The sequence below is a fragment of the Paroedura picta genome, chromosome 3 (assembly GCF_049243985.1).
Source record: "Paroedura picta isolate Pp20150507F chromosome 3, Ppicta_v3.0, whole genome shotgun sequence".
Classification (NCBI taxonomy): domain Eukaryota; kingdom Metazoa; phylum Chordata; class Lepidosauria; order Squamata; family Gekkonidae; genus Paroedura; species Paroedura picta.
This window is the reverse complement of record NC_135371.1, coordinates 5,745,570-5,865,848: the sequence shown is the minus strand read 5'-3', so window position 1 is coordinate 5,865,848 and position 120,279 is coordinate 5,745,570. Positions and strand designations below refer to the sequence as shown.

At 50.5% G+C, this 120,279-nt stretch overlaps 8 protein-coding genes across 27 annotated transcripts; all 8 read left to right on the top strand.

Moving 5' to 3' along the window:
• The first annotated feature begins 1,320 nt into the window (after nucleotides 1-1,320).
• On the top strand, nucleotides 1,321-18,394 carry LOC143833909 (uncharacterized). Its single transcript, XM_077330209.1, has 10 exons — nucleotides 1,321-1,369; nucleotides 3,530-4,300; nucleotides 5,912-6,038; nucleotides 7,692-7,767; nucleotides 8,175-8,892; nucleotides 10,273-10,390; nucleotides 11,967-12,049; nucleotides 13,474-13,585; nucleotides 16,231-16,338; nucleotides 16,487-18,394. Exons 2-10 carry the CDS (start codon nucleotides 3,608-3,610, stop codon nucleotides 17,392-17,394), a joined length of 2,943 nt encoding a protein of 980 aa, XP_077186324.1. The 5' UTR covers nucleotides 1,321-1,369; nucleotides 3,530-3,607; the 3' UTR covers nucleotides 17,395-18,394.
• Nucleotides 18,395-20,791: 2,397 nt separating this feature from the next.
• LOC143834035 (uncharacterized) lies at nucleotides 20,792-27,655 on the top strand. Its single transcript, XM_077330561.1, has 4 exons — nucleotides 20,792-21,679; nucleotides 23,684-23,819; nucleotides 24,589-24,696; nucleotides 26,218-27,655. Exons 1-4 carry the CDS (start codon nucleotides 21,014-21,016, stop codon nucleotides 27,000-27,002), a joined length of 1,695 nt encoding a protein of 564 aa, XP_077186676.1. The 5' UTR covers nucleotides 20,792-21,013; the 3' UTR covers nucleotides 27,003-27,655.
• A 3,562-nt stretch (nucleotides 27,656-31,217) lies between these two features.
• On the top strand, nucleotides 31,218-41,374 carry LOC143833967 (uncharacterized). Of its 4 annotated transcripts, none has more exons than XM_077330368.1 (6): nucleotides 31,218-31,468; nucleotides 32,396-33,537; nucleotides 35,184-35,286; nucleotides 37,628-37,710; nucleotides 39,084-39,234; nucleotides 39,951-41,374. In XM_077330368.1, the coding sequence occupies exons 2-6, from the start codon at nucleotides 32,848-32,850 to the stop codon at nucleotides 41,183-41,185; spliced, it is 2,262 nt and encodes a 753-aa protein (XP_077186483.1). In that variant the 5' UTR covers nucleotides 31,218-31,468; nucleotides 32,396-32,847; the 3' UTR covers nucleotides 41,186-41,374. The 4 variants fall into 4 exon arrangements, with proteins under 4 accessions (XP_077186483.1, XP_077186481.1, XP_077186485.1 ...); XM_077330366.1 differs by having other exon boundaries at nucleotides 31,218-31,528; XM_077330370.1 differs by having other exon boundaries at nucleotides 31,220-31,528; nucleotides 39,111-39,234.
• Nucleotides 41,375-45,837: 4,463 nt separating this feature from the next.
• On the top strand, nucleotides 45,838-62,274 carry LOC143833988 (uncharacterized). Of its 5 annotated transcripts, XR_013229717.1 has the most exons (10): nucleotides 45,838-45,975; nucleotides 48,186-49,158; nucleotides 51,368-51,482; nucleotides 54,074-54,156; nucleotides 54,840-54,948; nucleotides 56,010-56,072; nucleotides 56,516-56,623; nucleotides 58,733-58,861; nucleotides 60,127-61,466; nucleotides 61,621-62,274. XR_013229717.1 is itself a non-coding variant. In XM_077330429.1 (9 exons), exons 2-9 carry the CDS (start codon nucleotides 48,460-48,462, stop codon nucleotides 60,822-60,824), a joined length of 2,004 nt encoding a protein of 667 aa, XP_077186544.1. In that variant the 5' UTR covers nucleotides 45,838-45,975; nucleotides 48,186-48,459; the 3' UTR covers nucleotides 60,825-61,549. The 5 variants fall into 5 exon arrangements, 4 of the variants coding, with proteins under 4 accessions (XP_077186544.1, XP_077186546.1, XP_077186547.1 ...); XM_077330429.1 differs by lacking the exon at nucleotides 61,621-62,274 and having other exon boundaries at nucleotides 60,127-61,549; XM_077330430.1 differs by lacking the exons at nucleotides 45,838-45,975; nucleotides 61,621-62,274 and adding an exon at nucleotides 46,550-46,656 and having other exon boundaries at nucleotides 60,127-61,549.
• Nucleotides 62,275-63,860: 1,586 nt separating this feature from the next.
• On the top strand, nucleotides 63,861-89,748 carry LOC143833965 (uncharacterized). 12 transcript variants are annotated; one of them, XR_013229712.1, is made up of 9 exons: nucleotides 63,861-64,080; nucleotides 69,764-70,732; nucleotides 72,404-72,524; nucleotides 73,123-73,205; nucleotides 73,813-73,939; nucleotides 74,966-75,073; nucleotides 76,716-76,850; nucleotides 80,592-82,578; nucleotides 82,673-82,828. XR_013229712.1 is itself a non-coding variant. In XM_077330357.1 (9 exons), the coding sequence occupies exons 3-9, from the start codon at nucleotides 70,007-70,009 to the stop codon at nucleotides 85,548-85,550; spliced, it is 2,262 nt and encodes a 753-aa protein (XP_077186472.1). In that variant the 5' UTR covers nucleotides 63,864-64,080; nucleotides 64,808-64,900; nucleotides 69,764-70,006; the 3' UTR covers nucleotides 85,551-87,486. The 12 variants fall into 12 exon arrangements, 10 of the variants coding, with proteins under 10 accessions (XP_077186472.1, XP_077186473.1, XP_077186471.1 ...); XR_013229711.1 differs by lacking the exons at nucleotides 80,592-82,578; nucleotides 82,673-82,828 and adding exons at nucleotides 84,589-85,938; nucleotides 87,267-87,411 and having other exon boundaries at nucleotides 63,864-64,080; XM_077330357.1 differs by lacking the exons at nucleotides 80,592-82,578; nucleotides 82,673-82,828 and adding exons at nucleotides 64,808-64,900; nucleotides 84,589-87,486 and having other exon boundaries at nucleotides 63,864-64,080.
• Nucleotides 76,857-80,585, top strand: LOC143834113 (uncharacterized). Its single transcript, XM_077330715.1, has one exon. It carries the CDS (start codon nucleotides 76,874-76,876, stop codon nucleotides 77,594-77,596), a length of 723 nt encoding a protein of 240 aa, XP_077186830.1. The 5' UTR covers nucleotides 76,857-76,873; the 3' UTR covers nucleotides 77,597-80,585.
• An 8,001-nt stretch (nucleotides 89,749-97,749) lies between the features above and the next one.
• LOC143834030 (uncharacterized) lies at nucleotides 97,750-104,031 on the top strand. Of its 2 annotated transcripts, none has more exons than XM_077330543.1 (5): nucleotides 97,750-99,147; nucleotides 99,803-99,929; nucleotides 100,897-100,980; nucleotides 101,716-102,141; nucleotides 103,087-104,031. In XM_077330543.1, the coding sequence occupies exons 1-5, from the start codon at nucleotides 98,512-98,514 to the stop codon at nucleotides 103,566-103,568; spliced, it is 1,755 nt and encodes a 584-aa protein (XP_077186658.1). In that variant the 5' UTR covers nucleotides 97,750-98,511; the 3' UTR covers nucleotides 103,569-104,031. The 2 variants fall into 2 exon arrangements, with proteins under 2 accessions (XP_077186658.1, XP_077186657.1); XM_077330542.1 differs by having other exon boundaries at nucleotides 97,751-99,147; nucleotides 101,713-102,141.
• A 1,624-nt stretch (nucleotides 104,032-105,655) lies between these two features.
• LOC143833999 (zinc finger protein 202-like) lies at nucleotides 105,656-116,836 on the top strand. The gene is made up of 7 exons (XM_077330464.1): nucleotides 105,656-105,891; nucleotides 108,782-109,692; nucleotides 111,101-111,206; nucleotides 112,017-112,099; nucleotides 113,706-113,832; nucleotides 114,265-114,372; nucleotides 115,159-116,836. Exons 2-7 carry the CDS (start codon nucleotides 108,991-108,993, stop codon nucleotides 115,971-115,973), a joined length of 1,941 nt encoding a protein of 646 aa, XP_077186579.1. The 5' UTR covers nucleotides 105,656-105,891; nucleotides 108,782-108,990; the 3' UTR covers nucleotides 115,974-116,836.
• Nucleotides 116,837-120,279: the final 3,443 nt, after the last annotated feature.

The window sequence follows — 120,279 nt, the reverse complement described above, 5'->3', positions numbered from 1 at the left end:
TGCTAATTATATTCCAGCCAGTTGCCTCAAGAAGTCAAATTTGGGAGGTTTATGACAGGATTTTTTTTTTTTTACCTCAACGCCTTCCCTTTTTCACAGAGATTTTACACTTGAAGGACTTGTTGTGACAGTTTTCCCAGAACTCTGAGGGGCCGGACAAATGATTTTTCTCCCATAACATCAAAATCACAAGATGTCATAGTCCCATTGTATATGGCACTGGTCAGACCACACCTGGAGTACCGTGTGCAGTTCTGGAGGCCTCACTTCAAGAAGGACGTCGATAAAATTAAAAGGGTACAGAGGAGGGCGACGAGGATGATCTGGGGCCAAGGGACCAAGCCCTATGAAGATAGGCTGAGGGACTTGGAAATGTTCAGCCTGGAGGAAAGGAGGCTGAGAGGGGACATGATAGCCCTCTAAGTATTTGAAAGGGTGTCACTTGGAGGAGGGCAGGATGCTGTTTCCATTGGCTGCAGAGGAGAGGACACGCAGTAATGGGTTTAAACTTCAAGTACAACGATATAGGCTAGATATCAGGAAAGAAATTGTTCACAGTCAGAGTAGTTCAGCAGTGGAATAGGCTGCCTAAGGAGGTGGTGAGCTCCCCCTCACTGGCAGTCTTCAACCAAAGGTTGGATACACACTTTTCTTGGATGCTTTAGGATGCTTAGGGGCTGATCCTGCGTTGAACAGGGGGTTGGACTAGATAGCCTGTATGGCCCCTTCCGACTCTATGATTCTACGATTCTATGATGTCTCCAGTCACCACCTGAAGGTTGGCAAGCCAAGCTGCTGCACAGATGAGCTCAGCTCCAGAGTTATTCTAAGCATGCCAACCTCCAGGTGGGAACTGGGGATCCCCTGGACTTATAGCTCATCACCAGCCAAAAGAGACCAGTTCCCCTGGAGAACAGGGATGCTTTGGAGAGGGGGGGGCATTACAGAGCATGACACCCCACCGAGATCTCCCTCTGCTCCAAATCCTGCCCCCTCCCGGCTCCACCCCCAAACTCTCCCGGTATTTCCCCACCCAGAGACGGCAACCCTAAACTGTTCTCCCCGGGCTTGGATCTTTGCAGAGCAGCCAGCGCATAAAAGCTTCCCAATGTCAGCACCTTCTGGATCTTGTAAGCCAGATTTTTGCAGGGGGGATCTAAAAATCGTCCTGGAGAAGTCAGGCTCGCCCCTTGCGGGGTGGTCTCCTCGTCTTCCTCCTCCTCCTCCTCCTCCTCCTCCTCCCAGGCGCTTGAGAGGTTAAAACTGGGCTCCCTTTTCGGAAACCGGAGAAGGGGGCGGGGATCTAGCCAAGGGGCAGCCCTCCGCTCTTCCTTGGGGGGACTTTTGTTGGGGGACGGACGCAGGAGAGGTGAGTTAGAGGCCGATCTTGGAGGGAGGGGGGGAGGAGAGGAAGCGCCCCTCCGAGGAAGGGGGAGGGGGGAGCCGAGCCCCTCCCCCCTCGCCCTGCAAAGCAGACGGCAAGAAGATGCGTCCCTCTCCGGCTGGGTTAGATCCTGGCCGCCCCCTCCCTCTCCCCCCTCCCAGGTCGGCTCCCCCCCAGCCAGCCTTGGCCTGCATTAACCCCTTCGTCCTCGCACCCCCCCCCGGGGGAAGGGAACCCCCCTCCCCCAAAATGCACCCCCCTCCCCGCTGCCATCGCCCCGTCTGCGGTCTTTTTTGCAAAGGGCGATCGGCGCACGCCTGCAATGCCTTTCCCCCTCCCGCGACGGCTGCCTTCGCCCTGCGCCCCCCCCCAGCTCTCCCCCCCCCCCGGAGAGGGTCTCCCGGCCGCAGGGGAGGGTCGTCCGCGTGCGTTGCAACGGATCTGCCTGCGTTGCAGCGGAGGAGGGAGCCGCGCCCCTGGCGAGTGGATTGGCGCGGATCCGGTTCCCACGACCCGTGCAAAGCGGGGCGCGTTTTTTTTTTTTTTTTTTTTTGCGGGGGGGGGGCGGCGGCGAGGAAAGGCCTCGTCTAGACCAGGGCTAGTCAACCTGTGGCCCTCCAGATGTCAATGGACTACAATTCCCATGAGCCCCTGCCAGGGGCTCATGGGAATTGTAGTCCATTGACATCTGGAGGACCACAGGTTGACTAGCCCTGGTCTAGACTGAGACGGAGCTGGGGGGGGCTGTACCACTTCGGACTGCGGAGGGGGGGGGCCAAGGGGCATCCTATCGGCCACGATCCCCACGGAGAAAACGAAATAGCCCCGAAGGCAACTTTAAAGTAGCCTTGCGAGCAGGAAGACGGCGGCGCAGCGCTTCGCCAGCTGGTTTTTTTTTTGAGCTTGCGTGGCCTCATTGTGTCGCTTGGAGCGGCCTCGGCCTCCCCCCCGCAGTGTGAAGTGGTCCGGCCCGTCGGGCTATCCTGCGAAATCCCTCTGTGCAAGCATCCACATCTGTGGAACTCCTTGCCGCATGGCAGAGTGTTAGTCCAATACAGGACAGGCTAATTCAACATAGCTATGTCCTTTCCAAGAGCCTCTTGTGGCGCAGAGTGGTACGGCAGCAGACATGCAGTCTGAAAGCTCTGCTCATGAGGCTGGGAGTTCAAAGGGATTGCATTCAAAGGGATTGCAGTCTTTTAAAATATCTTCCAGTTGAACTCGCTGCTTGCAGAAGGCAGCTTACAAAAAGTATTTAAAGGGACGGTGGTCCCTTAAATTGCTTTTCCCCACCTTCTATTGAAAGCAATGGTGAATTGGGGGCACCTTCGTTCGGGGCCTGTAGAGTTGGACTCCCTGGTCCAATGGTTTTGAAACTTGGGGGTGGTTGTGATGAGAGGTACCAGCCGCTATGCTGCAAATTTGGTGCCTCTACCTCAAAAGATAGAGTCTCTTGTGGCGCAGAGTGGTAAGGCAGCAGACATGCAGTCTGAAAGCTCTGCCCATGAGGCTGGGAGTTCGATCCCAGCAACCGGCTCAAGGTTGACTCAGCCTTCCATCCTTCCGAGGTCGGTAAAATGAGGACCCAACTTGCTGGGGGGTAAACGGTAATGACTGGGGAAGGCACTGGCAAACCACCCCGTATTGAGTCTGCCAGGAAAACGCTAAAGGGCGTCTCCCCACGGGTCAGACATGACCCGGTGCTTGCACAGGGGATACCTTTACCTTTATACCCTTCCAGCCCTCCTACTTAAAAAAAATATAACAATGCATTCTCTCTCTCTCTCTCTCTCTCCATGTATATATATATAATAAGCATAAAATGATATACCTACCTATGGAATATGCTGTCATCAGAGGGTTCCTCATAAGAGTTTAGGAGGAGACTGGATGAACACCTGTCAGGAGTGTGTGGGGTTTTTTTGGAGGTGTTTTAGCCAAACTGCCTCTCTGTTTCTCCCCCTCTCCATGTCTCATCAGTCGAGGGAGAAATTCTCCACCCCAGTCGAAATGGTCTCCAGAGGATGTCCTTGGACTGCTGGTGGCTTCTCACAGCAACTTGGACCAAAAGTCTTTCTCGTCAGCCCTGGGGGGGGGGGTCTAAGAGGCAGAAATTGAGCCTTTTCTTCCATTTTTCTATTTAAGGACTTGGAGAACGAAGAGTTTCTTCTTCAAACTGGTATGCCAGCGGGATCTTCATTTGTTCTTCGAGGGAAAATATAAATGGAGCAAAATTTTGCAGGCCCAGAACTAGGAAAAGGAACCAGGAAGACAACCAGTGGGGTTCAGCTCGATATGGTGGAACGGCCTGGATGGCTAAAGCTACAACGGTGTGAGGATGAACCGTGTAAGGGGCTGTGCCAGCACTGGGAGACCCAGTGGCAGGAGTTCCTGCGGGGACTGGATTCCGCTTACAAGCCCAGGCCATGGGAGGACGCCAAGGCCTTCCTGGCCTCCTTCGAGCAAGTGGCCGAGGCCTGCCAGTGGCCCAGGGACGAGTGGGTGGCCCAGCTCCTGCCAGCACTGAGCGGAGAAGCCCAGGAGGCCTTCGAAAGCCTGGAGACCAAAGACAGAGAGGATTATGGGAAAGTGAAGGCGGCCATCTTGCGCCGGGAAGCCAACCACACGGAAGCCCTGCGCCAGCACTTCCGGCAGTTCCGCTCCCGGGAGGTGGAAGACCCGCGGCGGATTTACGGCCAGCTGCAGGAGCTCTGCCGTCGGTGGCTGAGGCCGGAGAGACACTCGAAGGAGCAGATCCTGGAGCTGCTGATCCTGGAGCAGTTCCTGGCCATCCTGCCGCCGGAGCTGCAGAGCTGGATCAGGGCCAGCAGCCCTGAAAACTGCACCCAAGCCGCGGCCCTGGCGGAGGATTTCCTGCTGAGCCGCCAAACAGAGGCCAAAACCAAGAAATGGCAGGTGAGGAATCAACATTCAATGTCCTTTTAATTTATTGTTGGTTATAGGCCATCATGTGTCCAACAATGCAGTAGGCCCATATTTTTCTGCACTCCTCTATTCCATTAGCCCATTCACACACAGACCCCAGTCTCAGGGGTTGCAGGGCCCATGAACGTACATGAAGCTGCCTTATACCCCATCAGACCATCGAAATTGGGATTATCTACGCCGGAGATTTCCAACCAGGGGTCCGTGGAGTTCTGAGGGGGGTCCACAGGAGCTCTGGTATGGTGGTGTGGTATGGGGAGGGGGGGTGTCCAGCTGTCTTCTCAGCTCCTACTCTGTTTCCAGGCCTATATGAGGCAGAGCTGCCATAGTAGTGGGTGGAGCAAAAAGAGGTATAAGGGTGCGGGCAGTGATGTCACTTCCGGGGGTGTGACAGGGGTGGGGGAGTTTGTGGCCAGCTGACATCACTTCCTGGGGCCCTCCAAAGGGTCTCCAGTGGGAGGGGGTAATTGAGAAAGCTCCACATGGCTGGCGGAAATCCTTTCTGTCACTGGAAACGGCCACCGAAATCCCTGCCAGCTTCTTCTGCGGTTCTGAGTGGAATCTTCCGCTGTCTTTCAGAGGTCCTTCAGTGGCTCTTAGCCCCAAGGTATAGACGGGATTCTCTGTCTGGGGCACTGATGCTCTGTATCCTTGGTGCTTGGAGGACAACATGGGAAGGCTTCTGATGTTCTGGCCCTTCTGGTGGTTCTTCTGATGGCTTTGGTCTTCTGATGGTTTTGGTCACTGTGTGGAGAGCTGGACTGGTTGGGCCACTGGCCTGATCCAACATGGCTTTATATTCTCCTCCTTTTCTTTTGGCTCTGGTGTCAAGCCAGCCTAAGGAGCCTTCTTCCAAATTCAGTGGCTCTTCCATTAGAGGAGGACTCCTTGGTGGATAGTAGGGTCACCTCGCTTTATCATCATCAATTATAACATTGGGCTGGATTCACTCTAAATTGCCCATTCCCACCAATTTCCCTTCCTACAGCAACCCCCCCCCCTCGGGTTATTCTTCGGGGTCTTCTACCCCCCCCCCCAACAGCAGCATTTTGTGGTATTGAATCTCAGTGGGAGGGCCATGGCAGGAAAGTCCCTTTCCATCCACGGGAAATGGAGTTTAGATCCAACCTAGGGACCGGAGTCCTTAATAACTGGCCAGCTTACCAGCCATGAGTAAAATCTAGGTTGGAACAGCTCCAGAATCTAATATCCCAGCACAAATATGATATATGAAATGGACAGCTGAACACACACACATACACACACACCTACTCTATGGCAGGTTTCCGTCTGGACATTTTGAGAGGACTAAATCGGTTTAAGGGACAGCTTGAGGTGTTACAACATATTGTACTACAAATTTAAAAAACTGGTTTCGGATCATAGATAGAATCTAAACTACGCTGATAAAGATTGTGGTTGAAAACTAATTTGTTCCCCCAGGTTTCATTTTGGCTGCACACTAATAAATTGCCATTCAGTTCAGCCATTGTCAGATTGATTTTCTTCCTGGCTGACCGGTCCCTCGCTCGTATGACACAATCTGACAGGAGGCTGGGGGGGCATTTTCCTCTGTCACAGGCACCCGTGACCCTCAAGGAAACAGGCGTGTCTCTGGATGCGGCAGAGGAGATTCTGACACAGCCGAAGCAAAGGACCATCTTCTGGCGTGTCCTGCAGGAGGACAGCAAGGATACGGACGGTTTGGGTAAGGGGCTCTCCATCCGACTGCCATTTTTAGACTCTTGAGAGAAGAGATTGCAAGCACGCACATGGGGTAGCCTCTTCTTTCTGACGTTAAATATGTGGAGTGTGAAACCATCTTAGAATCGAATGCACAAAGTGTTCTAAATTTCAAGTGAACGAAGATGTGTGAGAGATATTGAGTTAACTGGTTCATTGGCCGCTTAACAACAAAATAGGCCCCGTAGCAGCACAATTAAGAGAGTTTCCCCCTCTCTCCTGGTTGCTTCCCTTAGCCCTATCTGAGAGGATGGCAGTCTTTCCCTCCCTTTAATTCTCCTCTTCCCCCTGCCAGAAGTTTCACAGCTTATCATTGGTTGCTGCCTACTCCTCCTGTGGGCAGTGATTTGCTGGGATGCATGGAGGGTGGGAAAAAAGGCTTTCCGTTATCGCCTCTTTCTTTTTCTGCCTGTGCTTTGGGGCAGGAATAGGGTTGTGGGGGGTAGGCTTTCATAACCCCTCACTCCATCCAGCTCTGTTGCCCAGTGAGAAGTTTCTTGCCTATATGTGGAAGGAACAGTCAGGGGCTCCAGGTGAGAATCTTTGACCACAATCTGATATGTTTAAAAGGACGCCATCTTTATTTACTAAAATACAGTTTCTAGTCTAGCCTTTCTCAACTTTTTTTCCCCATTGAGAACCCCCTGGAACCACCTTCAGGCTTCAAGAAACCCCAGATAGGCAGGGCCCAAGCTGTGAATGGCCTTAAGGTTTAGCACCAAGACCTTGAACCTGATCTGGGCCAGCACAGGGAACTGATGCAGCTGCCCTCCAAGGTGTACCGATGAGGACCTTAGTAGCTGCATTCTGCACCAGCTGCAGTTTCAGGTTGAGGACAAGGGTTTTGAGCCATTTGCTTGCTATGCAGACTCCCATGACCCTTTAGGATTATGTCTTTGATCCCGTAGCTCAGGAGTAGTCAACCTGTGGTCCTCCAGATGTTTGTGGACTACAATTCCCATGAGCCCCTGTCAGCGTTTGCCAACGGAACAAGAGAATTAATATGGCTGGCAGGCAGATGGGACTAGCAAAACAAGCTCAGTCCTTGCAGAGGGGGAAAAAAACCTCCTTCTCCAAATACGGGAGGAAATACCACTACAAATTGGGACGCATTATGGCCCATACCGGCGAGAACCCGTCCGAATGTCCCACACTGGGGGAGAAAGAAGAAGAAAAAAATCACAAGGCAATGTTGTGTAGTAGTCCTCTCTGTATTATTAATGAAAATCAAAATAAAGACTCAACCAGAACAGGATCTCCTGTTTTCTTCTGAGTTTATATTGAGGAATCCACGGTTCTGCACTTGAACAATGTTGAGGCCAGTTTCACCTATAAAAACCAACAAAAGTTTTCTAAGAAGAGTTTCTTCCATATTCTGGGCATTGGTATGGTTTTTCAGGTGTCTCATTCATAGATTTGAACCTCGGACACCTTCCTTAGAGGAAGGACAGGGTAAAAATGTCGTAAATAACCCTCAGAACTGTCTGGCTGGAGCAGAACAGTCAACTCAACCTTTGGGTTCCTAATTTTTCTGGTTCAGCTGGGTTTTGGTTTCCCTTTTTGGTTTTGTGTGGAGCAGAAGAGTCCCCCATGTAATCCACCCTTGTGTTTTTCACAGCTGTTAAGCAGAGGCATCCAAACAAGGGCAGGACGGTGATGTCTGTCGGTCCTCACTCGGCATCTGGTATTTGGAGGTAGGCTGCCTCTAGAGCTGGAGTTTCTATTTATCCGCAACAGTGGGGGATGCTAAAAATCAGAAGCATGACCAATTACCAATTAGTAACCTTGTAACCCTGTTTTAAAAAGCACATCCCAGCAGGTGAACTCAGCTGTACATAAACTAGCAACATAGCTCTGTGAAGGCATGTGTTTCATTCCCACTTTCTTGTTTTGCTTCTCTAGAATCCTAGAGTTGGAAGGGACCTCCTGGGTCATCTAGTCCAACCCCCTGCACTATGCAGGACACTCACATCCCGATTGCTTATCCACCGTAACCTGACCCTGGGGTTACTAGTAACCCTGGTTGAAAAACACTGGGGTAAGCTGAGACTGTTCAGATTTTCTGCCTAGAATCTCTTTGTCACTCAGGATTCTGTTTTAGATTTGCAGGTGTGGAGCCAGTGGCAAAAATGAGGATGGAACAAAACTCTGCAGGCCCAGAATTGGAGCCAAGAGATGCAGTCGATATAGTTCAGCCTGAAGATATGGCGGAACAGCCTGAGTGGAGAATATGTCAAGAGCGAAGAGCGGCACCGTGCTGGGAAGACCACTGGCAGGACTTCCTAGGGGGCACGTATTCCCCTAACGTGGGGTTGGAGAAGGAACCCAGCCCCTGGGGGGACGCCAAGGCCTTCCTGGCCTCCTTCGAGCAAGTGGCCGAGGCCTGCCAGTGGCCCAGGGACGAGTGGGTGGCCCGGCTCCTGCCGGCACTGAGCGGAGAAGCACAGCAGGCCTTCGAAAGCATGGAGGCCAGAGACAGAGAGGATTATGGGAAAGTCAAGGGAGCCATCTTGCGCCAGGAAGCCAACCGCATGGAAGCCCTGCGCCAGCAATTCCGGCAGTTCCGCTCCCGGGAGGTGGAAGACCCGCGGCGGATTTTCGGCCAGCTGCAGGAGCTCTGCCGTCGGTGGCTGAGGCCGGAGAGGCACTCGAAGGAGCAGATCCTGGAGCTGCTGATCCTGGAGCAGTTTCTGACCATCCTGCCGCCGGAGCTGCAGAGCTGGATCAGGGCCGGCGGTGCTGAGAACTGCACCCAAGCCGCGGCCCTGGCGGACATTTTCCTGCTGACCCAGCAGGCAGCCAAGGTGGAGAAACGACAGGTGAGGGGTTAACCCCTGGGTCTTTCCAGCAGGTGAGGCTGTGGGCACCACCTGTGGTTTTTCAATTGAAATGCGGTTGAGGTAACAACACTACAGAATGGGTGAGTCCAGCCGAACCATATCCCTGGACCTCATTCCAAATAACAGCACCTTCCAGAACAGGGGTAGTCAAACTGCGGCCCTCCAGAAGTCCATGAACTACAATTCCCAGAAGCCCCTGCCAGCATTCGCTGGCAGGGGCTTCTGGGAATTGTAGTCCATGGACATCTGGAGGGCCGCAGTGACTATCCCTGTTCCAGAAGATGCTGAGGCCTGCTGATTGGTGATGCCCCCCCCCCAAATTTGGAGAAAGTTCCGCCTTTCCATGAGAGCCCTACCGAATTTCCACCTCTGCCCCCCTTATTAGTAGTATTAAATATTTTGCTCAACGCTGCGGTTTAGAATCACGGCTAATATTTCCTTTCTAAGGTTGATCATGATTGGTTAGTTGGTCTGTAGCAGTAGAAAACAGCAAGAAGAAACTAGCAGAGACTCCCAAATGCGCCTGCCCTGCCACAAATTTTATTAGTCATTAAGGGCCTCCTGGATTAATGTTCTACGTGGGAATTCTTCGTGGCCTCTCCAGAACATTTCCAGAAGCTGGGCTGGAATTCACGGGACATGGCATTTGTAATCCCGTGACGGAAATTTTGACCGGCCACCAATGGAGCAGTTTCTAGAGGGGGGCGATACGCTGAAGTTTGCTTGGCGTTAGAAAGGCCGCCCGAGGGCTCGTGAGTTTTGTCCCTCGCAAAAAGAAACGTTCTTGAACTTGAAATCGAAACGTCTCTCATGGCCGGTTCTGACCGTTCTTATTTATTTATTTATTGGATTTATATACCGCTGCTCCCAGCAAGCTGGCTCACGTCGGTTCACAGTCATGTAGTGCAGGGGTAGTCAACCTGTGGTCCTCCAGATGTTCATGGACTACAATTCCCATGAGCCCCTGCCAGCAAACGCTGGCAGGGGCTCATGGGGATTGTAGTCCATGAACATCTGGAGGACCACAGGTTGACTACCCCTGATGTCGTGTACAAGTTCCAATTCCATATCGACAAGCCTGAAAACAGTCCACACAATTAAAATTAGAACTCTAACACTCTACAGACAGTGGTGAAAATCAAATTAATTAAAAGCTCTTCGCCACACAGTGAACTACTGGAGTCGGTCTGAATATCGGGCTACTTGTCAGTGTTGGAGAAATGGTATTAACGGGGTAGATCACCCAGTGGATTAGGGAGCAGTCCAATACCGTGCCCAGAAACCTTGGGGGGGGGGAAACCAATCTGAAACCCCGGGACCACCACCGACCTCACCCCCTGATGGTTCTTCCTGTTTCAGGGGCTCTTCAAGGAGGGCTGGACACAATCCCGAAAAGTGGAAGAGGAGCCGTCCGGAGCTCAGAGAGAGATTCACAAGGAAGCCAGGCAGAGTGACCAGGGGGAGGTGACGTTGCCTGGTAAGGATTCATGGAGCTGTTTGGAATTCTGCATCTTGGCCTTCAGCTTGGCCTCCTTGGCCTCCAGCTGCCTAGAAGAAGAAGTTTGAACAGATGGAATTTGCCACGTAGGAGTCTGTCCTTTCCATCTGGGAAGTCCAGTGAAAAAGGGGAGCTAAAACAGAGAATTTTCCCACTAGTTGCTGAAATAAGCTTCCCTTTGATTTGCAAGGCTGTGGTCTTAAACTAGAACAGGCGTGTCCCCCCCCCCATGATAGATCGGTTTCTAATACGATGTATTTTCAAAAGCGGCACATTTGGAGATTATATATATATAAACCCACACACATATATACATATATATACACATACATACATACACACACACACTATATATATATATACACTATATATATATACTATATATATAGTATTTTTAACCAATATAACTTGTTGTGACGATTTTGTGACAATATTTTCCTGTATATTGCTTATAGCTGAGCAGCCCCTTTTCTTTCTTTGTTTTTTCTCTGGCTGTCCCATCCAGACATTTGAGTGTATAGTGATAAATGCTGACCAAACTGAGGGAACCAAAGGAAGAGATTATAATTATTATTTTGTTTTATAACGACACATGAATCAGAACCAATAATCTCTTGTTTCATTTTGAAGGGAAGGAGCCAGGTTTAGGATTTATGAGGTCAGGTAGGAGTTAGGTTTAACCAGCATGCTGTAGTGGTTAAGAGTAGCAGCTTCTAATCTGGAGAGCCGGGTTTGATTTCCTGGTCCTACGCATACAGCCAGCTGGGTGACCTTGGGCTCTTCACAGCCTTGATAGAGTTCTCTCAGAGCTCTCTCAGCCTCACCTCCCTCACAGGGTATCTTGGGGGGAGAGGAAGGGAAGGCAATTGTAAGCCGCTTTGAAATTCCTTCAGGCAGTGAAAAACGGGGTATAAAAGCCAACTCTTCTTCTTAGGACTTAAGAGGTAAACAGGTAACAAGTATGAGGTAACTTTGTTTAAATCCCAAACAAGTAACTGTTTCTGTTATTTAGACAGGTCTTTAAAACGTGAAGAGATTTCTAGGCATTTTTTTAAAATTACATAAACAAGCATAAACTTCTTGGTGTCACAGACACTCAAGTTGGTGAAGGCATGAATAAGCAGGAACATTTATAGAAGTTCCCGTTTCCTTCCTTATTCACTGGCTAGGGTTCTCCCCTGTCTTCTAAGAGCTTATTTACCTTAGACTTGTTAGAGATGAGCTACGCATTCCACTTCCCTAACTCAGGATCCTACTTGATCCTCTCACAATCTTCACTCTTTCAGTGTTAACTTTCAACTCTCAACTGACACTTGCCTGACACTCAAGGTTCTTAGACCTGGTTATTGCCTTAACCATTTACTGTCTGTCACACCTGGCTACATCCCAATTCCCTCTAGCTTTTTACGTAACTGTTAAAGGATGCTGGAAAGCTTCTTTTCCTTTGCAGCTGAGTATCCAGGGATGAAGTGGCCGGCTGCATTCTACCTTCTAATATGGGATGAAGTGGCCGGCTGCATTCTACCTTCTAATATCTCTCTGCCATTTCTCCCAGGCAGGGAAACCAAATGGCAAAGTGACTCCAGTTCACGGCTTCCTTCTGAAAATCAGGAAATAGGGAACGCTGGGCAGAGTGAGGTATGTAATTCTTGGGGTGGGGGAGTTTAAACCAAGCCAGTCCAATGGTCCAGTAGAGGTGGACAAACAGCCTCTGCTCTGATCATCCCTGGTTATCAAGGTAGCCCTGTTTTTTGGGTTTTTTTTTTAACTTGTCCCTACAAAGTCCTTAAACCCTACCCTAAGTATGAGCCATTAGGTATATGTGAGCTGAAAAAAATAGCTGGAAAATATCTTATTGGTACTGAGGCTGTATTTTGACCTGAAGATGATTGGATAGTCCAACTTAAAGGGCATTCAAAGATATTGCAGTCCTTTTAAATACCTTCCAAGTGAACTCACCACTTACAGAAGGCAGCTTGCAAAAAGTATTTAAAGGGACGGTGGTCCCTTAAATTGCCTTTGCCCACCTTCTATTGAAAGCAATGGTGAATGGGGGCACCTTCTTTCGGGGCCTGTAGAGTTGGACTCCCTGGTCCAATGGTTTTGAAACTTGGGGGTGGTTGTGATGAGAGGCACCAGCCGCTATGCTGCAAATTTGGTGCCTCTGCCTTAAAAGATAGAGCCTCTTGTGACACAGAGTGGTAAGGCAGCAGACATGCAGTCTGAAAGCTCTGCCCATGAGGCTGGGAGTTCAATCCCAGCAGCCAGCTCAAAGTTGACTCAGCCTTCCATCCTTCCGAGGTCGGTAAAATGAGTACCCAGCTTGCTTGCTGGGGGGTAAAGGGTAATGACTGGGGAAGGCACTGGCAAACCACCCCGTATTGAGTCTGCCATGAAAACGCTAGAGGGCGTCACCCCCAGGGTCAGACATGACCCGGTGCTTGCACAGGGGATACCTTTACCTTTACCTCAAAAGACAGCTCCCCCCGAGCTCCAGATACCCCTAGATTGATTCTCCATTATACTTATGGGGACCGTTGATTATAATGATCCCCATAGGGTATAATGGAACCGAAAAAATCTGAGATTCCTAAATATTTACCGAATTCCAATACCATACCGGTACTGGGATTCAGGAATATTGGAAACTCCCGATATTTTTCAGGTTCAAGACATTCAAATGCAAAAAATACTGTTGGCTTTGTGTGCGTGTGTTTTTGCACACTCCTAATGAGGGTTGGATTAACATATGGTGCTAAGTGGCTCTTAGCCTCAAGGTACAGAGGGAACACTCTGTCTGGGGGCCGTGATGCTCTGTCTTCTTGGTGCTTGTGGGGGGGGGGGCAACAGTGGGAGGGATTCTGCAGTTCTGGCCCCACTGGTGGACCTCCTGGTGGCCCCTGGATTTTGGCCACTGTGTTAGACTATGTTAGACAATAGATGGGCTATTGGCTTGACCCAATATGGCTTCTCTCTTGCTCTTATTACGAGCGGACTGGTAAAGATTCTGCAGTGCATTAATGCAGTCGGATTTGACGTGGGGATATTTTTGTCTTTCCTAGGGAATTATGGACCTCAAGAAGACAGATACCTCACTGACCATGGCTGGGAAGGCTCAGAAGACCATGTTCTGGCAAGTCCTGCTGGGAGATGGTGAAGATGTCGAGTCATCAGGTAAGAAACGCTTCCACTCGGGGCTAACACACAAAGACACAATTGCCTCTTAAAGTGTGTTTTACACACGTCTTATTCCGCATTTCTGACCTTGTGAGGGGGAGAACATTTTTAAAACCACAGAGGATATGCATTTTTCAAATTTGATTATTGGAAACACTTTTCTGCTACCTTTCCCACCCCTAGGCTACTAACAATATTTTCCAAATTTGCACGGAAGAAAGTCAAGTAAAAGTTCTCGTTGTTCTATGCCAGGGGTAGTCAAACTGCGGCCCTCCAGATGTCTGTGGACTACAATTCCCAGGAGCCCCTGCCAGCGAATGCTGGCAGGGGCTCCTGGGAATTGTAGTCCACGGACATCTGGAGGGCCGCAGTTTGATTACCCCTGTTCTGTGCTGCTTTATTGTAGCGTAGAATCCAACCAGAACGGTTTCTAGATATATCCCGTTTTCAAAGGGTAATTTTCCTCAGTGGTTGTCCTAAACATAAATACTCAAAATTAGTGCCTTTTAACATTGAAAGAGATTATACATATATAAATATAAATATATAAATCTTACTTGTAAGTATCATGGTAATCCAAATAGATAATTCAACATCTGAAAAGGATATGATCCTAAAATCTTTAAATGTCATAATGTAATAGAATGCTCCTTCATCTAATAGCTTAAGGATCGGTTTTCTCTCTCTTTGATTATAGACAGTACAAACCATCTCATTTGTCTGTATATGCTTGTACTTTTCCCACCGTATCAGGGTCCCCAAGGTGGCACACATTAAAAAAATATTAAAGCATTTGAACAATTCAAAGCATTTAACAGAATAAAATAACTCAAGAAAACCAGTTGATAAACAGTAACAAAACATACCCCGTTAGGGAGGGCATGCCCAATTAAAAAAAAACTTCATCTGCTGACACAAGAGACCAATAGAAGGAGACAAACGAATCTTCCTGATTGGTGCCATAAGAATCAAAACATGTGAAGCTCTCAGTAATATATAACAATGATTCCAAATGCAGAGCTCCCCATAAAGAATCTGGGGCCAATCTGGGGCCCTATGAAGATAGGTTGAGGGACTTGGGAATGTTCAGCCTGGAGAAAAGGAGGTTGAGAGGGGACATGATAGCCCTCTTTAAGTATTTGAAAGGTTGTCACTTGGAGGAGGGCAGGATGCTGCTTCTGTTGGCTGCAGAGGAGAGGACACGCAGTAATGGGTTTAAACTTCAACTACAACGATATAGGCTAGATATCAGGAAAAAGTTTTTCACAGTCAGAGTAGTTCAGCAGTGGAATAGGCTGCCTAAGGAGGTGGTGAGCTCCCCCTCACTGGCAGTCTTCAAGCCAAGGTTGGATACACACTTTTCTTGGATGCTTTAAGATGCTTAGGGCTGATCCTGCGTTGAGCAGGGGGTTGGACTAGATGGCCTGTATGGCCCCTTACAACTCTGTGATTCTGTGATTCTATGATTCTATGAATCAAAATTGTAAAAAAACACCACTCTGTCTCAGGTCCAGATTCAGTCCTGTGCGTGCACCCTCCTGTGTGAACTGAAATAAAGTATTATATTTGAATGCGGGTTTTAATCTTCTTCGTGCGCTGACCGAGCAGTAATCACGGCCTCACCTCACTGATAGGATGTCTGTTGTGGGGAGAGGAAAGGGAAGGGGATTGTAAGCCGCTTTGAGACTCCTTTGGGTAGAGAAAAGCGGCATATGAGAACCACCTCTTCTTCTTCTTCAGTAATCTCAGGGCTCTCTCAGCCTCACCTCCCTCACAGGGTGGCTGTTGTGGGGAGAGGAAAGGGAAGGCGACTGGAAGCCGCTTTGAGACTCCTTCGGGTAGAGAAAAGCGGCATATGAGAACCAACTTTTCTTCTTCTTCAGTAATCTCAGGGCTCTCTCAGCCTCACCTCCCTCACAGGGTGGCTGTTGTGGGGAGAGGAAAGGGAAGGCGACTGGAAGCCGCTTTGAGACTCCTTCGGGTAGAGAAAAGCGGCATATGAGAACCAACTCTTCTTCTTCTTCAGTAATCTCAGGACTCTCTAAGCCTCACCTCCCTCACAGGGTGGCTGTTGTGGGGAGAGGAAAGGGAAGGCGATTGTAAGCCACTTTGAGACTCCTTCGGGTAGAGAAAAGCAGCATATAAGAACCAACTCTTCTTCTTCAGTAATATCAGGACTCTCTCAGCCTCACCCACCTCACAGGGTTTCTGTTGTGGGGAGAGGAAAAGGAAGGCGACTGTAAGCTGCTTTGAGACTTCTTCGGGTAGAGAAAAGCGGCATATGAGAACCAACTCTTCTTCTTCACACAATTCATCTGCCTTTTTTGTTGAGCCTTAGCAATAATTTTAGCAACAAATCCCTTGTTCTGTTCTGGACTTGATATGTATTCAGTTGCATTTGATTTTTCCCCCCCCCCCCACCCTTTAATGTTCTTGTTAGAAATCATTCACCAAACTTTGTAACCCACCACAAGCCAGCATCGGATGTGACGGGAAATAAATCGATAATAGTAATAGTAATAGCAATAGCAATAGCAATAGCAATAGCAATAGTAATAGTAATAATATAATCTTTCTGTCCCAGAGCAGTGGAAATAATTATCTATGCACTCTCTCTCTCCCCCCCTCCCCTTCCCTTCCAGAGAGGCTTTTAGTTCCCAGACCTGACCTCTCCTCCATCCCGGGGAAAAAGGAAGCGATGTTCATCCAGATCCCGGAGGAGACAGAGGGACTCCCAGGCCGAAATTCAGGTAAGGGGCTGATTTGAAAAAAGGAGAAGAGCTGGCTTTTTATACCTCACAGGGTGACTGTTGTGGGGAGGGGGAAGGGAAGAAGATTTGAGACTCCTCCAGGTAGTGAAAAGAGTGATCGTAGAAACCAACTCTTCTTCTTCTGCAGGGGATAAAAAGAGAGGTCAGATTAAAAAGGAGGGCTTGCCAGCGGAAGAAGCAGGCCCAGAGGAAACGCAAGAGACCACACTGGAAGCAACTCACTGGAACATCCTGGCAAGGTATGGATTCCATAAGCCGATATGGGAGTCCAGTTGGCCAGAGGAGAAGAAACCAGCAGGGCGGGAGAATGAATGCAGCCAGCACTCGGAAAGCCTCAGCAAAATCAGCCCCATCCACAGAGGGAGAAAGAAGCCTTATTTCTCCAAGTATGGGAGAAAGTATCGCTACAAACCGGGAATTGTTCTGCTCCGCCCCGGCGAGAAGCCCTTCGAATGCCCCACGTTTGGAGAAAGCCTCCAGCAGACGACACGGCTTGATGCACACCAGAGAATCCAGAGGAGCGAGAAGAGATACGAAATCTCCGAGTACAGGAAGATAGAGGGCTTGATCAGACTTCCGGGGAATCGCGTGGGGGAGAGACCTTATCAGTGCCCTGATTGCGGGAGACGCTTCGGTTGTCGAATATCCCTAGAGAATCACCGGGGCCTCCACACGGAGGGCAGGCCGTACGAGTGCTCTTATTGTGGCAAATGGTTCAGGCACCGGACGACCTTGGGGAAACACCAGAAGCTCCACACTGGAGAGACGGCGCACGAGTGCCTCGTGTGCGGAAAGCTTTTCATTTCCAACGCGGCACTCACGACGCATCAGAGAATCCACACGGGCGAGAAGCCGTTCCATTGCCCTTCGTGCGAGAGATCCTTCACGACCAAAGGGGAGCTAACGAGGCACGAGAGGATCCATACCGGGGAGAGACCGTTTCGGTGTCTGGAGTGCGGGAAAGGGTTCATGCGCAGAGAACATTTGGTGACTCACCAGAGAACCCACGCGCGAAAAACTCTTTCAATGAGCTGAGTACGTAAATGACGCTGACCCGGGCAGATGCTCCGGGAGAGACTTTGATAAATAATTCAGGTGTGCCCAAAATGTGAGAGAAACTTCCCTGGGTGAGATGCATTGCTGTGTCATGAAAGAATTCACAGAGAAAGAGAGATTGGCCATTCTTTTGACAGTGGGAGCAATATCTGAATGGTTGGTGGTTTTGTACACAACAGGAAACTCAAGGGTGTGCTGAGTAAGGGGAAAAAGTCACAGGGGTCCACGGGTTAATCATCAGAGAATCTATGTAGGACGTTAACGAAGTGTAGACCGTCCAAGTTCTGTTTTCTAAGGAAAATCATAGAATCATAGAGTTGGAAGGGGCCATACAGGCCATCTAGTCCAACCCCCTGCTCCCCAGTAGCCAGTTCATATACCACTTGAGTAGCCAAAAAGCAGAGAAACATTACTCGTTATATATGTTGGCCGACCCAATCAAAGTTCAGAGAATCTCAAAGGTGCTGTTCCCCCCCCCTTCTGACATTATCCTGCTGCATATGTCACTAGTTGTCTCGTATATTTTGTCTGTTTTCTCTTTTTTGTTTTTCTGTTACTTGAATCATAGAATTATAGAGTTGGAAGGGATCTCATGGGTCATCTAGTCCAACCCCCTGCACTATGCAGGACACTCACAACCTATCACTGTAACCTGCCACCCCCTTGAGCCTTCACAGAATCAGCCTCTCTGTCAGATGGCTATCCAGCCGCTCTTAAAAAATTTCCAAAGATGGAGAACCCACCACCTCCCAAGGAAGCCTGTTCCACTGAGAAACCGCTCTAACTGTCAGGAAATGTGACTTATTTTAATGTTTTCCCCTTTGTGCATGTTTATGGTTTGAGATCTGTGGGGGACACTCACTATGGATTATTTTGTGTGTGTGGCAGGAAGAAATAAAGGAGCTGGGCCTGTGGCCAAGCTGTGCAAAACTATGAATAATAACAATAATAAAAAAATCCAAAATGCTTTCCTGGATTACTTCAGTGTGTCTTGTGTTGTCTTCTCACAATAGGGCTTTCCCTGGAGTCTCAAAAGCAGAAGATCTATAGGCATAGGGAACAAAGTCCAAATCTAGGTGCACCTAGAAGACCAGCAAAGTTCTATTCAAGGGGGTAAAGAGCCAGCGGTGTCGTTGTTAGGAGTGCGGACTTCTAATCTGGCAAGCCAGGTTTGGTTCCCCGCTCCCCCACATGCAACCAGCTGGGTGACCTTGGGCTCCTCACAGCACTGAGAAAGCTGTTCCATCTGAGCAGTGATATCAGGGCTCTCTCAGCCTCACCCACCTCACAGGGTGTCTGTTGTGGGGAGAGGAAAGGGAAGGCGACTGTAAGCCACTTTGAGACTCCTTCGGGTAGAGAAAACCAGCATATAAGAACCAACTCTTCTTCTTCAGTAATCTCAGGGCTCTCTCAGCCTCACCTCCCTCACAGGGGGTCTGTTGTGGGGAGAGGAAAGGGAAGGTGACTGTAAGCCACTTTGAGACTCCTTCTGGTAGAGCAAAGCGGCATCTAAAAACCAACTCTTCTTCTAAAGCTTATACCCAGAATTAAACCTTTCTGATGGCTGCCACTGGTCCCAACTTTGGTTTTATCAAAGGAACAGTACACCCCCTCCCCTCCGATGGTTTGGGTCCCCATTTCAAAGCCGAAGGAATTGCTCCATTGTTCCAGCACAAGCTTTTGTGGATTGCAGGCTGCTGATTCTTCCACAAGTCTTTGCAATTGCCATCCACAAAGACCTGCAAGGGGTCACCATCCGCTGGGTTTGTGTGTATGTGAGTGAGTGAGTAAGAGAGAGCTGTGCCTTTAAGACCTGCAGCAATTAGAAATTCAGGCCTTTCCTGGTGGGGGAGTCAAAGATTACCAAGTCCCTGAAACAGATGTGGTTTCAAGCCCAGCTGCAGGGGCTGTTCCAGGAAGGATGCTCTCCCAGCTGGATGGGGACAAATGAACATATATTTTTTTAATGGGGCATATTCATAGAGCCTCAAAGGTAGGCTTTCCCAAACAGCAAATTCCCTTTCTGGCACAGCCCCTCTGCATGTGAAATTTTCCCAACATTGCGTAATAGATGACTGTGTTTTCTAGCAACTGCTGGCAGTTGCTCATGGGAATTGTAGTCCATGAACATCTGGAGGACCACAGGTTGACTACCCCAGCAGCCTTGCTCAACTTTTTTTACAATTGAGAAACCCAAAAGAGTCTATGAGAAACCCCAGAAGGGATGCCATCATGCACAATAGGATTGGGAAGCAGAGCTGTGGACACGCCTACCTGGGACCCCTCCCCATCCCACCCCCTCCAGGCCCACCAATGGGCTGTTTTGTTAGGGAGGGAGGATCAATATGACCAGATATATATCACCCAACAAATGTGGAACGAAGTTTAAAAATATATTTAAAAGATTAACTCCCACCCATTTGGGAAACCCTGGTTGAGAAGTCTGGGCCAGAGAGTTGGGAAAGGACCCCTTTGCATTCTCACTCTGTCAGGGAAACTTGCTGGTTGACAAGCTGAAGAAGAAGAGCTGACTTTTTAACACCCCATGTTTTGCTACCCAAAGCGGTTTACAATCGCCTTTCCTTCCTCTCCCCCACAGCAGACACCCCGAGAGAGCTCTGAGATAACTGCTCTGTGAGAACTGCTCCAACAGGGCTGTGACTAGCCCAGGGTCAACCAGCTGGCTTATTGCGGAGCAGGAGTGGGGGGGAGCAGCGTTTAAGAGCAGCAGCTTCGAACCTGGCGAGAGAGGTTCGTATCCCCACTCCTCCACACGCAGCCAGCCGGGTGACCTTGGGCTAGTCACAGTCCTGATGGAACTGTTCTCACAGAGAAGCCCTGTCAGGGCTCTCTGTGTGCCACCTACCTAACAGGGGAGAGGAGTAGAAAGAGATTGTAATCCGCCTTGAGACACCTTCAGGTAGTGGAAATCAGAGTATAAAAACCAGCTCTTCTTGAGTCGTGAGATGAGCTGTAATACCCCAGCTCCCTCCTGACTGGCATCCCTATCAGTTGAGCTGGACAAAAATGGCACCTCCAGACTCCAAGGCATCACCTCGTTTTTTGGGCTCCCAGCCCCTTTCAGGCTCCCCCCCACCTTCCCCCAACCCTCCACACCAGGGGTAGTCAAGCTGCGGCCCTCCAGATGTCCATGGACTGCAATTCCCATGAGCCCCTGCCAGCAAAAGCTGGCAGGGGCTCATGGGAATTGCAGTCCATGGACATCTGGAGGGCCGCAGCTTTGACTACCCCTGCTCCACACACTTTCCCCTACCAGGAGGTGTTTGTTAGGCAAAGAAATCCCAGCCAAAATCTACTTCCTGTTGACTTGAGATGTCCCGCCTCCCCATCCCCCCCCTTTCCCTTGCAAATCAGGATCATCCCTGGGGATGGCCTAGGCCCCATCGGTCCCTTGTGGCAATCCCAGCTCTTTTGTCTCCAGGTGAAACCCATCCAGCTTTTCCCCTTGGAGGGACAGAGGAGCATTCCCGGCGGCAGAATTCGGGCCTTCTCTTGCTTTCCTAGGGAGAGCAGAGCCTTCTCTGCCCAGAATCTCTGACCGCCAGCCGGATCTGAATTCCAGAGGCAAGCGAGAAAGATGATGGAGCAAAACTTTGCAGGAAGGGAAGAAGGAAAAGCAGGAGAGGTGGAACGGCCTGGATGGAGAGCATGGCAAGAAAGCAGAGAGGAACCGGGAGAGGGGCAGTTTGGGGAAGCCAAGTTCCTGAAGGGTCTGGATTCCCCTCAGGAGAGCTGGCAGAAGGAGCCTGGACCCTGGGAGGACGCCAAGGCCTTCCTGGCCTCCTTTGAGCACGTGGCCGAGGCCTGCCAGTGGCCCAGGGAAGAGTGGGCGGCCCGGCTCCTGCCGGCACTGAAAGGAGAAGCCCAGGAGGCCTTAAGAAGCCTGGAGGCCAGAGACAGAGAGGATTATGGGAAAGTGAAGGCGGCCATCTTGCGCCGGGAAGCCAACCGCATGGAAGCCCTGCGCCAGCACTTCCGGCAGTTCCGCTCCCGGGAGGTGGAAGACCCGCGGCGGATTTATGGCCAGCTGCAGGAGCTTTGCTGCCGGTGGCTGAGGCCGGAGAGGCACTCGAAGGAGCAGATCCTGGAGCTGCTGATCCTGGAGCAATTCCTGAGCATCCTGCCGCCGGAACTGCAGAGCTGGATCAGGGCCGGCAGCCCTGAAAACTGCACCCAAGCCGCGGCCCTGGTGGACGACTTCCTCATGAGCCAGCAAAAGGTGGCCGAAACCAGGACATGGCAGGTGAAGTGGCAGCTGTTCTAATGCCATGCAGAGTGTAGGAGGAGTTGTTGGCACCATGTGCTAGGGTTGCCAGCTCCAGAGCAGGAAAAACCTGGAGGTTTTGGGGGTGGAGCCTATGCAGGGCTGAGGGGAGGGACTTCAGTGGGCTTGGCCTACCTTCCCAATTGGCCATTTTCTCCAGGGGAATTGATCGCTCTCGCCTGGACATCAGTTGTTGTAATAGGGTCTCCAGCTACCACCTGGAGATTGGCAACCTTAACCATGTGCAGTGATCAGTTAAAAATCGATAACATTTTATTGCCTAAAAATGTCACTGCCCGCTTGTTCTGCTTCACTCCAACTACTGACACTCTTCCATGTAGGAGTGTCTCCGAATCTTTCCGAAAATGGCTCGGGCTCGTGTTTTGGCCAGTCTCCAGTTGGACAAAGCTCTGTCGGCAGCCATACAGGGCAAGCATCTGAGGCCCAGCATGGTTGACCCGTTTGACTAGCATTAAGAAGTCCCGAGTTCGAGTCCCCCCACTGCCCTGGGTAACTTTGCAGCCATTTTCTCCCAGGAGAACACTGTCATTCGGAGATCAGCTGAAACATTCTTCAGAGGGGAAGAAACACCAGAATTTGGCACAATCATGCAGAATATGGTTGGGAAGCAGAGCTGTGGACATGCCTCCACTTCCCATCCTCTCTAGGACCATCATTGGCCATTTTCTTTTTTGGGGTGGGGGCAGGTTGACCTGACCATATATCAGTGGTTCTCAACCTTCCTAATGCCGCGACCCTTTAATACAGTTCCTCATGTTGTGGTGACCCCCAACCATAGAATTATGCAAGTGTTCTTTCACAGAAATTAAACCAAAACTGACCAATGGCATGAAGATCCATTGTTCATGATGGTACATAAATTGGTTTTCCCCCAGGGTTTCTCAGTTCAGTTTTGACTCTTATCCCACCATGCCGATCTTGCTCTTTTCCGCTGTTCCAGATAGACAAACGCTCTATCTCGATCTACCCCACAAGGCTGTTGTGTGGATGGCGCCCCCCCTGCCAAGCTGCTTGCCCTGCTGCGACCCCTGTGAAAGGATCGTTTGACCCCCAAAGTGGTCCTGTCCCCCAGGTTGAGAACCGCTGCCATATATGGCCATATCACCCCCATGAATGTTTAACGCATTTTAGAAATGTATTTCATGTATTGTTAATTAGTTTAATGTAAACCGCCCTGAGCCTTCGGGGAGGGCGGTATATAAATCTAAATAAATAAATAAATAAATAATGTGTACAGTTCTGGTCACAGCACATAAAGGGCAGCTAAAATGACAGAGGGATGGAACACCAGAGTGTTGGTCTTTGGGAGGCCACTGGCCTGATGCAAGGTGGATTTTCTTTCTTTCTTTCTTTCTTTCTTTCTTTCTTTCTTTCTTTCTTTCTTTCTTTCTTTCTTTCTTTCTTTCTTTCTTTCTTCCTTCCTTCCTTCCTTCCTTCCTTCCTTCCTTCCTTCCTTCCTTCCTTCCTTCCTTCCTTTCTTCCTATCTATCTATCTATCTATCTATCTATCTATCTATCTATCTATCTATCTATCTATCTATCTATCTATCTATCTATCTATCTATCTATCTATCTATCTATCTATCTATCTGATTTCTATACCGCCCTTCCCTATGGCTCAGGGCAGTTTACATACAACATGGGGGGGACACATGGAACGAATTAATATATAACATAAACAAATACAACAACAACAGTAATCTAAAATAACACAATTTCGGTGATCTTAAACAACAATATAACAGGAGCGGAACTTAGCTAAGGCACTTAAAGAGGACAGACTGGTTCAGGCCGTGGAGAGTTTATTATTCTTATAATGATCAAAGCACGAGGTTTGCTCAAAACGGTGTAAGATTTTTGGGAGGATTGGAAGGCTTTTAAAGTTTTGAGTTAATAGAAGCGATCTTTCAATTGGCGTCTTGGCACATGCCCAATGTGATGGGGGCATTTTCCTCTTTCCAGGCCTCGGAGACGCTTGAGGCGACAGGCGGGACTCTGCAGAGGACGGAGCAGCATCTGAACCAGGACCGAGGCCAAAGGCCCATGATCTGGCAAGTCCTGCCAGACACTGGGGGAGAAAGAGACTCTTCAGGCAAAGGTATTTTCTGCCGATTCACATGCTGTGCAGTCAAAACAAGGGTCTATCGAGTCACCCTATGTAACAATCTGAAAGAGGAGCTAAAGACCAATGGGCTGTTTCAAAACACAGACACACACGAACGCATGAAGCCGCCTTGTACTGATGAATCAGACCTCTGGCCCATCAAGATCAGGTCTGAGTCTTCTCCGGATGAGGCGTGGCGTTTAAGACCAGAGGACTCTAAGTTGTGGGACCTGGTTTGATTCCCTCATCCCTCCTCCGCATGAAGCCATCTGGGTGACTTTGGGCCAGTCTCAGTTCTTTCAGAATTGCTCTCTGTCAGATGGGACAATAAGAACATAAGAGAGACAGCTGTGGAGTAGTGGTAAAGAGTAGTGGCTTCTCCTTTGGTGAGCTGGGTTTGATTCCCAAGTCTCCTGTGCCTGCAGCCAGCTGAGGGACCTTGGGTTAGTCACAGCCGTGATAGAGCTGTTCTCACAGAGCAGGTCTGCCGGAGGTCTCTCAGCCCCACCTGCCTCACAAGGTGCCTGTTGTGGGGAGAGGAAGGGAAGGTAAGCTGCTTTGAGACACATAAAGCCAGCTGGGTGACCTTGGGCCAGCCCCAGTTCTCTCAGTTCTCCCTCAGCCCCACCTGCTTCATAAGATGCCTGTTGTACGTTTAGGCATATTTATGTGGTCACCAAACCCCTGAAAGCTAATGATCAGTCTGAACTTCTTGTCTCATAGGCCCCAATATTAATTTTTTGTTTCTCTTTCTACACTCAAGGGGCACTTTTGGTTCCTGGAGATGACCTTCCTTTCCACCTAGGGAAAAAAGAAGACACATCACTCTGGTTTTCAGAAGAAAGAGAGCAACTCTCAGACCAAAGTTTGGGTAAGGGATCCTTCAGAAACCACCCCACCCTCCTCAAACATATCCCTCTGTTTCTTCTCACCCAGAAATCCTTTACAGAGATTCTTTTATTTCTCCACTGAAAAGGTGCTGATGGGGGTGGCGGGCGGCCCCCAGGAGAAGGCTCCGCTCTTCCAAGGCCAAGCTACCCACTATGACCGGCTCTGCTTCCACCTGGCCGGTTCTGAGGGCAGCAGGAAGTTGGGGGCGGAGAGCTGAACCTTATTGGCGCTTCTTGGCTGAGGGCTATCCAAGTGCTGGGTTGAGGCAACAGAAGCTGTGGAGAAGGGTAGGGGATCCTGGAGAGGATGGGTGTTTTATTTCCATCCTGGGCACCATAGTCCAGAGAACACAACATTGTGTGTGTGTGTGTGTTGGCCATTCAGTCGAATCCTATGACAGACCAAAGAGGAGCTTGGGAGCCAGGACAGGATATCAGCTATGATTATAACACACACAGGTTAGCAAGAAACAGTACCAGGCAGCCCACAGAGTGGTGGCGCACAAGGTTGTTTCCACAATGAGCCTGGACTCATGTCTTCCTTTTATCAGCCTAATTAGGTGTCTCACACCCAAAGCACAGGTAAGGTTTTTTCCGTGGCTTTTTCTTCTTGCTCCTGAAATGACTCTGCTTCAGTTACTAGCGCTGATCACCGTTGTGCCATTAAACGGGCACTTCTTCATCTTTCCTGAGCTGTCAAATGCTGGCAGCTGACACTCTGATCTCTGTTCCACCTCTTTCGTCTCCTGTCAGAATGAGCAGCCCTCGTTTCCTGACTCCTCTTTCACTGACTGTGCTTCTAACTCCAGCTGCTAACTCCAGCTTCTAACTTCCACTAGAGCAGGATCTAACTCTTCCATTTTCTCATCCCCGGAAGAGGAGATAGCTGTCCGGCTTGTGACACACCAAAGAGCCAGAAATTATTCCCAAGCCATCAAGCAGGCATCACTCATTCAGTTCAAACAGCTATGGCACTCCCTTTTTCTAATGCTTCCACCTGAGCTTCCACCTGTTCCGGGGCAAGCGGAAGTTTTGTACTGAATGCAACCCACAGGGTGAAAGGGAATGTCAAACTCTAAAACAGTGGTTCTCAGCCTTCCTAATGCCGCGGCCCTTTAATACAGTTCCTCCAGTTGTGGTGACCCCCAACCATAAAATTAGGCAAGTGTTCTTTCACAGAAATTAAACCGGAAATGACCAGTGGCGTAAAGATCCATTGTTCATGATTGTATATAAATTGGTGGTTTCCTGGGGTTTCTCAGTTAAGTTCTGCCTCTTGTCCCACCATGCCGATCTCGCTCTTTTCCGCTGCTCCAGACAGACAAACGCTCTATCTCGATCTACCCCGCAAGGCTGTTGTGCAGATGCCCCCCCACCTGCCCAAGCTCCTTGCCCTGCCGTAACCTCTGTGAAAGGGTCGTTCGACCCCCAAAGGAGCCCCGACCCCCAGGTTGAGAACCACTGCTCTAAAGCAATGCAAAATGTGTCTCTTATCCCTGCAGGTGATGCGCAAGGGAGCCAGTTCACAGTGGAGCATCCTTCCTATGGGAGAGACAAGCCTGAGAAGAACCAAGGGGACGTGCAGGGGACAGATGAGATTCAAGTGGAACTCTGCGAGTCCCCAAGAGAATGGAGGAAGGAACTCCGCTGGGGCCAAACTGAATCCCAGGGGCTTTCAGGCGGTCTCGGGGCTGTCTGTGGCCAAACCCACTCCAAGTGCCGAAGGAAGGGAAAGCATTTATTCTCCAGATACGGCCGAAGGTACCACCTGACGTCACGCCTCGTTACGGAACTGACCAGAGGGGACTGGAACGAACGGGCCACATCCGAAGAAGACTCGGACCTTGACGTACATCGGGGAAGCTCTGAGGGAGAGAAATTCTACCAAAGTCCAGTCGGGCAGATTTTCCCCGAGGGAGCGACTCTCCTGAGGAATCCGGGCGGTCACGTCGGGGAGGAAGAGCGCCGTCGCCCCGAGAGTGAGGAAAGCTTCACCCTGAAGACGCTGATGAGGCATCTGGAGATCCAGCGTGGGCAGCTGGGTTACGTGTGCCCCCTGTGTGGGAGGACCATCAAAACAAAGCGAGATACCCTCAGGCACATGAGAACCCACACGGGAGAGAAACCGTTCAAATGCCCCAAGTGCGCCAAAAGGTTTAGTCGGAAGGATAACTTGAGCAATCATCGGAGGAACCACGAGAACAAGAGGCCTTTCAAATGCCCCCAGTGTAAGAAAGGCTTCTTCCGAAGGTGTTCGATGTTGAAACACCAGAGGTCCCACAAATGACATCACAGTCCGAGAGGATGGTTTCCTTATCTTCCTTCTCAGGCACCAGGCGGTGGTCTTAAGCCCACGTAGACATTTTATTTCTCCCTTTGGACTCGCTTTGGATCTTTTGATCGAAAAAAACGGACGACTCCAAATTAGTGACAAGAGAGAGAAACAGAATCTATCCAGTGGCTTAATAAAACTTGAAACGATAAAGAGTCTCTTATGTTATTTATTCAGGCTTCGACTCTGCCAGAACGGTCTCTAGGTTTTGTTTTCCGTTTTCAGTCTTTTCCGTTTTCAGTGTTTTCCGTTTTCAGCTCTTGATCTCCAAGCTCACAGCCTTGACTCTCCATGATACAGGAGCGTTTGCCTAATTATACTCAAATGTTAACAGGGACGGACTCACTGCCACGGACGAAAGATTGAAAACGGGAAAACAAATCTAGAGACCGTTCTGGCAGAGTCGAAGCCTGAATAAATAACATAAGAGACGCTTTATCTTTTCAAGTTTGATTAAGCCACTGGATAGATTCTGTCTCTCTCTTGGATCTTTTGATCAGCAGGACAACAGAAGAAGGGCCTTGCTGGATCTTATATCGCACGGCAGCCAACCAGTTCTCCTGGAGGACCAATGACAGGGGCAGGGACACTGAGGCCTTCCCCTTAGAACAGAGGTAGTCAAACTGCGGCCCTCCAGATGTCCGTGGACTACAATTCCCATGCGCCCCTGCCAGCAAACGCTGGCAGGGGCTCATGGGAATTGTAGTCCACGGACATCTGGAGGGCCGCAGTTTGACTGCCTTGACTGCCTCTGAAACCCCTGCCTTAGAAGAACATAAGAAGAGCCCTGCTGAATTAGACCAGTGGCCTGTCTGGTCGAGCCTCCTGCCTCCAGTTTGTCTGGATGGCCGACAACAAGGCCCAGAGGCTGAGGCCTTTCCCTGAGGTTGCCTCCTGGCTCCGGGATTCAGGGCCTGAGTGCCTCTGAATGGGGAGGTTTTCCTCAGCCACCATGACAGGTAGCCCTTCGCAGACTTTACCCTTCATGAATCTAGCAAATCCTCTTTTAAAGATGTTTATTGCAGGGGCCGCCAGGTCATATCCTCTGGCAGTGAAGGCGACGTGTTAAATCATTCTCTGTGTAAAGTGTTATTTCCTTTGTGAGAGGCACAAAGCTACACAAATCCTGTGGTGACCCACTCCGTCCCTCCTGTCCTCATTCGGCAACATTAAACGGGAAATAATTCAGTTTTATCTTCCGTGCGTCCATATTTCTGAGCTTGGATGCTGGTCATTTCGTTCCCGATTGTGAGAATTCTTAAGGACAGTTCTAAGAGCCAGAACAGTAGCTTAGAAGAATATTGTTCGATTTAGCATGGCGCTGAGTGGTGACCTTGGGTCATGACACTCTCTTAGCGTGACCTACCTTGCAGGGTGCTGGTGAGCATCGACTGTGAGGAAGGGAGTACCACGTGTGCCACCCTGAGTTTTTTGGGGGGAAGGCAAGAGAAACACCGCTATTGAGCGTCCTAAATTGTGGGAAAGGACCTGTGTTTTGGCTTCACCAACAAAGGAAGACTTTAATTTCCAATCTTGGCGTGCTGTGCAAGAGAAAGAAGGCAATAAACCAAGTTTACGCCCATCACCAATTTGGTGGTAATTTGGGATGTCTAAATGGAGTGTCAAACTTTAAGCCTGAATTGGAAGCCTTTGGATTGTCTTTGAAGAGAATCTCGAGGAGCGGGGAGGAAAAATGCCTCTCTGTTTTGCAGTTTCTCCTTCCTGGGCAAGATTGCTTTAGCTGCATGACTTGATGGTTTATTTTGTACCGTTTAATATTGTTGAGGTTTTAGTTCTGTAGAAGCTGTTTCGTAGTTCCAGCAGGTGCTATCAACCGTGACAAAACGACTAACACAATACGTTTCCCTTGGAACTTTGCGAGGTTTGTTTCAGAGGAAGCCTGTTTACATTTATTTACTTAGTTATCACATATGGCAAAGTTACACACAGGAAGCCTATAAGAATATAAACTGTGTAGCCAAGTAGGTACAACGGTTATGTAGACAGATTGGGCAAACCTTTTAAATATGAATATCGCAGCCGGGGAACAAAGAGCTTTGTCACATCTCTCTGGAAAGCACAATGCTCACCTTTCCCGTGACAGATGGAAAACAGTCTAGTCGCATTCGGGACCTGGCATTTATCCCCATTTAAACAGCAGATCTGTGCAACTGTCAAATCCTGTTTGCCTTCCATTCATCTTCCATAGCTTACATGGCCAGTGATATCCTGTTAGCTTCTTGCTGGGATTTATCAGGATTTCTCGGGAGCATGCACATTGAGTAGGTTGGGGACATAATTTAGCAACACGTCAATCCCCCAGAAGACGTATGAGCCATTGTGCCCATTTATTTTCAGAGGTAATAATGTACATACGGTTTCTTTTTGAAAAGATGAATATGAGACAAAAAGCATGAGCTTTGCATATATTTGAACATTGACTATCAAAAGAAAAAAATTAGTTGATAAATGAGAGAGATGGGGCATATGCACTACATTTGATGTACGTAAATGTTATTAGTTACGTATTTTAATAATTAGATCATTAATTTTGTCTTGTATTGTGCATTGCAGGGAATAGCCATAGAGGAAAAAGGTCTTTTGCCTTGAAAACGGGTAATTTTAAACATTTTGGCTGCCTTCATACGTTATTTTGCAAATTCATTGTTCAGTAGACAAAAGAAGTTTGGAAAAAGACTTTTTGTTTTTTGCTAAAAATAAGTTTATCGCATTATACGTCATATTATATTGAAAATTACAAGAAAATAAATCTATTTTTCACCTACACACCACTTTCTCATTTTTTCTTGTTGGTCTCTGTGGAAAGTGGTTTGACTTTCTGACTGCCATGTTGGTCTGAAGCAGCAGAACAAAATTTGAGTCCAGCGGCACTTCCCTAGATGTAAATTTTGTGACTGCAGGATTTGTACAGATCTTATTGCTGGGTGTTGGGACTTCAATGTGGTAGGCCTGCTCCAGCCAGGTCTTTGTGGATGGGCAGCCCTGTTTTCAATTATCTTCCTATAAATCTTTGTTGGCCTTAAAGGTGCTACTGGACTCTGATTTTATTGTGCTGCTTCAGACCAACACGGCTACCCATCTGAATGTATACTTCCATAGTTTGCCAAGAGGTATGTGCATGCAATGAAGAAGAGTTGGAAAGGAAGAGGGAGGAAGAGGGAGGAAGTGATGGAGGGAGGAGAAAGGAAGAGGAAAGAAAGGAAAAGAAATGAGGAGATGGAGGAAAGAAAGGAAGGAGATAGGAAGGAAAGAAAGAATGAAAGAAGAGGGAGGAAAGAAGGAAGGAATTAAAGAAAGATAAAGGAAGGAAGAAAAGGGAGGGTGGAAAGAAAGGGGAAGGAAGGAAAGAGGGAGGTGAGAGGGAAGGAAGGAAAGAAGGAGGAAAGAGGAAGCAAAGAAAGGGAGGTGAGAGGGAAGGAAGGGAGGGAGGGAGGGGAAGTGAGGGGAGGAAAGAAGAGGAGGAAAGAGGAAGGAAGGAAGGAAAGGTGGGAGGGAAGGAAGGGGAAATGAGGGAAAGAAAGAAAAAGAAAGGGAGGTGAGAGGTTGAGAGGGAAGAGAAAAGAGAGGAAAGAGAAAGGAAGGAAGGAAAAAAAGAAAAGGGGTGAGGGAAGGAGAAAGGAGGAAAGAGGAAGGAAGGAAAGGGAGGTGAGAGGGAAGGAAGGGTGGGAGGGGAAGTGAGGGAAGGAAAGAAGAGGAGGAAAGAGGAAGGAAGGAAAGGTGGGAAGGAAGGAAAGGGAGGTGAGAGGAAAGGAGGAAAGAGAAAGGAAGGAAGGAAAGAAACGGGGTGAGGGAAGGAAAGGAGGAAAGAAGGAAAGAAAGGTGGGAGGGAGGGAAGGAAGGGGAAATGAGGGAAAGAAAGAAAAAAGAAAGGAGGAAAGAAGAAGGAAGGAAAGAAAGGGAGGTGAGAGAAAAAGAAAGAAAGAAGAAAGGAGGAAAGAGAAAGGAAGGAAGGAAAGGGGGGTGGCAAGATAGAGAGGGAGGGAGGAAGAAAGGCCCTTTCGAGCCCAAAGGCTTGCAGGACACTCAAGGCGGCGGAGGAGAGCCCGGGCGAGGCTTCCGAGCATGCGTGCTGGGGGGGGGGAGGCGCATGGCGGTCCCGCGTCGCGGTTGCAGGTTGCAGCGACGCCTCTGGCTCCCCCCCCCCCCGGTCTGCGGTGGGATTCGAACCCGGGGCAAGTCCGCTCAGAGAGGCTTTTCTCAGGGCAGCCTTGACTGCCGGAACCTTCCCCAGAAGCCTCGTTGGCCTGCAGGGCCGCCTTTCCCAGCCTGGCGCTCCCCCTCCCCTCGGGCCTGAATGGTTTAGTCCAGAGAGACCTTTCCTGGCTGGGAGGGAGGGGGCGGGGCCGCCGTGCGTGTGCCCGGCTTAAGCCCCTCCCCCTGCGCCCTCTTCCTGCCTGCTGGTTAGTTTTATGCTCCTTGGAGAATGTTCCTTTCCTGCAGCGCTTTCCCTGCCTAAAACTGTGAGCTTTGGGGAGGGATCCAGGGTTTGTGTGGGGAGGGGGACGCAGAGAGAGGAGGCCGGCTCTTTAGCCCCACCCCCCTTGCTTCCTCTCCTGCTGTATGCCCCATAGCAAGGAAGAAGGCAGAGAGAAGGGTTCTTTTTTTTTGGGGGGGGGGTACATTTTTCTGAATATATAGCTTTGTGAAGGCAAGAGGGGGGGCCAGGGCTTGTGGGGGGTGGGTGGCTGTGGGGGGGGGACAGAGACTGGAGGCTAGCTCTTTAGCCCCTCCCCTTGCTTCCTCTCCTGCTGTATGCCCCATAGCAAGGAAGAAGGCAGAGAGCAATTGTGGGAGGGGGACACACACGTTTTCCTGAATATTACAGGTGAGCTTTATGAAGGAAAGAGGGGCAAGGACTTATGTGGGGAGGGAGGGGACAGACCAGAGACAGGAGGCTGGCTCTTTAGCCCCTCCCCCTGCTTCCTCTACTGCTGTATGCCCCATAGCAAGGAAGAAGGCAGAGAGCGGGTGTGGGGGGAGGTGTTTTTCTGTATAAAACTGGTGAGCTTTGTGAAGGAAAGAGGGGCCAGGGCTTCTGTGGGGAGGGTCGCCGGGAGGGGAGGGGAGGAGAGAGAGGCAGACAGACAGACACGCCCATCGGCCACCCCCTGCTTCCTCTCCTGCTGTATGTCTCAGATGTACTGGGCTTCCATCTAGTTTTTTCCCCAAGAGGGTTCATTTTGCATCCCCCCTCTCCCGCCCCACTCTTGGAGAAGAGGGAAGAGAGCGTGGCTGATGCGGACTCGTCCAGCCTGCCTGCATTCCTTTCTTGTCCCCTCCCTGCCACTTTTAAATGATTTTTATTGTGACTCTCTCTTTGGCACCAGGGCTGTCTCTCAAGGGGCATCCTCTCAACGCAATCCTAAAACCGGTCCAGAGAGTAGAAACCAGGCCTTGTCCCCTCCTTTGCCTGGGTAGACAGAGCAAAAATTCCACCACCGCCGTCTTCTCTGCCCAGAATCAACCTGCCAGCTGGGTCCTCACCTGCTTTTTCATTGTGGATTTCATTGGCAAGGAGAAGAAGAGTTGGTTTTTATACCCTGTTTTTCACTACCCAGAGTGTCAAAGCAGCTGATGGTCACCTTCCCTTCCTGTGATACCCTGTGAGGTAGGTGGGGCTGAGAGAGCTCTGAGAGAACTGCTCTATGAGAACAGCTCTAATAGAACTGTGACTGGGCCAAGATCACCCACCTGGTGGCATTTGCAGGACGAGTGGGGAATCAAACCAAGCTTTACAGATTAAAGGCCACCACGCTATAATAACTATACCCAGCTGCCTATGGAGGAAAGCTCTGCTGATCCGGACGCAGCGGGAGAAATCGTCAGCGCAGTTCGGCCTGAAGAGATGGCAGGGCAGCTTGGATGGAGAGCATGGAGAAAAGAGCCCAGCAAGAGGCCACACCAGCGCTTGGAAACCCAATGGCAGGACTTCCTGAGGCAACTGAATTCCCCTCAAACGAGCAGGGGGAAAGAGCCGGGTCCCTGGGATGACACCAAGGCCTTCCTGGCCTCCTTCGAGCACGTGGCCGAGGCCTGCCAGTGGCCCAGGGACGAGTGGGTGGCCCGGCTCCTGCCAGCACTGAGTGGAGAAGCCCAGGAGGCCTTCGAAAGCCTGGAGACCAAAGACAGAGAGGATTATGGGAAAGTGAAGGCGGCCATCTTGCGCCGGGAAGCCAAAAACACGGAAGCCCTGCGCCAGCACTTCCGGCAGTTCCGCTCCCGGGAGGTGGAAGACCCACGGGGGATATACAGCCAGCTGCAGGAGCTTTGCTGCCGGTGGCTGAGGCCGGAGAAGAACTCGAAGGAGCAGATCCTGGAGCTGCTGATCCTGGAGCAATTCCTGAGCATCCTGCCGCCAGAGCTGCAGAGCTGGATCAGAGCCAGCAGTCCCGAGAATGGCACCGAAGCTGCAGCCCTGGCAGAGGATTTCTTGCGGAGCCAGAAAGGGGCTGAGGCAGAGAAATGGCAGGTGAGGAGCCAAAACTTAATCGTTGGTATAATCCCTGGTTAAAAGGGATAAACTGGCTTTCTTTTACCACCCCAACCAACCCAAATATCTTCTGCAAGGTGTTTAGGTTGAGACTTGCCTGCATTTGTATTAAGTTTCCTGTTTGTGGTTTCAGCATACAGAAATATTGAAGTATTTACAGTTAATTGCTCACAATTCCAGAAATCTCTTTAATACACATCCTTTTCTATGGTCTGTTCAGCCAGTTCTCTGTTTGAAACCGTTACACGTAGTCTCACAACACCCCTGCAAGGCTGTCAGTATGGGTTGCTTGCTGGACTTGTGCCTTCAACAATGGTTCATTTAGCAGAAAGCAGTTTGGAAATATTTTCGGTTGTTATTTTTTTGCCGTCCAATTGCAGCAGATTTATAGCGACCCAGGACAAGAGAGTCTCAGAGGGGGTGTGCCGTTGGTGGCCTCTGCCTAGCAACCGTGGACTTGCGTGGTCGCCCTTCTAAATATTAACCACGGCTGATCCCGCTTAGCTTCCAAAATCTGACGACACTGGACTAACTTGGTCAGGGCATTAAAAAACCACCCAGTGAAAACCCCAGAATATTAAAACAGCCTTAAAAACCCCAGAGTATGGAATGGGAGTGCTGAACCTGTTGGAATTTTGCCTGCCTCCTACAGATCCAGCAGTCAGTGGCCACAAATACATAGGGCCATTCCACACAGATTCTTTGTAGCAGGAGTGTGGCAAATTGTATTCGCCACTGAAATGCAGTTACGCACAACGTCGTAGACAATCTGCCACACTCCTGAAACCGATCCGCAAAAAGCGATTCGTTGTAGCGCTTTCGGGGAAATCCCAAAAAGTGGATTCACCCTCCGGAAAGCTCTACACTCTTGCAACCAATCTGCAACACTAGCGGGAAAGTTCTGTGCGTTCCCATTGTTGCGGTTTCAGCAAAGTCCCTCCCCCTGGCTCTCTCCTCTGATCTTCCGGCGAAGCCATCACCATTTTTTTTTCTCGGAGCGAGCGGAGAGCAACAAACCGGCGAGCCTTCATTCACCTAACGTGGCTTCCCCGGCTGCAGTCCCTCTGTTTTAAGTCACCAAGCACCACACAGCCCTGTTTGCTGGTTTATTTTACCTTTATTTTTCCCATTATTTTCGGCCACCTGCGAGCTAGATGGGTCTCTCCGTTACAACGAATCAACGCAGATTCGTTGCAACGTGTATGTGTGTTTTTTTAAACCTGCCTTAAAGGGAAAGGGTTTTTTCGGGAGCATGCTAACGGCCGCCCATTGGCTGCTCGTTTGATTGGCGGCCAGGGGCGGGACAAAGCTCGGCAATATCGCTTCCTGGCTAGTGATTTTTGCCGAGACTGGAAACCTGTGGGAAACGATAGAAACGCAACTGGATTCCACTACAAAGGCAGGTATGCATAACGACGAATTCCACTATTTAAAATGGCGTTTTTTCGTTCCGAAACCAATTTGCAACATTGATCCTGGTGCGGAATGGCCCATAGTTTACTTGGGCAATTCCACTCGCCCTCATAGTGAGCCACTGGAAGCTGGTTTGGCAAAATGCTGCTTGAATGGCAGAGGGGAGACTAGGAGCTGGCCAGTTTTGAGTGGGATTATCCTCTCTCTTTCAGGGGCCCTTGAAGGAGGAATGCGTGGATGTGGAGGCACATGCTCTGCAGCGACCGATTTGCAAAGAGACAGAGCCGGGCAATGAAGAGGCGATGGGATTGCTGGGTAAGGATTCGCTGACTTGTGGAGAGCTCTTCTTCTCATGAGTATTGGGATTTGAAGAAGAAGAGTTGGTTCTTATATGCTGCTTTTCCCTACCCGAAGGAGGCTCAAAGCGGCTTACAGTCGCCTTCCCTTTCCTCTCCCCACAACAGACACCCTGTGAGGTGGGTGAGGCTGAGAGAGCCCTGAGATTACTGAAGAAGAAGAAGAGTTGGTTCTTATATGCCGCTTTTCCCTACCTGAAGGAGGCTCAAAGCAGTTTACAGTCGCCTTCCCTTTCCTCTCCCCATAACAGACACCCTGTGGGGTGGGTGAGGCTGAGAGAGCCCTGAGATTACTGAAGAAGAAGAGTTCGTTCTTATATGCCGCTTTTCCCTACCCGAAGGAGGCTCAAAGCAGCTTACAGTCGCCTTCCCTTTCCTCTCCCCATAACAGACACCCTGTGGGGTGGGTGAGGCTGAGAGAGCCCTGAGATTACTGAAGAAGAAGAAGAGTTCGTTCTTATATGCCGCTTTTCCCTACCCGAAGGAGGCTCAAAGCAGCTTACAGTCGCCTTCCCTTTCCTCTCCCCATAACAGACACCCTGTGGGGTGGGTGAGGCTGAGAGAGCCCTGAGATTACTGAAGAAGAAGAAGAGTTCGTTCTTATATGCCGCTTTTCCCTACCCGAAGGAGGCTCAAAGCAGCTTACAGTCGCCTTCCCTTTCCTCTCCCCACAACAGTCACCCTGTGGGGTGGGTGAGGCTGAGAGAGCCCTGAGATTACTGAAGAAGAAGAAGAGTTCGTTCTTATATGCCGCTTTTCCCTACCCGAAGGAGGCTCAAAGCAGCTTACAGTCGCCTTCCCTTTCCTCTCCCCACAACAGTCACCCTGTGGGGTGGGTGAGGCTGAGAGAGCCCTGATATTCCTGCTCAGTCAGAACAGTTTTTGCAGTGCCGTGGTGAGCTCAAGGTCACCCAGCTGGCTGCATGTGGGGGACTGCAGAATCGAACCCGGCATGCCAGATTAGAAGTCCGCACTCCTAACCACTGCACCAGGCTGGCTCTCAAGAGATTTGCTCAAGCGATTAGCTGTCTGCAGGAGACCATCTGATAGGAGGCCTCCTCTTTGTTCTGTCAAGGTCAGGGTCCCTAATTTCTTTAACTTTTGGGAGCCATTAGAATAGTGATCCCCAACCTGTGGGCTGCGGACCACATGTGGTCCTTCGACTAATAGGAGGTGGGCCCCGAAGGACGCCTTCTCCCCCCCCCCCGGCCCTTTACTTCACCCCCCCCCCCAGCCCTTTACAACAGATGTCATTGTTGTGGCATGTCTGTATCTTATTTTGAAGGGATGTTTAAACATTACCATAGCGATCAGAGAGCGTTAGGGCAGTGGTTGAGAGTAGAGGAGTAAACTACCCCCCCCCACCGGGCCTCAGTAAAAGGCGTTGAGTGGTCCTCGGTGAGTGGTCCCCTGCGTTGAGTGGTCCCCGGTGATAAAAAGGTTGGGGACCACTGCATTAGAATACTGACGCAGGCTGGAGGACGCAGCCACAAAATGGCTCCTGCGGGAAGTGGCACCGACCGCAAAATGGCCGCCGTGGGAGGCGGAGCCACACCGACACCCACGGAGGAAGCCCAAGTGCAGCGATAGGGATGTTCAGAGGGTGATGGGCCCATGCCAGGGTTGTTGGGAGAGCTCCTGCTGGCTCCTAACCCCCCACCCCACCCCCCGTGGCTTGGTAGGCTGATGGGGATGGAGGAAATAATGTCCAAATAGCCACGGATTAATTTTATAGATTTATTTCAAAAACAGGAGAGGGGGGACGGGGGGAAAACTCAAAATTCAACAACTAATAAAGGAAAAAGAACATAGAGAGGAGAAACACAATGATAAGAACGGTGGCAGGTATATACACAAGTTTAAAATGTGGAATTCGTGGCCAGAGAATGTAGGGATTGCTATTGAAATAATGGAGGGTAAAGTCCATCAGTTATCAGTGACGGAGACTGAAGGGAACTTCCACATTCAGAGGCACCTGCTAAATCCCAGCGCCAGGAGGCTTTAGGATGCTTAGGGCTGAACCTGCGTTGAGCAGGGGGTTGGACTAGATGGCCTGTGTGGCCCCTTCCAACTCTGTGTTTCTATGATTCTATGATTTCTGTGATTCTGTGACATTGGGGGGAAGGCCTTGGCCTCTCTGCCCTGCTGATGGCCCTCCGGAGGAACTGGCTGTCCACTCTGCAAGGCAGGGTGCTGGACTAGATGGACCTTGGTCTGATCCAGCTGCCTCCTTGGCCCAGGAGCAGCCTACAAATAGACTAGATTCCCAGCCTGAAATTTATCTTTTCCTTTCTTCACAGGCAAAGAGTCTGAAGGCTCACACCTCTCCCATTCCTCATGTCCTCCAGAAGAACAGGAAACAGACAGGACTAGGCCCACTGAGGTACGTGACCTTCCAGAGGACCAGGGCAGGATCTTGCCCAGAGCTGGATATTAATCGTGATCTTTTGAGATTTGTCCCTGGTATAAGTCACTATCCCCAGTTTGCCTTTGAAGGAGAATTTATGGGAAGGAGCTTTAAAATGCACGCTGTTGTTTTCTACTGAACTTGCTGGGTGGGCCTGAACCCATCCTTGCCTCTAGGCCTAACCTGTTTTGCAGAGTTGTTGTGTGGATAAATTGGGGAAGGGAAAAGCACACTGCAATCCAGAACAGGAGGAGTGAGTAAAACTTTGATGGGGCAAAGTAAATATCAGCGTGTCCGCCACTTTTCAAATGAATACTCTTTTATTTATTGTTTACATCCCACCTTTCTTTTCTGTGGGGCTTAAAATGACTCACATTGCTCACCTGTCTTCCATTTTACCCTCGCAACGACAACCCTGTGAGGTGGGTTAGGCTGGGGCGGGCAGTGTCTGTCCAGTGATTTTCTGTAATAGGCCAGATTTGAACCTGAGTCCCCCAGATCTTAATTGGACTTTCTACACCATACTGGGGAAAAAATAGATGATTGCGAATTTGTGACACAAATTAATTATTAGAAGTTAAACCTCTGCAAAGGGAGGAACAGCATCTTTATTTAGCATTTTACCGTAGTATATCTGTCACGCCCTTAGGGGTGTTGCTTTCCGCCATCTTGGCTGCCACATCGGGATACTCCGCAGACCTCAGAATGGGAGGGGTAATAGGTTAGGCTTACCCTAATCCTCCTCCTTCAGTCTCCAGTTCAGCCCCCCGCCCCCACCTGTTTGTCTCCGGTCTGTTTGAGAGGCTTCCTTTTATACCTGCCAGATGCCCCTCCCCCTCCATCTGCCCATTGCCCTCGCCCTGACCATCACTGACTGACCCTGGGCTATTGGTTCCTTGGGCTACTGCCCTGCTCACAACATAGGCCGGGCCTGCCCCTCCTGGTCTCTGTACCATCTTGTTGGCCCTCCAGAGGAACTGGATGCTGGTCAGAATGCTGGACGATGGGCACCTCATCTGATTCAGCAGTCCTTATAAATGTACATCCCCAAAATCTTGTCGGTCGCTAAGGTGTGGCCTGATTTGAAGCTAGCTCTCGTACCATAGACCAGGGGTAGTCAATCTGTGGTCCTCCAGATGTCCATGGACTACAATTCCCATGAGCCCCTGCCAGCATTTGCTGGCAGGGGCTCATGGGAATTGTAGTCCATGAACATCTGGAGGACCACAGGTTGACTAAGACCCCTCCTGAAAGGAATCTAAGTGTTACTGTTCCGGTGTTAAAAGATGAGGCTCTCTGTCTTGATGGTTGTTTTTCTTCAACATCATCTGACGTGGGGGGGTGCGGAGGGGGGGCCTTCTTGTTTCCCGCCACAGACGGACTTCAAGATGGCGGACGTATCTTCTCTGCGCTTGGCTGAACAGACTCCGGTCCAGGCAGGACAAAGGAACACGTTCTGGCAAGTCTTACAGGAGGATGGCGGGAATATAAATTCTTTGGGTAAGAGTCTCTTTTCCACCCCCCTCTCAGATCCAGTGGAGATAAATGGGGTTGTGTGTGTGTAAAAGTTGTGTGTCAAGAGTAACACCTGGAGGAGACAGGTTCGAATCCCTGTCAAGATGTTGACTGAGGGAATCTGCCACTGATTACCTATCTTTCTTTATTTTTTAGAAATGTTGTTTCAGATAGGGATGGCCAACATGTGGTTCTTTCCAGATGCCCATGGACTACATTTCCCAGGAGCCCCTGCCAGCATGGTACTTGCAGGGGCTCATGGGAATTGGAGTCCATGGAAACCTGTCATTGGAAGTGACTTCACTACCTGTGTTAACAGGCAGGCTTGAGTCAGACTGAAGGGAGAAGAAACAGGAGGTGGCTTAAGCTGGCAGTAAGCTTGCAGATTCTGCCCCCTCTCAGGAGCAGAAACCAGAGAGGACTCATGCATGCTTGGGTGCTTCCATAGCTTGTGGCTGAGTCCATTAAGAGAGGAGGGGGATTGCTGTGAACCCCCTCTGGGGCTCCCACAGACCCCTGGGGGTCCACGTACCCCAGGTCAGGAATCCCTGCTCGAATAACTACCCCACACTGGCTTCCTGAGCCAGCTGAGGATGGAGTGGGTCAGCAGGAGAGGAGATCAGAAAGAAGGAGGAAGTGCAGGTCAACATACAGGAGATGTTGAAAAGATGGACCAGATTCCTCTGGTTTTGTCTCTTCAGGTGATGGGAGGCGACGTTGGATCAAGAAGGAGCACGACATCCCCGTCGAGACGGGGCCGGAGGAAACAGTCGGGACCCTGGGAGGAGACGCCCCGTGGAGAACGCCTGAAATCTACCCAGAGAGATGTGAGTCCAAAGGTCTGCGGCAGGAGGTGGAGCCAGTGACGGAAGAGAACGAAGGCAAGGAGCACTCTGGAGGTCTCACGCACGCCACTGGCGAGATTCCTGCAGAAGACGCGGTGGAGAAAAAGGCCCTGTTCTCGAAGTACAGGAGAAAATACCGCCACAAACCCGGAGCTCTTAGGGGACGTGCCAGAGAGGGCGTTGGCGGAGGTCCCACCATCGGCGTAGATACTCAGCGGAAAGACAGTCCCGAGCCCCATCTAAGAATCCAGGCCGATGAGAAGCGATACGAACCTTCCGAGGGGACGAAAGCCGATCACGTGACCGGTGGTCAGAGCAACCCCCAGGGGGAGAGAACCTGCGAATGCCCCGAGTGTAGGGAAAGCCCCGGTGGCCAAAAGTCGTCGAAGAGCCACCGAGCCGACCCCGTGGCGGAGAGGCCGTTCGAATGCTCCCAGTGCGGGAAAAGCTACCGTCAGCGAGTGACGCTGCTCAAGCACCGGAAGATCCACACGGGCGAGAAGCCGCACGAATGCCCCGTGTGCGGGAAGGTCTTCGCCGTGAAACTGGCCTTGACGAGGCACCAGAGGATCCACACCGACGAGAAGCCCTTCCAGTGTCCCCACTGCGAGAAGATATTCCGGCACCAGCAAACGCTGAAGAAGCACCTGGCCCTTCACGCCCGGGAGAGACGGCACGACTGCCCCCTGTGCGGGGAGGACTTCCCTTCGAGAGACACGCTCTGGAGGCACCAGAGCGTGCACGCCGGGGAGCGGCCGCACGCATGCCCTCAGTGCGCCAAGCGCTTCCAAAGCAAATTCCACCTGATGAGGCACCAGCGCATCCACACCGGGGAGAAACCCTTCCAGTGCACTCAGTGCTCGAAGGCGTTCCGGCAGCAGGACCACCTGAGGGTCCACCAGAGGATCCACACAGGGGAGAAGCTCTTTGAATGCCCGGATTGCGGGATGCACTTTTCCCACAGAAATAAGCTGATCGGTCACCAGGAAACCCACCGAGGGCAGCAGCTCTATCTGTGCCCCGAGTGCGGGAAGAGCTTTAGCCAGAAAGCCAGCCTGACTAAGCATCGCAGCAGCCATGTTGGATACTAGAAGGGTCTCCCTCCGTCCCCCTTGTGTGAGGACTGTTTTGGCCCTGTCAGAGGTAGCGGGGGAGGGGGCCAGTACTTCAGTGCTCCCCCCTGGGGACGTCCCATCTCCTCTCACCAGGCGAGATCCAGCTTGCTCTGTCTCCTCTGAGCATTGGAAGGATGGGATATAAATAAAAATGAATGATTATTACTGTTGTTATTATTATTACCACTACTATTGTCAGATGTGAGAAAAGCTTTAGTTATGAGGTTGTGTTGGTTAGTCACAGAAAATCTATGCAGATCCTTAGAATAGGATGTTGTTTTTTTTTAATATTCTGCTTTTCACTACACGAAGGAGTTGCAAAGCGGCTAACGAACAACTGTCCATTCCTCTCGGGACAACACACATCCTATGAGTCACTGGGGGAAGAGAAAGCTCTGAGAGAACTGCTCTGGAGGAAAAACACTGAGAGAACTGTGATTGGCCCGAGGTCGCCCAGCTGGCTGCATGTGGAGGAGAAGGGGGGAATCAAACCTGATTCTCCAGATTAGAATCATAGAATAATAAAGTTGGAAGTTGCAGGGGGTTGGGCTAGGTCATCTAGTCCAACCCCCTGCACTATGCAGGATGCTCACAACCCTATCGCTCATCCACTGTCACCTGCCACCCCCTTAAGCCTTCACAGAATCAGCCTCTCCATCAGATTAGAGGCTGTTCTAATCACTCCATCACACTGAAATCTCAAAAGTGCCTTGCAATCATCTTCCCTTCTCCCCACAATAGTCACCTTGTGAGAGAGACATGTGGCTGAGTGAGCCCTGAGAGAACTGCTCTGTGTAAACAGCTCTGAGAAAACTGTGACCAGCCCAAAGTCACCCAGCTTGTCTGCACATGGAGGAAGAGTAGAGAATCAAATCCAGTTCTCCAGATTAGGGGTAGCCACTGTTTGAACGCTACACCTCGCTAGCTACCAAGGATACTAACTGGGTGGGGGCAGAGTTCAAGAAAAAGTGGAAAGTTTCATTTTGTGAAGTGCCCAAAGAGCATCAGAAATATTATCTTCTCAACTTGTAGTTTGTGCATCACATCAGGCGATAGGATCAGGAAGCAGAGAATCCCAGCTGGAGAGAAGGACGCTGGAATTCTGTCTGTGTAGAATTGATGTATGTGCCTCTCTTGAATCAGGCCATGTGTGTGTTTATTTAATCTCAGGCTGAGAAGGGCCCACCAGGGTCATCTAGTCCAACCCCCTGCCAACTCAAGAACTGCAACTATGATATCTCTGACAAGTAGGTATCCAGTTGATACTTAAAAACTTCCAGTGATGGGGTATCCACTTTCTCATGAGGGACAGTTTATAATACATAATGGCATGTGTGTGTGTTCAGTAGAAATTAGCCAGGTTTCATAGAAGGGGTAGTCCGAGGCAACAATATTGACTTCATTCAACACTGTTTGTATCCCTACTTTCTGCCCTGATTGGGGTAATTAAGGAAGCTAGTACATTTGTGAAAGTTGGACCATAAGGAAGGCCGAGCGTCAAAGAATTGAGGCTTTTGAACTCTGGTGCTGGAGAAGACTCTTGCGAGTCCCTTGGACTGCAAGGCGAACAAACCGGTCAGTCCTAGAGGAGATCAGCCCTGACTGCTCCTTAGAAGGCTAAATCCTGAAGATGAAACTCAAATACTTTGGCCACCTCATGAGAAGGAAGGACTCTCGAGAAGAGCCAAATGCTGGGAGCGATTGAGGGCAAAAGAAGGGGACGACAGAGAATGAGGTGGATGGATGGAGTCTCTGAAGCAGTCGGTGCAAACTTAAATGGACTCAGGGGAATGGTAGAGGACAGGAAGGCCTGGAGGATCATTGTCCATGGGGTCGCAATGGGTCGGACACGACTTCGCACCTAACAGCAACAAGTACATTTTAAGATTCCATGATGAAACCACACCTTAAAAAGTGGTTAAAACCAACCACAGAGAGACAGGCTTTTAATCCCTAGCAACTCCAGCAGCAAGACTGAGGAGGAAAGCAAAGCCTGGGGTGGGAAAAGTCTGTGGAGGAGAATGAGCTGGCCTTGACATTCTCGTGATCGCCACACAATGGACGTATGTTCCCATGGAGAAAATGGCAGATTTGGGAGGGCTGACTCTGTGATATGCCATAGAGCAGGGGTATAGCATTTGCTGGCAGGGGCTCATGGGAATTGTAGTCCATGGACATCTGGAGGGCCGCAGTTTGACTACCCCTGCCATAGAGTTTGAGAGAAAGGAACCTCCAGAGCGACACCCAATCCCCACTGAGCATCACCCCCCAAAACACCGAGAAATTCTCAAGGCAAAGTCAGTCTTTAAAATGCCCATTTCAAGTATTTTCCTGGAGTGTTTACTATGGTGATTGACGATCAAACAAAGGGTTAAAATGAGAGAGCACTGACTGTGGATTCCTAGAGAGGTTTTTCCTGTCTCTGTCCCATTAAGGATGAGTGAATTCTCTCCAATCTTGTCGTTCTTTCCATTTAGTCTTTTTTATAGCCTTAGGGTGGGAATACAAATCTTGAAAATCAAGTTGATCAGGCAGCAGAAGGCATTCAATAAACAGTGCAAGGGTACTAAAGTTATTTAACTGAGAATCTATGGTATACCATAGAGCAGGGGTGGCCAAACGGTGACTCTCCAGATGTCCCTGGACTACAATTACTAAGAGCCCCTGCTAGCATGGTGCCAGCGTAGTGCTAGCATGGGCTTGCCCTCTGAAGCTGCCATTATTTTTCTAGGAGAACTAATCTGTGTAGTCTAAATATTATTTGTGGTTCCAGGAGAGCTCATGGAGGTTAGCAACACTCTTCATTTACTTAAGGAGCCCTCTCTATAAATTAGGAGTTGCAAAAAACGTCATCAACTCTGGGTAAGGAAGCCCCTGGAGATTTGGAGGATGAAGGGGTTTGAGGTCTTCTTCATCTTCACTGGGGTATGATGCCCTAGGATCCACATTTCAAAGAGACAAGAAGAGTAAGGGTCCAGGAGCACTTTAAAGGTAAAAGGTAAAGGTATCCCCTGTGCAAGCACTGGGTCATTTCTGACCCTTGGGGTGACGCCCTGTAGCATTTTCATGGCAGACTCAATACAGGGTGGTTTGCCAGTGCCTTCCCCAGTCATTACCATTTACCCCCCAGCAAGCTGGGTACTCATTTTACTGACCTCGGAAGGATGGAAGGCTGAGTCAACCTTGAGCCGGCTGCTGGGATCGAACTCCCAGCCTCATGGGCGAAGCTTTCAGACTGCATGTCTGCTGCCTTACCACTCTGTGCCACAAGAGGCTCTTCAGGAGCAAATAATGGGGGCCACTATTTTATATTATTTATATACTCTTTAGATCAGTGGTCCCCAACCTGCGGGCCGCGGCCCGGTGCCGGGCCGCGAAGGACATGGCGCCGGGCCGCGGCTCCCTCTCCCCGCCCCCCCCCCGCAGTAAAAAACTTCCCAGGTCGCAAGCTTGCAGCCCGGGAAGCTTCTTACTGCGGGAGGGCGGGGAGAGGCAATCAGGCCGATGAGCGGGCGCGGCCCGATGAGCGGGCGTGGTCCGCGCGGGCGCGGCCCGATGCCCTGCCGGTCCCCAGCCTCAGAAAGGTTGGGGACCACTGCTTTAGATGTTGCGTATTGTAACGTTGGGTGAAGAATAATGCGTGTGAATAATCGACCAGTGTTCACTTTACTATATAACCACAGAACTTCAGATTTAAACTGGAAAAAAATGGAAGTTGGATGTGTGTGGGTGTGCACTATTTTATAAAGGCTGAACAGCCCATAAGCCGTACATTTAAAAATTCAATTTAAAAATCACAGTAAAACATGCGTTCAGTACATCAACAATGCAATATTGACATAAACTGCTCAGAAACAAATAAAGAGGGCCATTATCTTAATGGATGTAACTGGATCTGATTGCATTTTATATTTAAACTTGAATAAATGAAAGTTGGATGTGTGTGGGTGTATACTTACTTATAAAGGTTTCACATCCCATAAGCCATACACTTCAAAATTCAATTAAAAAAAAAACCATAGTCAAACATGCATTCGCTACATCAACAATTCAATATTGATATAAACTTTTCAGAAGCAAATAAATAACCATGGCCGTTATTTAAATGGCTGTAACTGGATCTAATTGCATTTTATATCATTTATATTGCTTAGATGTTGTGTAATTTCGTGCGAATAACCACATACGTGACCAGTCTGCTGTACTGCAGAACCACAGTATTTCAGTTTTAAATTTAAGAAAATTTAAATTGGCGTGCGTGCATGTGTGTGCATGCTAATATATTTAGGCTTGTCCATAAGCCTGGCACCTAAATACTCAAACTTTAACCAAAAAAACACGGCTGTGTGGCATCCCAACAATACAATTTTGACATGAACTGCTGGAAAGCAACCCAAGGACCACGCACATCACTGGAAGGCATGCAGCTGGATTGGCTTGGGTTTTCTATTATTTATATATATTCTGTTTAGATCTCTTTCTTATTACTATTATTATAATTGCTGGATGCGGTGCGGAGGGCGGCGCCTCCGCCTGTCCGGGACTCCAAGGGACGCCGCCGCTCCCTGCAGCCCAGGAGGGTCTCGCCAAGGCGGCGTCCGGGAGCCACCCGAAGGGTTACCTTCTGATCTCGGAAGCAGTTGGGAAATTTGAGCAGGGGGTGGGGACGAGGCGAAGGAGCAGACACGCCAGCCAGCCAGCCAGCCAGCCAGCCTTCCTCCTCGCAGGGACTTTGGCGTTGGGCGGGCTGCGGGGCTGCAAGAGCGGTGAGTGGCGGGCGGGGAGGGGGTTGCAGAGTTTGCAACAAAGCCAGGGATCTGGGAGATCTACTCCCCTCCTCCCCCAGTGGATCCACAAACTCTTGGTCGGCCACGAGGCAAAGGGTACCTTGCATGCAAAGCCTCGCTTGCATGCAAAGCCTGACCCCCCCCAGCCCACCCGGAAGCGTCGCCCTTCACTCCCCCGTCCCCAAAGAGGGTGCAATCTAAACCCATGAAGGTGTTTGCTTCGCTCGGTCTCCCGAGCGCCGCTGTTTGAAACTTGGCCGGGCAGAGGCTCTTTCTTTGGAGACTGTCACCCGCGGAAGGGACTGGCTGCCCTCCTAGGATCATCCCTCGTTTCTCGTGATAAAGGGACGGCTTTTATGCACGCACACAAGGGGAGCTGCCCCGCTTGCTGGACAGTGCCCTTCCCGCGGTAAAGTCCAGTTGCAAAGAGTGGGTTGAAAGTGCATTGTTGGGTGCAGATAGGGCTCCTTCTTGCGCGGGTTGGGTAATGCGCTTTGGATGCGCTTTGGAAGGCGATTTTCCGGTTTGGCGCAGGAAAATCCTGCTGCACGTTCACATCGAAAGTGCATTCCACATCCGACGTGTGTGGAATGCGCTTGGAGTTTGCTGTGTGAAATGGCAGAATCCACTTACAGGCCTGGATTGCAATGGCATTTAAAGGTAAAGGTATCCCCTGTGCAAGCACCGGGTTGTGTCTGACCCTTGGGGTGACGCCCTCCAGCGTTTTCATGGCAGACTCAATACGGGGTGGTTTGCCAGTGCCTTCCCCAGTCATTACCGTCTACCCCCCAGCAAGCAAGCTGGGTACTCATTTTACCGACCTCGGAAGGATGGAAGGCTGAGTCAACCTTGAGCCAGCTGCTGGGATCGAACTCCCAGCCTCATGGGCAGACAGCTTCAGACAGCATGTCGCTGCCTTACCACTCTGCACCACAAGAGGCTCTTGCAATGGCATTTAGGTAGTGGTTAACCAGAGTGTCAGACCAAGGTCTCGGAGACCGGGCTCAAGTCTCTTGCAGGAAGGGGAGGGTCATCAGAATCAATGAAAAGCTATGGAAAGTCACATGGATGTTCCCCTCTGGTTTGGCTTTTGCAATCCTGAGATGTCCTCTATCTCCAAAGGAAAAAAAAGGGGTGTTTTGTGACATTTTTTTAGGGTTACCGTATTCTGAATGTAAAAAAGGGACCATATTTCCCGACCCACTACTTCAACCAAGTGATCACTGTGATAAATCTCATAGGAAATACCCTCTAAAACTGTGATAATCTCCACAAACTAATAATATTCCTTAATCTTCCTACCCCACAAGAGGGCATTTTCATCAGTTTAAAAAAAAAAAAAAGCCCAGAAGAGGATGGACACCAAAAGAAAGAGGACATCTGGTGACACACATTTATACATACTTGTGACCCTGAACGACTTAATTTCATTACTGCAGTGCAGTTCATGGAAAATTCCTGATTTGGGGGATGAATCCTGGGAGGGTGGAATGCAGCCGTTTTTTCCCTCTGGAACTGATCTCTATCGCAGTTGTAATTTCAGGAGATTTCAGGACCCACCTGGAGGGTAGCAACTGTGGCCCTCCAGATGTCCATGGACTACAATTCCCAGGAGCCCCTGCCAGCATTTGCTGGCAGGGGCTCCTGGGAATTGTAGTCCATGGACATCTGGAGGGCCGCAGTTTGACTACCCCTGCTCTAGAATGTCAGTTCATCTCCAGACTGCAGAGGTCAGCTCTCCTGGAGAAAATGGCTGCTTTGAAGGGTGGACCCTATGTCCCACTGAGTGCCCAGACTCGACCTCCCCCCCAAACCCAAGGAGTTTCCCAACCTAGAGCTGGCCACCCTATCTCCTCTGCCCCCACCGGTGGCCAGGAAGGACCTGTTGACCCTATCAGCAAACTTTGAGAGATACAATAATGTATCTTCTCAAAAGGATGGGATTTTCGTTCCCGGAAAGCAAAAGGATTTGGTCAAGGGTTTCTGCTACATTCGTGGTCTGAAGTTTATGGGTCAGCCTCTTCACCATTCTAGATCTCAGTGGCACCCACTCAGCTCTTTCTGTAAGTGTGTGTTTTCTCTCCTTCCTGCTCTTTGGTTAGGGAAAAGAATGCATTTCTGAGGTGATCCATGCAAATGGTTTGACGCTTGCTTGTAGTTTTTAACCATTCCATTGTGTTTCCCTCCAGGCCCAGGAGAAATTCCCTTTGCAAATCAGGAACCAGGGAACGGGCCTGTGGCCTCTGACAGTTGAAAATCGTTGGTCACCGAGGAAGTCCTCTTATTGCAGCAGCAAAATCCAGGAAATACGACAAAGATCATCAGTTTCCTGAATTGTGTCTCTACCAAGATCTTGTGTGTAAAGCACAACACCAACCAGGTGTTTTCTGCCTGCAATTAGCCCCATAGCAGGATTCTCAGTAACTTTCCGGATTTGCACTGGTAGAGTCACAAGGAAAAGCGATGAAGGAGCGGAAATCTACAGGCCTAGAACAAGAAGAGGGACCAGGAGGAGGAACAGAAGAACCGATCCGGATAATTCAGTCTGAAGATATGGTGGAGCGACCTGGATGGCGAGAGGAAGGAGAGGAGACACTCTGGAAAGCTAAGAGACAGGAGTTCTTGGAAGAAATTGCTTCCCCTTGTATGGGGTGGGAGGAGGAGCCGAGCCACTGGGAGGACGCCAAAACCTTCCTGGTCTCTTTCGAACAAGTTGCGAAGGCCTGCCAGTGGCCCAGGGATGAGTGGGTGGGCCGGCTCCTGCCAGCGCTGAGCGGAGAAGCCCAACAGGCCTTTGGAGCCCTGGAGGCCAGAGACAGGAAGGATTATGGGAAAGTGAAGGCGGCCATCTTGCGCTGGGAAGTCAAACGCACGGAAGCCCTGCGCCAGCATTTCCGGCAGTTCCGCTCCCGGGAGGTGGAAGACCCGCGGGGGATATACAGCCAGCTGCAGGAGCTCTGCCGTCGGTGGCTGAGGCCGGAGAGGCACTCGAAGGAGCAGATCTTGGAGCTGCTGACCCTGGAGCAATTCCTGGCCATCCTGCCACCAGAGCTGCAGAGCTGGATCAGGGCCGGCTGTCCTGAGAACGGCACCCAAGCCACGGCCCTGGTGGACGTTTTCCTCATGAACCACCAAGGTGGTGCAGAGACTTGGCAATGGCAGGTGAGGATTTAATAGTTACTCCCTAGATACTCCAACAGAATCTTAGATGTTGCGTAGGTTTTTTAGCAGAACTGATGCAGTTTTGGAAAGGTGAGCTTCCACTGACCAGCTTAATTCAACTGTGCTTAGTGCCCTTTCAAACTGAAGAAGAAGAAGAAGAAGAAGAGTTAGTTCTTATAGGCCACTTTTCTCTACTCGAAGGAGTCTCAAAGCAGCTTACAATCACCTTCCCTTTCCTCTCCCCACAACAGACACCCTGTGGGGTGGGTGAGGCTGAGAGAGCCCTGATATCACTGCCCAGTCAGAACAGTTTTATCAGGGTTGTGGCAAGCCCAAGGTCACCCAGCTGGCTGCATGTGGGGGAGCGGGGAATCATACCCGGCTCGCCAGACTAGAAGTCCGCACTCCTAACCACTACACCAAGCTGGCTAACAACAACAACAAGAATCTGTATTTTTATAACTTGCCCTTTCCATGAGGCTCAGAATGGGTAACATAAGTCAGGAAACAGTCAGAAATATCATTAAAAATGCTTTAGGGCTTCCTATACATCCAACAGTTCCCTTGATCACTGAGGAAGGTTTCCATTCCATTCTTTGGATGCTTTTAATTTTATTTATTTCTTATTTTATATTCATTTCATATATGCTTTTCTTTTGCCTGACCCTTCTTAGCTTCTGTGATCTGAAGGGATCAAGCTATTCTGGGCTATCCAGGTCGGCTTTTTTCAACCTTTTGACCATCGAGGAGCCTCTGAAATACTTTTCAGGCTTTGAGCAGCCCCGAAATCAGCCCCAAAGTGGTCAGTTGGCCACGCCTCCCTGCCCTCTAGGAGGTGGTTTGAGGCGGGAGTAGGCAACCAAAGTCTGCCGCCTTTCCCAGGCGTGGTAACCACATGAGAACACACCCCAAGGTCTGTGGAAGCAGCCAGTTCTCTACTTTCATGGCAATGCCAAAAATAGCTTGTGGTTGAATCCCATTGTATACGGCACTGGTCAGTCCACACTTGGAGTACTGTGTGCAGTTCTGGAGGCCTCACTTCAAGAAGGACGTGGATAAAATTGAAAGGGTACAGAAGAGAGCGACGAAGATAATCTGGGGCCAAGGGACCACGCCCTATGAAGATAGGTTGAGGGACTTGGAAATGTTCAGCCTGGAGAAAAGGAGGTTGAGAGGGGACATGATAGCCCTCTTTAAGTATTTGAAAGGTTGTCACTTGGAGGAGGGCAGGATGCTGTTTCTGTTGGCTGCAGAGGAGAGGACACGCAGTAATGGGTTTAAACTACAAGTACAACGATATAGGCTAGATATCAGGAAAAAAATGTTCATATTCAGAGTAGTTCAGCAGTGGAATAGGCTGCCTAAGGAGGTGGTGAGCTCCCCCTCACTGGCAGTCTTCAAGCAAAGGTTGGATACACACTTTTCTTGGATGCTTTAGGATGCTCTGGGCTAATCCTGCATTGAGCAGGGGGTTGGACTAGATGGCCTGTATGGCCCCTTCCAACTCTATGATTCCATGATTCCATGATTCTATGATTCTAAGGAAAGGTCAGGGAGCCCTGATGGAGCCCTGGTTATATTTGAGTCACACCCACCCACACAGAGCTGGAAGAGACCACAAAGGTCCAGTCCCCCCCCCCCCCATCTTCTCCGGGACTTAAATATCACACACTCCTGACGGTCTCATCTGGTCCCCTCCTAAAAACGACCAACGAAGGAGAATCCACCACCCTCTGAGGCAGTGTATTTCCTGGTTTAGGGACAGTACCTAGGTTGAAATGACAAAGCGAACGAGGAGGAGGGGGTTGAATCTGGCAAAGGAGTCTTTGCTTACCGGCAAAAGACAATAACGCAGGAAGACAGACAGATCTTCCTGGCCTTTTCGGTGCCACAACCAAGAAGACCCTTCGTTCTGCTGCCACCATCTGACAGGGGCACCCAAAGAGGATCATGCTGGCTGAACGAGCAGGCAGTCCTTAACGTATGCAGGTCCCGACACGCTTCCCCGAATGTCCAGGTGCCCACCCATTCCCTGCAGTCCTGCTAGGCGGGTGGACATCAGCGGTGGATTCGCTTCTAGTTCCTCAGGGATCTCCGAAGAGCTTTATTCATCCAGAAACGGCTTCCGTCAGTCATGCCCTGGAAGATCTGAGAGACCCCCTTTGCACACCCAGCCTGGTCCTGAGCGGGATCCTCTTTGCTGTTTCAGGGGCCGTTGCGGGAAGTCGGTTCCCTGAAGGCAGAGGATGGATCCCCGGACCCCGCAAAGAGGACGGTCTACAAAGAAGCCATGCAGAACAGTGAGGGAGAAAGTCAATTGCTGGGTAAGGATTCCACTGAATCTTTTCTCTTTCTTTCTTTCTTTCTTTCTTTCTTTCTTTCTTTCTTTCTTTCTTTCTTTCTTTCTTTCTTTCTTTCTTTCTTTCTTTCTTTCTTTCTTTCTTTCTTTCTTTCTTTCTTTCTTTCTTTCTTTCCTTCCTTCCTTCCTTCCTTCCTTCCTTCTTTCCTTCTTTCTTTCTTTCTTTCTTTCTCTCTCTCTCTCTCTCTCTCTCTCTCTCTCTCTCTCTCTCTCTCTCACACACACACACACACACACACACACAGAAGGCCAGAGCTGGCTGATGAGATGCAGCCTTGTGCTTTGATAGCTTCGTGGAAGAAGGGACCAAGCCCTATGAAGATAGGTGGAGGGACTTGGGAATGTTCAGCCTGGAGAAAAGGAGGTTGAGAGGGGACATGATAGCCCTCTTTAAGTATTTGAAAGGTTGTCACTTGGAGGAGGGCAGGATGCTGTTTCTGCTGGCTGCAGAGGAAAGGACACGCAGTAATGGGTTTAAACTTCAAGTACAACGATATAGGCTAGATATCAGGGGGGGGGGGGGAAATTCACAGTCAGAGTAGTTCAGCAGTGGAATAGGCTGCCTAAGGAGGTGGTGAGCTCCCCCTCACTGGCAGTCTTCAAGCAAAGGCTGGATACACACTTTTCTTGGATGCTTTAGGATGCTTTGGGCTGATCCAACACAGAGCAGGGGGTTGGACTAGATGGCCTTTATGGACCCTTCCAACTCTATGATTCTATGAATTTTGGTTGATGAGACCCGCGGAGCTGGCGGCTGACAGAAAGGCTTAGAATACAAATTGACAATTAAATTTAATTCAGGTTTTCAAATTCTAAACTGAGTGTTTAACATTAAATAATTAACCCCATTAATTGGGGCCGCCTCCTGTTATGAGGAACTTTAGATGGTTGCTGCATGGGGAGGGGGGGAGTTCTTAGAGCGTTTGTCGAAAAGGGGTGAGCACCCAAGCAGGGAAGCCGGCCTATTCGTGGTGTCATTTCTAGGCCTCAACCATAGCCCTGAAGAACTGGTTAAGATCCCTCAGGGCCCTGCTGAGGTTCTCAACCTTCCTAACGCCGCGACCCTTTAATACAGTTCCTCATGTCGTGGTGACCCCCAACCATTAAATTATGCAAGGGTTCTTTCACAGAAATTAAACACAAACTGACCAATGGCGTGAAGATCCATTGTTCATCATCATTGTATATAAATTGGCTTTTTTTTCTGGGGTTTCTCAGTTCAGTTCTGCCTCTTGTCCCACCATGCCGATCTCTCTCTTTTCAGCTGCTCCAGACAGATGAACGCTCTATCTCGATCTACCCCGCAAGGCTGTTGTGTGGATGGCGCCCCCCCCGCCAAGCCACTTGTCCTGCTGTGACCCCTGTGAAAGGGTCGTTCGACCCCCAAAGGGGTCCTGACCCCCAGGTTGAGAACCACTGAGGTAGAGCATTGCATCAGGAGGGGCCAGAGCTGAAAAGCCCCTTGCGGAGGCCAATTTCAACTTTTTAGGGCCAGGGACCCTTAGAAAATTCTGGTTGCTGGATTTTAGTGCTCTTGGGGGGGGGGGCAAGATTTCTGTCCTGCTTCATCTTCTCAGATTCAAGGTAGCATATAGACAGGGTTGCCTACAAGCTGGGAAAGGCCTTGCCCCTTTAATTGAGGATTCACGTGCGAACACGGGAAGCTGAAGCTTTTTATGGCATGGAAGTAAGAAACATCAGCTGGTCAGTGACAGCTGACAGCTTACAAGGGCTGGACATTTCTGGGTAATTACGATTGCCAGGCTTGGCCACCCGTAGAGGGCTTCGAGGTGGGACATGGTGTGGGGGGAAGTGACAGTGTGTGCACAGTTATGTCACTTCCAGTTCAAACCAGGGAGCGATGTTAGAAATGCTGGAAACTCTATGGTAAAATCATAGAGTTTTCAGCATTTCCTAGAGCTGTCCTAAATCCCTTTGTGGTTTACACTAGGATTGAAGTAGTGGCCTATGTAATATCACCCTTCCCCTCCCCTCCATCCTGCCACCAACAGGAGTTGGGAGTTGGGGGATCCACTGTTCCACACCAGGGAAATGGTAACCTTTTTATTAACATGACTTAGAGGTCTTCAAAGCTACCAACTTTGACCAGTTTCTCATGTTTTTTCTCCTGGGCAATTTCACCTTCAGTGGGACTGCCAGGAACAACGTTCATCTGTTTGAAAGACGGCTAGAAGAACTCCTGGCAAGACTTGAGTTGCTAAGCATGAGCAAAGCATGATGGGACACCTCCTCTGTTTTGCACGTATTCAAGTGTCAATAGTAGAACAACAGGTGGGAACTTCCCAGTGTGAAAAGGGATTGGAGGCAAGCAAGGCCCAAGTAAAACATTCCCAGAGAATCTCTTTGCTACTTTTTAGTTGGGGGAACAAAACATCCACAGGGGCTTCTTTTCACACCTCTGCCTCACCTAATCTGTCTGCCTCTTTCAAGATTCCCTTTTGCAAAGTGCTGTGAAACGTTTCTTCCTTCCCATCTGGCCACTTGAAGGAAGGCATGCTTATTCCCTGTCTAAAAACCTGCTTCTGTTCCTCTCAGGCAGGGGAAACAAACGCTCGGGATGCTTCTCTCCATCACTTCCTCCTGAAAGACAGGAAACAGCTGAAGCTGGGCAGGCAAAGGTAGGCTGATGCTCTGAGGGGAATATATATATATCAAAGTGTTCCAAAATAACTTTACATTATAAAATGTATATTTATTGGCTACACCAGAAAAAAAGCAAGATCCCCCTTATCATAACCATCACAATAATTCTCACTTCTAGCTTCTAAGCATTATGCATATTTTACGACGACATTATGAATCCAAAAGAAATTCCACCTAAACCTCCGGAAGGAGTTCCTGACAGGGCGGTTTCTCAGTGGAACAGGCTTCTTCGGGAGGTGGTGGGTTCTCCATCTGTGGAGATTTTTAAGCAGAGGCTGGAGAGCCATCTGACGGAGAGGCTGATTCTGGGAAGGCTCAAGGGGGTGGCAGGTGACAGTGGATGAGCAAGAGGGTTGTGAGTGTCCGGCATAGTGCAGGGGGTTGGACTAGATGACCCAGGAGGTAGCCAGCGCCCGTGCCTCCCCTCCCCCTCCCCCATGGCATGGTGCTGGCTGCGCCAGGAGAGACTGGCCGCTTAGGGTGCTGCAGTGCCGAACCCTAATCTAGTCCCGCCCCCTGAACAATGCGGGATCAGCCTCAAGCATCCAGGAAAAGTGTCTGTCCAGCCGCTGCTTGAAGGCTGCTTGCAACTTCCCACCACTAACTGTGCAACAAGTTGTGTGTGGTGTCGGTTGGGTTTTTTATTTCCTGTTTCAAGAGGAACTTCAAGGCGACAGATGCAGCCAAGCAGAGTCTGACGGAGCTGGGCCAAAGGACCATGTTTTGGCAAGTCCTGCAGGAGGACAGTGGAAACGTAGACACCTCGGGTAAGGCTCTCTTCTGGCAAGGGGCAGTCAACCCGGAAGACATTGCCCAAAATTTTAGAATTTGATCCTGTGTTGGGCATGTGTCTTTACGTGCGTCTTCACGTGTGTCGAGTTCACTCACCCGCACATGATCGAAGGGTGGAGCGATTCAGCTCGGTTAGGCCGCCTCGGAAATCACCAAAGCCCGAGGTGGCCAGAACCACGGCGCGGAGAGGAAGGGCACAGAGTGTGATGCCACTGCCCATCCTCACCGTGGCACTGGCCTCCTACGCGTCGCCTCAGGCTTCGGTGATCGCCAAGGTGGCCAGACTGAGCCGAACTGCTCAACCCTAGTTTGTACCTTCCTGGGGCAAATTATCACAGATGTGTCTGCCCAAAGGCAAGAAAGCGTATAAATGTGTATTTTTCAAGAACGGATACTTGAGTGTCTGCCATTCATCTTTCTTCCCCTTGGCCTCTGCTTTAGGTTTGCCCCCCCCTGGGTTGGGGAGGTCCTGGAGATCTGGGGGTGGGCCTTGGTTAATTTATTTACATTCCAAAATTATATCTATTTTCTGTGCAATTTATCTTGTGTCTCCAGAGAGAGGGCGGCAAATATAACAATAAAACAAAAAGGGAAATAAAGAACGTCTCAGCGTCCATCCTTCAAAGCCGCCGTTTTCGCTAGCAAATTTATTAATTATTATTTATTTATTACATTTGTATATCGGCCTCCCCTAAGGTTCAGGGCGGTTCACGTAGAACTAAACAGAATAATACATCGAACTCGGTTATTATTATTATAACAAATAAAAGGTTAAAATATTTTAACATAGCAAACAATCTAGCAGACCCATGCTTGGTCATTTCTGTTGCACGAATTGGATCAGTTGTAATTCTGGGAGATCTCCAGGCTCCTCCCGGAGGATAGCCGCCCAACCCAGCTTCCTCCCTCTGCTCTTGCTTCCTGGCCGAGATATGTTGGTTGCTAGAGATGCAAATAGGTGTGAGAGGAGGGTGTGAATTGGGGCAGCCACAAAGCCACAGTCAGTTCCCAAGACCAATTATATTCCCCTGTGCAGATCTCGGGTCGAAGGAGTCTGTCGCCCTCCCAGAGGAAGGGTTGCTGATCGCGACATCGAAAAGTAATAATTTTGTCTGGTATTTACTTATGAGTGAAGCACAGAATAATTGTGATGTTATTTGTTCTGCTTCTGATTTTCTCATTGAGATATTTTTTTAAAAAATGATTTGATTTGATTTATGTTGCGATTTATATCTCGACGCTCTCAGTAAACTGGCTCGCGGCTGGGTCAAATTAAAACCCCTAATAGAATGCAGTATGGACCTATTAAAACACCCATTAAAAACCTGATGGTGGTGATAAATCAGTCCTGTGGTGCTAACTAAAAGCTTAAAACCGGTCACAGGGGGAGCCCTGAGCACCGATCCCTTGCCCTCAGCGATGGCCGGCTAGTGGGGGCATTAGAAAGTCTTAACCTCCCAAAGTCTAATCGGAAAATAGTCTTTTAATCCCAATGCACCAGGAATAGTTCTCCATGTCTTCCCCTGTGTCTCTCTGCTGCAGAGGGATTTTTGGTTCCTAAATCAGGCCTTGCCTCTCACTTGGAAAAAAAGGAAGAAATGTTGGTTCAGTTCCTGGAGGAAGGAGAGATACTCCCGGGCCAAGATCCAGGTAAGGAGTCAGAGAAGGATATTTGAGAGATTCTTAAGGTTCAGGAAGAGCCCAGCTAGATCAGGCTGATGGTTTCCTGTCTCACACCAAGCAATTCCCCTGGAGAACCAACAACAGGGCAGAGAGGCCGAGGCCTTCCCCTGGTGTGGCCTCCTGGCTCTGGGATTCAGAGGCTTAGTGCCTCTGGATATGGAGGTTCTCCTCAGTTACCGTGGCTAGCAGCCATTGATGGGAGATCAACCCTGACTGCTTTTTAGAAGGCCAGATCCTGAAGATGAAACTCAAATACTTTGGCCACCTCATGAGAAGGAAGGACTCCCTGGAGAAGAGCCTAATGCTGGGAGCGATCGAGGGCAAAAGAAGAAGGGGACGACAGAGAATGAGGTGGCTGGATGGAGTCACTGAAGCAGTAGGGGCAAACTTAAATGGACTCCGGGGAATGGCAGAGGACAGGAAGGCCTGGAGGATCATTGTCCATGGGGTCGCGATGGGTCGGACACGACTTCGCACATAACAACAACAGCAGCCATTGATAGACATTCTCTGGCATTCTCTTGGAGGTCTACAGAACACGCTGGCCGTTGTTCTTTCTTTTACTATTATAAGAAAAAAAGCAGTAGCATCTTGCAGGGGTTTCTAAATTATTGCAGGGCCCAGGAGAAGGAATGATGTCAAAGAAGCCGAGCATTTGAATCTGCTTTTTACTAAGTTAGTAAGCTAGACATGGTCGACCTCATCCTTTCAGCTAGAAAGGCTGGAGATTGAATCTGGGACCTTCCGCATGTCAGGCAGATGTTCTGCCACTGAGCCCATTTCCTAAATGATCTCCTTAGGCCTGTGGTCTACCAACTCCTTTCTACTCCCGATGCTGAAGATGCCAAACCTGGGCTCTTTCACAGATGCCCTGCTGCTGAGCTGCAGCCCTGCCCATCCTTCCAAGGTCTTGAAAGAAAATATTATTATGAATTAATTAATTTGATTTATTTCCCGCCTCTTGTGGCGCAGAGTGGTAAGGCAGCAGACATGCAGTCTGAAAGCTCTGCCCATGAGGCTGGGAGTTCGATCCCAGCAGCCGGCTCAAGGTTGACTCAGCCTTCCATCCTTCCGAGGTCGGTAAAATGAGTACCCAGCTTGCTGGGGGGTAAACGGTAATGACTGGGGAAGGGAATGGCAAATCCACCCCGTATTGAGTCTGCCATGAAAACGCTAGAGGGCGTCACCCCAAGGGTCAGACATGACCTGGTGCTTGCACAGGGGATACCTTTACCTTTACCTTTATTTCCCGCCACTCCCAGATGGCTCGTGGTGGGTTACACCTGTCTGAATAAAACCCCCATAAAACCCCAGACGTAAAAATCACAATTGATTAGTCAAACCAAAAGGAAGAAGATACAGCAGAATCTTCTCACTGCTCTCAATAACCCCCCAGTAAACATCTCCGAGAGAGGTGGGAGGGAAGAGGGGGCAGATGTCACTTGCAACCACCACTCATACCACTCTCCGGAAAGGGGGGCCATGCAGATCTCCCTGACCGTACCGGCCTCAGCTACAGACCTGGTGGAAGAGCTCCGTTTTGCAGGCCCTGCAGAACGCTGAACCAGTCCCTCTCTCTGGGCTGATACTGCGTTGAGCAGGGGGTTGGACTAGATGGCCTGTATGGCCGCTTCCAACTCTATGGTTCTATGATTCTATGACTAGATGGCCGGTATGGCCCCTTCCAACTCTATGATTCTATGATTCTATGACTAGATGGCCTGTGTGGCACCTTCCAACTCTATGATTCTGTGATTCTATGACTAGATGGCCTGTATGGCCCCTTCCAACTCTATGATTCTATGATTCTATGACTAGATGGCCTGTATGGCCCCTTCCAACTCTATGATTCTATGATTCTATGACTAGATGGCCTGTATGGCCCCTTCCAACTCTATGATTCTATGATTCTATGACTAGATGGCCTGTATGGCCCCTTCCAACTCTATGATTCTATGATTCTATGACTAGATGGCCTGTATGGCCCCTTCCAACTCTATGATTCTATGATTCTATGACTAGATGGCCTGTGTGGCACCTTCCAACTCTATGATTCTGTGATTCTGTCTCTTTCAGGTGATGTGAAAAGGATCAAGCAAGAGGACTCCGAGGAGGACGACTCTGGCCCAGGTGAGACGTGGGAGTCATCGACAGAAGCCACCCAAGCGGACGTTCCCGGGACATCTGAAATCCACAAGCAGAGATGTGAGTTTCCAGGGTTGCAGGTCAAGGAGGAGCCCCCAGAGTGCTTAAAACATCTTTCTGCTGCCTGTGGCAACAGGTACACAGTGAACCTGTATAGGAGAAAATACACACCCAGGCTTCTGGCAACTCACACAGAGGGGTGCCCCTATGAATGCCCCGTATCAGAGGCCAGCCTCCAGCCAAAATGTTACCCTGAGCAACGCAGTGGAACCCGTCCAGAGGTCACAAAAAGAGAGGCTGATTGCCATGCCTGGCGTTGACGGGCTCCCTGGGAGCGTTTGGCTGGCTGCTGTGAAAGAGGGTGGTGAGTTTGACAGACCTTTGATGCCTCCAGCACAGGACTTCTGGCTCGAACTGTCACTTTTGCTCTTCCAGCAGGGAAAAGACAGAGTCAGGTTTAAGCTGGAAGGCCTTGAATCAGCCAGTGGTCATGATTACCAGCGGCGGTACTATTAAAGGGGAACCAGCACGAAATTTTCAGCCTTGTCTAATACGTGGTGAAAATGTAGCATTCCTCAACACAGGGTGGGAATATAATTGCAGGGCGTTTGTTGCAAAACAGACACCCTGTGAGGAAGTGAGGCTGAGAGAGCCCTGAGATTACTGAAGAAGAAGAAGAAGAAGAGTTGGTTCTTATAGGCTGCTTTTCTCTCCCCAAAGGAGTCTCAAAGCAGCTACCAATTGCCTTCCCATTCCACTCCCCACAACAGACACCCTGTGAGGGAGGTGAGGCTGAGAGAGCCCTGAGATTACGGAAGAAGAATTGATTCGTATAGGGCACTTTTCTCTACCCAAAGGAGTCTCAAAGTGGCTTACAGTCGCCTTCCCTTTCCCCTCCCCAGAACAGTGAGGGAGGGGAGGCTGAGAAAGCCCAGAGATTACTGAAGAAGAAGAGTTGGTTTTTACATGCTGCTTTTCTCTATCCAAAGGAGTCTCAAAGGGGCTTCCAGTCACCTTCCCTTTCCTCTCCCCACAACAGACACCCTGTGAGGTGGGTGAGGCTGAGAGAGCCCTGATATCACTGCTCAGTCAGAACAGCTCTGTCAGGGCTGTAACCAGCCCAAGGTCACCCAGCTGGCTGCATGCGGAGGAGTGGAGACTCAAACCCAGCTCCCCACATTAGGAGCCACCGCACTACACCAAGCTGGGTGTAGAAAGGGGTGTTGCGAACAGAGGCAGGAGCCAGCAAGAAGGACTTTACTGTGGTTGTGAGCAGGGGTGGCCAAAGTATTGACCTCTCTCTCTCTCACTCTCTCTCTCTGCAGTTGGAAGAAAGGGGATTAAGCTCCCAGTGGAGGAGGCACAATACAGAAGAAGGGAGTCTGAGGAGACACACGGGGCAGTGCCCCATTTAACCCAGCGGATCATGATGAAGACGGCGGAAGTTCAAGAGCAAGCGTGCAGGTCCCAAAGGCAGTTTACAGCTGCCAAGATAACGGGGTCGACGAGCCCCAGAGGATCTCCACGGGCGGGAGAAGACCCCGTCGCGGAACGTCACGATCCCCTGCCCGCTCGGGAGAACTTCCACAAGCGTCTCGTGCGAGCGGGAGACTTCCACCCGAGCCTCCATAAACATCAGAGAATCCCCGCCGGAGAGAAGCACTACGAACCCTCCCCCTACGGGAGGCGGAACTTCCTGCCGCGGGAACACTTGATCCGGCACCAGCGTCGGCACCAGCGGAAGAAGACTTACGAGTGTCCCGACTGCGGGAAAAGCCTGCGATCGAGCGGGTCGTTCAAGTCCCACCAGAGAATCCACACCGGAGAGAGGCCTTACGGGTGCTCGTACTGCGCAAAATCCTTCAACCAGAGCATCCATCTCGAGCGGCACCAGAAAGTCCACACGGGGGAGAAGCCGTTCGAGTGTCCGGAGTGTGGGAGGAGCTTCAGTCGCAAAGATACGCTGATAAAACATCAGAGGACCCACACGGGCCACCAGCAGATCTTTGACTGCGGGAGTTGAGGGTAGGGCATAGGGGGGTAGGGGATACGCTAGCCGTTTTCATCACCGATACACGTCGGAGAATCCGAGAAGTGGCGGAAACAGTGTAATTTTCACACTGGCAGAGAGATTGCTGATTTTTTTTCCCAGTCGAACAAAACTATTGGAAGTCCCTAGTGCCCTTGATTCGCTTAGGCGTGCTTTTCTAAGCCGGGGAGTTCCGTGATTTGACGCCCGTCGAGGTCGGTGGAGTTAGAAGGGGGTAGAGTCCTACGTAAAGATAGGTAGAGTCAAGCCCAGAAGAACCTTTTGAGAGTTCCCGTCATCTCATAAGCGCACTCTCTGGGAATGTTATTGGTCTCATAAAATGCTGCTGGTCTAAAGTCCGGCCGTTCGGTCGCAGACTGATGGCAAACTGCACCTCAGTTCGTCTTCTGCCTCAAAAACCCTGCAAGACAGCGGTCTCAGATTCATTCGTCACGAGGGCCGGATCTGACGCAAAGCTCACTTTGTCGGGCCGGGCCACACGTGCCATGAAATGTAACGCTCGGTATGAGAGATCGAAATGTCATAACGGACATGGGCAAGCTGAATTAATGATATTAATTTTTTAAACTCAAAATACAAATATGCTTAAACACACCTAGAGTATTTACTTTAAGTGTCCCCATGGTACCCACCGCCCCACGCCTACTGCCCATGGCTCTGGGACGGAAGGGTGGCCAGATTGTGGCTCTCCAGATGTCCATGGACTACAATTCCCATGAGCCCCTGCCAGCAGGGGCTCATGGGAATTGTAGTCCATGGACATCTGGAGAGCCACAATCTGGCCACCCCTGAGGGACATAGAATCATAGAACCATAGAGTTGGAAGGGGCCAGACAGGCCATCTAGTCCAAATTGCTTTCCCAATTTGAAGCGACCCCGGGGGACCGCTACTCACCCCACTAGGGGCCAAGTATGTTAAAATGCTTGCGTGTACGTTTCCTCAACAGGGCAAATCGTGTTCCTCCAAGGCTATTTCAGATCCGGGAAGTGGCTCATGCCTCATTCTCTACAGTCCCAGTCTGAATTGGGGTTTTGTACTCCTCGAGGTTCTACGGTCCAGCCCTGGGCCTCCCAGAACATACACCGTAGACGGGGCCCAAAGTGGATGCAAAGATGTAGCCGAGGACAGCAGATGACATTATTAGGCGCTCAGAGAAAGGAAGAAGAAGGGTTTCGGGTTTCTCGCCACCTGTTCTGAAGTGGAAGTGTGGGCCAGGTTGAAAGCTGTTGGGACGAGAGAGGCGGAGAAATCGTGTTTCTTTCTGGCAATGCCCGCAAGATGGATTGCGTCCACCGTGGTGCTTTTCAAACAACACCCGTCTGGCCATCGGGTTTGGCCGGCAGGGCCTCTCAAAATGAGCTGCTTTCCACACACTGGCTTAGTAAGTCGTGCTTTTGGCCAATAAACTGCTGGAACGCCAAACTGCTGCTGAGTGATCATTTTTTAAGCAAGTTGGAAAGGGGGGAAAAAAGAGCAACCCAATTTGGAAGCATTAAAAATGCTCTTTTTAACAGTAATCCCCATTCGGTTTTGGAAGCTTGCTGGGGGGATCGGGGGGCCCATTCTACCCCCGGCTACCGTTGGGGGGTGTAGTGGAGGGGTGGCTCTCCTGATGTCCATGGACTACAATTCCCATGATCCCCCACCAGCACTGAATTATATTTTTTTACTCAAAATACAAGTATGCTTTAGTCCAGGGGTAGTCAAACTGCGGCCCTCCAGATGTCCATGGACTACAATTCCTAGGAGCCCCTGCCAGCATTCGCTGGCAAGGGCTCGTGGGAATTGTAGTCCATGGACATCTGGAGGGCCGCAGTTTGACTACCCCTGCTTTAGTCTGTCCATAGCAGCAGAAAAGAGCAAGACTCCAGGACTAGCTAGGGATGCCAACCTCCAGGTGGAACTTGGGGATCCCCGGAATTAACAGCTCCTTTCCAGAGCAGAGAAATTAGTTTTCCTGGAGAAAAAGGGATCAATTGGAGGGTGGATGCTATGGCATGGGACCCCACCGAGGCACCAGTCCCCACCCCCAGCCTCACCCCCAAATCTCCAGGAGTTTCCCAACCTGGATCTGGCAACCCCAAAACTAAGCAAATTGGTGTCGGGGAGAATCTCTGGAGAGTCACTGGGGAAATTGTTTCCTTATTTTTGCGTTTTGCTGCCTCGAATTCTGTTTTTTTTTTTTGGGGGGGGGGGACATCATCCGGACATGGGGCCACTGTGGGTGGGCAAGTTGTAGCGAGTTTCCTGCTTCCTGCAGGGGGCTGGACTAGATGACCCAAGACATATGAGGATACCAAGACGTAAGAGGAAAGGTTGGGGGAGCTTGGTCTGTTTAGCCTGGAGAGGAGACGACTGAGAGGGGATCTGATCACCCTCTTCAAGTATTTAAAAGGCTGCCATATAGAGGATAGAGCAGAGTTGTTCTCTCTTGCCCCGGAGGGACAGACCAGAACCAATGGGATGAAACTAATTCAAAAGAAATTCCGTCTAAACATCCGGAAGAAGTTCCGGACAGAGCAGTTTCTCAATAGAACAGACTTCCTCGGGAGGTGGTGGGTTCTCCATCTTTGGACATTTTTAAGCAGAGGCTGGATCAGGGGTAGTCAAACTGCGCCCCTCCAGATGTCCATGGACTACAATTCCCATGAGCCCCTGCAATTCCCATCTGGCTGCCCCACAGCCATCTGACGGAGAGGCTGGTTCTGTGAAGGCTCAGGGGGGGGGTGGAAGGTGACAGTGGATGAGCGACAAGAGTTGTGAGCGTCCTGCATTGTGCAGGGGGTTGGACTAGATGACCCTGGGGGGACCCCTTCCAACTCCGATCCTTTGTGTCCAGTGGGCACCCTGAAGCGGTGATGCAAGCGGTGCGACTCCACTTGTCCAGCGCTGCTGCACACCAAACCCGGCGATTCCCCCTCTTGCAACTCCGCTTCTGTTTTTCTGGCCGGATTTCGCCTGCGGGCGCCGGGCGAGGCGCGAGGGCTCCGGCAGGGGGCGCGCGAGAGCGCTCGTCTCGGCCGCCGCGCCATTAAGGGCGCCGAGGAAGGGGAAGCGGGCGAGGGCCGGGGTCGCGGAGGCGGAGCTGGGCAGGGCCGGGCATCTCCGGGGCAGAGCGCCGTGGCCGGGATCCGCAGCCGCCTCCCGACGACTTTGCAAGCCAGGCGGAGCCCCCGTCCCGCCCCCAGCCGCCCAGGGGGGGTCCAGAGCGGAGCCCGGTCTGCAAAAGTGAGTGGGGATCGCTTGGGCGCTGGATCTGCCTCCCCTCCCTCCTTCTCTCCCTCCTTTTATTTGATCTCCTGCCCTGCTTTGCATAGAATTACAATCCCCCCTCCAAATATATATATACATATATAATATCTCCCTCTTTTGCTAAACTTGCCGTCTGCAGCATTGGGCCAGCAAGGGACTAGGCCGGGATGAGCCTGCTTCTTTGTTTTGAACCTCCTGCTTCCGCAGAGGGAGTGCTAAAAAAAAAAAACAACAACCGCGATCCGCCAACCTCTTGGGGCCGTGCTCAAGGCCTGGTGCGGAGGGAGAGCTCATGTGGATCTGCGGTCCAGCTTCCTAGGAGAGGGAGGCCTTAAGTCTGGCCCGGAAGGCGCGTGCTCTCCATTTGCACGGCAAGGCATTCTTTCCCCGCACCAGCGCCCGGGGATGCCAGCCTCCAGGTGGGGCCTGGGGATCCCCCGGGATGACAGCTCCTCTGCAGACCACAGGGATCAGTTCCCCTGGAGGGTGGGGGGGCTCTGGGGGAAATACCCTGCTGAGGTCCCTGTCTCCCCCCAGGGAAGTTCTCAGGCTTTGGGGGTGGAGGAAATCAATTTACTGCCACTTGAGCCTGTGTGAAAAGCAGGCATTCGGCTGGGGTTAGCGTGACGCTTAGTCGTGAGGCTTGGAGATGGAGAGCGGCAAGGCCAAACGGTAGGATTCTGCTTTGCCTCTTGATTTCTAGGAGCGGGGAGCCCGTGGACCACTGGCAGAGCATCTGCTTGGCATGCAGAAGGCCCAGGATCGATCCCTGGCATCTCTGGTGCAAAACGACCAGGTTGGAGTTGCTTGGAAAAAACCCCTGCCTGAGACCCTGGAAAAATAGGCCTGGAGAAACTAGGGCAGAGTCTGCACTTACTTTCTTTATTCCATTGTCAATCCTGTTGAATTCAGATCGCTTTGAAGGGTCTTCCTCTCCCCCCCCTCCCCATTGAAAAGTCTTCTGCACATGGTTAGGGAGGCTCTTTCTTTCTTTTCTTGAAGGGAGAGGGGAGAAGCCAAGCAGGGAGCCTCTTTCTTTTCTTGGAGGGGAGGGGGGGGGAGGATCGAAAAAGGCAGAGGAGGAAGGAAAAATCCAGGACCGACAGAAGTTGAGAGAAATTAGGGGCTTCTCCTTTAAGGCAAGCGTGTCACATGACCACGTGTAGCCTATCTTCTTTATTCAGGATTAACAGCAGTCTCAGATAAAGCACAATAAAGGTAGAGTCACTCTGGATCAATCCTTCTTGCTGCAGAAGGAAAATTTAAATCGCCCCAAATCCAAACGGAAATCGCATTCTGTGTAGAGGGCACGGACTGAATCGATCTGGGGTTGGAATAAAAGCTCCGTGCAGTTTACACCTAGGACAGCCTTTCTCCGTGTTTTGAGAAACCCCAGAAAAGTTCTGCAGGCTTAGAGAAAACCCAGAAGTGGCATGATTGGACAGAACAGGCTTGGGAAGCAGAGCTGTGTACAGGCCCACCTGAGGCCCTTCCCCTTCTCACCCCCTCCAGGCCCATCCGTGGCCTTTTTGGGATGGGGGAGCAGGTCAGCATGATCATATCTGGTCATATCACCCGATAAATGTTTAGCACATTTTAAAATATATTTTAAAAATTAATTAACTCTCACCCATTCGGGAAAGCCTACCAGGGCTGTCAGGAAGCTCCAGGATTTCATAAAACCCTGGTCAAAAAAGCTTGGACTAGGGTTTTCAGGTGCCCCCAAGCAATTGCAAGGGATGTGGGGTACTGATTGGCAGCAAAATGGGCCCTAGGACTCTTTTGCTGATGTGCCCCAGAAGTGATGTCATCCTGCCACCAGCAAGGTGGGGACACTCTGGCGTTTGGGAAGACTCTATGGTCAAAGTCGTTTTACCATTGAGCTTGTGCCGGAATGCCAGTGCTTCCGTGTGTCTTTCTGCAGCAAGATGATGTCACTTCCAGAGCTTGCCGGAAGTGATGTCACCAGATCACTGGCAACAGAGGCCTAGCCTCAGTTTGCTGCTAAGTCCCCCTGCCAGCCAGCTAATCAGCACTGGGGGAGAGGATGCCCCAGTGGGAGAATCCCACAACCCAGTGAAGGTTGGGTTGCTATTGGCCATTGGTGGGGGACGATGGGGTAGGCTTGCAAGATCCATACTGGGAAACTCCTGGAAATTTGAGGATGAAGTCTGGGGAAAACCTCTGTGGGGTGCACCCTCCAAAGCAGCCCTTTCTCCAGGGGAACTGATCTGTGTAGTCTGGAGATGGGCTGTCATTCCAGGGATCTGCAGATCTCAAACGAGGGATCTGATTTAATATAAGACAGTTTCATGAGTTCATATGTTCAAAATATAAAGAATTATATTCTAGGTGGAACAGATGGGTTAGTTAAGGCAGCCGTCTCCTTCAGTCCCTCTTGTTCCTTCAGATAAGTGGGAAATTGGCTGTAACCTAGCTGGATTATTAACTTGCATACACTTCTCCCTGTAAAGGGAGAAGAAGATAATATTTTACCTCAGCCGGCGCTGAAGCATTCCTTTGTTCGTGGCCTATTCATGGCTCAGTGGATGGCTTGAACACGTAAATTCTTCTGAGAAGAAGCGCAAAATTCTTCGGTTGTTCTTTTTGACCCTACTTCCAGAGTCTCAGGGCTCAAAAATAAAAACAGACTTTTTACCGCATTAGACAATCCATCATTCCAGGGTTGGCCAAACTGTGGCTCTCCAGATTCCATGGACTACAATTCCCAATGTGTTGGCAGGGGCTCATGGGAATTGTAGTCCATGGACATCTGGAGAGCCACAGTTTGCCCCCTCCTCCTTGCTAGCCTTCAATACTAAACCATAGAGCAGGGGTAGTCAAACTGCGGCCTACCAGATGTCCATGGACTACAATTCCCAGGAGCCCCCTGCCAGCGAATGCTGGCAGGGGGCTCCTGGGAATTGTAGTCCATGGACATCTGGAGGGCTGCAGTTTGACTACCCCTGCCATAGAGTATAAGGGAGAAGGAGAAATTCTTAACAGTACAAGCTAGGGTTACCAGCTATGGGGGGGGGAATATTGGAGATTTTGGGCGTGGAGCCTGTGCACGGCCTTTGGGGAGTGGAGAACCTCAGGAGGATGTAATGCTGTGCAATCTACCCCCCCAAAGCAGCCATTTTCTCTAGCGGAACTAACCTGGGTCACCTGGAGATCAACTTCAGGTGCCACCTGGAGATTGGCAACCCTAGGAAGCCTAGACGGCCCATGAGTTATGGCAGGGGGCTGCAGTCATTCGGAAACCTTCCACCGCAGCCAGGATTTGAACGCGGGTCTCCCAGATTTGATGCTCTGACCATGACACCACCCTGGCTCTCATAACTCAGGGAGGCTCTAATGATTTTTGCTTTGTAAGGGAGCCTATAAAGAGCTCAGTCGGCCTCTTTTGCCGAAGCCCTATTTATACTTGTTTCTATGGCATCACGCTGTGACTCATTTGCAGCGAATTATATTTAGACAGTTCTAGCACCTTTTCACTGAAGGCTCAAGTAAAGTGCTTAATAGCTATAAGGGTAATTTACAGGACTTGCATCTTAAAAATAGGCTTTGGGCCTGTCCAGTTATTGATCTTTTGGGGAGGAAGTATCAGATCTCTGAAGATTGGTGTGGTGCTTGGATGGGGGTTGCCACCACCGAAGTCCAGGGTCACTACACTAAGGCAAACTACGCTGAATGTCCCCTGCCTTGAAACCCCCTTGAGTTGGCTGCAAATTGACCTGCATACAAGTCAAAGAAGAAAAAGAGCTGTTTTTTTTATACCCAGCTTTTCACTTCCCAAAGGAGACCTGAAGTGGCTTCCAAATGCCTTTACCTTCCTCTCCCTACATCAGACACCCTGTGAGGCAGGTGGGACTGAGAGCTCTAAGAGAACTGCCCTGTGAGAACAGCTCTAATAGAGCTTTGACTAACCCAAGGTTGCCCATCTGGCTGCATGTGGAGTGGAGAATTAAACCCAGTTCTCCAGTCTGTTGCTCTTAACCACGACACCAGTGGCTGAGGTTCGTGGGGAATTGTAGTCCACGGACATCTGGAGAGCCACAGTTGGCCCACCCCTCCACTACACCATAGGGCAGGGGTAGTCAAACTGCGGCCCTCCAGATGTCCATGGACTACAATTCCCATGAGCCCCTGCCAACAGGGGCTCATGGGAATTGTAGTCCATGGACATCTGGAGAGCCACAATCTGGCCACCCCTGAGGGACATAGAATCATAGAATCATAGAGTTGGAAGGGGCCAGACAGGCTTAGAAGCTAGAAGTGAGAATTATTGTGATGGTTATGATAAGGAAGATCTTGCTTTTTTGCTGGTATAGTCCATATAAATATACATTTTATAATCTAAAGCAGGGGTAGTCAAACTGCGGCCCTCCAGATGTCCATAGACTACAATTCCCATGAGCCCCTGCCACCATTTTCTGGCAGGGGCTTCTGGGAATTGTAGTCCATGGGCATCTGGAGGGCCGCAGTTTGACTACCCCTGCCATAGGGGCTTTGAGCCCAAACAAAATTTAATTCTGGGCTTAAGCTTTCATGTCCGTGCATATTTCTTCAGATAAGGTAGAGAGGGGCAGTCGTCAGAAAGACCTACTCAGAGGGGTAGGTGGTCTCCATGGCCTCAGAGCTTGGAAAGGAAGCTGGAGGGCCTGATCCTATGAAGGTCACGTGGTCACAGTGGTCGACCGGAGAGTGCTCAATCTTCAGGAGGCAGCATTTGATTAGTTCTGCCTACCGGCAGCTTTAAATTACTGGTTTTTGACTAGTGGTTTTTATGCATATTATTATTATTTACATTGTAAGCCCATTTGAGTTCTTATCCAGGCCTAAATAAATAAATGTTCTAAATCAGGGGTCCCCAGCCTTTCCAAGCCTGGGAGTACCTCATTAATTCTGACACAACATTGCAGGTGCTGCCACAAAATGGCTGCCGCTGGAGCTGGAGCCTGTCACAAAATGGCTGCCTGTCACAAAATGGCTGCCACAGGCGCTGGAGCCTGTCACAAAATGGCTGCCTGTCACAAAATGGCTGCCACAGGAGGTGGAGACAACCACAAAATGGTTGCAGCAGTTCACTTTCTGTCATGCACTGAAGATCCTTGTGCTGGATGGCAGCTGCTGCCAAACAATATTGCTTAAAACCTACAGAGACACACAACTCTCCAGTGGCCAAACTCTCCAGTTCTGGTTTCCCCATCCTTTTCGGCCCTGGCCTGGTGGAATGAGCTCCCAAGAGAGATATGGGCCCTGACAGAGCTATCACTGTTCCGCAGGGCCTGTAAGATGGAGCTCTTCCGCCAGGCTTTCAGTTGAGGCTAGGGAGGAAGAGCCGTCCCGGGGAATAATCTGTGAACTGGAGATCTAGTAGGAGATCTATTTGATTGTATCAGAGCACGGATGCAGTTAGGGGTAGGTGATCCACTGACTGGTGTAGGGGAAGAATGGAGCTCCGCCATCTGATGGAAATTTTAGATTGTTCTAGTATTTTACTGGGGATTAATTCAAGGAGTTTTATTGGCAATTGTTGCATTTTATTCTTTTATCTTGATGTAAGCCGCCCCGGGCCGACTACGTCGGGAGGGGTAGGGGATAAATCAAAATATGAATAAATCAATAAATATTATGCATCTTGTTTTTGCTCAAGGTGGAGTTCCTCGGTGCCTTCTGAAGGAAGCCTTCGGGGTGTTTTTGATGACTGGCGCCCGTCTCTTGCTCAGCTGCTCCCGTCACGCCTGAAACGAGACACAGTTCAAGACAGAAAGCCGCTTTACCTGTTGAATGAGAGCCGCGCTCTAGGATCCCCCAGATTTTTCAGGGACTAAGTTTCTGGCAGGGTCCTCCGTTGCTCATCTTCTTCTAGATTGAGGGTTTAGTAACTGGGGTGAACATGAAAGAGCAATCAGGCGCCCTTCCTGAGGAAGGGCCAGAAGGAACCAGGAACCCCATCAGCGTGGCCCAGTCGGAAGTCACCGGAGAGCCATCCGGCTGGAAGGCAAGGCAGGATAGCCGCTGGGACCCCTCCAAAGGGATGCAGCAGCACTGGGAAACTCAGTGGCAGGAGTTCCTGAAAACCCTCCAGTCTCCTCACTCGGCATGGGTGAGCCCACCGGTGTCAGAGACTGCCCTGTGGGAAGACGCCAAGGCCTTCCTGGCCTCCTTCGAGCAAGTGGCCCAAGCCTGCCAGTGGCCCAGGGACGAGTGGGTCCCCCGTCTCCTGCCGGCAGTGAGCGGAGACGCCCAGGAGGCTTACGAAAGCCTGGAGGCCAGAGACAGAGAGGATTATGGGAAAGTGAAGGCGGCCATCTTGCGCGCGGAGGCCAACCGCATGGAAGCCCTGCGCCAGCACTTCCGGCAGTTCCGCTCCCGGGAGGTGGAAGACCCGCGGCGGATTTACGGCCAGCTGCAGGAGCTCTGCCGCCGGTGGCTGAGGCCGGAGAGGCACTCGAAGGAGCAGATCCTGGAGCTGCTGATCCTGGAGCAGTTCCTGAGCATCCTGCCGCCGGAGCTGCAGAGCTGGATCAGGGCCGGCGGCCCCGAGAACTGCAACCAAGCCGCGGCCCTGGTGGACGACTTCCTCATGAGCCAGCAAAAGGTTGAATCTTGGAAATGGCAGGTGAGGCTGTATTTCCTTCCCCTGGCCCTAGTGGGGCAGAGAACAGCAGCTTGTGTTGTCGATATTATCCGAGTGAAATAGCCCAACTTGATGTGCTGGGAGCAGAGCGGCATCAGTTCTCTCTGTTTGAGAGCTGCATGGCCAACTAACTAACCTGGTGCTTTTTCATTTATGGCTTCGTATCCTGAGAAAGTCTGAGCCCAGCACCACCTCTGAGACCACCAAAGTTTTATCAGAGGTGTGAATTTTTCTGTGCATATCCCAGCGTCACTCAATCGAATCAAGTCCAATCAATGGAATTCGTAACCTAAATTAAAATAACCTAGGGGTTGTTTAATGAGCCTCTTGTGGAGCAGAGTGGTAAGGCAGCCGTCTGACAGCTCTGCCCATGAGGCTGGGAGTTCGATCCCAGCAGCCGGCTCAAGGTCGACTCAGCCTTCCATCCTTCCGAGGTCGGTAAAATAAGTACCCAGCTTGCTGGGGGGTAAACGGTAATGACTGGGGAAGGCACTGGCAAACCACCCTGTATTGAGTCTGCCAAGAAAATGCTAGAGGGCGTCACCCCAAGGGTCAGACATGACTCGGTGCTTGCACAGGGGATACCTTTACCTTTACCTTTACCTTTAGGGGTTGTTTGTAATAGATTCATCGGCTAATTGTTATGAAATGATGGAGCTTTTTAGCAGTCTGTATCGGATGTAACTCAGATGCATCTGCTGATCTGACTTATTTGCGCCTGTGTTGATTATCTCCTGTTTAGTTCTGAGCCATTCACTTGCCTAGAAATTAATCACATGATTGCGGCATGGCAGATCCAGAGAGGGATGACATTTTCCTGTAAATATAGCACTCAAATCAGATTTCTCTAGAAGGGAAGTCTCAGAAGAAGGCCAGTTGAGATTCCTGGTCGTGTAACTTTGGCTTTTTTGCTCCTCGCTAAAAGCAGTGAGACAGAGACCTGACACCTGGCTTGCTTTTCGAATTGTTGCTTGCCATAATATGACGAAGCAGTGCCAGGAAAATCAATAATTCTATCAGGTTTAAAAGCTGCGAATTGTCCTTTAATAGATTAATCCTGAAGAACTTGGCAGCTAAACGGTTTGCCTAGGTTTACCCAGGCAAAAGGGCTTTTGAAACTGGATTCTCTAACCAGAAGTGGGAGCAGCTACGTAGCACTGGGTGACAGGGCCGTGGCTCACGGCAGAGCATCTCCTTGGCATGCAAAACCTCCCTAGTTCTATCTCCAGAATCTCCAGTTAAAGGATCTAGCAGGAGGCAATTTGACAGACCCCAGCCTGGGACCCTCAAGAGCTGCTGGCAGTCTGAGCAGTCAATACGAACTTTGCTGGGCTGATTCTGTGAAGGTTCAATGGGATGGATGGGCGACAGGGTTGTGAGTGTCCTGCATAGCGCAGGGGGTTGGACTAGATGACCCAGGAGCTCCTTTCCAACTCTCTGATTCTGTGATTCTAAGGGACTGATTCAGCATAAGGCAGCTTCATGTGTCCATGCGGGGCTCAGGTGGTGTGCAGACCAGGTCATGAACATGGGCGAGGCGTCCAAACCCAACCCTTGACCTATTGCTGCAGATGAAAGGGATTTTGTAGAGTGAGAGCAAAAGGGGCTCTGGATCTGTCGCCCTTTCTGAGCAGATTCCCCTTGCCGTTTCAGGAACCCTTGTCAGAGATGGACAGGGGCTCCTCGGAGGCAGAAGGGGCTCCCTCAAACTTCGACCAGAGGCGGGGCGTCAAAGAAACCAAACAGAACAGCGGCAGAGACTCCGGTTTGCTGGGTAAGGCCTCCGTGAGTCGTTAAGCCTTCTTTGCTCCTCAGAAGAAGCTCTGCGGATCGAGTCCCGACGTGTTCCCGAGGAAACGTATATTTGATTTCCTGCCCATTTAGACTCCTCACGAGGGAAGGAAGAGAGTGAAATTCTAGAGCCAGCCTGGAGTGGTGGTTTAGAGTTGTGCTCTCCTGTCTGGCGAACCGGGTTGGATTCCCCACTCTTCCTCCATGTGCAGCCAGCTGGGTGACCTTGGGCCAGTCCCAGTTCTCTCAGAGCTCTCTCAGCCCCACCTACCCCGCAGGGTGTCTGTTGTGGGCAGAGGAAGGGAAGGCGATTTGCAACTCTTTGGGTAATGAAAAGCATGTCATAGAAAACGACTCCTCTAGTATATTTTAAAATGTAGGCTGAAGGACTGGGAATTCTGCTTAGGGCAGTTTCACCTCATTTCCATGTGATGTCCCCTTTTGCAGTGTTCCCTTTTGCCTTCAGGTTATCAGGAAGTACAAAAACTTCCTTCTTGTTGCTTCGGGTTGGCCTAGGCCGGATGGAAATGAGGGTTTTCCTTCCTCGCCTCTTCGAAATTCTCTCTTCTGTCCTTTTTCAGGCAGTGGAATGTCGCAGCCCAACCATTCTGAGATCTCTCTTCCTCCCAAAGGGCAGGATGTCAACAGAGGTGGGACGACGGAGGTATGTGAACTCGTGGTGGGTGAGTCCAGGCTTATACCGGAGATATAACTATCCAGATTAGGGTTATGTGCTTCAGGCGCCGTTCCAGCCGCTTCGGCACCCGAAGCACACAACCATAGCAACGGCCACAGGAATAAACCACTTTAAAAGGAGATTAGATAGATTTCGGGAGGAGAAGTCTTATCGATGGTTACTAGCCATGATGACTTGAGGGGAACCTCCCTGTTCAGAGGCACGGAGACTCTGAATCCCACGGCCAGGAGCCAACCTGAGGGGAAGGCTTTGGCCTCTAGATTTGGGTTTTAATTGAATTTTTAAAAATAGATACTGGTTGTTGTGGGTTTTCCGGGCTGTGTGGCCGTGGTCTGGTAGTTTTAGGCCCTTATGGTTTGCCAGTTAACTGCGGCTAGCATCTTCCAAGGTGGGCCATGGCAAGATTTCGGGAGAAAAATTTATCTTTGTCCGCTGCAACTTTATTCCATGACCCTAAGGACAAAGATTCTCTCCACACGACGAATCCTGAAGCCATCTTTTCCCTAAAGTCTTTCAGAGCCCCCTTCTTTGCAAGGGGCCTGGAGTGAAGGGTGGGAATGTTCTTCTCTTTCAGGACTCTTTGCCCCTCAAGGAGATCGGCCTGTCAGGGCATATGAGTGAGTCTGCTCTGGCCAAGCCCGGGCCAAGGACGATGTTTTGGCAAGTCATGCAAGAAGAGGAGGGGAACGCAGAGTCTTTGGGTAAGCAACACCCCTGCCTTGGATCCAGGCTCTGAGCTTTCTGAGAACTCATGAATATTCGTGGTCTTGTGGTTGTTCTGTCGCTCTAATTGTGTGGTGCCTTCGGGGTCCCCAAACTTTTTTAGCCTGTGGGCGCTTTTCTGACCCAGCCTGACGAGCACAGCCACAAAATGGCTGCCACAGAACGGCTGCCACAAAATGGCGGCTGCCCAGCCAATCAGATCTCTTCAATAGCCAAACGGAAGCCTAGCTGGGCAAAAGCTCCGCCCACATTCTAAAGGAGTCATTGGCAGGGGCACCATTGGGGACCCTTGCCTTAGGCCGGGGGTGGACACACTGAGGCCCTCCAGATGTCCGTGGACTACAATTCCCATGAGCCCCCGCCAGCAAATTCCATACACTCCCGATACTGTTAAGGCATGAAATGAAATAATTATTACGATCAACGCGAATTGGACTGTTTGGTCTCCAGCCAGACCTCAGGCCTTACTGAGCTCCGGGACATTGGGCAGAGCTGTTACCGAGCAATGGCTTGTGGTACTCGGATGTGTTTCTCTGTGAAACAGTCACTGGGAGGGTTTGTGGCTCCGTGGGAGAGCCTCTGCTGGGCCTGCACCATTGCTTGGTGTAGCAGTGAAGAGCAGTGTCCTCTGGACAGTGAGGTTGATTCCCCATTCCTCCATATGCAGCCAGCCTGGTGACCTTGGGCTAGCCACAGTCCTGTTAGATCTGTTATCACAGAGCAGTTCTCTCAGAGCTCTCTAAGCCCCACCTGCCTCACAGGTTTCCTGTGATGGGGAGAGGAAGGAAAGGCGATTGTAAGCCACTTTGAGACTCCTTCAGGCAGCAAAAAGTGGGGTATAAAAACCAACTCTTCTTCCTCTTCCCCTTCCTCCTCCTCCCGAGCTGCCTATCAGAAAGCTAAAATCAAAAGGGAGAAACCATAAGCCATTCTAAGTTTGCCGGTTCTCGCCCTCAAATAATGATTTGTTTCTCCTCTCCCCCCCCCCCCACCCCTCTTTCAAGAGGGACTTTTGGTTCCTAAATCTGACCTCGCCTCCCACCTGGAAAAAGACGATGAGATGTTTGTCCAGTTCCCAGAGGAAAGCGAGAGGCTCCCAGGCCGAGATTCAGGTAAGGGGCTTGAGCTGGTGGTTCTGGCAGCTGGGTCAGAGAGACCTCTTGGCTTCCGAGCGGAGGGAGTCATGCAGAATCAACAGACCTGCTTTGTTCTTTGATTCCCCTTCAACTTCAGGAAAAAATTTTTAGAAGGTGGTATTAGGAGTCTCTCTTTGTTTGTTTGAGGGGCAGGTTTCTAGTCCTTAAGCAAAAATAAGCTTCAGTGTGAATGGGCAGTGCCATCTCAGATCATATAATGCTTTGAGGGGGGGAGAGAGAGAGAGAGAAAGAGAGAGGAATATCAGGGCTCTCTCAGTCTCCCCTCCCTCACAGGGTGTCTGTTGTGGGGAGAGGAAAGGGAAGGAGATTGTAAGCTGCTTTGAGACTCCTTCTGGTAGAGAAAAGTGGCATATAAGAACCAACTCTTCTTCTTCAGGAATCTCAGGGCTCTCTCAGCCTCACCCACCTCACAGGGTGCCTGTTGTGGGGAGAGGAAAGGGAAGGCGAATGTAAGCCACTCTGAGACTCCTTCAGGTAGAGAAAAGCGGCATATAAGAACCAACTCTTCTTCTTCGGTAATCTCAGGGCTCTCTCAGCCTCACCCACCTCACAGGGTGTCTGTTGTGGGGAGAGGAAAGGGAAGGCCACTAAGCCGCTTTGAGACTCCTCCGGGTAGAGAAAAGCAGCATATAAGCACCAACTCTTCTTCTTTAATTAAAGTCATCAGCATGCCTGGTTGAAATGTAAGAAAAAGCAGCTGTCCCGTTTCAATGTTTTGCCCTTTTTTTTTCTTAGACAGATAGCCCTGACCTGGATAGCTCTGACAAACCGCCAAGCCAACATCTTGTGAAGATCTTGACATTTGTTTTCAGGTCTAACCGGAAAAATACCAGTTTAAAAAAAAAAATTGCGCACCCTGATTTAAGAACTGCATTTTGGTGTAGGGGTTGGGAGTGTGGACTTCTGATCTGGCCGGCTGGGTTCGATTCCGCACTCCCCCACATGCAGCCAGCTGGGTGACCTTGGCCTAGCCCCAGCCCTGATAAGGCTGTTCTGACCGAGCAGTGATACCAGCCTCAACTACCTCACCTTGTGAAAATGTTGGTTTCCCAGCCGGCCAGTGGAAGAAAACGACACAGAGATGAGTTTTGTTAGATCCAGGCACCGTGGGAGGGTGCTGAGCCCTAGTGGTCCTGCCAGGCCATTCAGTTTGGCACACTGATGGGTATAAAGTGTACCTGTCCCATTTCCCCCTTCTCCCAGTCTTACCACCAGTATCAGAGGGGTTCCCGTTCATTGCTTGGGTGGAGAACCTGGCATGCTGCACAAAATTGTTTCACATTCTGTGCAGGATTGTCTGGCGGGCCGTTGTTCAGCACTATTCCTGAAGGGTTTGTGCGTATGTACGCCTAAGCCTGGTTTTGGGGCCTTCTGTGTACGTGTGTTTTGCAGACCTCTCCCTCCTGTTCTCGCTGGCAGAAATTGAATTGCAAGCAGTGTGCAGATTTGACGTGTTTCGCAGGGTTCTGATGTCCGTTCCCTTTAGCTCAGAGCACGCACAGAGGGGCGAGAAAACCGAGTCAAGGCCATGGACGGGAGCCCTGCGGAAGGAGAGGAAGTGGAGAAAACTTGGGAAAATTTCTCTCTGTCTCTTCAGGTCTCGAAAAGAGAAGCCGGATCAAGATGGAGGGGGCTCAGCAGGGCCAGGCCAGGCCCGAGGAAATGCAAGGGGCGGCGGCGGACATCTCCCCGTGGAATTTTCCCGCGACGGCTGAAATTCACGTGCCGAGATGTGAGTTCAATAGGGAACAGGGGATGAAGCCCATGAAAGGGGAGAGCGGATGCCCTGAGATCGCAGATGGTCTTATGTCTGCCTGTAGTAAAAGTTTTGCAGTGACCTCTAGGGCAAAGAATCCCTCCGCCTCCCAGTACGGGAGGAGGTACAAATCGGGACTCGAGACCAAACATGCTGGGAAGGACCGCTATGTCTGTTCTTTGTGGGGGAGCAACTTCCAAGGATCCCCAGACCCCTACAAGGGTTACGTAACGCCCACGGGAGACAAACCCTACCTGTGCTCGGTGTGCGGGGAGAGCTTTCCTCTGAGGGCGACCCTGATCAGGCATGAGAGCAGCCACAGGGGAGAGAAACCCTACGCTTGCCCCGAGTGCGGGAAAACCTTCACGTCCAACACGCTCATGCGGCACCTCCGGATCCACACCGGGGAGAAACCTTACCAGTGCCCCGAGTGCGGGAAACGCTTCATCCAGAGGACCGTCTTGATGAACCACCTCCGAATCCACACGGGAGAGAAGCCGTACAAGTGTTTCGAGTGCGGGAAGAGTTTCATCCAGAGGGTGCATCTGATGAGACACCAGAGGATCCACACGGGGGAGAAACCGCATCAGTGCGCCGAGTGCGGGAGGGGCTTCTCCCGGAGGGATAAACTGGTCCGGCACCAGAGGACGCACGGAGAAGACGGACGGGCCCTTAGGAGCGCCTCGGGCACAGGAAGAGTTTCGGGCCAAAAGCTGCCCTGATTAAGCACCAGAGCGTCTGTGCGGAGTTCTTATTCTTCTGGTCACCAGTCGTGGAACGGGATCTTTCCGAAGACGATGGGAGATCCTGAACCAGCCTCTTAGCCCCTTCCTTCATCCTGCTGTCTGTGTACAGCCAGCCTTTCTCAATTTTCGGAACATTCTTCAGGCTTCCAGAAAACATGGACATGGCGCGGCCGTGTAGAATATAGATGGGAAACAGATGTGTACTTGCCCACCCAGGGCCCCTCCTCTTCCCACCCCCTCCAGGCCCATCGTTGGCCATTTTGGGAGGGGAGGGTGGGTCAGCTTGAGCATATATGGGCATATCAGCTGATCCATGTTTAACAAATCAAACACATGTAAAATTAATTTGCACCCACCCATTCAGGAAACCGTTCCAGGGCCATCAAGAAACCCCAGGGTTTCACAAAACCCTGGTTGAGCAAGCCTGACCTACAGGTTCTCTTTTGAACGACAACTCCCCCACCGCGTCCAGTTACCTTCTTGGTGTGGCACGGAGCAGCCCCCTGGCAGGCATAAGAAGGGGCTTAGCCTCCTGTTTCAAAAGCGGGCCTTCCGTTGTGGGAATTAATCTTCAAATTGTTGAGAAGCAGGAAGCAGGACTGGTGTAGAACTGCGAATACGTGGTAGGAATAGTTCCCGTTGAACATGACCAGTGAACATTTTTGGCCTCAGTTTTGGCAAGCAGGCGTTCAATCCGTGTCCCCCTCGATGCTTTCCCTCAGAGCCCCGGGAATTGACTTTTCTGAGGGCGCTGAGAGACGAAGGCATCACTGAGGCATCACTTTCAGCCAACACTAAGATGAGAAGGGTTTCTTTCTTGAGGCAATTGTATGCTGTTTTTTTCTCCTTAAATGGTATACCACACCATTCTCTCCTCTTCCGTTCTGCTCTGTGAGGTAGGTTAGGCTGATAATGTGTGACTCCCCCAAGTTTCCTTCCTTCCTTCCTTCCTTCCTTCCTTCCTTCCTTCCTTCCTTCCTTCCTTCCTTCCTCCCTCCCTCCCTCCCTCCCTCCCTTCCTTCCTTCCTTCCTTCCTTCCACCCTCCCTCCCTCCCTCCCTTCCTTCCTTCCTTCCTTCCTGTGTGCGCATGCGGAAAATCCTGGTTGGAAACTAGTTATCTAAATGCAAGCAGGCAGTTTAACCAGAGTTATCCCCCCACCCCAATCAAATCTTCTAAGTCTGGACTGAACTCTGGTTTAGAAAAAGAATACTTGTTTTCTATATCCTGTTCTTCACTACCTGGGGGCCTACAACGGCCTTCCCCTCCTCTCCCCATCAGAGGCAGGTGGGGCTGAGAGAGATTGAACAGAACTGCACTGCAAGAACAGCTCTAACGGGACTGTGACTAGCCCAAGGTCACCCAGCCGGCTCCCTGCGGAGGAGCAGGAAATACAGCTGGATTAGCAGCCACCACTCTTAACCACCACATCATGTTGGCCTATCGTTAGGATCTTGGCTTGGGAGGAGGGAGGGAAATTAGCTCTGGCTAACCCACACGGTTGCGTTTCTGAAGAACTGGAGTTCGTTTTCGACTGGGATTCTCTGAAGTGGCTTGGCATTGCTTGCCTCTGCTTAGTGACTCTGGACTTCCCCCATCCAAATACTAACCAAGTCAAACCATGTTTAGCTTCCGAGATCTGACAAGATCTAGCTTGGGCCAGGTCGGGCTGATCCCTGTTTACTGACAGTTAAAAATGACACCTGAACACAGCCCGTTTTCCACTGATCGCCTCACGGAGTGTAATTTTCACTTTTTAATTGGGACTCTTCCTCACTCCTACCTTTAACAAGGGAAGCCGGGATGTGTGAAAAATAGAAAGATGGGTGTCAGGCCCGGTTGTCTCTTCCCCCTCCCTTCCCCATGAGAAGTGAGATTATGTAAAATAAGAATGGGGAGTGGAGAACACACGTCGGATTGTCTGTATGCATTCCACAACCTGCAGGGAGATTTCTTCCATTTAAACCTAGGGAAGGTTTTCTTTTTCCTGTTTAAACCTGGGGGAGGGGGGAGACTACACACACACAGAGCCCTTGTTATAAGGGAAAGGGTGATGTAGGTTCAGGATGTATTTTTAAAAAAAAATTATTTAAAACATTTATTAGCCGCCTTCCATTCTCACATAACTCAAGGAGGGTTATGACACGGATAAAAATATACCGTAGACCGCATGGGTCAGACCTCACCTGGAGTCCCGTGTGCAGTTCTGGAGGCCTCACTTCAAAAAGGACGTGGACAAAATGGAGAGGGGGCAGAGGACACCGACGAGGAGGATCCGGGGCCTGGAGACCAAGCCCTGTGAAGAAAGGCTCGAGGGGCCCGGGAATGTTCAGCCTGGAGCAGAGGAGGTTGAGAGGGGACAACAATGCTCTCTGTTAAGTATTTGAAAGGTTGTCATTTAGAGGGGCAGGGAGTGATTCCTGCTGGCAGCAGAGGAGAGGACCCGCAGTAATAGGTTTAAACTAAATGTAGAACGATACTGGTTAGATATCAGGGGGGGAAATTTCACAGAGTAGTCCAGCAGTGAAATTGGCTGCCTCAGGAGGTGGAGAGCTCCCTCCCCCTCACTGGCGGTCGCCTGGACAGAGGCATATCCTGGATGCTTGAGGCTGATCCCGCATTGAGCAGGGGGCTGGACTACATGGCCTGTCTGCCCCCTTCCAACTCTATGGTTCTATAAATATCGCCATTTAAAATCACAACTCAGGAATGCAAGCGAGAGAGGCCGGGGGCATCTCCCTGGGGAGGTTTGTCCATTTATTGTGGGCAGCCCCTGGAAAGGCGCTCTTTTTGTGAGCCCACCAAACCGGTGCCTTTGATGGGACAGTCAGTTTAGCAGATATATCAACGGGCAGCGTAGCGGAGCCTTTCCAAGTCAGCCGGAGTGGAAGACTGGGAAGAAAGCGATGGTTGGCAGTAATCTAAGTGACCCTCGAACCACGGACACAATTCTTCTCTGTCTGTCTCTTCAGGTGATGAGAAGAGAAGTCAGCTCCAGGTGGAGGAGGAATTTCAGCAGGGAGAGATTGGGACAGAGGAAACGCCCGGGATGTTAGTAGAAATAACCAGATGGAATTTCCCCACGGGAGCGGAAATTTACGAGGAGCAGGGGAAGGAAGGACAGAAGGACTGCAGCCAGCGCACCAAGTGTCCTGCCCTTGCAGTGTGTCCTAGGGCAAGGCTTTTGACGATGTCCAAGTATAGTAGAAGGAACCCCTGCGGGTCGGGACGCATTGCGAAAGAGCCGTCCTTTGAACAACCTCAGGCCACCTGGGATAGGAAGAAACCTTATGACCATCCCGAGGGTGGGAGAAGTTTTGGTGAGAGGACCAATTCCGGAAAGAAACCAGGTCTGGAGTCTGGGAAAGCTCAGAGGCTGGGATCCGTGGGAAACGAGCGAACCCGCACCGGAGAGAAGCCGTTCAGATGCCCGCAGTGCGGCCTCTCGTTCCGTCACAGAAAGAACGCGAGGTGGCACCAGAGCACGCATACCGGGAAAAGGCCGTTTGGATGCTCACAGTGCAGTCAGTCTTTCAATCAGAAGAGCGATCTGGTGAGGCACCTGAGGATGCACACGGGGGAGAAGCCATACCAGTGCCAGGAATGCAAGAAGAACTTCTCTCGAAGAGACAACTTGGTCAAGCATCAGTCAACCCACGCTGGAGGGAAGCGGCGTAAATGACCGGACCGTGACAGATTCTTCTCCCGGAGAAGTTGAGACCTCAGAGAAACTTGAGAAGGATGGAGATCGGGTGGATGTTCTGAGCGTGGGAAGATTCCAGTGGGAAATTCCGCTGGTTTCAGCACCTGAGTCCCCTTTTGGCACATTGGTAGCGTCTTCTGTCTGGATCTGCCAGCAGGTTTTCCTGAAGGGACACCTTGGAAGAGTGGCTGGTTGCCTGACCTCTCTCCATCCTCCCAAACGGCCTGCCAGCAAGTTACATCCCCACTCATCCTGTCTTCTCCACACCACTTCAGGGGAAACAACTCAGTGTAGTGGTTTAAGAACGGAGGCCTCTAATCTGGAGCGCTGGGTTGGATTCCCCACTCCTCCACATGCAGCCAGCCGGGTGACCCTGGTCTAGTCACAGTCCTGTTGGAGCTGTTCTCCCTGAGCAGTTCTCTCAGAGCTCGCGGGGTGCCTGTTGCGGGGGAGAGAAAGGAGATCGTAAGCCGCTTTGAGACTCCTTTGAGCAGTGAAAAGCGGGGTCAAAAAAACCCAATTCTTCTTCACTTTATCATCTAAATTAGCAATTGACGCCTCGGGAGGGGGGGAGCTGGGTTTGAACTGGTGGCCTGCGGTAGCTGCCCTTTCTAACGCTCCAAGCCTGTCAAATTGCACACAGAGCGTTTCTTATGTCCGTTCCTTCATAACAAATAAGCTTAAGCAGCAGTCTGTCCTGCTCCTGAGACTGAAGGATTTTCTCATTTGGAAATCGGGTGGTAAATTATATTTTAGACCACTGTACTTCTTACTGCTTCCCCCCCTCCCCCCCCCCCCCAGGCACCCTGGGAAATGTATGTTGTGGGCCCGCTCAGGAGACTTGGATGTGTGTTGCTTTTCCCAAAACGCAATTCCCAGGAACTGTTTTGTTTGATACCTTTTGGCCTCCCAACAGGGAACCCGAGATGTGTCCAGTGACTCTGCAGAACGGGTCGCCCAGTTTTCAGTGCCCTGTATTCTTTCTTCACCCCTAAACTGTGTGCAGCACAATTAATGTATGCCTAATAAACCTATGAACACATGCAGCCTTGCACCGTCAAAGTCCCGTTGGTCTATCAAGGCCAAATTTGCCTACTCTTGATGGGCAGTGATGTTCCAGAGCGAAGATCTTTCCTACCGCCAACTCCCCCAATTCTGTTTTGTTTTTTTTTAACTGGAGATGCCAGGGATTGAACTTGGGCCTTTCTCCACGCCAAGCAAATCCTGTGCCACTGAGCCACCGCCCTGTCCCCTAAGTAAGTGAGGAGAAGATTTCGCTAAGCTTTAACTAGATATTTTAAAAAAGCGTTCACCGCAGCTTGGACCCTGTCCCTCTCTCTGTCTCTTCAGGTGGTGAGAAGAGATGTCAGGTCAAGACGGAGAACCTTCAGCAGGAGGAGGCTAGACCCGAGAAAAACCTCAGGACATTAGCAGAAGGATCCCCGTGGAGCAGACCTGGGCCGTCTGAGAGTCACAAGCAGAAGGGCGCCTCTGCTGGGGTGGTGGGAAGGACACCGGCGGAGGGAAAGAACGAATGCCGGGAGGCCACAGATGTTGCTAGTGAGAGCTCGGCATCGTGTCTCCTAGCAAAAAATGCCCTGGTCCCCAGGCATGACAAAAGGGACCCAAACAGTGCAGGCTTCCTGATAGACCATGCTGGAGAGGATTGCTACGAGCATCCAGCCCTAGAGGAAAGCTTGGAGCAAGAGTCAGACCTGCGCCAGTATCAGACCATCCACATAGGAGAGAGGGTTTACGAGTGCCCCGAATGTGGGAAAATCTTCCACATGCGCTCTCGGTTCATGAGACATCGGAGTAGCCACGTAGGGGAGAAATACTACAAGTGTCCTGAGTGCGGGAGAAGCTTTGCTTCCAAGGGAGCCCTGACAAAACACCTGAGGTTGCACACGGGGGAGAAGCTACACAAATGCCCGGAGTGCGGGAACTGCTTCATCGAGCGAGCTCACTTGATTAGGCATCAGACGATCCACACGGGGGAGAAACCTCACGAGTGCTTGGAGTGCGGGAGGACATTTCCGCTGAGAGCCAATCTGATTCGGCATCAAAGCAGCCACACGGGGAAAAACCCCTTGCACTTGCCCTGAAGGCGGGCAGGAGGCTTCCTTCCGGGAGGTCAGCTGACGGGACACCGGAGGACGGCAAATGTACAAAAGGGCCGGCGGTAGAAACTTCTCCGGGAGAGATCCGATGATCACATACTGGAGATTTTATGGAGGACAGATCCAAGCGTAGCATGTTGACTGATTTTGCTTTGAACTGGCACCTGATTCCCCCCAGAGGGTCATTTCACGGCCAGGGTGATCCAGGGCCTCCCGTTCTTGTCGAGGCCAAAACCTCTTGGAAGGTTTGTTTCCAAAGATGGTACCAGCGCGACCGGTACCAACAGAACTATCCGTCTCCCTCAGTTTTGCCCCAGAAGCCCAAAGTCACTGGACTCAGTCGTACCCTGAGAACGATCATTCGTACATACCAAGTCGCACAATTCATTTCACTCAAACTATAGTAGGCTTACGGAGGTCGTATATGCTAATATCAAAAGTGCCTGCCATTGTTTTCCTGCAGGGCTGCTGGGGAAATGTGGAAAACGCTGGTGCGTGATTGCCTGTGCGTGATTCTTTTGCGCAAACGCTCTCCCCCTTCCACAGGGAAGGCCGGACACGATTTTCGATCAGTAGAACGGAAGGCAGGACGTCCGGCCTTCTGCCTTTTGTCGAGGGTGTTCTCCATCTTGCCACCGATACGTAGCAATACAGTAAGATCAGCCCAAAGTAAAACGCTTCCTTGATTTGTATGATTTGTATACTTGGTCACTCTTACACGCAATTAAGGTTACGTTGGTACATTTCTCTTCTGTTCCTGTCATTTTTTTTTAAGTGAAGAATTGGAGGTGGTGAGAAATGGTGGTCAGGTGGCCGATTTCTGGCGACCCCGTACGGTTTTCGAGGGGGTTTGCCGTTGCCTGGACTTCTTCCGTGGTCTCCCATCCATATGCTAATCAGGGCTGAGCCTCTTTCGCTCCCGAAAGCTGCCAAAGCCTGGCTCGCCTAGGCCACCCAGATCAGGGCCAGAGAAAAATTAGACCTTGGCTATAAGGGGCTGTAGATTAGGTAATGGTAGAGACGGGAGAAGACATTTAAGCAGAGGCTGAGCAGGGAGATAGGACAGGAGGGAAGGGCTGTAAGTTTGCAGGAGTCTGGCCCAGAGGTGAGCAAGCATGGACAAAATTCCTCTCTCTGTCTCTTCAGGTAATGAGAACAGAAGTCAGATCAAAGTGGAGAGCAATCAGCAGGGGGACACTGGCCCAGAGGAGATATATGGGACGTTAGCAGAAATAACTCAGTGGACCGTTCCTGAGGTGTTTGAAATCCATAAGGAGAGATATGTGTCTAACTGGCAACAGGAGAGGCCCGGAGAGATGGAAGGCACGCAGTTCACCGACGGCCTTGCAGATTTGTTCGGCAATACGTACCCGGTGGACCCGGCAGGGAAACGAGCCCTGTTTGCCAGCTCGGGACAAAAACACCGCTACAAATCAGGACTCGTCATGATGCACGTCAGCGATGACTCTCCTACCTCAGGGCAAAACGTTCCGTCGAAACACGGCCTCGGTCAGCAGGAGACCCACGTGGACCACGAGCAGTATGAATTAGTCGAGATAAGAGATAATTTGTTTGGGCATCCTAGCGACCCCATGGGAGAGAAGCCATGCAGCTGCCCTCAGTGCGGGAAATACTTCAGTTGTACCAAGTCACTAAAGAGACACCAAGGGGTCCACGCCGAAGGGGGAGCGTATCCGTGTGCTCAGTGCGGGAAGTGCTTCAGATACAAGGAAACGTTGAAGAAGCACCAGATAATTCACACCGGAGAGAAACTGCACGGGTGTCCGGAGTGCGGGAAGAGTTTCACCCTGAGAGGCGCGCTCACGAGGCATCGGAGGATCCATACGGGAGAGAAACCCTTTGAATGTTCTCAGTGTGGGAAGTGCTTCCGGCAGAGAGAACATCTGATAGTTCATCGGAGGATCCATACGGGGGAGAAACCATACGTCTGTCCCGAGTGTGGCAGAAACTTCTCTCGGAGAGATAAGCTGACCGGGCATCTGAGAACTCACAGGGGAATGAGACCTTACGGGTGTCCCGACTGTGGGAAGAGGTTCAGTCACAAAAGCACACTGATTAAGCATCAGAACATCCATGAACCACATTAACATGGCGTTCTACTCCTAATGTGCAATATTTTTTTTTCCTGGAGGCCATTTGCGGGCAAGGGGGAAGGAGACCGATCTTTTAATCCCTTGTTACTCTCTCCAATTATCTTTTAAAGGTTTTGTTTTCACGAATATCACACAGACACTGTAATAAGCAGCTTTGGAATTCTGGCACAGGGTGGTGGGCACCACCACAAAATGGCTGCCTCACATAATGGCTGCCTCACAAAATGGCTGCCATAGCGTCTTTTCAGTCACACAGTAAGGATTCTTGTGCTGCGATGGCAACTGCGTCCAAAAAGCCTGCACACCCGAGCTGCAATGGCAAATCAAAAGTATTGGCGGGCAAAGGCTCCACTTGGTCCCGTCCACTTCCAAAAAACACTTGGTGAGCACCAGGAAAGCTGCTGGCAGGTGCCACAGTGTTCACAGGGGGAAGTCCTGCTTCAACATTTATAACTGGCATCTCCTGGAGTTGACCCACAGGCCCAGAAAAGATCACTTCTCTTGCCTTGTCAGGGTGCCGTCAAATGTACCCAAAAAGCTTTATTTGTTCATATTTAAAAGCTGTGACTAGACTGTTTGGGACTGTTTTCTAAGAATATTTGGCTGTGTAGTGGTTAAGAGAGGCGACTTCTAATTTGGCAAGCCGGGTTTGACTCCCCGCTCTTCCACATGCAGCCAGCTGGGTGACCTTGGGTTCGTCACAGTCCTGATAGTGCTGTTCTGACGGAGCAGTCCTGTCAGGGCTGTCAGGCCCACCTACTTCCCAGGGTGCCTGTTGTGGGGAGAGGAAGGGAAGGCGATTGTAAGCCACATTGAGACTCCTTCAGGCAGTGAAAAATGGGACACAAAAACCAACTCTTCTGCTGCTTATGAAATTTAACAGGGCGTAGATAAAGTTGCTTTATTAAACTTAATTTGATATAAGGCTGCAGATCAGATTTGAGGCCATTGTCCCTGTGGTTGTACCCCTTCCACTCCCTCTCCTGGGCTCGTGGTTTGCAAGCTTGCTGAGATCCCTGAGAAGACAAATGCATAGTCGCTTCCCAAAATGCTGCATTATAAATGTTCCTCATGAACACACAGGAACACTCTTGAAACAGCCTTGTACTAGGAGACCCTTGCGTGGCAATCCCACTTTCCTGAGAGTGAGCTGCATTGAATCGACCTTGGAAGGCTTTCATGTCATTCTGCATAGGGCTGCCCCCTTGTTCGATGAAGGTCAATCTCATCTGCTCTGACAGGGGTTCTCCGCAGTCTCCCAATGAGGTCTTTGGTACCAATTATTTTTGACCCTTTTTATTGGCGACGCGGGGGACTGAACCTGGCACCTTCTGCATGCAAAGCAGAGGTTCTACCACCAAGCCACGGCCTCTCCCTTGCAATAGATTTCTGACTTCCTGTGATTACCATGGCTCTCTGGTCCTCCATAGGATTAGCAAAAAATACGTAAATTACACCAAGACAGTATGTTGTCAGCAGTATATTTAGTACCAGGTTTGCAGGGACTCTTCCCCCCTCTCCCCAGAATTAGGTTCTCTCTCTTAAAAGGGAAGAATGTTTCAAGTGTAAGAGGGATATGTTCAGCAGAGGTTCTTGGACATGGATCTGGGAGGGAAGTTTTAGGACGCCCCCTTCCCCAAGGAGAATTTACTGGGCTCTAAACAAGCAGTGACCAGAGCATGGACAAAATTCCTCTCTCTGTCTCTTCAGGTGACGAGATGAGAAGTCAAATCAAGGTGGAGAACTGGCAGCAGGTAGAACTGGGCTCAGAAGAAGCACAGTGGACATTAGCAGAAATCTCTCCCTGGGAGAGTCCGGTGGCAGTGGAGATTTATGAGCAAAGATGCAAGCGCCGTGGGAACCGGGGGAAGAAGCCCGCAGAGGAAGAGCACGGGTGCAGTGAGACTGCATTGACAGCTTCCGTTACCGGGAACTCTGCAGTGTCCTCTTGGGCCAAAAAACCTTTAGTTTCCAGGTATAGTAGAAAGCACCATTGCCGACCGGGAGTTGTTACCGATCATGCTGCGGAGGGCTTCCGCGAACTCCCCGTATCCGGGGATGACCTGCAGGCCAAGTCCTGTCTTGTTAAGCACCAGATGAGCCAAACGGGAGAGAAGCTGTATGTGTGCACCGACTGTGGCAGAAACTTCCACCTGAAATCAAACCTGCTGAGACACCAGAAAGTTCATACAGGCGAGAATCCTTACGAATGTCCAGTGTGCGGGAAGAGCTTCACGTCCAGAGGAGCTGTCATGGTCCATCAGATAATCCACACAGGGGAGAAACCCTTTGGATGTCCTCAGTGTGGGAAATGGTTCAACCAGAGAACAAATCTCTTGAGACACCAGAGGATCCATACCGGAGAGAAAGTGCATGAATGTCCCAAGTGCGGGAAAAACTTTTACCGGAGGGATAAACTGAGTCAGCACCAGAGGATACACACAAGGGAAAAACGTTACGAATGCGCCGAGTGTGGGAAAAGCTTCATCCATAAGGAGAAATTCCTGCGACATCAGAGAATTCACCGACGCTTCTAGCGGAGGGTGACATCCCAAGGATTAGCACAGCAGCGTCACCTTGAGAAACGTCCACGAAAATTCAGCTAGTAGGGAATTGTAGTCCTAGAGTTTTGCGTACTTTGCCTTGCTTCTGGATTAGGGAAGTTCAAATGCCTTATCCAAAATAAGACTCTTTGATATGATTAAAAACTGGAGGCACATGTGAGGGGCCCTTGCTCGTGTCCAATAAAGTTAAATCAGCCAAACAGTTATAAAAATCTCACAGGCCCCTAAAAAAATGTGTTCCTGAATTTAGCTGTCCAGCCGAGATGTAAATCCCATTTGGATTCATTGAGGTAACTTATCAGGTAACTCCCGAGGCCGCACCTCTGCTTGTAATAAAAATTAAACCACCAGGGAATCTTGGAATATATTCTGATCCAGGAGGCTCTCAAATGATGGTGTAAGCCCCAGTCAGCTTCAGAGCCGAAATAAATGCCAAGAGGACGGCCCCAAGCAAAATCTCCTAAACATCCAAATTTCAAAATCTGATTTATTCGACCGAAAGCAGAGGCACTGAGTGTTGAAATTAACTGATAAGTGGGCTAAATAAATATCTCGGTCCTGCAGGGCCCATTAACAGCACAGAGGATGAAGAGACTTCTGTTGAGGAAGGGAGATCAAAACGGCCGTCCAGGGGAAGAACTGTAGCTCTCTTTCGAAAAATTTCTCAGGATGGCGTTCCCCCCCCCCCCCCAGGACATAAGCAGGACTGTCTGCATCCTCCTTTTTGGGATGTGTGGTTTGCTTCAGTTAATCTACTAGTACATTAGAAATAAAGCCCATTTTATGTCTGAATAAAATGGGCGCTAGGAGCCTGTCTTCTCTCGGCACCGGGAGCAGCTTCGCGGCTCCTGATTGGCCCTCTCTGAGTTTTTATCCCGGACAGGTCCCGCCCTAACTCCTCCCACAGAGCCCTTACTCTTTTATTTATTCTGCACCACGGGGCAGGGTTTAAAGATGAGATTCATTTTTTAAAGTGCCCTGAATTATCCCCCCCCCCCTTTCACAGGGAAGCGAGGCTGCTAAGCATGAAGGGTAGAAATATGTTATTTAATATGTTTTTACTTTGGTCTAAGGAGGGAAGGGATTTGAGTTTGCTAATCAAGAGGAGGCAATTTTTGAAACGACTTCAGTGTGGCGGGAGAGATGGAAAAGGTGAAATCTGAGGTGCCCGATGGATAGATCTGGGGTCTGCCTTGAAGCAGGGACATCGGCCTGGGGGCAGGTTTAAAAGGCTGCCAAAACTTCTGAAGGGAGCCGGCCGCATCCTTTGGACTCTTACAAATTGTCTCGGAGCTATGGGTGTTCAATAAACAATAGCGGTAGGGTTTGTTTGTTTCTTTTCAATAAAGTTTTGGGATTTGGAAAAACTACAGAATGGTGTCGTTTAAAAAAAATAATCTTCCTTGAACCAGTGGACTGGGAGGTGGATTTACTACTTAACGAATATGCATTGCAAAGTTTTAAACAGCGCTTTAAATGTTTTAACCGTGATTTTATAATATGTATGAAATGTGTGTTGTGAACCGCCCTGAGCCTGTTTGTAGGGAGGGGCGGTATATAATATCAAAATAATAAATAAAAAAGTCGGGACAGGAATATTCTGCCCCCTCTGAAATTTTAAATGTAAACACAGCACCATTAACAAAGAACTGCTTTTTTTATACCCCGCTTTTCACTACTCGAAAGAGTCCCAAAGTGATTTATCAACACCTTTCCTTCCTCTCCCCACAACAGGCCACTTGTGAGGCTGGTGGGAATGAGAGAGCTCTGAGAGACCACCTCTAAAAGAACTGTGACTAGCCCAAGGTCACTCAGCTGTCTTCGTGTGAAGGAGTGGGGAATCCATCCCAGTTCTCCCGATTAAAGTGCCACTCTTTAACCCTACACCACAATAGCTCTAAAGAGCATCCAAGCTCACTCTCCTGGATTATTTTATTGATTTAGGAACACTTTTCTCCCCCTTGCAGAACCAGAACAGTTTGCAAAATCATTCTCTGCTCCTCTTTGCAAAAATAACCCTGTGAGCCTCAGGGGAGGGTGATATAGAAACACAAAAATAAATAAAAAGGTTAGGCTGAGAGAGAGAGAGAGAGAGAGAGAATGCATGCGTGGTGTTGGCCCTCTGAAATAACTGGCTACTGTATGAGGCAGGATGCTAGATTAGAGGGACCACCAGTCTGATCCAGTAGAAATCTAAAAGTGACTGGCTGAAGGTCACCCACTGAGATTCCATAGCAGAAGGGGAAATTTGCTCCTGGCTCTCAGATCCTACACTCTTGACCCTCTGATGCTGGTGGTGATGTCCCCTGCCAAAGAATTATATCAGTACGGTGGTGTGTACCAAAAAGACGTAATTTAGCTGCACTCCAGTGTCCAGTGTAATGGTTACAAAATCTGAAAACAGCTCCCTTCTTTCTCTGTCCTAGGGCAGCCATGTCCCTCCTGGCCACTGGTGGGGGGTGGGGGTAGGGTTGCCAGCTCCAGGTTGGGAAACTCCTGAAGATTTGGGGAGATGGAGCCTGGGGAGGGCAGGGACCTCAATGGGTTCACTGCCCCAGAATCCCCCCCAAAAAAACATCCATTTTCTCCAGGGGAGCTGATCTTTGCAGTCTGGAGATGAGCTGTAATTCCGGGGGGGTCTCCAGGTCCCACCTGGAGGCTGGCATCGGTAACACTACCTGCTCATTAACACATGAAACTCTTATACCAAAGTACACCATCTGTCCATCTAGCCACACTTGACCAAAAACTTTGACTCTGGAAAGCTCATCCACTGAAAAAGAGATTATTGGATTTGAATTCAGCTGTTTTACAGCACACCAACCCTGCGACCCGCCAAGATGACCTTGACTAGCTCTTCAAGGTCACAGGTAGAGAAAGGTGGGACAGTCTCTTCATGCGCAGTGCCACGGACTGAATCTTGTACCTGCCTCACACAACATTTTGGCTTGATCGTTGAGTCATGCCCCCTAATCAATTATAACATTTTTGAGTTGGTATTCTGGCTGGTTTTGACAGGGTGCTGTGGGAAATGGAGCCCATGCCTGAACAGCTGAACATTGCCGATTTCTCCACAGGCATCATCTGAACTATTCACACATGACAGCTTTTCTTCAGAGAGCCACATTTAAACTCAGGTCAAAAGGAAGCACCTCAGTGGACACCCCTTCAGTTCACTCTGAGGAAAAATCTGCGGTTAAAAGGCAGGAAGATTTACAGTTTTACAGAAATACATTGTTTAGCTTTCTTCCTCAACCCTCTGAACTTTGCTTCTCCTCCTGGGGAGCCAGCTGGTCCTTGTTGGTGGGCATCAATTCTCCACATGCTAATGTCACCACATCTTTCCCTCCTGAAGCAGTACACATGAGCCACTGCCCCTCCATTTTCTCCTCACGCCAACGTGAGGTAAGATGAGAGATGGTGGCCAGCCCACAGTGGGCTTCTTCACCAAGTGAGGGTTTAAACCCTGGGTCTTCAGTATTGAGTGAGAGGTTTGAATTGCTTCATTACCCTGGATCTCTCATAGAGTTGGAAAGGACCTCCTGGGTCATCTAGTCCAACCCCCTGCACAAAGCAGGACACTCACAACCCTATAAGTCATTCACTGTAACCGGTGGGCTTTGGGTGGTTTACATAAAAATGGTAAAACGTTGTAGTAAAAGTTCAATAAACACATTAAAAACATAATAAAAACCGAATGACCCTTCCTCCCATTCCTACCAACAGCACCCTTCCTGGCCCCCAATATATGCCCCATAAGAAGAAACAGAAATGGGTGGGTGGGATGAGGTGAGGGAGGCCAGCTTAGTATTTAGGCCGCCGTAGCGTCAACCATAGGTCTGGCGGAAGAGTGCCCGGCGGAAGAGTGCCCGGCGGAAGAGTGCCGTTTTATAGGCCGAGATCTCAGCTGGCAGCTAATTCCACCAGGACAGAGCTAACACCAAAAAGGCCCTAGTCCTGGCTGAGGTCGGATGGACATCTTTGGGGCCAGGAATCACGGACAAGATGGAATTTGCTGAGGTTGATGCTCTCCAGAGAACATATTGGGAGATGCACAGAGACCAGTCCATGCAGGGCCTTAAAGGTCTAGACAAGATGGGAATGCACAAGAGTCCACTTGTTTACATATAAAACTCAGTGGGTATAGCTTTGGTTGGTTGCTTCTTACAGAAAACAAAGACGAGGCAGCTATACCTCTGTCTCACGGAAGCGTTTTCTTTTCAGTCCGGTGATGAAAAGTGTGAGCTAACATGGGTTTTAGTTGCCTTTATCCACACAACTCCCTGTATTCTGAAAAATAGAACCCCCCCCCTCCACCGTCCTTCACTTTACAAATGCACAGGCAAACGTGAATAAAATATACACACACGTTTTAGAAAAGGTTTCAGAGGGTGGCCATATTAGCCTGCAGTAGAACAGGCAGATTCAAGTCCAGTAGCAACATAGGGACCAAACAAGCTTTGGGGGTTATAAACTTTAGAGCAGGAGTAGTCAAACTGCGGGCCTCCAGAAGTCCATGGACTACAATTCCCATGAGTCCCTGCCAGCATTTGACTACCCCTTCTTTAGAGAGTCTAAATCAAGGGTAGTGGTCCTCCAGATGTTCATGGACTACAATTCCCATGAGCCTCTGCCAGCAAACGCTGGCAGGGGCTCATGGGAATTGTGGTTCATGAACATCTGGAGGACCACAGGTTGACTACCCCTGGATGATGAAGAGAGCTTTGACTCGCAGAGGTTTACTTCAACTCCTGTTCATGAAACTTTGGTTCAGGCTTCGGCCCTGCAAAATCTCAGCGGGCCGCATGAGAAAGTTTTGGCTTCTCTAAGTGTGAGAATGCAGCGCCAATTAGTTGCACCTGTGCCCTTGAGCAGCCCCACACTGTCCGCAAACACTGATAAGACAATTGGCTTCAGTTGTTCCCAATTAGCGTGTTATGAGAACACACTTGAGTGAGATGAACCGGCACTGCGTTATCCGCTTCAGGATTGGCCCGTCCGCTTTGACATTAGTAACCCCATTGGCTAATTGATCAATTGTTAATTTGGTGTTGATTGGTTTCTGTGCCCAAGACCCCACGTGGGAATAAGCCATAAAGGTTTCCTGTTGTAACATCACGTCGTTTGGATTTTTGCTCCGTCCAGGTTTTGGCCTGCTCAGTTTTTTTTTATCTGTTCCAGCTGTGTTCAGATTTCGGGGAGACCCTTGTCTGTAACTTTGCAAACCTGCAACTTGTAGTGTGGACTTTGCAGTTCTGCCGTATCAGCTTGCCATTCCCGTGAGTATCTTGTGTTAGCCAGAAATATTGTATGGCACTCTTATTTTCTCACTGCTGGTATCTAACTTATATTTGTGCACCTTAATAAATATCAGTCAGTTTTTAAAACCTTGTGTTTCGGTTCTGGAAGAAGCTAAGTCGAAGCCTAACCTGCCTAGCTCGTACCATATTACCAACTAATCCTTTTGATTTATGGGACTTGTCTTTGGTCGGGGTCAAGGTCCCTGGTAAACCCCTGATAAAGCTTCAAGACTGCCTCTGGGTCTTGGACGCCTAGGGGCTCGTTCAGAGGTGGTGGCAGAATGAACAAGGAGGTTGGGCTATCTATCTCCTTCGTTTTGAAACTGTTTGGACTCTTTTCGTGGGCTACCCTCTTGTCAGGTCTGCGGACTTGGCTTCAGGAAACTGGGGTGTGACCACAGCTGGCTTGCGGGGAAATCTTCCAAATGCCCTGCCTTTCGTAGGGTATTTACCACCAGGGGATTTACCTCCACAATGTGATCACATCTGGCTGACCATTAATGTACATGATTAATGTACAAGGACATTTCTGTCCTTGATTAAAAGGACAGGGTATTTTCCCCCAGCCCTGTTGACCTCATGTCAGGATTATTGTTAACGTTTAATACTTTACTGTTGTTTTGATTGTTTGTTATTGACCCATGATGTATGTCCACCACCCTGAGCTGGTCTCAGAAGGGCAGTTTATAAATTTAATGTTGTTAAGTGCGAAGTCGTGTCCGACCCATCGTGACCCCATGGACAATGATCCTCCAGGCCTTCCTGTCCTCTACCGTTCCCCGGAGTCCATTTAAGTTTGCGCCGACTGCTTCAGTGACTCCATCCAGCCACCTCATTCTCTGTCGTCCCCTTCTTCTTTTGCCCTCAATCGCTCCCAGCATTAGGCTCTTCTCCAGGGAGTCCTTCCTTCTCATGAGGTGGCCAAAGTATTTGAGTTTCATCTCCAGGATCTGGCCTTCTAAGGAGCAGTCAGGGCTGATCTCCTCTAGGACTGACCGGTTCATTCGCCTTGCAGTCCAAGGGACTTGCAAGAGTCTTCTCCAGCACCAGAGTTCAAAAGCCTCGATTCTTTGATGCTCTGCCTTCCTTATGGTCCAACTTTAATAAATATATTTTGCATCCTGTTTTGTCCGAACGAAGAATACCAAAGAGGCAAATTAATCCTAGAAGCTCCTAATTTCTTAGGATCCACCCCTCCCAAAGGTTATATTAAAGGTTTTAGTGCAGATTTTTAAAGGGGGAGGAGAGAAAGGGGGGGGAGAACAGACATTGAAACTTCATAACAGAAATGTTCCAGTCAACCAGATCATAAACTACCACGTAATAATTCATCTTCATTGGAGACTGTGTTCTTTAATAACCACTGGCTCCGGTGCCATTACTAGGTGCTTGTGTTTAATTGCGTGCCAGGAAAAAGCTTCCCTGTTAGGTAGGCTAGAATGAGCACAATTGGCACTTTGCAAGCAGAATGAGGACTTCAACTCCGCACGTCTTCCTGGCTGCCTTTTTTTTTTATGGCCACAGCAATTTTGTTGTTATTGGGAAAAGGCTTACGGGTCTGTTTATTATAATGCAGCGATCCAACGGCCCTCTCCAGGCATCTAGCAAAACAAAGGTGGCATATTTTGCTTACCACAAGGCAACAGAAATCATAATTACCCAATAGGAAGAAGAAGAAAAAAAAAACCTATAATCTGGTTTGTGGACCCCATTGTGGACCCCATTTTTGGGGACTTTGGCAACCAGAAATGCCCTTTGACCTGGAAGCACTTCTCCCTAATCTTCAGTAGCTGCATTGAAAGCACAGGGCAGGCTGTATGGTTTATTCAGCATCCGGCACTCTGCATATTCTCAGAGGTATGTTTTTCTTGACTGTCTTCTTTACTCAACAACCCCCTTGATCAGGTTGGTTGCAAAATACCTGGAGATTGCGGTTGGGGGAGTGGGGATCTCCGTCAAGTATGGAATCCACCTTCCAATTGATTCTCCAGGTGAATCAATTCCTATCAATTGTAAGAGTGGGAATCTCCAGCCGCTGCCTGGAGCTTGGCCACCATCCCATGAAAAGAAAGGAAAAATTGAAGGGAAAGGGGGCAAATCTGAGGCCTGCTTGAGATGAACCCTTGCAAATCGGGACGGGATGATTCAAAGGAGGCACCCTTTTGAGACACATTTCCCTGTCTGGGTCAAGTCTGCTCATTCCTACAACATGGCTGTGTTTGGAGGGTGCAGGATCCAAGCCCAGGTGCTTGAGTTCTGGCTGCAATCCTGTCCAGACTGAGTCTCCTCTAAGTCTATTGATTGGAAGCAGCTGTATAGGAGTGCCCAGGTGTGTCGCTTTTAACATGTTTGGATGTATTAAATTCATCCTCCGCTCCAAGCCAAGTTGGAGGACATAAAAGTAAAAAAAATAAAATAAAATCACCAGCAAAAAGTCAAAAAGGGGGATGTACCGTTAATTTTTTTTAACCCCAAAAGTTCCACTTTATTTTGCAAACTCGGCTTTTAAAGGAAAATCCGAGATTTTAATCCTCCCTGGGATATCCTCTGGGCATGACCGGGAAGTAATACAGACATGTCGCCTCTGTGTGTGTGTGTGTGTGTGTGTGTGTGAGAGAGAGAGAGAGAGAGAGAGAGAGAGAGACTTCTGGGTCATGCAGGCACATGAGGTTCTGGCATTCTTTCCTTGGAGGGAGGGGAGAGGTGTGCTCTGAATGCAGGGGACTTTGCACCCCTAAACCTCAAAAGGGGTGCCACCCTGCAGAGCAGCCATTTTCTTCAGGGAAACAGATTTGGGAGGTCTGGAGATTAACAGTAATTCCAAGAGATCTCCAGGTGCTAATTGAGGTTTGGCAACTGATTTTTTTTATTTTGCATCAAATTTTGCATCAAATTTTTATTACTTTGCATCAATTTAAACGCAGGGGCAACCACAACCTTCAGGCGAACTAGAACTAAGGGAGGCCCTTCTATACGGGTCCTGATAGGGAAACATAAGCTAGTTTGTGAGGGCTCACTTAAAAGGCTCCCTCCTTCCTTCCGTCCTTCCTCCCTCCCTCTCCTTCCTTCCTTCCTTCCTCCCTCTCCTTCCTGCCTTCCTTCCTCCCTCTCCTTCCTTCCTCCCTCTCCTTCCTTCCTCCCTCTCCTTCCTTCGTTCCTTCCTTCCTTCCTTCCTCTCCTTCCTTCCTCCCTCCCTCCCTCTCCTTCCTTCCTTCCTCCCTCTCCTTCCTGCCTTCCTTCCTCTCCTTCCTTCCTTCCTTCCTTCGTTCCTTCCTTCCTCTCCTTCCTTCCTTCCTCCCCCCCTCCCTCCCTCTCCTTCCTTCCTTTCTCCCTCTCCTTCCTGCCTTCCTTCCTCTCCTTCCTTCGTTCCTTCGTTCCTTCCTTCCTTCCTTCCTTCCTCTCCTTCCTTCCTTCCTCCCCCCTCCCTCCCTCTCCTTCCTTCCTTCCTCCCTCTCCTTCCTGCATTCCTTCCTCTCCTTCCTTCCTTCGTTCCTTCCTCCCTCTCCTTCCTGCATTCCTTCCTCTCCTTCGTCTCCTTCCTTCCTTCGTCCCTTCCTCCCTCTCCTTCCTGCCTTCCTCCCTCTCCTTCCTTCCTTCCTTCCTTCCTCCCTCCCTCCCTCCCTCCCTCCCTCCCTCCCTTCCTCCCTCCCTCCCCTTCCTTCCTACCTCCCTCTCCTTCCTGCATTCCTTCCTCTCCTTCCTTCCTTCGTTCCTTCCTCCCTCTCCTTCCTGCCTTCCTTCCTCTCCTTCCTTCCTTCCCCCTGAGTCCTATTCTTCTCCTTCCTTCCTTCCTTCCTTCCTTCCTTCCTTCCTTCCTTCCTTCCTTCCTTCCTTCCTTCCCCCTGAGTCCTATTCTTCTCCTTCCTTCCTTCCTTCCTTCCTTCCTTCCTTCCTTCCTTCCTTCCTTCCTTCCTTCCTTCCTTCCTTCCTTCCTTCCTCCCTCTCCTTCCTGCCTTCCTTCCTCTCCTTCCTCTCCTTCCTGCCTTCCTTCCTTCCTTCCTTCCTTCCCCCTGAGTCCTATTCTTCTCCTTCCTTCCTTCCTTCCTTCCTTCCTTCCTTCCTTCCTTCCTTCCTTCCTTCCTTCCTTCCTTCCTTCCTTCCTTCCTCCCTCCCTCCCTCCCTCCCTCCCTCCCTCCCTCCCTCCCTCCCTCCCTCCCTCTCCTTCCTACCTCCCTCTCCTTCCTGCATTCCTTCCTCTCCTTCCTTCCTTCCTTCCTTCCTTCCTTCCTTCCTTCCTTCCTTCCTTCCTTCCTCTCCTTCCTTCCTTCCTTCTTTCCTCCCTCTCCTTCCTTCCTTCCTTCGTTCCTTCCTTCCTCTCCTTCCTTCCTTCCTTCTTTCCTCCCTCTCCTTCCTTCCTTCCGGATTCTTGGTCCCACCTGGAGGTGGCATCCCTATACACAACATATGAACTAACATTACCTGGTTAGGGCTGAAAACTGAATTCTTTTCCAGATGTGTTTGTGAAAATTATGTTGTGCCATACTGACCACTGATGAAGGCCTAAGGGGACAAAACTTGTATGGTCATTTGGTATTTATCACCTGCTTTGTATGAGGGATTTATAATATTGTATGTACAGCTGGCTTTGGAAGACTTTTAATGCAGCCTAGTATTCAGGCCTTGTTTTTTTTAACTACATTACCTACCTTTAACTTCATTAACTACACTGGATATTTCTTGCAATATAAATTTTAGCCGCCGTAGCTCGACCTTTATGTCCTTCTCAGTAAGTTTCTTGTTGAGTTTGTTTCCCCCTTCTTTGTTCCTCCCCCTCTTCGCTGCAGAAGCTGAGGGAAAGCCGAGGCGTGGACCATCCTGTCAAAATCTGCACAACGTTTCAAAACCACTTCTTGAAATGAGTGAAATGGTTCAAAATTGAGGTTGCCCCTCAGAATTTGTTCTCTAAAGTCCAGGTGTTTTTGTGTTCTGTCTCTTCTGCTCTTCAGGAGTGCTCGTGGGCAAAAAAATAATAACAATCTTGAGTGGAAATTTATGAAGCATTCAAGAGGATTCGCCCAATTAGTCGCCAAGTAGCCACAGACAGGCTTCAAACCACCAGTCCCTTCTTCAGGGAGAAAGGCGGGGGGGGAAATGGATGCCGAAATTAAGTGTTTTGAAAAATTTCTGAAACAGGAAGCTCCCGAGAAGATAGGAGCTCAGTTGACACAGCAGTGCATAACACAACGGCATTTGTTCATGGGGGGATATAACTCCTCTCAGACTGGGTGGGGGAAGGACCCTGGACCCTGGGAGGACGCCAAGGCCTTCCTGGCCTCCTTCGAGCAAGTGGCCCAAGCCTGCCAGTGGCCCAGGGAAGAGTGGGTGGCCCAGCTCCTGCCAGCACTGAGCGGAGAAGCCCAGGAGGCCTTCGGAAGCCTGGAGACCAAAGACAGAGAGGATTATGGGAAAGTGAAGGCGGCCATCTTGCGCCGGGAAGCCAACCGCATGGAAGCCCTGCGCCAGCACTTCAGGCAGTTCCGCTCCCGGGAGGTGGAAGACCCGCGGCGGATTTACGGCCAGCTGCAGGAGCTCTGCCGCCGGTGGCTGAGGCCGGAGAGGCACTCGAAGGAGCAGATCCTGGAGCTGCTGATCCTGGAGCAATTCCTGGCCATCCTGCCGCCGGAGCTGCAGAGCTGGATCAGGGCCGGCGGTGCTGAGAACTGCACCCAAGCCGCGGCCCTGGTGGACGACTTCCTCAGGAGCCGTCAAGAAGCTGAGGCCTGGCAGGTAACATTTTAAAACAGAATATTTGATTGCCTGGATTCTTGCATCTGGGGAAGAGGTTGCTAACTGGAGTGGCAGGGACGGGGCCTGACCAAACGAGTCACGTAACTAAAATAATTACTATATAAGCTGAATTAAAAAAAAAAAAATAATGTGTCCTAAATCCTCATGAGATTCCTCAAGCAGGGAGGCCAGGATTTGACAAGGGGGTATAAAAACCAACTCAGCTTCTTAGAATCAAGAGTTGGAAGGGACCTCCAGGGTCATCTAGCCCAACCCCCTGCAGAATGCAGAAAACTGACAACTACCTGCCCACCAGAGTGACTTCAATTTCATGCCCAAATGACGCCCCCCCCCCAAGAAAAAAACGAGTGTGGCCTGGAAGAAATTTGTCTCCTGATCCTAAAGTGGCGATCGGCATTTCCCTGAGCATGCAAGAAGGGCCCCCCCAGAGCCAATCACCCACACAGTTGCTTCTGCCCACCCACTCACAATCAGTCTAAATTCAGAGAAGCAGCATCTCTGCCCGATGGCGATCTAGCCTCTGCTTAAAAACTTCCAAAGGAGAACCCATCACCTCCCTGGGACGCCTCTTAATCTATAGGTGACTTCACATGAGTTCTGATTGGAGCAGAGGTTCCTTGTTTTGCTGCTTTAGACTCCCCCAGATTTGAAAGCGGAGACCGTGTCTTTGGGTGAGCCTGAAGGGACTGGACCAGAAACCGGTCCAAGTCCGATGTACTGGGAAGTGATGGAAGAAGGCGGTGAGAACGTGGACTCTGTAGGTAAGCTTCCTTTTCTCCTGCTCCTAAATCCTCCTTCAGGTGCCCTGTCTGAATCCAAACAAATCCTAAATCCAACTACTTTGCCCTTTTAAGAAGGGGATTTGGGAAACCAGTGCAAGGAAAAGCCTGTCAAAGGGTTAATGAGCTGTGTGGTGCTATTTAGGGGGACTCTCCACGTGCAGAGGCAGCATGCTGTAAGAGCAGCTACTGAGTCCCTGCTCCAGATGCCTCTCCCACAAAAAGAGAGAACAGAAGAACAAAGGAGAAGCCATGCTGGATCAGAAGTATTTATTTGGGGCCGATTAAGAGCCTCTTGTGGCGCAGAGTGGTAAGGCAGCAGACATGCAGTCTGAAGCTGTCTGCCCATGAGGCTGGGAGTTCGATCCCAGCAGCCGGCTCAAGGTTGACTCAGCCTTCCATCCTTCCGAGGTCGGTAAAATGAGTACCTAGCTTGCTGGGGGGTAAACGGTAATGACTGGGGAAGGCACTGGCAAACCACCCTGTATTGAGTCTGCCATGAAAATGCTAGAGGGCGTCACCCCAAGGGTCAGATATGACCCGGTGCTTGCACAGGGGATACCTTTACCTTTTTAATGATCTAATAGATAAGTGAATAAATAATTTGGTGCCAAATGCACTCAGAGGTCTTTTGTGAAAGGTATACCTTTTGTTTTCCGGCCATGAGAGCCTGTGTCAAAGCAGGCCACATTGTAGAAGAGGCCCTCTCCCAGGCATGAGATTTCTCCTTAAGCCTAGACTCCAAAAAAATCATTTGCCACAAGACAACTCCACCAACTATGGATAAAACTATTAATTTCCATTCATAGTCCACCTTTCTTCCTGGGGTCCGAGGGAGGATGCAAGTCTGAGAAAGAAACTTTTCACTCAGTCTGCAAGTAGATTACAAAATAGGATGACGTCAGGCCCAAATAACCTTTCTGTTCCCATTTTCCGCTCCGATCTGAAGGAGGCTGGCTTCTTCCCAAGTCTGAGCCGGAACTGGAGGACCCCCGACCCATCCAGGCCCCTGAGAATGGAGCGACTTCTCCAGGTAGTCTTTCAAATAAGAAGGGTTTTGGGGGGGAGGACTGCTGAGGGCCATTCTGATTTGGCACCAGGACTTTCTAGAATATGGAAAGTACCTACATCGAGTGCATTTCTGAGTATACATCGAGCGCATTTCCCACATTAGTAAAATAATGACAGCCTGCCATTTAGAATGCATAATTAACCGATTTCTTTAAAATGACGTTACAAAAGGAATGAGACAGATTCAGGAAGTGTAAATGTATTAGAAGAAAAAGAGGCCAGGATCTGGATGAAACAGGGTCAGATCTCCATTTTGCTATGGAAGTCTGCTAGTGACGTTGGGCCAGCGATACCATCTCAGACTATCCTTCCTCACAGGGTCGTTGTTGGGAGGATAAAGTGGAGACAGGAGGATGGTGTAAGCCACTTGGGGTCCCTTTTGGAAGAAAAACTAGGCTTACAACTAAATTAACAGCTATGACAGTCAGAGTAGTTCAGCAGTGGAATAGGCTGCCTGAGGAGGTGGTGAGCTCCCCCTCACTGGCAGTCTTCAAGCAAAGGTTGGATACACACTTTTCTTGGATGCTTTAGGATGCTTAGGGCTGATCCTGCGTTGAGCAGGGGGTTGGACTAGATGGCCTCTATGGCCCCTTCCAACTCTGTGATTCTATGATTCTATGATTCTATGATTCTATGATTCTATGATTCTATGATTCTATGATTCTATGACAGGGTGTTTCCCTTGTCTTTGAAGCAGGTGGCAGGTGTCGGAAGCAGAACAAAAGCGAGGCCCTCTCGGGCTATAGCCAAAGCAATGATGGGTGGCAGCCTGAGGCCTACAAAGCCAGGCCCAGCTTGGCCCAACCCCAGAGAATCCATCAAGGCCAGGAAGGCAAGGAGCTCGCAGGGACAGGGGAGAGGCCTGAAGACGGAGTCTCCACACCCGTGAACAAGAGAAGGCACCAGCGTCCTGAACGCAGACACAAAACCTCTTTGTCTCCAGACCTTATCAGATCCCTGAGAATCCATGCAGGTGACAGCTCCTACTCGTGCGTCAAGTGCGGGAAAACCTTCAAGCAAAAGTCAGCCCTTAACGGTCACCAGAGTGTCCACACCTCCAAACGGAAGCCCCGGGGCAGGAGGCCACCCCTTCACTGGGCCTCTTCTCCGAGAATGCTTCAAGGTACGTGTCTCCCCGTATTTCGGATAGAAAGGAATGCTTGGTTTCTTGTTTCATTTCTTAACTCTAATTTTGAGAGTGTCTGTTTTGAGAGAGAGAAGCCAAAGCGCATAACGCCATGCAAAAACGTACATAATGTCATGGTTGCATGTGAAGTAGTCAGAGACGCAGGACAGGGGGGGAGGAAAATTAGAAATGTTACGTTTTGCCTGTTATCAACATTCCTAATATCCATAAAATCCCCATAAAATCATACCCTTACAATAATCTCTATAAACAAAAATTGCAATAACGATATAGTTAACGTTTTGCAATTAAACAATACAGTTAACATTTAACAATTAAACAATAAAACAATTCAAAAAATGGTTTCCCTTGATATGCAGAAGGGAGTGAGACTAGTATAAAACCATAAAAGTTTGAAAACTAACAAAAGAAACACAAAAATAAAAGAGAAGAAAAGAAAAACGTGGCATTTTTATATAAAAATACCCGAACAGTTATTGCATAGGGAAGAAGAAAAAGGAAAGTTAGTTTTTATATCCCTGTTTTCACTTCCTAAAGGAGTCTGAAGGCAACTTATAATCGCCTTCCCTTCCTCCCCCCACAACAGACACCTTATGAGATAGGTGGGGCTGGGAGAGCTCTGAGAGAACTGTGAGTGACCCAAGCTGTTGGCATGTGGAGTGGGAATGAAACCCTATTATCCAGATTAGAAGCTGCCGCTCTTAACCACCACATCATGCTGGTTCCTGGGTCCAGTTCCCAACATCCCCAGATTAAAAGATCAGGCAGGAGGAGATCTGAAGAGAACTTGGGCGAGCTACTGCCAGTCAGAGGACACCTTGACGGACCAATGATCTGGCTCAGGATAAGGAAGTTTCATGAATTCCATGAAAATCCAGTGAAAATCCAGGTCAAACACCTGATTAATCTGTCTTCTTGCAGGCAACAAGGAGCCCAATACGGGGGGAAAGGAAAATCCTCAGAAGGAAGCTAAGGAACCAGAAGAATTTCCCCAAAACACAATCCCTGAGGAAGCAGCAAAGCATGAACAAGAATCTGAGCTGAAAGGACATCCGGAGGAGGAGTCGACAACAAATCAAAATGACACCATCAGGCTCCTTGAACACAGTTCATCCGCAGAAGGAGACGCAAGGACCATGTGGGTCAAAAAGTTATTGTACCTCCAGGATGGTCAAATATGTCCCCACGGATCAGGCCGTGTTCCCCAGGGAGCCCCCCACCTTGTGGAGAAACCACCGTGCAGCCGTCTGGTGAGCGGCCAACCCATTCTGAGACGATCCCGCCTCAAAGGCAATCCGGAAAACGACATTGGGGAGAAGTTTCACGGATGCCGGATGAAGCTTCGGAGCGAGGGGTCGAAGGAACGTCAGACGGTCGGTACAGGGGAGAAACATCTGCTCTAGATGTGGGAAGCGTTATCGCTGGATGACAAGAGACCAGGAAGCTCGTATGTGACAGAAAACGTCACAAGCCCCCCTGGCAAGGAACACGCATCACTTGGTGGAAGAAATTAATTGGAACGCACACACTGGATTCAGATTGTAGGGCTGGATTCATATTTAGCTAGATCCGGCGGATGATGAGCAGTCTAAAAGTTTGCCAAGCAGTTTGCGACCCTGTTAAAGTATTTAGGATATCATAAAACTCTAAAGCCACAAAAAGCAGCAATCGGAAACACAGCATCAACGGATTAAACCTTTCAGACCTACAACAATTTCAGATTTATGTATTAGATTTTGCAGTAAGGAACAACGGTTATCACCTGACCCTTTTGAGACCCCTGCTTGGGAAGCATGTATGAATATTCCTGGGGAGATGTTATTAGCCAGGAGTAGCGACCAATTAAAAATTCACTTTCTGTGGACACCGGTTTTGAATCCATCACCTTGACTTGCCAGCTGGTCTTACAGGGCTGGAGGGTTTAGACAGGGGTCCAGTTCCTGTGGAGGGTCATTAAACATTTGCAAAATCTGACATGGGGTGGGGAGGGAGAAGGGGACAGGTCTCTTAGAAGCAGAGTTCGACCACTACAGAATCCGTTCCAGAGAAAAGAAATGAGTTCTGTTTGGGGAGTGATGGTTTAAATTCCCACTGAAGGAGACATCCGGTCCAAAGGGAAGGCCCCAGACTGTCCTACCCCTCATCCTTCCCAAACAAAACTCCTCTCTCGCCAAGGTGGCTGTGGGACCCCAAGAAGCCACGTCAAGCCCACCTGCCTGGCCAGAGAGCAGAAACAGCCAGTTCAATCTCAGGGTTTTCGGCCTCTCTAGGAATCTGCCATCGCACGTTTTTAACCCTTTGCTGGACTTGAGATCATACCCAGTGTTGAACCAACTCTTGGTGTTGTTTTCCAGTTAAAGTGCCACACTAAATAAAGCACTTTCACACACACTAAATAATGCACGGTCGATGCACTCTGCGTCTGGATTTCACTGAGTGAAATGACAAAATCCACTGGCAAAGGCAGGGGTAGTCAAACTGCGGCCCTCCAGATGTCCATGGACTACAATTCCCAGGAGCCCCTGCCAGCATTTGCTGGCAGGGGCTCCTGGGAATTGTAGTCCATGGACATCTGGAGGGCCGCAGTTTGACTACCCCTGGGCAAAGGGTTGATGAAATAGGATTGAAACTGCATGTGTGGGCAGGGGCTCATGGGAACTGTAGTCTGTGGACATCTGGACAGCTACAGTTTGGCCACCCCTGCTATAAAGTGAGCAGGAAGTGATTCCTAGAGGACCCCCCCCATCTGCTTAGTAAATTCCTTCTCTTGGATCTTTAAGAGTTTTTCAAAGGGGGGGCGGGATCTTTATGCAGCCACTATACTATGACTAGTATTTGCCCTTCCCCTTCAAAACACAGTACATGGAAAAATCCAGAAAGTAAAGAAAGCATAAAGGTGGCTCTAAAGATCAAATAATGCCTCCAAAAGTGCAAAACAAACAAACAAAAAAACACCCCATACAAATTTATAATAAAAGATCCAACTGGTGTAGTATGAAAAATAGCCCAAGCTATTTTTTTTAATACTACACCTTTTGTATACAAGTTTATAAATTGATATTTACCACTTTTTTTACACTTTGGCAAGCACCATTATTTGCTCTTTAGAGCCGCTGTTGCATAATCTCCAGGTGGGGCCTGGAGATCTCCCGGAACCACAACAAACTTCTCGAAGACAGAGATGCAATCCCCCGGAGGAAAGCGAGAGCTTTTTTTTAATGGAGGGGGTGGCGGGTGGTCTCTCTGCCATTATACCCCTCCCACACTCCCCCCCACCCACACCCCCCTCTCCAGCAGCGCCCTTGGGCCCGCACCCGTCCTTGCACCGCAGTTGTGCGGTGCTGCTGCAGACCTGACTCCCTCTTTGGGGCTCATCCCAACGCGGGCGAGAGCGCTTCCCTCCGAGGCTGATTTCTTCCTCGTGTCAAAAGGGGACCGGAAATAGGGGGGCGTGCGCGACTCTCCTCCCTGCCTCTTTGGGCCCTTGCAGGCATCCCGCCTCCGCCATCCGCCCGCCCGCCCTCCCGGTTTGCAGCCGGATCGCCCGGCCGAGGCGGAGAAAACCCGGCCGCTTGCAAAGGGCTCCCTTGGCGGAGGCGTGCAAAGGGTTAAGCTGGAAGGACGGGGGGATTTGAGGAGGGTCTCTTCCCCCCCCCCCCCATTCCTCGCCGGCTCTTTCGTGCTTTGTTGGGGCATCTGTGCCTTTGCATGGCTGCGAGGCGGAGGGTGAGTTTGCAAGAGGGAGATCTGGGCTGCAGGGAGGCGGGGAGGGGAGAAGAAAGTTGCAAAAGGGAGAAAAAGGGGACCCTTCTTCCGGGGTGGTGTCAATTAAGGACCCCCCACCCCCAATCCACCCCCGCCGTCCGGATCTTTGCTTTTGGCCTCTTGATTTCTTTGATTCGAGTGCCGCGGGTTGCTGGGCGCAGGACAGGGTGGCTCAAGCCTTCTCCCCCACTCCTACGCCCTTCTGAATTGCACTCTGCACATGCTCGGGGGCACGCGCAGACCGCCCAGGGAGGGTGGAACGGAGGAAGAGTTGGCACCGCGGCAGGGAATCGCGCGAGGTCGAGTTTACTCCCCGGAATGGCTCCTTTCTCCAGGGCAGGGATCCCCAACCTGTGGTCCTCCAGATGTCCATGGACTACAATTCCCATGAGCCCCTGCCAGCATATGCTGGAAGGGGCTCATGGGAGTTGTAGTCCATGAACATCTGGAGGGCCACAGGTTGAGGATCCCTGCTCCAGGGGATCTGATCTCGGCGGTCTGGAGGGATTTCGGGAAGATCTCCGGGTGCCGCCTGGAGGTTGGCAGGCAGACATGCCTTTTTGGAAGTTTTCTGCCCGGACGGTGCCCCTGGTGTTACAAAAACAGGTGATGAGGGTGGTCCCCAGTGTTTGGCTGGGGGTAGGGCTGCCTCCTTTGACCCCCAGGTAATTTGGGGAGGGGAGGGAGGAAGAAAGGCTGGGTCCCGATTCAGTGCAGTATGCGCCCTGTGTTATTCTGCCTCTGGCATCCCTCTAGGGCAGGGGTAGTCAACCTGTGGGTCCTCCAGATGTCCATGGACTACAATTCCCATGAGCCCCTGCCAGCTGGCAGGGGCTCATGGTAATTGTAGTCCATGGACATCTGGAGGACCACAGGTTTGACTACCCCTGCTGTAGGGTGTTCAAAGCTAGAGGCCAGCCCTACCTCTGCATAGCAACCTTGTGCGGCGTTGTGGTTAAACCCAGCGTGTTGTAGTGGCTGAAAAGGAGCCGGGTTTGATCCCCCGCTCCTCCACATGCTGGGTGACTTCGGACCACCCACAGTTCTCGCAGCGCAGTTCTCGCAGAGCTCTCTCGGTTCCCCCTACCTCAGAAGCTGTCTGTTGTGGGGAGAGGTAGGGTAGGTGATTTGTAAGCAACTTTGGGTAGTAAAAAGCAGGGTACAAAGAAAGCAGTTCTTCTTCTTCCTCCTCCTCCTCCAATGAGATCAGGGCTGCCTGTGTGGCCCACCCCATTGGCAACCCAGGGGTCTTCACACTTTTCTACGCCGTGGGCACCTTTGGAATCTGGAGAGTGGTAGAGTCCACCGCTCAAAATGGCCGCCGCAGGTGGCAGAGCCAGGACCAAAATGGCTGCTTCTGGAGGCAGTGCCGCCTGTCCTCATGTTTGCTCCCAAACCCTTCCTGCGACTCCGGGCAGCAGAGGCACAAACTCCCCACTCATTCAGCCCCACGCCTCTAAACAGTTGGGCAATGTCTCTGCGGCCCATTGGGAGCTGGACGGCCCACGAAGCAACCACAAACCCAGTCCGTACGTGCTTCCTGTGTCGCATCCCTGCCAATTTGATCCTCAAGCAATGTAGAGCAGGGGTAGAGAACCTGTGGTCCTCCAGATGTCCATGGACTACAATTCCCAGGAGCCCCTGCCAGCGTTTGCTGGCAGGGGCTCATGGGAATTGTAGTCCATGGACATCTGGAGGACCACAGGTTGACTACCCCTGTTGTAGAGAACAGAATTCCTCGGAAATTCATAGGATTGTGAGAATATCTGTCGACAGGGAGGATGCAGCGTCTGGGACTTTAATGTTTAGCAAAGAGATCATTATTTTTTAATATTTATTATTATTAAATGTATTTCCCGCCACTCCTGAGACTGTCTCGTGGCGGGTTACAGTGTCCCATAACCCCCCCCCCCCAAATAAAACTCCATTAAAAACAGGACAACAAAATCATAGCACAAACTGGAACAAACATGGCGGTAATTCCTTGCTCTCCCTACACCCTAGCCAGCCTCTAGTGGAAAGAGGGGTCAAAGATAGTAAATGGACTAGGTGCTGCATCACACCGGGGGCGGGGAGAGAATTGATCTTCCGCACTACCCTGGCTTCAACCGTAGGCTTGGCGGAAGTGCTCTATTTTGCAGGCCCTGCAGAACGCGGAAAGCTCCTGCAGGGCCCGCAGCTCTCCCGGGAGCTCATTCCACCAGGTAGGGGCCAGGAACGAGAAGGCCCTGGCCCTGGTAGAGGCCAGGCATGCTTCCCTGGAGCTGGGAAAGTCCAGTAAGTTTGAACCCGCAGATGCGGCGTTTGCTGCCAGAGGAGGTAGTGATGGCCACTGGCACAGATGGCTTTTAAGAGGGGATTAGACAAATCTCTGAAGGACAGGACTCCAGCGGCACTTTTAAGACCGATAAAGTTTTATTCAAAAGTCAGCGAATGGAAAAGCAAGACAGGAGAAGGTGTGAAAATTGGCTCGTGAGAGCTTAGAGCAACCCTTCTCAAACTTCTGACTGCAGAGGAGCTCCTGAAATATTTTCAAGGTTTCGAAGAGCCCCGGAATTGGGCCGAAAACGATGTCAGCTGGCCACGCCTCCCTGCCACGCCCGAGGAGGATGGGGGGGCAGGAGGGGGTTTGAGGCAGGAGTAGGCATCCAGACTCCGCCCCCTTGCCACGCAAATATGTCATGTGCTAGTGTATATATATATTACATTAAAATAGTTAGATTTGGGGTTGCATCAGTTTTTATAGTGGCAGTTTATGTTTTGGAAATAAGCTAATTTCCCCATTGGCTTTTTATTTCTGCACAAAACAAAATAGTCCTGCTCACATTCTGCGCCTTTCTTTTTCTGAAAGGAAGCCGTCCCCATCGCTGTTGAGAAAAACTGTCTGATGATGCCCTCTGCGAAGGACCCATCGAGAGACGCCCGCCTACATGATGCTGTAGGAACGGCATGTTGAACCTGCCTTTCGGGAGCCGCAGACTGAGGCCTACTTGAGGGTTTGGACGACGTTTGGGCAGGTTGGCCCCTTGTCAGCCGGAACGGAAGGCGTCAGGGTCCAAAATGGAGGAGGAGAGGGTCGAAATCACGGGGGACATTTCCCGTCTGGTCACGGAGATGGGCTTGAAGGAACTTCCGGGGCAGGCGGGCGCTCAAAAAGGAGAACGGCAGCCGGAGGATGGATGGGCACAGCAACGGGTTGCCCAGTGTCAGGAGTTCTTAACAGCTCTGGATTCCCATTGTTTAGGATGGGGAAGTCCGCAGCTGATCAAACTTGGGCCTTGGGAAGACGCCAAGGCCTTCCTGGCCTCCTTTGAGCAAGTGGCCGAGGCCTGCCAGTGGCCCAGGAAAGAGTGGGTCGCCCGGCTCCTGCCAGCGCTGAGCGGGGAGGCCCAGCAGGCCTTTAGAAACCTGGAGGCCAGAGACAGGGAGGATTATGGGAAAGTGAAGGCGGCCATCTTGCGCCGGGAAACCAACCGCACGGAAGCCCTGCGCCGGCATTTCCGGCAGTTCCGCTACCAGGAGGTGGAAGACCCGCGGCGGATTTACGGCCAGCTGCGGGAGCTCTGCCACCGGTGGCTGAGGCCGGAGCGGCACTCGAAGGAGCAGATCCTGGAGCTGCTGATCCTGGAGCAGTTCCTGGCCATCCTGCCCCAGGAAATCCAAAGCAGGATCAGAGTGCGGGACGTCGAGACTGATGCCCCAACCGTTCCTGACGCCGAGTTCCTGATGAGTCCTCACGAGGCCAAGGACTGGGAATGGCAGGTAAAGTTGGAAAGGTTGCACTGCCGGGGGATGTGATGGGAGTACAATGAATCTTGGGGCTTAATCGGGATTTGGCTGTAGATTCGTCAAGGGGGGGCTTTTCCAGATCTCTTAATGTTACGTGGGTCAGATTGGTATCTTGTCCATCTTCCAAAGACTGAAACGCTGACATTATTCCTACACTAGGGGTCAAGCCCATTGCATTCAGGAATACAAGGGGTACTAGATTGGGGGGGGTGGAAGAACTCTGCGGACGGCCTCCTTCTCCCCCCAGGACCTGGAAAGGCTACAGGCAGGCGTTAGGGAACTCACTGGCAAAGGCAGCTTTCACTGCAGCCTCCGAGCCTCGGAGGGAAGTGGGAGGGGGTGGTCAGGGGTGGGGGACGGAAAGCGATTGGCTGGCTGCTGGATAGACGGGCAAGCCCATTGGAGGAGGAGGAGGCACTTAGGGGCGGGACAGCTGCCCTGAGTGGGTGTTAAGCGCTGAATGACACTTAAGCCATGAGACCACGCTCCTCCCCCAGGGCCTTCCCAGGAATATATTATGTGGAACGGATTTATCCTCACAACCTAAGAGTCAGTCTCCAATTTAGTTGTGGGGATTAGCTTTAAGGAGAAGGAGCAAAGGAGGGATTCTGGAATTCTCGACCGATGTACAAATGGGAAATGGGCAAAAATACCTACCCACACGCTAAATGCACATAGAAATTGGGGTGGAAAGAAGAAAAGCTTTTTAGGGAAAGGGTGATAAGTACCTGTCTTGAAGATGTCTGCAGAAGCAGGAAGTGCAAGAGCAAAATAGCCAGTGTTGTGTTCTGTGCAGGAGAGGAAAAGAAACCCACAAAGTAGGGGGTGGATGTGGTCACCCAATGGGGCAGCAGGGTGCTCCAGTTACAGGGCAAAATGTACCTTGGGGCAGATTGATCCTCTCGTTCCAGGTCCTTTTGCCCCTGATTGACAGGCAACCTTTCATTAAAAGCAGGTCTAAGGAAACAATTTTGCCCTGTTCTTTTCCAGGAAAGGGGTAGGGGGTAGACTGCCTTGGAACTTGGAAGTTCTCTTTAGCTACGAACAAAACGAGTTCATTTTTTTGGATAAGAGAGTTTTTATATCCCACTTTTCATTACCCAAAGGAGTGACCTACAATCGCTTCCCTTTCCTCTTCCCACAACAGACACCCTGTGAGGTGGGTGGGGCTGAGAGAGCTCTGAGGGAACCGGGAGGTCATCCAGCTGGCTGCATGTGGAGGAGCAGGGAATCAAACGCAGGTCACCGCTCTTAACCACGACACCAACATGCTAATAAAAATAAAAAACAACCGCACCACACAGTGGCTGCAAATAAAAACGACGGGGATCTGTCACCGTCCCCCTTTTTCTACTAAATTACATCATTGTTGCTCTTTCAGGTTCCTTCGGAGGAGGCAGCTGTGAGGCCAGAACCTGAGGGAGGTCTTCAACGGCAGAGCTACGTGGAGGCCAAGGAGAAAGTGGATGGGGATCTCTGTTTGCTGGGTAAACATTTATTGAGTTGACTAGGGGCCAAGCCCCTTGCATGTAGGAATACAATGGGAGCTAGACTAGGGTGGGTGGGTGGAAAAAGTCTTTGGACAGCCTCCTCCTCCTCCCCCCCAGGACCTGGAAAGGCTGCAGGCTGGAGGCCCCTGGGAAGGGAAATCACCGGCAGGGGCAGCTCTCAAAAGAAGAAGAGTTGGTTCTTATATGCTGCTTTTCACTGCCCAAAGGAGTCTCCAAGCGGCTTCCAGTCGCCTTCCCTTTCCTCTCCCCACAACAGACACCCTGTGAGGGAGGTGAGGCTGAGAGAGCCCTGATATCACTGAAGAAGAAGAATTGGTTCTTATATGCCGCTTTTCTCTACCCAGGGGAGTCTCAAAGCGGCTTACAATCACCTTCCCTTTCGTCTTCCCCACAACAGACACCCTGTGAAGTAGGTGGGGCTGAGAGCCCTGACAGGACTGACCTGGATTGCCTGATTTTGTTTGAACTTAAGAACGGTGGAGTCTTATCTGGAGGACTGCGTTTGATGCCCCACTCCTCCACATGCAGCCAGCTAGGCGCCCTGGTATCGATCACAGTTCTCTCAGAGCTGTTCTTGCAGAGCAGTTCTCTCAGGGCTCTCTCAGCCTCACTTACCTCACAGGGTGTCTGTTGTGGAGAGAGGAAAGGGAAGGTGATTGTAAGCTGCTTTGAGACTCGTTCAGGGAGTGAAAAGTGAGGCATAAAAAAATAACACTTCTAGGCAATGAAGAAGTGGTATAAATACCTTTTTTTCTGACATCTCTTCCTCTTTTCGGTCCCTCACAGCCGGCGAATTAATGGCCCCAAGTCATGCTAGCTCGGTGCTGCCTCCCGAAGAGCAAGCCCTGGCTGAAGGTGGGCTGGGAGAGGTATGTGGATTGCGCCAAGGTCTCATCTGTCCTTCTGCTTTATTATTTTTTTAATCTTGCCCTTTTCAGTTCAGGGTGTCCCTCGTTTTATCCTCACAACAGCCCTGTGAAGTGGCCTGAGCGGACAGGCCCAAGTCCCCCCAATTAGTTCCATGCCGCAGGCACTATCTGAACCCGGGCCTCACCCGCTTTTCCCCCGGACAATTGCTACACCCCATTTTGTCTTCTCCAGTCTAAGATAAGTTTTTGTAGCTCCTGGAGTCTTTTAAACACACAGCCACAAACTGTTGGAATTTTGGCATCTTTGCCTATTGGCAGGAGGGGAGAGTGGTGCATGCTGGGTGAATTCTGCGGGGGTTTTTGTCAGTTAGCGTCGGTTAGAGTCAGTTGAATGAACCTCTGTCATAGAATCACAGAGGTGGAAGGGACCTCCTGGGTCATCTAGTCCAACCCCCCTGCACAATGCAGGACACTCACAACCCCATCGCTCATCCACTGTCACCTGCCACCCCCTTGAGCCTTCACAGAATCAGCCTTTCCATCAGATGGCTCTCCAGCCTCTGTTTAAAAATCTCCAAAGATGGAGAACCCACCACCTCCTGAGGAAGCCTGTTCCACTGAGGAACCGCTCTTACTGTCAGGAACTTCTTCCGGATGTTTAGACGGAATTTCTTTTGAATTAATTTCATCCCGTTGGTTCTGGTCCGTCCCTCCGGGGCAAGAGAGAACAACTCTGCTCCATCCTCTACATGGCACCCTTTTAAATACTTGAAGATGGTTACCGTCTCCTCTCCAGGCTAAACAGACCAAGCTCCCCCAATCTTTCAGTCAGTCCGTGCCTGTGCTTCTCTCTGCTTGTATGTCTGAGGCAGAGTGAGTGTCCCAGTAAGTTACTGGAACCAAAAGCAGCCGGTTATGAACAAAATTTACCTCGGTCCGAACGCGTGAGATCGAATCTATACCTGTTACTGCAGTTTAACCCACCGAGGAGCAAAGAGAAAAGCTTGCCTGCTCTACGAGGCGTGTTTGTCACATTTTCTTGCAAAAATTGCCGTCTGACGTCGACCGTGGTGCAGAGCACCTTCGCCCCGTCGCTTGGCGTCTCTGAGGTGCGACCTCGGCCTACTTGGCTCTGAGGGAGACAGATGGAGACCGAGTTGAGCAAGATGTGACCGAGGAAACCGTTCGCCACGGGGGCTGAGGGGGAGCTGCTTTCCCATTTCAGGAGTAGACAAGAAAGAAATTTTCAAGCTGGCGATAGCAAGAACTTTATTCAAACAATAGAACGAGTTCCCAGGTCTAAAATCTCGTTTTCGTAATTTGCTTCAAAGGTCCATGAAGGTAACTGTCTTATAAATGACCTTCATGGACCTTTGATATAACCCAAGTTATATGGCTTAAAATATATGGCTTAAAAGTTATATGGCTTAACCCCCCCCCCCCCCGCAAGTTATATGGCTTAAAATAGATGGTAGGGTGTTGAAGACTTCGTTAGTATCCTTGAAAAAACAACAATTAAGTTCACTTTGCCATCGCCAGCTTGAAAATTCCTTTCTTGTCTACGCAAATTCGGCTGACGGGGGCCATCTCTGCTTTCCCATTTCAGGAGGCCACAAGTTCGAATGAGATGACGGTGTCCCTGGAGAACGCCGACTGGGCCATATTGAACTCCCGTCAAGGAACCATGCACTGGGAAGTCATGCAGGAGAACTGTGAGGACCTCAGCTCCTTAGGTAGGTATCCCCCCCCCCAAAAAGGAAGCAGGTAAGTCCCCTCTTCAGGTTTTCCCTTCATCCTTAAGAACAGCAGGCCGCTGAAAACAAGGAACAGTTCAGTCAGGGTCTGTCGCTTGCCCCAGCAATGATGAGCCTTGAACTTGTTCATTTAAGGAGCCTTCCGGGGCTCTTGTGTTTTGCTGCAGTTCTGTATGCTCCAAAGCAGTGGAAAGGAAAATATTAGATTTTGAAAGATTTCTGATTGTCAGAAAAAGGAGGCCCTTTCTATGGAATTTTGCGGTCTGTGTCTCTGTCTTTTGAGTTGGCCAGCATTTGAGCCCCACACCCTGTGGCTAGGCCGGACACCATGTATATCCCCACCGCTACCAGCAGTTTGCTCCCTAAACGCCACTCTCTTTCTGATTTCCTGTGCCTCTCTCCGTCCCGCAGGAGGATTTGTGATTCCCAAGCCGGACACTGTTTCACAGGTGGAACAAGGAGAAATGGTCTTTGTCCAGGATTCTGAGGAGGGAGAAGCATTTCCAGGAAGTCTCTCTGGTAAGGGGGAGTCCGGATGGGGACGGGGGTAGATGGCCAACCCCAGAGATCTTGCTGTCAGCGTGGAATAAGTGCTCTGCTCAGTAGCCCCTGGGTTTCCATGTTCTGGTGGTTGTGGGATTTCTGCCTAAGATCACAGAATAGTTTAATTAAAAAAAGAGAGAAACTATTTGGTAGAGAAGAGAGGGCAGAGAGAGAGTCCTAACAGTTCAACTGACTGTTGCCTGCAGTCTATTCAACCGCTGTTCAGGAGGCAAGCAGGGAGGAAACCTCAAAGGAACTGGGGATCTCCAAATGAGCCAATCAGGGCCTAAGAGGAGACTATTTGAAAAGTTGCTAAACGTACATCTCTCTCTATGCCCCTCTGTGAGATAGTCTTCATATCCTTTGGAATCCTGCACACTGCAGATTTTATCATTTCAGCATCAAGCACATCATAGCAGTCAAATGTGGGAAAGCATACACTGAAATGCTTTTATCCCATGGAAGTTAATAGATCCATCAAACATGCGAAGGCAGTGGCCAAACTGTGGCTCTCCAGAGGTCTGTAGACTACAATTCCCATGCTAGCAGGGGCTCATGGGCATTGTAGTCTATAGACCTCTGGAGAGCCACAGTTTGGCCACCCCTGGCCTATATTAACATAGTCTCTTATCCCCTTAATGTTCATTATGATCTCTGGCACACAAAATCATTGACCGTCAGTTTGTCCGTCAGTCAGGCGTCCCGAGTCTTCTCTCCTGGCTTTTGGCCACAGCAGAACAGGTTTGTCCTTCATCCCCGCAGGTGACGAGGACCCAAGCGAGGTCAAAGAGGAATATTCCCCGCCAGGAAGCAGCGAGCCGGAGGAACTGTACAGCATGTCGCTGGAGATCTCGCAAGGGAAGGCTTCCCTGGTCACGGAGATCCACGAATCCGGCTGCGATTCGGACGGCAAGATGGGGTGGAGCGAAGCCGCGCAGGGAGCCGCGGCAACGAAGGAAGCCGCCAGGCACGCCCGGGCGAATAAGTTCCTGCACTCCAAGCCCAGCAGGTGGTACCGCTGCAGATCGGGGCAGATGATCCCCACCGGGGCGTCTCTCCACGAGTGCCTCGTCTGCGGGAAACGCTTCCAGAAAAAGAACTACCTGGCCAAGCACCAGCGGATCCACGTCCGGCCGAAACTGTTCCAGTGCTCCGAGTGCGGGGAAAGCTTCAACTTGAGGGAAGGGTTCATCCGGCACCGGGGGACGCACACGGGCGAGAAGCCCCACGAGTGCCCCCAGTGCGGGAAATGCTTCAGCCAGAGGGAGAGCCTGATCCGGCACGAGAAGATCCACACGGGGAAGAAACCCTTCGAATGCTCGGAGTGCGGGAAGAGCTTCTGCCGGAGGGATTCCCTGGTGCGGCACCAGAAGATCCACACGGGGGAGAAGCCCTACGAGTGCCCCGAGTGCGGGAAGAGCTTCAACCAGCGGGAGGTCCTGATCCGGCATCAGAGGATCCACACGGGGGAGAAGCCCTACGCGTGCCGGCAGTGCGGGGAAAGCTTCACGCAGCGAGCCATCCTCAACAGACACGAAAAAATCCACCTGGAGGAAAGAGACTTCTTAATGCTCTGAGTGGAAGCACTTCCGCCTCCCTCCCTCCCTCTCGTCTTGGCGGAAGAGACCCTGTCCTCGGAGTGCCCTTAGCGCATCTTGATTCTTTGTTGACACTTCTCATTTTTTCCCCTTTTGCTAACCCGAATTGGTCCCAAATTGCCCTGCGAGGAGAACTTTGGGAACTGCAGGCTAGTCCGTGTACTTGTGCGGTCCAGTCTCAGCCGACTTCTGGTGACCCCGAAGGTTTTTCTGGGCAAGGGGTGACTTGACGGGGTTTGCCATTTCCTGCCTCTTCATGGCCGCCCAGATTTCCATGTGGGAGGGGGGTCACCCATCCGGGTTCTAACCAGGGCCGACCCGGCTTAGCTTCTCAGAGCTGAGGCGAGCCATCAGGGTCGGGAGACCAGTGCAAACAGCAAGGGACGCCTCAGAGAAAAAGGTAGCTTTATATGCAATCGCCAGCACATGAATCCCAGCGAGAACTCAGCTAGAATATGGTGGGAGAAGTCTTCTGCCCGGAGAGAGCCGGTGTGGGGCAGCAGTTACAAGCGGTGCCCTCTAATCTGGAAGAGTCGGGTTGATGCCCCATCCTGCCTCCACATGCAGCCAGCAGGGTGACCTGAGGCCAGTCACAGTCCTGATCTCCCAGAACGGTTCTTCCAGAGCTCTCACAGTCCCACCTACCTCACAGGGTGTCTGTTGTGGGGAGAGGAAGGGAAAGGCCGCGTTCTGACGCCTTCAGGGGATAAAAAGCCAGGGATAAAAACCCAACTCTCCTTCTTGCCTCGCTGCTGTAACTTGACCGCGTCTTCCTTTGTAATCGACTGATGTTATTGCGTGAGCATGGTTTGTTTTCACTTTTAAACTATTTTCAATGGCAAGTTTTCACACTTTTTGCGTTGTTACTTTGAATAAGGGCTTTCTTTCTTTTTTAGGGTGGGGGGACCCACACAGACGGAAGTACATAAGTGCCATCAAACTGCAGTAGCCCCGGCCGGGGGCTTAAAAAGGCAAGCAAGCGGCAGCGATGGTCTGCCGTCGCTTCCCTCTGCAGAGCCTTCCTTGGGAGGTCTGCCATCCAAGTTTTGACCTTGCTTAGCTTCAGAGATCTATGAGATCAGGCTGCACCCGGTACCCTTCCTGTTGGGAGAGAACCAGGGCTGGTTTTGGAAGGAAAAATCGCCTCCTTGGTCCACCCCAGGAGGAGGCTGGAGGCTAGATTTTATTTTCCTCGCTTTAGTGTTGGGCTAGGGTTGTGCGATAGTGGCCGCTTCGGGCTTCAGTGATAGCCGAAGCGCACAACCCTAGACCTGCCCTGAGATGAAGACACGAAATGTCCGCAAACGTTTTGAGCAAAAGTTTATGAATCCAATAAAGATGGAAGTGTCCCTGCGTGAAGGGGAGGGCCTTTGGCGTCTGCCATCCGAGTTCCCCGTTTCATACCGCTGGGACTTCCGTCTCTCTCTCTCCGAAGCAAGTAGCAAAGCACTGTGCATCCGCAAATCCCGCCCCTGCCGTTTAACGAGGTAAGCCGTCCTCCTCCGGCCTGCGCGGGAGTACGAACGTCGCTGGCCTACCTTACAGGGTTGTTGTAAGGATTACAACGAGAGCGAGCCGGGGGAAGCGCTTTCTGCCCGGCCCAAATCCGAGTTCCGCAATAAACGCAAAAGGTTCGTTTGTCAGTGTCGAAACGGCTTCTTGACTCGCAGCCCGGTCTGATGCAAGCCGGCTTTGGGGAGAGATTCCGGCGTGTGCAAAGGGGCTCCATGATGCGATCGCTTTGAAGCAAAGCACATCTGGATCTCTGGATCCCTGCCCGTAAGCTGCCAGCTCTCTGGTGGGGAACAGACAGACTGTAGTGGTGGGAGCTGAAACAGGATGCACGGCCTAGGTGTGCATGTACCTTCTTTGGGGCAGGGGTTTTTCTTTTATTATTTAATTTGCTACCTGCCACTCCCAGGCAGGCTCGTGGTGGGTGACAGATGCCCAGTTAAAAGCCCCTGTTAAAATGGACGCAAAAATACAAGTACAATAGACCAGGGGTAGTCGACCTGTGGCCCTCCAGATGTCCATGGACTACAATTCCCATGAGCCCCTGCCAGCAAGCGCTGGCAGGGGCTCATGGGAATTGTAGTCCATGGACATCTGGAGGGCTACAGGTCGACTACCCCTGCAATAGACCAACAAGCCCAATATGGTGCCAGGGTGTGGTAAAAATGCACTATAGGGCAATCCCAAGAAAGGTCACTTCCGACCCTAGGCCATTGAAGGGGAGATGCTAGGAAGAAGCCGACCCCCGGAGGAGTCTCAAAGCGGCTTACGGTCGCCTTATCTTCTTGTCCCCACAACAGACACCCTGTGAGGGAGGGGAGGCCGAGAGCGCCCTGACAGGGCTGCTTGGTGAACTGGTTACGAGCAGCAGCACTGAACTGGGCAAGCCGGGTTTGATTCCCTCTCCTCCTCCTCAGAGCTCTCTCCTCCCACCTCCCTCACAGGGTGGGTGTTGTGGGGAGCGGAAGGGAAAGCTGCTGTGAGACTCCTGCAGGAGACGAACAGCTTGGTGTATAAAGGCAACTGTTCTTGCCTATCTGCTGTAACCTGACCACGTCTCACTTTAAAAAGGGTCCGACAGCACGTTTAAGACCGACAAAGATTTATTTAGGGCATGAGCTTTCGAGTGCAGGCCCTCTTTCCTCAGACTAAATGAGCCACCACCATAACTATGGAGATGGAAGGCAAAAGCAAATGAGTACACTGGGTCATAATAGCCAAATTAAGCCATACAATAACAATTTGCTAAAACAGCTTCTTCCTTTGTGACTCCTTTTGCACGAATGTGATTTCAACATGTTATTTTGTTTTTGCTTTTTCTTTTAAACCACTGCGGGTAGGATGCTTTCACACTTTTTAATGTTGCGTTGAATAAGGGGTATTTTTGGGGAGTGGGGGGGGGGGAAGGAGAGGCCACACATACATCCACAAGGGCCATCAAGCGGCCACTGAATTTCGGCCCCCCTGGACAGGGGGTTAAAAGGAGCTAGCAGCAGAGGTGGTCTCTGCCGTTTGCTTCCCTCCACAGACCCATCTCCCACCCCCAAGGTCTGACCAGGCTCCGCTTCAGAGATCCGATGGGGGGGGGTGTGAGATTCAGGCCTGGTTTTAGAAGGTAAGAACACCTCTCACAAAGACATGCCAAGGTAAATTCAGGTGGTTTCACTGTGCTGTTCCGCTCTCCAGCAACTGCACGGGCTCTTAGTTGAATTCTGGATCCAGTTCTGGTCTCTTAACCTTTGAAGGCCTCGCCCAGGCTGGGCCCTGCCTGTCCAAGGGACCACCTGTCTGAATATAGTCGGACCTTCAATCAGCAAACGGCAACCAGCCACAGGGAAGCTTGCTTAGGCTCGACCGAAACCAGGGCTTTTACAGGGAGATCAGGGCCGTGATGGAGCTTGTGGAAGTTCTGCAAGGGATGGAAGACGGAGCTCTTCCGCCAAGCTTACAGCCGAAACCAGCAGAATGTCTGGTTGGGATCTTCCTAGTCCTCCCCTCCGAGCTCGGTGTAGTGGTTAAAGAGTGTGGACCTCTAATCTGGCAAGCCGGGTTTGAGTCCCCGCTCCTCTACATGAAGCCAGCTGGGGGACCTTAGGCTCCACACAGCACTGATAAAGCTGTTCTGACCGAGCAGGAATCTCAGGGCTCTCTCAGCCTCACTTCGCTCGCAGGGGGTCTGTTGTGGGGAGAGGAAAGGGAAGGAGACTGTAAGCCGCTTTGAGACACTTTCGGGTAGAGAAAAGTGGCATATAAGTCACCAACTCTTCTTCTTCTTCAGTAATATCAAGGCTCTCTCAGCCTCACCTCCCTCACAGGGTGTCTGTTGTGGGGAGAGGAAAGGGAAGGAAATTTTAAGCTGCTTTGAGACTCCTTCCGGTAGTCAAAAATGGGGTATTAAAAGCCAGCTCTTCTTTTCACTACCCGAAGGAGTCTCAAAGCGGCCCACATTTCCTCTCCCCACAAAAGACACCCTGTGAAGCCAAGAGAGCTCTGAGAGAACTGAGACCAGCCCAAGGTCACCCAGCTGGCCGCCTGCGGAGCAGAAGCGGGAAATCAAACCCAGTTCTCCCAACTTAAGAGTCTGCCGCTCTCAACCACGACACTAAGCCGGCTCTTGGGGCAGGGCGGGAGTATGGAGCTAGGCTCTTCCGGCCTTCCGTGCTGAAGTAGTCGCAGTCAGAGAGTTCTAATCAAGAGACTCTCGAGTAGGATAACAGCGATACACCTTTGAAACCAAGCTTCCGAAACATCACAAAAACACTTACGTTTTGTT

Bases quoted from the DNA above. Each gene is read 5' to 3' on its own strand.
- LOC143833909 (XM_077330209.1), top strand. From the start codon at position 3,608: ATGGAGCAAAATTTTGCAGGCCCAGAACTAGGAAAAGGAACCAGGAAG. The intron at 6,039-7,691 runs GTAAGGGGCTCT...TGTTTTTCACAG, and splicing joins CAAGGATACGGACGGTTTGG to CTGTTAAGCAGAGGCATCCA. The intron at 10,391-11,966 runs GTAAGGATTCAT...CATTTCTCCCAG, and splicing joins GGGGGAGGTGACGTTGCCTG to GCAGGGAAACCAAATGGCAA.
- LOC143834035 (XM_077330561.1), top strand. From the start codon at position 21,014: ATGATGGAGCAAAACTTTGCAGGAAGGGAAGAAGGAAAAGCAGGAGAG. The intron at 21,680-23,683 runs GTGAAGTGGCAG...TCCTCTTTCCAG, and splicing joins CCGAAACCAGGACATGGCAG to GCCTCGGAGACGCTTGAGGC. The intron at 23,820-24,588 runs GTATTTTCTGCC...TCTACACTCAAG, and splicing joins AAGAGACTCTTCAGGCAAAG to GGGCACTTTTGGTTCCTGGA.
- LOC143833967 (XM_077330368.1), top strand. From the start codon at position 32,848: ATGGAGGAAAGCTCTGCTGATCCGGACGCAGCGGGAGAAATCGTCAGC. The intron at 35,287-37,627 runs GTAAGGATTCGC...CTTTCTTCACAG, and splicing joins AGAGGCGATGGGATTGCTGG to GCAAAGAGTCTGAAGGCTCA. The intron at 37,711-39,083 runs GTACGTGACCTT...GGGGGTGCGGAG, and splicing joins ACAGGACTAGGCCCACTGAG to GGGGGGCCTTCTTGTTTCCC.
- LOC143833988 (XM_077330429.1), top strand. From the start codon at position 48,460: ATGAAGGAGCGGAAATCTACAGGCCTAGAACAAGAAGAGGGACCAGGA. The intron at 49,159-51,367 runs GTGAGGATTTAA...TTGCTGTTTCAG, and splicing joins CAGAGACTTGGCAATGGCAG to GGGCCGTTGCGGGAAGTCGG. The intron at 58,862-60,126 runs GTGAGTTTCCAG...CTCTCTCTGCAG, and splicing joins TGAAATCCACAAGCAGAGAT to TTGGAAGAAAGGGGATTAAG.
- LOC143833965 (XM_077330356.1), top strand. From the start codon at position 70,007: ATGAAAGAGCAATCAGGCGCCCTTCCTGAGGAAGGGCCAGAAGGAACC. The intron at 70,733-72,403 runs GTGAGGCTGTAT...TTGCCGTTTCAG, and splicing joins TTGAATCTTGGAAATGGCAG to GAACCCTTGTCAGAGATGGA. The intron at 75,074-76,715 runs GTAAGGGGCTTG...CTGTCTCTTCAG, and splicing joins GCTCCCAGGCCGAGATTCAG to GTCTCGAAAAGAGAAGCCGG.
- LOC143834113 (XM_077330715.1), top strand. From the start codon at position 76,874: ATGAAGCCCATGAAAGGGGAGAGCGGATGCCCTGAGATCGCAGATGGT.
- LOC143834030 (XM_077330542.1), top strand. From the start codon at position 98,512: ATGGATGCCGAAATTAAGTGTTTTGAAAAATTTCTGAAACAGGAAGCT. The intron at 99,148-99,802 runs GTAACATTTTAA...TTGCTGCTTTAG, and splicing joins AAGAAGCTGAGGCCTGGCAG to ACTCCCCCAGATTTGAAAGC. The intron at 99,930-100,896 runs GTAAGCTTCCTT...TCCGATCTGAAG, and splicing joins TGAGAACGTGGACTCTGTAG to GAGGCTGGCTTCTTCCCAAG.
- LOC143833999 (XM_077330464.1), top strand. From the start codon at position 108,991: ATGGAGGAGGAGAGGGTCGAAATCACGGGGGACATTTCCCGTCTGGTC. The intron at 111,207-112,016 runs GTAAACATTTAT...GGTCCCTCACAG, and splicing joins TGGGGATCTCTGTTTGCTGG to CCGGCGAATTAATGGCCCCA. The intron at 114,373-115,158 runs GTAAGGGGGAGT...TCATCCCCGCAG, and splicing joins ATTTCCAGGAAGTCTCTCTG to GTGACGAGGACCCAAGCGAG.